This window comes from Manis javanica, chromosome 3, assembly GCF_040802235.1.
Source record: "Manis javanica isolate MJ-LG chromosome 3, MJ_LKY, whole genome shotgun sequence".
Classification (NCBI taxonomy): domain Eukaryota; kingdom Metazoa; phylum Chordata; class Mammalia; order Pholidota; family Manidae; genus Manis; species Manis javanica.
The window spans coordinates 43,345,097-43,488,694 of record NC_133158.1 but is presented as its reverse complement, the minus strand read 5'-3'; the positions used below and the strand labels follow the sequence as shown (position 1 = coordinate 43,488,694).

The 143,598-nt window shown below is 47.3% G+C and overlaps 1 protein-coding gene and 2 long non-coding RNA genes across 5 annotated transcripts; 2 read left to right on the top strand and 1 right to left on the bottom strand.

Moving 5' to 3' along the window:
* Positions 1-40,842: 40,842 nt before the first annotated feature.
* LOC118971757 (uncharacterized) lies at positions 40,843-45,967 on the bottom strand. Its single transcript, XR_005060407.2, has 2 exons — positions 45,336-45,967; positions 40,843-41,567 (listed from the first exon to the last, which is right to left on the bottom strand). It is a non-coding gene; the product is annotated as an uncharacterized lncRNA (long non-coding RNA).
* A 113-nt stretch (positions 45,968-46,080) lies between these two features.
* BACE2 (beta-secretase 2) lies at positions 46,081-129,089 on the top strand. Of its 3 annotated transcripts, XR_012129112.1 has the most exons (11): positions 46,081-46,524; positions 77,965-78,053; positions 86,689-86,905; positions 90,687-90,815; positions 92,462-92,596; positions 93,975-94,076; positions 98,341-98,490; positions 103,350-103,518; positions 113,166-117,803; positions 117,937-119,048; positions 121,795-121,876. XR_012129112.1 is itself a non-coding variant. In XM_017660240.3 (9 exons), the coding sequence occupies exons 1-9, from the start codon at positions 46,234-46,236 to the stop codon at positions 122,046-122,048; spliced, it is 1,536 nt and encodes a 511-aa protein (XP_017515729.3). In that variant the 5' UTR covers positions 46,081-46,233; the 3' UTR covers positions 122,049-129,089. The 3 variants fall into 3 exon arrangements, 1 of the variants encoding a protein (XP_017515729.3); XR_012129111.1 differs by having other exon boundaries at positions 113,166-119,048; XM_017660240.3 differs by lacking the exons at positions 113,166-117,803; positions 117,937-119,048 and having other exon boundaries at positions 121,795-129,089.
* On the top strand, positions 52,249-54,486 carry LOC140848361 (uncharacterized). Its single transcript, XR_012129113.1, has 2 exons — positions 52,249-53,322; positions 54,133-54,486. It is a non-coding gene; the product is annotated as an uncharacterized lncRNA (long non-coding RNA).
* Positions 129,090-143,598: the final 14,509 nt, after the last annotated feature.

Genomic DNA, 143,598 nt, shown 5'->3' with positions numbered 1-143,598 from the left:
CTAGGGATTAACTAGATTGACACCCGGGAAGGCATGACAGGAAAGTCTGCAAAACATACCGTTCATGAAGTGATAAAACACCAGCAATAAAATGTTTGAGATCAAGACCCCAGCCACTTCTTTTAAATATGATTGTTGCTTTCTAAGGTTGGAACCAAGGCCTGGATACAAAGGGTTATTAATTACAAAATTCCACCAGCTTTGCCTTACCCCCTTTATTTCTATTTCTGCACTTTATAGAGACTTCCTGCTCTATGCAGAATGAAATCTGAACTCTTTCACTTGGCATTGCCAGGCTCCATAATCTAGCACCATTTTTTACCACAGCAGTTTCGTTATAGCCTCGCCCATCTGCAGGAACCTGTGAGGAGCGCCTTCACCCTACCCCAATGTCTGTAAAAGTCTCAGCCCTTTACAGAAACAATGAAGAGCCCCAGATCTCATCTAAATCCCATCAGACCAAAAGTCCCAAACTTCATCATCTAAATCAGGTATGGGGGAGCCCTTGGGTGTAATCCATCCAGGGGCAGAATTCCTCTCCATTGTATAGATCTTTGAAAGTAGACAAGGGGTTGGCTCCCAAAATGCAAAGACAGGACAAGTCCAGGACTCCAGTTACAGGTTTTCGGCTCAGAAGGAAGAAAACGCAAAGAACAAAAGAAGTACCAAGTCCCAGTCAATTTCGAGATCCAGGTGGGCCAACTCCATTCAACGCCAAAGCGCCCAGAACAGTCCTGTGGGGCTCTTGGCCCCACCCTCTGAGCCATCCTTCTTTCAGGGAAAGTAGTAGCAGTCACCTTTGAGCCCCTGTCTGGCCCATGGGCTTTTGCAGGACCAACAGCCTCATGGGCTGTAAAAATACTTCCTCTCCATTCCAGTCCAAGCCCACAGCGTTTTTACTCTCCCCAAATTCTCAAGAAACTTGTGGGCCTCCCGTATATATCACAGGGGTTTATGGCATTAGACAAAAGTCACCTCCACAAGGTCTCTCCCGCCTTTTGGCTACTGTGGAGATGCTGCGTTGTCTGATTTATTTAGGGAGTCTCTGAGTCACACACTCCTAATCTCTTCAAAGAAACTTGGGTGTCACTGAATACTCTGATCTTTTGTTTTTTTGGAACTATTGGGAAAAGGTTCAGCCACATCCTCAGTTTTTTATCGAAAGCATATTTTCCTGACAATAATCCTCTCAATTGAGCATGCTTTTCCATTGTTGATAGAGTGAGAACTTTCACAATCAACAAGTCCTGATTCCTTTCTGTCTAATGTTTCTTCCCTGAACCAATCTCATTTATCTTGAATTTCACTGTAAGCAGCAAAAAGAAACCAGCTGCACCTTCACATGCTGCGTGGGGGTCTCCTTGGCTAGATTTCCAAGTCATTCTCTGCAGGCCCCGCCTTTCACACAGCTGCAGGGCACAACCCCATCAGCTTGTGGCCACTGTGTAACAAAGGTCTCCCTTCCCCCACTTCTGGAGAGCAAGCGCCTCATTTCTTTCTGAGCCCTCACAGCAGCCCCTTCAACATACGTATTTCCAGCAACGGTCTCTTCATGATGGTTCATGTTTATTCTCTACCACGTTTCTCTCTCTTTCCTGAGCCCTGACAGGCAGAGCCCTTAACAGCCATATTTCTGTGAACAGTGTCTTATGGTCCTCAAAGTTCTTCCAGCCTTTGCCCTCTGCCACTTAACAATTTAAAAAAGAAATCCGTGTGTTTTACATTAGTACCACATTCCAAGTATCAAAGTGTGTATTAGTTTTCTATTAGTGCTATAACAAATTACTGCAAATTTAATGACTCAGAACTGCACAAGTATATTAAGCTTATCCTTCTAAAGGCCGGAAGTCTGAAATGGGTCTACGGGATTAAAATCAAGGTGTTATCAGGGCTGAATCCTTTCGGAAGGCTCTAAGGGGGAACCTGCTTTGCTGTCCTCTCCGGCTTCTAGAGGACTTCTGTCTTCCTAGATCCTGACCCAACTGCTCCTCACTCTGGCGGTGTGTGCATAGACACTTCTTCTTGGAGACTGACGGGCTCTCTTCTAGATTTAAGTGTGCTTGTATCCATTTGGCTAAAGTAGGAAAGTCTTCCTATTTCAAGGCTGACTGAGGGAGCTGGTAACATGGAGAAGGTACCAATGAGGAGTACACTAGTTCATACTAATTCCCCATCTGCGGCTTCAATTCCCCTTTGCCCTGTAAGGTAACATGTTTCTGGTTTCCAGGGATTGGGAACTGAGTGCCTTTGGAGGGCCAGTATTCTGCCAGTCACAACCTCAAAGATGGTTGAGTCCCAGATGACTGATTGATCAGAAGGATGTATGCATTCCCCCAAATCAACCGTGATCACCTCAGATCCCCAGTGTTTTAAAATGAAGTTGAGACAATACATACGTTCGCAGCAGACAGTTACTTGTTTAGATGTCCCTCTTCCAGCCCTCAGGAGCAGGAGTATTCAGAAGAATGAGAACTATTTAGTGTACTGGGGAAACAAATGTCTTTAAGCCTGTATGCATCAATACTTCTGCTTAAATAATGCATGGTTACTTTGTGATTCTAGGAATAGACTTGGTCATTCCTTGATCCTGACCCTGAGATGGCTTCACGCCCTGATGTGCTGTGGGCAGACTCAGACTTGCTGCCCCCTGTTATTTTAAAGGAAAATAAACTTCAAGGAAATCAGGCAGGGTAACATTAGAAATTCAAATACAAATATTCAAATTTGAAAAATGATACACTCATGACCATTACCGAAGCTTTCTGTTTGGCAAATAAAATCTAATTTCTATCTTATCACAGTGAAAGAGCCTACACTCTGGTGATGATGATTCCTCGACTAACAGCTAACATTTGTTAAGCATGCCACAGGCTCTGGGAGAAGCTATTTGCATGCATACCTTCATTTAAAGGAGAGGTCTTTGAATGACAATATTCAATAAGAAATAAGAGACTCTGTTAAGGGGAAGAAACTGTCACACTGCCCTGTACCTTACATGCCGTCTCATCTAGTCCTTTCAACAGCATATGGAATAATATCCTTTTGTTGATGAATAAATCAAATCAGTGAAGGAAAGCAATTTTCCTAAGTTCCCACAGCTCCACACTGGCAGAGCTGGGTTACAAACCTAAACAGGGCTGACTTCTGATGTCTTCTGCAAAGGGCGAGGTGAGCTCTGTGCAGGACCCAAGGAGGGAGACGGCACTGTGTGGAGGGGTTTACAGGGCGAAGTCAGATCAGGGACAGCGGAGAGTTGGAGGAAGGACATGCGTGCAGACTGACAGAGCAACCCCAGCACACACAGGAAGGACGCAAGGGAGGCCCAGCCTGGGCCCGGCAGTAGGTTGCTGTCAAGAAGTCCTGACAGAAGGCTACAGAATGCACAATGAAAGCAAAGGGGACCCACTAAAAAATACATGAGCAGGGAATTGATGTGATCAGAGTGTTGTTTCCTGAATATTCGCCTAACCACAGCATACAGAACGGAGGAGAGGAAGAAACCAGGGCTTGGACACAAAGGAGAAGGCTGCAGCCTGGGCCCATGTGCAGGGTAACAAGAGTCTGTATTGCAGGGATGGTAATGGGAATGGAAAAGAGAGTCCAGATGCCACAGCTGATGTGAGAGGCGGCAGCACAAGGCTTGACAGGATGTGACAGCTGATGGAATGTGGAAAACATGAAAAGGGAGACGTTAAGTGTGTCTGACTCAGAAGTTTCCAGGCCAGGAAAGCAGGCAGCAGCTGGGGCTCAGGCTTCAGGAATGGAGATGCCAGAAAAGAAATTAGAAATGAGGTGCTGGATCTGTATACATTGGCTATACATACTGGTTTGGGAGACCTCCAGTAAGATGTGAGTGTTAAAAGGGTGCAGAGGAGAACCTGGTGAAGGAAGGGCAGAGGACCCGGTCAAATCTTGTGCGATGCCTGCCTCGGGGGACATGAGAGCTAGCAGAGTCAGTAGAGGACACAGGAGAAGGAGCTGCAGGGACAGGAGAGGGTGGGAACACAGCTCCCTGGCTGCAAGAGAGACCTTCCAAAGGACAGAACCGCAGAAGGGCTCGGTGCTGCAGGGGGTGCAGGAAGAGGCAGCTGGTCAAGGGAATGGGCATCAATTACACGTCGAGTCCTAAGCAGGGTGCTTTAGGCTGGGGACTCCTTGCCGCAACCCTACAAGCTGCAGAGCCTTACGGGGGTGGGGGAGGAACCCAGGCTCAGGCCCCTTGGCAGCTGGCACGGCCGGTGCACACGTACATACAGAACAAGCTGGTATGACTGTCAAGACTTCTATTACTTCTCTAAGTGCTTCTCTAAGTCTATGCTCAGTTGATTCTTGCCTTTCACAGGGCTTTGGGCCTAGGAGTCCAATGAGGACGTCACCAGCCACTGTATTATAGGGGCAGTGCACAGCACCTGGTAGACATGCAGAGCAGCACACGGTGCCTGGAACAAAGGCGGTGCTCACTTCCCTCCTCGTTGCCTTCCTGCTACAGCAAGGCAGGGACGTGGCAGGGAAAGTGACACACGCTGGAGAAAAGGAGGTGCCACCCCTCACACAGCCGCCATCTGAGTCCCCCCTGCCATATTCGGCAGCAGGAAACACCGAGCCGAGCCGAGAACACACAGCACAGAAGGAAGCGAGGGAGGAAGAGCCCTGCCCTTGGCACTGACGCTGGAGCCTGGGGGATGGATTTCCTGGCAAAGGTTCTCTGCCTCTGCACCTGCCCAAAGCCTGCCACAGGGCAAATCAGATGCGTTTGTCTCCCCCCAGCTTTCCTGCTCTTCCTCCCAGGCGACCTCCCTTTCAGTATCTTCCTTCCCTTCTTTCTCCATCCTTTCCCTTCTTGTCAATTAAGAAAAGCTGTCTGCAAAGGAAAGCTCACTATTTTCCAGAAAAAATAGTATGGTTTCTGATCACAATGACAAAATATTCCAAATTAACACTCCCAAAGAGTCTAGTCAGTTGGAAATCTTAAGAGCAGTTTGCCCAACAGCTATGGTGTTAAAGGGGAAATTGCCATGTGAACATAGCTATCAACACCTGTAGGATGTAGCAAATTAGTAATTCAAAGGATAATTACAGTTGCATTGGAAAACTATAGAGATTGAAAATAAATGAGCTGAGCGTTCAACTCAAGAAGTCTAAACAACTAAACATTAAAGTGAACCGAAAGGAAGGACTTAATGAAGATAATTTGGAACAAAAGTAAATAGAAACACCCCCTTTAAAAGTTAGCAGATTAATAAATAAAATCCAGAGCTAATTCTTTGCAAAGACCAGTAAAACTGGCTAACCTCCAGCAAGTCTGAGTAACATACATAACATTAAGGATGATAAAGGAGGGTTAATTTCTGGCAATTGTCAAAACTGTGGTGCAGTTCTACCACATACTATACAAAAACACAGGGAAAATTTGTGTGGAGAAATAGACTGGGTAAAATGTAATAGAAAGTTGTTTTTTATGTTAAATACGTAGCAATCTCAAAGTAAAAGAGAAATCATCACGTGCTAGAATGAAGGGGAAATTCTATGCCAGGAGACTATGCATGAGCCCTGGAGTTACCCTACTGTAGCAGGCAGGGGTACAGGGCACAGATGGACCTAGGGGCTAAATCTAAGCTGAGCCAAGAGATGCAACCTTACGACCACGTGGAGGGAGAAATGAGACTCGGGACCCCACACAAAGTTGGATCCTTTAGAAGTCACTCTTCCTGGGCAAGCGGGATTTGAAATGCTCTGCCCACTTCTCCTGAGGCACAAGGAAGCTAACCCCAGTCCCCTGCTCCAGGTGGCTCTGTGAGAAGTAAAAACTCGTGCCTGTGTTTCATATAGTTGTGAAATTCAGGTTTGCACTGTCTTCATGGTATGAAACATACAAAGGAAAAAAAAAACAGGATGGAGAGTCAGCTATGTAAATTTTAATTTTAATCAGTTAAAAGTAAATAAAATTTAAAACTCCAGTTCACCAGTTACAATAGCCACATTCTAAGTGCTCAATAGCCACATGTGGCTAGAGTTTACATAGTGGACAGTGCAGATGTAGAACATTTCCTTAGCTGCAGAAATTTCTATTGGACCCTGGCTTGCAGTGCCATAAGATGGGGGTGGGAGCAGGGACTAAAAAGTATAAATATTAGAGTAAAAGAAATAAAAGGGTGATCGTTTCCATATATTATCTACCTAGAAAAACTAAGTAAGTGAGCTTTAAACCTATGAGAAAACAATAACAGAGTTCAGTAAGGGGGCAAGACACAAAATAAATAAGTAAGTATATATATATATAAAACAAATTATTAATTGCAAAATGTGAGTAAATGAAAAGGCCATACACAAGAGCAACCAAATATGTAAAATATCTAAGAAAACTGAACAACAATACACAGGACATATGAAGGAAACCACAAATGTCTTCTAAGAGATGTAAAAGAAGTTCTAAATAACTGGTTCCTCGATGAGACTTCATAACCACAATAACAAGAAGAGTTACCCTTTACTGAGAAATTAGTACGTACTAGGCCGTTTCTACGAATCAGCCCATTTAATCCCCACTGTTCTGAGCTGGGTCCGATAACTGTCCCCAACCTACAAGTGGGGAAGTGAAGGCAGAAAGAAGCTCAGAGATTTGAGCATCACTGGAAGTAGCAGAGCAGAACTCTGAGGCTGCAGCTCACATCCGTGGGGCCAGCTTGGATTCTTCACTGAGTGGTATTGGAATAACTGGTTAATCGTGTAGGTGATGAGTTAAATCTCCACCTCATATCATGGGCTAATATTATACATGGGCAGAAGACTTACATATTTTCACAATTTTGAAAGTATTAGAAAAAAAACTTTTTTTACAAAACAATCTTAAAGTGTAGGAGGTCTTTTGCAGCAAGACACAGCCAGAAGTCATAAAGGAAAGCAAAAAAAAAAAAAGCAAAATCCTACATGCCAAAAAACTGGTGGCCAAAGTTTAAAGGTGAGGGCAAGCAGAGGAGCAGTCGCTCATGTGTGCTTGGGGATCTGGGCTTCGCAGCAGGATTTAGGCCTCACACAGCCAGAGAAGCAAAGGGCCCAGCAGCCAGCCCCACTGAGCCGCTGAGCACAGCCAGCTTCCTGGTGGGGCCCTGAAAGGCAGGCTGCTGGTAGGCTGCGTGGTCAGCCAGGTCCATGTGGGGAGAGGTAAGCGAGCCACAGCAGGGACTGTCTGGAGCCTGCTGGCCCCACTGCTCCAGAAACAGCCTTTAGAGGGAGTGATGGCCAAAGGCTTTGTTTCTCCTCCCAAATCTCATGTAAACTCCTATTTGGCTGATTCTAACTGGAATCATACAAAGATAGATTGGGGGATATAGAGTCTCAACTTAACCAAGTTGACAAATGGCAGCTGGAGGAAAATATTTGCACATCTCGACTGAAAAACATGATTAAAGCAATATTACTATGTTTTGGTATGAGACTGGCATAAAATTGAAAGATGGAGAACATTTGTGTTAGTAGTGCTGTAAAGACATCATTTTCACATACACTGTTGACTACTGGTGGAGGTGTACATGGAAGCAAACATTTTAGGGGGGGGAACAGTGCGTGAGTTCGAAAATTTTAAATATGCACAGTCCTTTGTCAGAGCGATGCTGTTTCCTGAAGAAATAGCCACCCATGTGCGCAAGCATAAGGGGCATCCACCGCAGCTTTGTTTGAACTGGCAACAGGAACACTAGTAACGGAAGTAACGTACACCCGTCCGGTGAGCCAAAAGGCAATTATTGCCAAAATTGATGTGTATGCGGTGATGTTGAAAGATCGTTGTATTATTGAACTAATGAAAGAAAATTGTCAAGATAGATAAGTAGGCACATAGGTAAGTAAGTAGGAGGAAGAGGAGCTGGAAGCTACTGAGACAGACAGAAAAGTGACATCCATCAGAAGACCAGGCCCATTGGGGAGCTTGGAGATCAGAGAGTAAGTGGTTTAGGATGTGGTGGGAAAATCACTTTTTACTTAAACGGGAATTTGTTTGAATTCATTAGAGCAATTATGTTTGAATATTTTTAAGCAATCATGTGTTTAGGTATCTAAATCTATTTTTAAATTATGTATCTAACTTAAACAATAACTGTAAGTTTTTGTTATATTACAGTAAAGGAATGAAGGAAAAATAAGGCATCAGGGAGGGAGGAGCTTTCTCTAAAGCTCAGATACAAACGGTGCCCTTCATGCAACTGGCATCCAAGGAAGGTTAATTTTTCTGTAAAATAAGTTTGCAGTAGGGTAACAAAAATCAGGATTTATGTAAGTAAAACAGCCCCCACTTTTAAGTAAGAAAAGCCACCACCTAAATGTAGACATTCAACATCTAAGGAGTCACCTGTTGCTCAAAATCCCTCCCCCAGGGCACAAGGACCCCCTCTCAGACTAGGAGACAGAGAACCCCTCCCAGGGCTAGGAGACGGCTACACCCTCCCAGGGCTAGAAGATGGCAACACCCACCCCCAGGGCTAGGAGATGGTGACCCCCCCCAGGGCTAGGAGACAGAGACCCCCTCCCAGGCTAGGAGACAGAGACCCCCTCCCAGGGCTAGAAGATGGTGACACCCACCCCCAGTGCTAGGAGAGCTCACCTCTCAGAAGTGCAGCGGAGGCCACAGCCCCAGGCTGGCTGTGCTGCCTCCCTGGATGGTGTTTCCTAGGGTCTCTTGCTCTTTTATTGCTGGAGCCGTGATGTTTCCTGCCACATGACTTTTCAGTGGGCCCTTATCTCTTGTGACTAATCACAGAGACCTTTAAGTCATCACTTTGCTGAATGATAAATTGACCTTCCTTCAACCCCCAAGAAAACAACCACCCCAAAAACACTTCGGCAGTTGTGTGGTCACAGTGACCAGCAGGCCGTGTATAAGCTGGATTTTCTCACTCTCGCTGACGATGATCATGGTGATGGCGGTGATGACAGCTGACATCCACCACATGCTGATCCAGAGCCAGTCAGGGCCCCAAAAGCTCCACGTGTATTAACTCGCTAAACCTCACAGCTTCCCCGTGAGGTCAAAATCAGTACCTTTCCAGTTTGCAGATAAGGGACCTGCAGCAGCTGCTTGACCACAGTGGGAGTGGGGTGGGGAGAAGGGGGGTCTCGGAGCCCCAGCGGCTCAATTCCAAGGTCTGCAGCCTGCCTCCCTGAGTGGGAGACCCAGTGCAAGCTGTTCTCCATGCTGCCCGTCCTTCCTCTTGCATCCAAACCCACAAGCTGAGACACCCCAAACATGACAGATTGCTCCCCACAGCAAGTGTCTTGTGACCCCCAGGACTCCGTGCACCTGGGGGCTCCACTCCCCAGTGTCGTGCTGGCCTGCAGTTAACAGCAAAGGGCTCGGTGCCCAGCACAGATCTGTTTGAAAGGACAGTGCGTCCCTTCTTTCCATTCACCCTTTAAAGTGCCCTTCTGAGATGAGTAGAAATCAGCTGCTTTGCAGACACGATACTGGGTGAGAAAGTACAGAAATCCATCCAAGATCAGAGAGAAGTGTTTCTCCACGTCAACCAAGGAGAATTGTGAGTCATCTTTAAACAATGTCCTAACAATGGTTAGATGTGTCTTTAAATTCCCTAAAAGTGAGTTTTGCATTCCTCCTCCTCCTGCCAGCCAGTAGCTCTGGCTCCCTCAGCCTCCTGCTAGCCCAGCGCCATCCGCAGGCAGAGAGGTCGGCCTTCTCTGGGGCCCAAGGCCACCTTCTGTGACCACCAGGGCCCCTCCCGGGCACTCATGCTGCAAGGCCCCTAGTGTCTCCCTGAGCCACAGCTGGCACACATCTTGATGTAAAACAAGGAGACATTTCCCATGGGGGACAAGAAACTGCATCCAGCCATGACTGGAACCATTTCTTCAGGGCATCTGAGCTATTGCCCAGATTGGAGGTGGGAACAGCAGTTCTGGCGGCCCGCTCCCACCACGACCTTCATGCACCCACTGAGTGCCCTCTGTGGGCGGCACCGACCTCCACACTTGGGCCACATCACTGTTAATAGTAATAATGCCATCTACCTCTTTCTTTTTATTTTTTAAAGCCACTCAATTGAGGTCTGCCTGGCTTACTACACTTTTGTATGTATGTTTAACACACGCCTACTGTTTGGAGATGAGCTTTCACCCACAAACCCAGCACTATAATCAATGCCATAAACAACATGCCCATCACCTGCAAAACTTACCTCCTGCCTTCTTTATTCTTGTGGTGATGAGAACACTTAACGTAAGATCTGCCCTCTTAGCAAATCTTTGTGTACACAGTACAGAATTACCTCCTATAGTCACCCCGCTGTACTGTGGATCTCCAGACCTACTCATTAAAGTATAACCAAAACTTTGAGCCTGTGACTAACACCCCGCATGTCCCGCCCACCCCTGGTAACCACATTCCACTCTCAGACTTAAAAAAGAGGGCGATCCTGCCATGTGTAACAAAGTGGGTGAGCCTGGAAGACATGATGCTGAGTAAGGGGAGCCAACACAGAAGAACAAATATCCCATGATCCCCCTTGTAGGAAGGACATAAGGAGGCCACCTACCTCCTGCGCTCGAATGAGCTGGATGTGAGCCGTGTGCAAGATCCCGCTTAGCTCTCACCAACTCCATGTGTCCGTTCGATAAAAACTAACTAAACTAACCTGGTGATGTACTAAGCACCAAGGACAGAGCAGTGAACAAAACAGGTGACAGATTAAAGATTTCAGGTTAGAAGGGGTGCAAAAATTGAAGCACTGGTTAACTACACACAGATGCTACAAAAAGGTAAGCAGGGAGCATGTCATGTGTGACACAGGATTCAGTCAGTCCTGGTGGAAGGCTGATAGGAGTTGGCTCGGTCAACAAAGGACAGGGGCAGAGGGGGGCCAGGTGCCCAGGCAGGGGAAAATCTAAGGACAAAGGCTTAGCTTAGCAGTTAAGAGACAAGGCGTGAAGCAAACAAGAATGGGCATCATGCCCACGGGCTGGAAGCAGCCCATACTCCCGCATGAGGGGCCTGACAGTCCTGCAGGTAAGAGATGATGTTGGGAAAGAAGCGTGAACAAGTGCACGAGTGGCCTTTGAAGGGTTTTTGGCCACCTGAGACATCACACCTGCATCTTCGATACATCATTCTGGCTGCAGTTCAGAGTGCTCTGGGAGGGGCCGTGTCTGGAACCACAGCTGGGAGCTGTTAAGATCGTCCAGATCCACAATGGCAGTAGCTGCAGTTGCTGTGGAAATGGAACTAGATGCGTGCAAGAGATACTTCTAGAAACATGGGGTGAAGGACTGGATGTGGGAAGTGGTGGAGAGAGAGAAAGCAGTCAAGGAAAACACCCAGGTCTCTGGCGCAGGCAACTTGGTAGAAGATGTTACTATATTCCCTGAGATAGAAATTCTAGAAGGTAAAATAGGTTTAGGGGCCAGGGAATTTGTTTTCATTTGGAACACGTTTGGTTTGAGAAACCCATGAAACAACGGACGGAGGTGTCTCGGGGGCAAGGTTGGCTCCTTTGCGGAGGATCTCAGGAGGAAGGTCTAGGGTGCAGCCTCAGTTTGGGGGAGGGATCAGGATGGGTTAAAATTGGAACAGTTGATGTGTCTGGGATAGTGGAGACATTGTGCAAATCAGGAAGAGGGCGTAGGACAGCCCCTGAGGAGCATCAATGTTCCGCATCCAAGCGCAGGGAGAGGAGGCCACATGCATTGAAGGGGCAGCAGAGATGTGCATGGGATGGAGCAAGCGAGCGAGTGCCGGGACCTGGGATGGGCAGCCTTTGAGGACAGGGAGGCCCACGGCCAGGCCGCCTGCAGGGGTGGGGGCAAATAGGAGCAGCGAGGGTTTCCTGGACTTTGCAGCCAGTTCAGGTGCAGTGGACTTCCAGCGGCAGAGATCCAGGCACTGAGTGCCGGGGGAGCAGAAGCCTTCGGTACAACTGGTTTTTGTACAGTGTTGGCTGTGAGGAAAGGGGGTGGCTCCAGGAATGACAGACACAGCGGTGGAAAGGGAAGTGGACTGAGGCAGAAAGCGCTGTGGAGGACAAAGCTGGAAACAGGGCTCTGAATGGGGGTGCCAGGCCCCAGGGGCAGAGAGAGACCGTGAGTCCATGCCAAGGTCTCCCATGATGAGGGCCGGGTGGACAGCAGGGACAGCCAGGAGAAGGGCTGAAGGATGGCAGTGCAGGCACCGCAGCCTAAGAACCCAGGCATGACAGGACAGGAGTATCAGTGAGGACAGGGCCTCGGGACCCCCCCCCCCGGTTCCCTGCGGTCCAGGGGTGCAGGAGGAGGGTCTCCCTGTGAGAGGGCCATGGGAGGTATCCTCAGGCAGGGGCAGGTTTCTGTGACAGCCAAGGCGGGCACAGCCATGGGGTGTGTTCGCAGCGAGCAGTCAGCTGGTTTGTGTCCCTGAGGGCCAGGTGGACAGGTGTGTAAGGGGGCACGGAGGAGCTCGGAGCAATGAGCTGAGGAGCCTTCAGAATTCCTTCACTCAGGGCACAAATTTCCACATTTTCCATGGAGAAGTCTCACTGATAGAGAATAAAAGTTAACCCCAGGTGTCAAAGCAAACGCCATAGCAGAGTTTCTTTGACGACTTAGATTTCATCATAAAGTCACATGAGAATCTCACATCTCTCTAGGGCTGCTGCAAAAAGTTACCACCAACTGGATGGATTATGAAAGCATGACCTTATTCTCTCACAGTCCTAAAGGTCAAAAGTCCAAGGGCAAGGTGTCAGCAGGGTTGGCTCCTTCTGGTGGCTCTAGGGGAGAATCCATTCCATGCCTCTGTTCTGGCTCCTGGTGGATTTGGCCAACCTGGGAGTTACAGGCAGACACAGATGACATACAAATTCTCTAACAGGGTAAATGATCTCTGCACTGGATTGTAATTGCTGGGAGAATATCACGCAGAAGTGCATTCCACATGAGCTGATGAGCAGAGGCGAGCAGGATAAGGGGAGCCCAGACTGATTTGGAGGAGTTAGTAGGTGGCAATTACCCCTCACCTTGACACCACGTGATTTAAACATCATCCTCCGGAGATGGCAACTTCACATGTCTGTACCGGTTTCATTACTGCTTCAAGATGTGTCCTCTCTGGAGCCATTGTCCTTTCTGGATTCAACTCCCTCACCAGTGAAACAGGAAAGTCACATCCCACCGAAGTCCCATGCCCAGGCCGGTAGCCCTTGGAGCCGTTACTAGGTCCACAGGAGCCTTGGTGTCTGGCCTCAGCCAAGAGGTGGCAGAGGAGCTGGCGTTTGGGAAGAAGCCTGGTCCCCGATGTTCAGAGCAGACAGTCAGCGTGTGCTGTTCCAGAAGCAGCTACGAGGTCTGTGGTGTGACCAAGGGGCCTCCTCAGAGAGCAGACAAGGGGCTGATGCCTCAGGACACAGCTTTCCAGTTTGACCAGCACCATCACTCGACTCGAACCGATGTCTCTAGTTCCCAGTCCGGTTGCCGCGGCTCCCCAGGCTTCCTCCATCTCCAACTAGTACCATAGCTTCTATCCCCTCCCTGCAACCCGTCCTGCATGCAAATGTGTGATTAACTCTCCAGAAAGTTCTCTTAGACCAAGTCTTTCCTCCACCCAAAACCTTCAGCATCTTGCCATGGTTTGCACAATTCCACAATCCAGGGCAACCTAATGTTTAACTTTGTCTCCCACAACTGCGCACAAGCGTCCTGCCCTGCAGCCAGCGAGCTGACTAAGGCTAGCGAGTGCAGCTGCACCAAGTTCACATTGCACATCTGGGGTCGCACGTCACAGGGCTAGGCTGCGTGAGTATATGACAGATGTTCATAATGCACTCCCCTCCCACCACCACCCACCACCAAGCGTGTCTTATGCCTCTCTTGTTCCAGGCTTTTGTTGAATTTTTTTAATTGTTTTGTGGTTCCGAGGATATTTTTTAATTTATGGCAAAATATACATAATACAGCAAATGCCCCATACTCCATTATTAAGAATTAAACAATACTCGTCATATTTGTTTTGATGTTTAATAAGATGAATAAAATATTCTGGATAGAACGAAGTCCATTTCTTACCCAACTTTGACTCCATTCTCTCCCCTTCTTCCTAAAAACAACCATTGTTGTGAACTTGGTGTTCTTCCAAACAAACTTTTAATACCTTTCAAAGATACGTATCATATCTGTACACAATATCAGATTGTCAGGCATCCAATAGTTGGGGGTCAGTTGCACACAGCAGAGAGCTGTCTGACAACTTAAAGCAAGAAATAAATATATAAGAAGACTAGGTGATTTTCACTGGATTAGGGAAGCAGGCCTGGAGGAACACCACCACCACTCATGTCCTGAGCCACTCTGGTGGGAAAAGCATGGCTTCACTGCAGGGAACAGCCCTGACTCAGGCCCTGCCACCCGCGGGACCCTCTGAAAGTGCTGCCCCACAGGTCCCCACCCACAGTGAGGCTGGACGTAGGCAGCATTCCTGTGTTTCGGTGCAAATCTGCTGTGGATGGGTCTGATGTTCTGACTGACAGAGCAAGGGGCTGGTTCCCAGCCAGACAAGATGCATGGGGAGGAAAAGCTGTGGTTGGAGGGTTGTTTTGTTTTATTAAAAATTCTATTAGAAATAAAGAAAACTAGGTAAGAGAAATGAGTGCAATCCATGATGGACAAGTCACAGTAACTAATTCTAACTGTAACTAATGAAATAGTCTGAGTGAGCACCTGATTTTCTACAGCATGTCTACACTGGAGCTGGATATCACATGCCACCAACATTACTGACTCTTTTTTATATTTGCTGGACTTCCTCAAATGGCACAACAACATGCCATCATCAAAGATTTTTGATGTGTGGCTGTTTCTTCTTCCAAATGCTCTAGGATTCCAGATCTAGGGGTTATTTTCACTCCTTCTGGGAGCACATGGACTTCTGACTGAATGAATGTGTCCACAGAATGACTAAAAAAGACTCCACCATGTCAGATATAATGGTACCCAGCGGCCCAGCGAAACCTCTTCTTTAAAATGGCACTTAAGACTCGGTCACCCATCTATAACTTGCTAATTGGTAAGTATGTGTTTGATATATATATGCTAGAGGCAGATGCAATTGCAGGGAACAGCCATCTCTTTATATACATCCTGGAAAATAGCAGAAACCCAGCAGTCTTTTGCGGGGCAGCATATTGCAATATGCTCAGGACTCCTCCAAATTAGAGCACGGAGACACATTCTGTAAGAGACACAATCTGTCAGAAGCTTCAGTTTACATTTGTGAAACATTCCTCAGAAGCTCCGATAATGAAGGGAGTACCCCATGCCTGCTGCACTAATGGGTGGGGTCTGCCTTCCTCACTGACCATAAACTGCAGGAGGTCCTGTCCTGCTGGAAACTCATTCCCAGTCAAATGCCCACATCCCCTGCTTGGCCAGCTCTGGGCTGGAGGACGTTCAGGGCCACAAGGACTCTTCCCAGCAGAGGAGGAGTTCTGCCCACGCTAGGAAATGCCGAAAGTCATTTGTGAAAATAGCATAGGCCAGAGTCTCCATGAAAGAAATGGTACTTCTTCCCCAGATGCTTAGCCAACCAGAGAGGCACAGATTGTCCCAATGAAGTGTCAGTTTGGGGGGATAAATACATGCTGCTCATTCCCTCTTCTCTCTGCAAAATCAGGAGATACTGCAGCCTTGGGACACGTGGCTTTTCTACTTTATTTTCACTGTGGGGAAGTATAAATCACATAAAATCACCTTAACTACACAGCTCAATGGCATTAAGACCCTTCACATTGCTGTGCAACCATCACCCCCACCCATCCCCAGAACTTTCCATCTTCCCCAGCTGAAAGTCTGTCCCCATTCCTAACTTCTGTTCCTCTCGCCCAGCTGCTGGCACCCACCATCCACTTCCTGCCTCTGTTAATTTCCAAGTACCACCTGTAAGTGGAAACGTTCGGTATTTGTCCCTCTGTAACAGGCTTATTTCACTGAGCATCATGTCCTCAAGTGCCATGGTGTGGCCATGTCAGGATGGCCTTCTTTTTGAGGCTGAATACAATTCCATTATAGGCATACACCATTCTGTTTCTCCATTCATCCATTGCTATTTATATTTTGTGTCAACAAGTAAGTCTAATGGGAACAGAAAATAAAATGATGGTGTTAGATCACACACACAGGCAAGAAAAAAAATGGCTTCATTTTGCTTTATTTTGGACCAGCCTTGAGTATATATGGAAGAGTAAATCCCCTACCGAGACCCACAAATAGCTCTTCTATCTGCCATGGCTGATGCCAGATGCATGACTGTAGAAAATTACCTTTCTGTCCCCAACACAAATGGGACAAGGGAACACATTAAAGCATGTGGGCCTCTGATCAGCTGGTGCAGGGCTGCACAGCATCCGCAGTGTTCCCTGTGACAGCTGTCAGCCAAGTGGAAATTGATAAGATGCAAGATGTGATGGGGAGAGGTGGTGGGGAAGATGTGGGGGAGTTGCGTGGTGAAACTCTTCTTAGGAGGGAAGTGCCTTAATGGAAACTTCTGTCAAAGGAGCAAAAGGGCCCGAACCACCCCTGAGAGAGGCCCACACAGGAAGCAGAGAACAAGAGGACAGAGGGTGAAGGAAGGATGTGCCAATGTCCCTCTTAGCAGCGTGGAGGGAGGCATCCTAAAGGGCCCGATGCCTCGCCTACCACAGATTCCCGCTTCAGCAGACCCAGCAACTGAGCCACAGAGAAGCTTTTATCCCCACAAAAAAATATCTAAGAATTCTTAAGGGAATATGGTAACATGGTTTTTTAATGCACAAAATAAAATATCAACATATGTGAAGTAAGGGATTCAGTTATCAACTTATGCATATCATTTCCTTACCTATAAAGTGGGAAGAGTCGGTAGGCTAAGAGTGTTGGACTTTCAGAGATGCATTTTAGCATTTCCTGCTGAGCTCCTGTGCCTGGGGTGCCTTTTCTGTACATAGTCACTTGGGCTGTCCCTTCCTGACATGTAGACCTCAGGGTCAATGTCACCCCTCAGAGACTACTTCCTTGACCAGTCTACCACCCCATTTTATTCAACGCAGTACTGAACATTAGGCAATATCTTCCTGCATATTAATTTGTTTCTCTAATTCCTCTCTAGAATTTGAGCCGCATGAGCACAAGACCCTTGCCCATCTTGATCACTGTCCCCTCAGCACCAAGAACACTGTCTGGCACATAGTAGGTGCTCTGTAAATATTGGACATAGTCTAACATTTTCCAGAAGGGCCAAGTGTCAGACACATGAGGAACTTCCCCATGACTTAGCCTGGCAACGTTTCTATAACGACTGGAGTAGACGTGTATGTCGGCACCAATTTATTGCCTCTCGGCAGTGAACACCTCCTTCTCTGTATTATGCTCTTTGACCAACCACGGAATCCCTTTAAACATTTTTCCTTTAAAGTGAGCACTGTGCTGAGCTTTCTCAGTAGAGGGCGCTGGAGGGACATGTAGGAAGAGGCTTCCTGCTATTTTCAGTGTAGAAGGGGTCTAGGTGCAGGTGTGAGGACGTCCTGGGCACACAGGCCCAGAACTGGTCTCTCTGAGATCTTGCATCATGGCCTGGTGACAGCCTTCCATCAGCCTTCTCCAGCAGCCCCATCCCTGAAGGCTCCTGCCCCAGACATACCCTATCACCTGGGCTCCTGGAGGGGTACTCTGGCTTCCCAGTGGCTCCAGACCCAGCAACTCTGGCCTAGCAAACCAGCAAACACCCTGCTGCCCGGTGGCTGACTGACCCCCACCTCCTCCAGGGAGATCTGAACTCCTGAGTCTGTCCTGCCTTGGGATTCCCTGTCATCACAGATTGCATGTCTCTACCGGGTTTGCCATTTTGCCCACTGCATGGCTTCTATCTCCTCACTTGATTCAGACTTCTAATTACAAAGGTCCTGCCAGAAAGCCCTGTTCAGGAGTCATCCATCTAATGCAAGCCTCTTGCTTTTTTCCAAATTTCAAATACAAATCTTTCAAAGAGTACATGTATTCACAATCATGTTTTTACATTAAATTTGGGGATTAGCCCCATCAAGTGGTCAAATAAGCTGTTTCCCATCAGTTTTCTTCCCTTTGGAGGTAAGGGAGGGTACCCAATGTTTAACACCAAATAAAAGTAAGGAATTGATTTTAAGTGCTGATGAGAAATTAGCATAAATCCAGCAAAGTCAATCATCTTAGAAATAGCTCTGTTTGCTTTTTACACCCTCCAGAAATATGCCTTTGAACCTGACCAGCATCTGGTTGCTAGAGCAAGTGCTAAATTGGTATGTGTCCCTGTAAGATGACCTTAATAAAATCTTCAGCAAAACATTTAGAAGTCAAGCACATCAAAGTATTAAAATTGCAATCCACAATCCTAACATGTGACCGGTTTTCTAAAGTTAATACTGCATCGAGCACTAATTTTGTCTTTGTGACTTAATCAAGAAATACTCCACACTCTTCTCCCTCATATTTTCAATTAATGTCAGGAAAGATCAACTTGCACCCTACCAGTAGGTCTTCCCTAGTTTTTCCAAGGGGTGGTCTGAATCTTATGTATAATATTCATAATTGCTGAACATCTGGTCTGTTATCAGTTTCTTGGGGGATGAGAAGAAATCCAATTGCTTGGCCAGGGTGCCAGTCTCAAGCGTCAGCAGGCTGATATTTATTACTTCACTTTAAACCTCATGCAGTGCACACAGATGTGATTATATAATTACAATCAAAGTGTGAGTGTTGAATTACTCGTCCTGGAACAGACAGAGTTATTTGTAACCACACTGACGCTAGGGAATAGAGTAAGTGTGGACAGAGGCAGGCTAATCTGAGGCTCAGGGCTGTGATTTAAATGAAGCATCATGAAGAGGCAGCCGCCAGGTATGGGCAGAGCAGCCCACGCCACCCACGGACCACAGGGGAGCCCTGGTAGAGCTGTGGCCCTGCAGAAAGGGACAAGCCCTCAGAGGGAACTGTTGTGAAGGGCATGGCTCTTAGCAATAAACCACCAGCTATTCTTGGCAGAGAGGTGAGCCTGTAAAGAACCCTGGGGCCTCTTTTTTTTTTTTAATTCACTTGCTGGGTTGAGTATTTTATCTCCTTATGGAAGAATAGATACCAAAAGAGGGATTTTAGAGGAGGTAGGGGCTCAGTGATATGAATAATACTGTCTTTTCATATTAACAGAGCTGGGTTTTATTTCCAAGGAGAGAATGTTTGAGAAATGAAATAGACAAGCAGTTTATTTCCCACCATAAAGATGCAGGGATTCATGCAAAGTCCTGGAGCTGTTCATTCTACAGCCAATCAGGCGAAGCTGGGCAAGTGCTAGACTAGAGCAATGTCCCCAGGATGTTCAGATGGGCTTGGCTCTCCTCCAGGACAGACCTGCACGGTGGTTCAAGCTCTGAGCTTTGGGCCAGAAAGGCCTCAGTTTAAATCCTGCCTCAGTGTGAACTTACTCAAGTCACTTAAATTTATCTATGAAATATGATGTATCTGGGCAATAGTTTCCATTCCTGCTAACATTTGCTCCAAGACTTTTGCTTTAAAAGTCCCTGACCTTGTGACTCCAAGGAACTGGGCCAAGGTTTGGAAGAGAGAAGTGGGAGAAGGGTTATTTTAGCAGATACAGGAAAAGGCCTGACCCTCACATCAACGGGATGAGCTGATCAATAGCTCCTGCCTGTCACCGTGCGTGGGGAGAGTGAGACAGCTCCTTCCAGGCCCTGTTGCCCAATTAACATTGACATTCTGAACACCTTTCCTGTCTTTCTTCAGCTCTTCACTTTTTGATAGGTTCTCATTTTGTTCTACATCTAACTTGTAAAAAATTGAGAGAATTGTTGGCCAATTATCACCCAGGCATTAATGCTGAGCAACTTCAATTTCCTCAAGATTTTTCCACTTAGTCTTTTGAACAAATATTTATGAGACAGTGTATTAGTTTCTGATTGCTGTAACAATTCCACAAGCTTAGTGGTTTAAAATGACATACATTTATTCTCACAGTTCTGGAGGTCAGAGGTCTAAAATCAAGGTGTTGGTAGGGCTGCATTCCTTCCGGAAGCTTCCAGGGAGAGTCTGTGTCCCTGGCTTTTCCAGGACCTAGTGACTGCGCAGTCCTTGGCCCACCACTCATGGCTGCTCCCTTCACCCATGGAGGGCATCGTCTGATCTCTGGGTCCATAACCATATCTCCTCTTCCTGCTCTGTCACTCCTGACTCCCTCGTATAAGGGCCTTGTGATCTCACTGGGACGTTCAGATAATCCAGACCAACTCCCCATCCCTAGATCCTTAGTTTCATCAACCTGCACAATCCCTTTTGCATAAAGGTAACATAATCACAGGTCCTGGAGCTGAGGATATGGGCATCTTGGGTGGGTCACCCTCTGCCCTACCGTAGACAGCAACTGCACATGCCTACAGAACATGTGATGGAGTCGGGACCCCAACCCAGAAGAGAGAGGGTTTTGGGTGTGATGACCAGCAAAAAAGGAAAACAGTTCTTACAGACACAGATTGAAACAAATCTAGACTGTTGGCCCCCTCTAAGCAAAACTATTCTCCAGTTAGTTTGGCAAAGAAAAGTTTGGAACCAGGAAGCTCCCCTCTTTCAAGAGGATAATCACCCCATGAGCTCTGAGAGATCAAGAGGGCAATAAAGATGTATTGAGAGACCATTATGTCCCAGACTCAGAGCTGGACCTACACACGGCCTCTGTCTTCATGAAGTCCTCGGCCGGGAGGGACGCAGACCAGAAAACAGGAGAAGGTAATGCAGTCCCCACGTGCTGGGGCGGGTGCTGTTCCCTGTTCAGAGGCTGCTTTCCCCAGAGGCAAGCCTTGAGACAAGAATCTGAGCTCACAGTTTATTTGGGAGCTCAACCCAGGAAGCACCAGTTGAGGGTGGAGAAATGAGATAGAGAAAGGAAGGAGTCCACACACAGTACGTGGCTGTGAGCACCTGGGCTCAACCCCACCAGCATCTGGAGACTGCGTGGTACCTGCCCCAGGATGTCCTGTCAAGAAACAAATAGCAGGGTGTTTGCCACCATCTCTCATCCACCACCTATGAAGGGCTGCTCATGATCCCCAGCATCATCAGTTAGCCCAGTGCTCTGGCCATGCAAAGGTCCTGGGACAGAGAAGCAGGTGCGAGAGTGAATGCCGCCCTTTGGCAAGGTGAGGAGCTCAGGAAGGCTTCCTGGAGGTGCTGGTACGTAAGCATAAATTGGTCAGGTAAGGAGGAGAAGGCAGCAAAGCGTCCCAGGCCAAGGAACTCTATTTACTAGAATTATTTGTGTGTGTCTTGTTCCCCACTGAGAGTAAATTCCTGTGGGACATGATTAAATCTTATCTTTTTTATTCAACTAACCATTGTCAACCATTTGTCCTTTTCTGCTGGACTAGAAAAATCTAAGGTCAATAAATAGGCACAAGGTGTAAAGGGGGCCACCAGTCCCCCACTTGCCAGCATCAGAGAGAGATGGCCACCATGGATGGCCAACCTGAAACTCCCCTCTCCACAGAGATAGGGTAAGACATCCCCAGGTATGGGATTTTGTGTGAGAAAAGCCACACAGTTTGTTTCTTTAAGATCTTTATCATATTTGCACAAAAGAATGTATTTCTACTTGAATTCTTAAAATTAAAATGTATAGAACATATATTTTATAAGAGGATTACATTATACTTGCTAATTTAGCCTATTTTTTAAAAATTATCAACAATACACTGTGGACACCATTTATAGCCATAACATATTTCTACAAGGTTCTAGAATATCATATCCTATCAAATTTCTATGCCTTCTTTTTAGCTTATATTTCCCTCAGGGCCTTAGAACGAGGTTAATGTAAGTAAATATTTGCTTTCTATTTTTTTCCATTTTTGCCTCTCTTGCACTTTCTTTGAAATAGGAAGCAGTTTCCCTGCAATGCCCATGCTGTGGTAAATGCAAGAACGCAGGGCATTGCGACTTGGCGGATCCAGGCCAGCCCTGTATTCTCAGGGCCTTAGGTGGCTGCTGCGCGGTACTCCCTGGAGTGGACGTCAGAAGAGGCCTCCCAGGCCTACCTTAGACCCACACCAGCTGGTCGCTTATGGGCCACTGTAGGAATAGCTGTTGACAATGGAGAAGAGCTGGGCTGCTTTCCCTGAGTGTGCTGAGCATAATTTTTATTCAGTTTTCAAGGTTTCATCAAGATCTATGCCGGTGTCTCTGAGCAGCTACGTCCATGATCACACAGACATCAGCCAGGACACAGCTTTGCTCCACCTCCGGGTCACTCTCTGCACCGGGTCCTTCTGAGGCACCGAGATGCGGTCATGCTGCTCTTTGCGGCTGGTGTTTCTTCTTTGAGTCCTGGGATCACTGAAAACCCAGAACTCTTCAGAATTGGAGCCTCCACCGGAATGCCCCTTAGTTCCCTGGCATGTGCTTTACACACTATAAACAAGGACTGATGCAGCAATGTCCCTGGGGAGTAAATATCATTAAATTAAAAGCCAGTGAACATCACTAGCAGGCATACGGTAACCAGGTCATGTAACTGGTGCCTGGGGCCATCGACAAATCAAAGGCAGGGCACAGGGGTGATGGTGATGGAGGTGGCGTGTGCCAGGACTCCTGGCCCAAGGGGTGCCCTGCAGGGAGTGTCGCCCCTTCCTCCCAGTGGGTGCCAGCCTGCTGGGCAGCACCATCCACTTAGCTACCAGTTCTGTCCAATTCCACGTGTCACAGACTCTTCCTGCCACAGGAATTTGGGCCCCCCCCCCATCCCCTACCAAGTGCCTGTCTGGGAGCTCTGCTGTCAGGGTATGGGATGGAGGTTGATGGCTCCTCCATACACTGCCCAGCTGGTGGCACTCTGCCAGTGGGATTGGTCTGCCTTACTGGGAAATCACTGCAAGAGTGTTCCTGCATCCCTTTTCCAGGAGTGAAGCAATGAGAAGGCAGTACCCAGCTTTAGACTCAGCCTGCAGTCTTCCAGGAAATCAGTCAGTTCAGAAGGGCAGGCACAGTCTCATCTGTGTGACTTTCCCTGCAGCACCCCTTGCCCCCAGCCTAGTAGGGGCTAAGCCTGGTGCTGGGATGTGGGAGCCCTGCCCCCTTGCACAGTGGCGCTTCCCGGGGCAGAGACGGGCGTCTCAGTGCCCTTGACAGACCAGGAGTCCCAGGATCCCCCAATTAAGATAGGGGCAACTGGACTTGGAGACCCCTGGATAAGTGGACACAGAGCCCAGACCCGTGAGAGCCAGGTGACCCAAAAAAGAGGGGTACCCACTATCAGGAGAGGGGGGCCAGGGAAAGAAACTGGAAGCATGTTGGGGAGGGGAGGGGTTGGGATTTGAAGAAGCCCCTTGGCCCTCTGCTGGGCTTAGGGTCATAGCTTGTGTGTACAGCTGCCTGAGAGGCGGCCTCTCCTCTGTCACCACTCCTCACCCCTGCCCAGGAAGCTCAGGTCCACAAAGCACACTTTTTTTCCTGTTCTGTTTGTTTGATGAAGTCCCAGTGCCCAGACCCCTGTCTGGCTATATTCAGTAAGTATTTGAACGATGTGAAAAATCAGTTGATTACTGGGACAGCAGACCTAAGGCTGGCTAAGAGCTGAGCAGATCAAAAACTCCTGACGGCCATTTATGATCACAGAACTTATCCAAACCTGGTTTGCACTGTAGTCATTTGAACATCCCTACAAAATATGTCTTACACACAGACACACACAAGCACACATGTGGGCGCGCACACATGCACACACTCATGTGCACACTCTTTTGCAAAACCCTAGCCACCCACTCCTTGGATCATGGATGGTGAGAAGCACAGGAAGGATGTGGGCACGAGGGAGAGAGATTCCTCACTAAGTACCTGTTCCCTCTTATCCCCACACCACCACCTCCAAACTCACTGGGGGAGAAAATAAATTTAAAATTATGTCTGCATAGGAAACCTCTCAAAACTGCAAAGGGAAAACAAGGTTTTTCCCCCTGTATATATTTTGAAATTGGCTCAGAGAGAAGTTTGAGAAAAATCCATCCCTCTGCTGCCCAGCTTTCACGCAGCTGAACGTTGCTCAGTCAGGATTACGAGAAGCTGAAGAAATAATGGAAATGTGCAGAAAACTCCATCCCAACCCACACCGCTGATCATTTTCCAAAATGGCATGCTTGCCAAATGGGCTTCTGGCTTCATCAGAGACTCAGATGGCTTTCTTGCTCACTGCTTAGAAGAGGAAGGTTAGCAGGAGGATGGAGCCAGGGCGTGAGTCTGGAGCGACATCCCCACTCCCCCCCCAACACCACCCTCTGGTCACCCCGTCACCCTGGGCAGCTGCCCTGTGCTGCCCACCGCCAGCTGTATGTGTGTATTTCACAGGCACACATGTTTAGGGCTTGTCGTTGTCCTGGCACTGTTCTAATTGCCTCATGTGTATGAGCTCTACAGGAACTGTGAGGCTGACATTGTTATTACACCCATTGTACAGATGAGGCTCCTGAGGCGGCAGCTAAGGGTGCTGGCAGATGGCAGGGCCAGATCCTGCCCAGGCCTCTGCTCCAGATCCCTCCACTGGCTCTACCAGCACATGGAGCTCTTTTGACCTAGAGGGAGACCAGGCTGGCTCTCAGTCCTCCAGAGCCCAAGGTGTCCAAGGGTGGCATGACTACCCTTCTGCTATTATAAATGCATTAGGAGATAGTCTCCAGAAGCTTCCGCACCAGGCCCATCTGTCCTTCAAGCTGGGGTTCTCTGCTCACATTTGCTTTATGGATAATTTCAATATTTATTTGGTCATAAAAGTTTGTCAAATAGCTAGTTCTCAGCCCCAGGGCACTATGACTTTAGAAACACCTGGTGTTTGAGGTGGAAAAACAGGAAGGTGGGGGAGCTATGTCTTCGTCTGGGGGAAAGAGAAGAGGAATTGGCAGAGCAGATAGATGGATCTGAAGCACTGAAAGAAAGAGGGCGGGAAAGAGAGAGAACTCCAAGAGTGGGAAATAAGCATCACCCAGGCCTGACAGGCTGAGGGCCAGCCGGCAGCCCAGGAGCCCTGCGCCCCACCCCAGAAGCTGGGCTCAGCTGGTCAAACGGGCAGGAACATGTCACCCACTCCCAGCACAAGTGTCCCTGGCCCAAGACAATGGCCAGGCAGGCCCTGCTTGGAGGCAGCACAGGTCCTCACACCAGCAGGAAACAAGGGCCCCAAGCCAGTCTTGCATCACTGCTCTGGGATGAACACCCTAGGGCAGCTGTGACAAAGCCCCACAGATTGAACAAACTGGCGTAAAAAAACAGCAGAAACGTACTGTCTCACAATTCTGGAAGCCAAAAGTCCAAGATCAAGGTCAGATCCTTGAAGGGTCTGAGGGAGCCCCTGCTCCGGGCCCGGCTCCTAGCTCGCGTGTGCTGGCCATCTTTGGCATCCCTTGGCTTGCTGCTGGATCACCCTGACCTCTGATCCCATCTGCATGTGGTGTCTCCCTGTGTATGTCTGTGTCCACATTTCCCGTTTTGTAAGGAAACCAGCCATGCTGGATTAGGGGCGCCCTACTCCAGGCTGCCCTCATCTTAACTAGTCAATGTGCAGCAACCCTATTTCCAAATAAGCTCACATTCTGAGGTCCTGGGGGTGAGGATTCAGCACAGGGACATGGCAGGGGGTGGGGGGTAACGCTCAGGGCAGGTCTGGGACATTTAGTCCTTTCTCACTTCATATCAGGAGTGAATGAGCGAGGGCCCCTTTTCCTCCCTCCTTAATGCATTTGTTAAGTAGCAAGAAGTTTAATTTCTCGGTAAGGAAGGAGGCCCTGTGCTCCTCACTGGGAACGGCACGCACACACTCGCTGAGGACAACCGCCACGGCCACGCCTGCCCACTCCGCTCCTTCCTGGGAGAAGGTGGAGTGACCGCCTGCCGCAGGCGGGGGCCTTTCAGGCCTCCAGGGGGGGTCTGGCTGTGGGTGTTTCTTTAAAAGCACAAGGTGGGAAGCTAAGAAAAGGGAAGGATCTGGTGGGAAGAGGGAGGGGCGGCTGCGGCCTCCCGCTGTGGAGGGACCTGGAGCCTCCCACACCGGCCCCTGTAAACCCCTGCGGGCCCAGGGCAACGTGAAGCTCCGTCTAGTCAAAGCACCAGAGTCCGAACACCTGCCCCTGGAGGGAGTGTGCCCTCCCAGATCTCCCTGGTGCCCTTGGCCGAAGGACTTTGCTTACATCATCCCCAGCTGCGTGACTTGGAAGAAAGTAATGCCTTCTATGGATATCAGAGTCTGACAGGTCACGAAAAGCACGTAGACATGAGAGGAAAGGACCCTGTGCGTGTAAATTAGGAAGGCTCAGATGTGCTTGACTGCCTGGGGCTGGGAGGGGCCCATCATGGGCTCTGAAATTGTTCATCAAGTCACAATTCTGGGACCACACTGCCAGCAGTTCTGACAAACCTGCTCCAGAGCAGAGGGCCAACGTCTCTCCTGCATGGGCAGAGCAGGCAGGGGTAACATGGCTGCAGAAAGAGCTTGCATCTGATTTGAAATCCGTCTAGAGCCACCAGGCCTCTGGGCTGCCTTCCCCCCACCGCCCCCCAACACAAGGTCCAGAAACACGAGCATCTTCCAGAGCGGACAGCTGGGCATCCAGAGAAGACTCTGATCAGATGTTTTATTAAACCTCCAGATTTTTCTCCTCCCATTTAGCCACACTGATGATTGAAGGCATATGATCCTCCCGGGCTTCAGTCTTAAAGCAAAAGTTTTCCCAATTTTCCATTTTGTACACATTGAAGCACAGAGTTCTGATTTCAGTCATGTTGGTATTAACAATTTTTAAATGACTCACAGAATAAATCGTGAGTTTTGTCAGTGTTCTTGGTCCTGGGGCTAGTGTGGGAGGAGGCATGGGGGTGATGAGCCAGGCGCCGAGCCTCCTCCAGACGGCACCGTACTGTTCCACGAGGCAGAGTCTGTGGCCCCAACTCACAGACAAGGAAACTGAGGTCCAGAGAGGCTGAGAAACCACCCAGTCACTCAGCTGGAAGCATGGTGCTGGGGTGGCTCTAAGGCTGGTTGGACCCGAGCCTGTGCCCTTCCTAGGACACCAAACTGCCGCGTACCACCCAGTGCTGAAGGCCTTTGCTCCTTCGGATCCTCATAAAATCTCAGTTAGCAAGTCAGCAGGGCCTCCAGAAACCAGAGCCCACCAGCCACATCTAACAAAGCAGGAATGGGACACAAACATATTTAGGGAATCTCGAGGACATGGAAGCGAATTCTTCCTGCAGGGGTGTGGACAGTAAGCAAGGGCAGGCATCCAAGTTTAAAACAAATATTAGTAAATGCAGTTTGGAGATTGAAGGCATTAAGGAAGCTGCCGCAAAGGTCAGGCCAGGTGACAAGGCAATCAGGACACCCCAAGGACCGTGACTGCTGCCACAGTGGGGTCAGCTCTGCCTGGGACAGGGGACAGAACTGTTTCCTGCAGCCAAGCATCCAGGGTTCAGCTGGAAGAACACAGACTGGAAGTGCGTCCAGGCACAGAACTTGGCCTTCCGGGTCTCCTTCCATATCCACGTGAGCTCAGTGGCCCTGGGGCCATGCAGGCCCTCCTCTGTCAGCAAGAATCAGGAGAGCAGGGCAACCACACTCACTGTCAACATAGCCTCCCCAAGACTTGCTGAAGCTCCCTCATAACTTCCCAGCCTTCCCTCCCCCACTCCTCCCCACCCCTGGGGGCACCTCTGGTCCAGCAGCGTCCACTCCTGGTCCTCGCCCTCAGCTCTGCAGCCACCCCTGTGGGGTCCACATGGCTCCACCCAGGGCCCCCATGCCTCCGCGGGAGCTCACAGCGCAGGGGCTCCAAGGCTCTGGATGTAGACAGGATTGTGGCCCCTGTGCAGTAAAAGAGGTCATATTGCTGAAATTCTGCACCAGGGCTTCAGGGAGGAAAGCGGTGAGGATGACCTTAAACCACCACATCACGTGGCTGCTCTCATTTGTTCTTCAGGAAGATCATCCCAAAAGCCTCCTTTTCCGGGTCATGAGGAGGTCCAGCCGGGCCACATTCTGCCACTTTGAGGCAGCAGCTTCGTCCCCAGGGCTACTTCAGGGACAGCAGAGCCATTGTGCTTGCCATGTATCAGCTTCCATGGGACAAACTAGAGAAAAGAGCGTGAAATGCTAGTGAAGGTATGTGTTCAAGTGGGAGAGGGGACCATGTCCCCTAGGACATCTGAAAAGTGGGCCGTGAAGGGAGCAACTCTGAATGTGTGTCTGGGGGGGAGATGCACACACTGCATAGACAGCTGTTCTTTGTATCTGTCCCAGAAACCGTAACTTTAGGAGAGAAATTGAGATCATTACTAGAAAAAGGCAGAAAATCCAAAATCAAATACTTGCTATGCTCTCTGCTAGCTATGTGTGACTCCAAACAAATCATTTAGCGTATTGAAGCGTACGTTTCCTCAGTATGGAAACTAGAAATCATAATTCTTGCTTCCCCACCTCGAAAAATTGCTGACATGATCCACTTATATTGTGAATTCAATATGGTTTTTTAAAATATAAAGGACTGTAAAAATGCAAGGTATTTCTTCTTGTCCTGCAGTAAAGAGAAAATTAGAGTAATGGGAGATAAGATACTCATATTCTGCTCCTAAGTTTTGTAAAGGTAAAGATGTTATATAGCTTATATAACCCCCTAAACTTTATTGTATACTGATCAACAAAAAAAATTTTTTTTTAAGATGTGATGTCTGAAATAAGCAAAATGTTTATTAAAACCGAATAAATACATCTTTGGAAAAAATAATCGAGTCTACTCATTTTCAGTGACTGTTGTGAGGAGCAAAGGACACTGTGAGGACAAAACCTTTGAACTCTGAAAAGAATTCACAGGTGAGCTGTTTCTGTTACCATCAGCGGTGTAAGCAGGGAGATGGCAACATGGCAGGTGCTGAGGCCGCCAGAAGGAGGTTAGTAACCCCACTGGAGGCTAGGACGAGGAAGGGGGACAGGATGAGCCATGACAGGGAGGAAGCTGGAAAAGAAGGACAGACCAGAGTGCAGAGGATCTCTAGGCAGGAGAAGGGCCCTTCCCACTACCCTCCCTCCAAAGACTGGACTCCCAGTAGCACCTGAATAGGGGACCTCCCCAGGCAGAGGGCAGCAGCATCAGGAGCCTCGGGCCCAGGAAGGGTCATGGATAAAAAGAAGCTCTGAGATGCCTGCCCCACCCCAGGGAACACCCTCAATCCATTAGCCTCAAATCCCTAAGGCTAGGTATTTGCCCACATCACTGCCCGTCTTTGCGACCAGAGCTGCCAGAACGTGTCATCATTCTTCCTATTGTTTCCAGTGGCCCCAGCTCAGCCAGCTGAATGCAACTACGTGTCACCTTTAGTTTGTGGAACAGCTGCCAGAGGAGGATAAGGAAGCAGGTGACACCCAAGAGGGTTGCAGGACCAGCTGACATGCCCCCAGGAGCTGAGGACATATTCCAGGGGGTTGGGGCAGATGGGCTGCTCCAGTTCCCTGAGGGGAGATTGCCTCTGCTCTATAGTCTTCCAGGAGGTTGTGCTGAACCTAGAGATCAAAATCTTCTTACTCCAAAGGCCAATGGATCATTAATTAATTAGCATAATAAAATTGGTATCTCCATAGGGCTCAGGCCGGGAGTTAAACAGAGCAACTGAGGCCTCTTAGGAGCAGGGTGAGGCAAGCACAGGCCTGAGGGGCTTCATTCCCAGGGACTGTGCTGGGAAGGCCCCCCAGGGACCGTGCAGTCCCAGCCAGCTCCATCCTGAGCAGGGTCGGGAAGCCTCACTCGCACAGGCTCAGGCGGCTCCCATGGATAGTGACCCGTACACACCGACGAGTGGGTGCTTGCCAGTCCCTGTTTGCAGAGGAAAGAAAATAAGCAGCTTAGTAGGAAATGTGGAATATTTCAACCCACGTTCCTTGGCCGGTTGCTTCTGGTAATTTGCTCAGTTGCCTAGAAATACCCCTTTTCTGTTGTTCCTTCAAAACAAAGAGCAGAAACATAAGAAAAATCCTTTCATTACCTGGTACCGTTCTTGACAGGCATTCGCAAATGTGAAGATAGAAGCCGCGTCTTGTAGCAGCAAACAAAGAGGGATTCATTGGCCCAAGGGGAGCAACGCACACAGCAGATGATCCAGTCCAGGCCTTTCTTTCCTTTTATTTTTTTCAAAATATTCCAGCCAAATTAAAAAAAGTTTGATTCTGAGGGAGGAAAAATCAGTTGGGGACTGAATTTATTCAAACTGACCTGATACCCACATCCATATTTTAAAAAGGAACCCCAGGAAAATCACCCAGCACGGGGACACAGGGGACCCTGAGAAACTGAGCATTTGCCACAGAAGGGATTTCCCAAAGGAGATCTTGACTAATCCAGAAGTCTAGAGATGGAGAGATTGCTGAAATAGAACGGTTTATTGAGTCTTTACAGATGCAGCCAGAAAAGCACTGAGTCCTCGACCAGGAAGTTTCTGCTTTACCTGCACCAAAGCCAGTTCACAGAAACAGCTTGCCTGCCAGACTCAAGAAAAAGGGCACATTTATGAGGCATCTTGAGGAAAGAAGGTTCTTCAAATTTGAATTGGTTACAGATTAGGAAGGGGGGTGAACATGAAGTTGGGAAAGTCCTGAGATAGGTGGTCAGTCCACAGAGAAGGCTCTTGGATTGGTTGTTGATCGACATGAGACAGATTAACTGGAGAAAATCAAATGTAATTATGTACATACAGGGAATCCACACAGACCTGAGTTTCCAAGGACAGTCAGGGACAATGAAGCTTATATGTCATCCTGAACTAAGGAGAAGCGGGTGGGGGCTGGGGCTTCAAAGGGATTGGGACGCAGGTCACAGGAGTACAAGAGTGAATGTTGGGCACACAAATGTTTGCTGGGCCACACCAAAACAATGGGGCCCCGAGAGGAATTTCCACAGATTTTACTCAATTCCTGCTTGTCTATCCTCCCTAGTTCACATTGTGATGTGATTGATGTTCTATGGTGATAGCTCTCTTCCTAGAGCAGGTCCTCCATTTAAATCCTTTTTATGCAGTTAGGGGGAAGGTTAAAGTTTCTTTCTGCATCTTTTAGCCCTTGAGACTATTGCCAGCTAGACATAATCTGCATGCCAACACATCTTGGGGCTGCCTGTCCTTGACCTCTACAAAGTCAAAATGTCAGCATGAACAGGCGTTTGGAGGAAGTCGATTGCAGCCCCCATGCCTAACTCTGAGGGGCTCAAGGCCTCCGGGGAGGAAGCAGCTGCAGGTGTGGTGGGAAAGGCACGAGAACCAGGACCAGAAGCGGGGCCTGAGGACGGGGCCGCCCTGCCGCCTCTCGAGTCAGACCTGCCTGGGTGAGGAGCTGCCCCTGCGAAGGAGCCAGGGTCGGGCTTTCCCAAGATGAAATCTGCCCCCAGGGAGGGTGCCAGGAGGACTGAAGGACACGACATCTGCTGAGCCGAGGAAGCAGCGGCAGGGTCTGAGGACTGACCCAGTTCTGAAAGTTCCACTGTGGGTCACACGCTCTCAAACAGCATCTCCTACTCCAGAGAGCGTCCGTGAAAGGAGTCAATCAGCGCGACAGACTTCACTGCTGTCTGATTTTAAGACATGTCCACAGCCACCCAGCTGCCACCATGCTGCTCGGTCAGCAGCCACCCACATGGAGGCAAGACCCTCCCCAGCAAAACGCTGAAAGTTCAGGTGGCAGTTAGTGCTTTTTAGCAATAAGGTATTTTCTAATTAAGGTATTACATGTTGTCTTAAACATAATGCCATTGCATATTTAATAGGCTACAGTATACTCTAAACATAACTGTTTTATGTATTGGGAATCAAAAAATTTCATTTGTCTGGCTTCACTGTGATATTGATGGGTGGGGTGTGTGGGGTGTGTGGGGTGTGGCCTGTGGCAAATGTGTGTGTGGGTGGGATGTGTTGCACGTGGTGCCACCGGCAGGGCCCTGTGCTGTGGGCAAGTGTTCAGACGTGGTAGCCTGGCGGGGGGCAGGAGGGGACCCTGCCCACATGGTGGACACACTTACCAGGCAGAGCTTCGAAGAGCTGCTGGTGAAGCCCATCAGGATACCACTGCTGGGCCCTGTGATGCTGTCACCTTAGTGTTGTGAAATAGTCCTGTGGTGACATATTTGATTCCAGTGGTGGGGAAAGGGAGGTAGGAAGCTGTGGAAGGGCCGCCGGCCAAGCTGGTGGTGAGGAATGAAGGGCCCTGAGTGGCCAGGAGTTGAGGGAGCTGCTCTGGGCGCCCAAGGAAACAGGCAGTGGGGAGGCATCAGGGCCCTGATGGGAGGCCCCGCCACACTGCTGAGAGGGGCTTCACGGAGTGGCGCAGGCCACTGTGAGACACATGTCAGTGGGAACAATGCAGGGGTTTGAACAGAGGAGCAGCATGTGGCATATTTTGACAGGGTCACTGTGGCAGCTGGGCAGAGCATGCCAGGGGTCAGGAGACCAGCTGGGAGCATGGGGCAGGTGGAGATGCTAGTGGCTCAGAGCAGGTGGCAGTCAGGCATAAGACGTGGGTGGCTGGTTTCTGGTAAATTTTGAAAGTAGAGCCCAAGGGATTCCTGACGACTGGATGTGGGTATAAGGTGTGAGGGAAAGAAGGTTCACGGATGCCTCCCAAATCGTGATCTGAATAGCCAGCAGGATGCATGGGACATTAACCGGGGGTGAAGACAGCAGGTAGAGGACTGGGGAAGACTGGGGAAGACTAGGGAAGGATCCGAGGTGCCCATTAGAAATCCCAGAGGACTGTCTGGAGGAAAAATCATGGTGCCAGGAGCCGAGAAGAGGGCCAAGCTGGTACTCTGAACTGACATGATCCTTCCGGCCTTAATTCTGGGGAGACTCCACCAGGCACAGGGGAGGACCAAGGACTGCACCCTACGTCTACAATACTAAGAGACTGAGGAGCAGAGAAGCAGAGCCCAAGAGGGAGACCAGAGAGGACAGAGGTGAGTCAGGAGGGGCAGCAGAGGGACCGGGAGAATCTGGGGCGGGGGGTCTGCCCTGGATCAAAGGCTGCCCAGGGCTCAGGTTAGACAGTCGGCAGAACACGCCTTCCGCGCTGGGGCTCACAGCCAAAGGTCACCTTCATACCCTTGGGTATCCTTCCTGGGTCGTGCAAGCTGCCCCTGGAGTTCACATCAAGGGACTCCATCAAGGTCACTGTCTGATGTGGTGACAACAGGGTTTGAGGATTTGAGCTAATTTGTTTAGCTTTGAACTCCAACTACAAAATGTCACATCCCAAGGTTATCACACAGAGTTAGAGAAATAGAGGCACAGCAGCCGTCACCTTCCAAGCAAGGAAGGCGAGCTCACTACCCGCCATGTGCATGGACAGAAAGCCAACGACCTTCCAGAACGGACACGGGGGCTGCTCCTACCTCCTGGGGGCACATCACTGCTCTACACCCCTATAAAGTATGGACACTCAGAGTATTTTCTTTCAAAACCAAGTAAAGCACTTATGTGGAAATAATCTAAAAATATTGGTGAAGGAAAAGCCGAAAGAAATGTGTTGCCCTCCAATTCTTCCCGAAGCTCAGGGCGAGGGGCCGACATCCACCTGCTGTGGGACACGTTCCCTAACACCTTGGAGTGGCAGTGCCCCCTCTTGTGAGCTGGGGGTGATATAGCCCACTGTCCACAGTTGCTTAGTTTGAGTGAGAGGAAGCGTGTAAGCGCCTGGCCCACCTGGCGGCTGATAAACAGTAACTCTTATGGTGGAGACCGTCTGTCTCTAACCATGCTTCCCAATGTTTCTACTCAAGGCCCTTGTCCCCCAGGCCTCCCAGGAAGCCCCAGAGCAGTGTGGCACTGCTGGGTCTGCCCTGCCCACCCACAGGCTCCACTGTCCCAAGTGCACCTTAAGGGAGAGCTGCCTGGGTGAAAGCCCAGGTCCGTGGGAGAGGCCGCGCTGGCCCTTCCTTCTCATCACAGGCGGTGGAAGGCCCTTCACAGGGGTTTGGATGGCTGAGGGAGCTCCAGTTCAGGGTTGGCTTGTGACTCAAATCCTATGCTCCTGCTTTGAAAACTAACAGTTGCCACCCACTGTGTACACAGATCTATGGCCACTCTTTGCCCTGAGGGAGAATTTTCATGTGTGACTTTCTCTCTCAGGTGTTTTATTATTAATGCCAATGCCAGCCCCCACCCACCGGAGGGCAGGAGCCCAGCCTTCCATAAAAAAAGCAAACAGTCTGCCCTCCAACCCGGACCTGCCTGGCTGCAGTCCACCAGGCCCCACTTGCGGGGCTCGTCGGTAAGGAGCTGCCGGTCACCCCCCACCCCTTCCCGTCTTGAGGAAGGAGTTTCCGTGACCCTCCACAGGGGCGCACGCCAGTCAGTGGGGTGGGAATGTCAATATTCCAAACCCAGAATTGAAAGGGTTTCTCGTAAGTTTTTACAATGGTATAACTAAAGTCCTAGGCTTTTAAAGTTAAAAAAGTAAAATTAAAACATGTTTGCCCCTGTATTTTCCTACCACCATCAATAATAATAATTATTAATTTAAATAATAGATGGTGAGTACTAAACACTTACAACGTGCCAGCTCCATGTGACTGACTGTTGTGTCTGTCTTCATTTCACAATATCCCAGAAAATAGGCTATAGCTCCCATACAAGGAAGCTAAGGCCAGGTGTTGGGGGCAAAACAGATGGTGACTGGGGTCAAGATTCAAGGCTGTGTGGTGAGGGTGCCTCCCTTCCCTCTGCATATAACCCCAGGGCACTGGCCCTCCTGTCATCCAGTCCAGCCCACCTCACCCACACAGGACATACAGTTAAACAATTTTCTCTTTGTCTCTGCAATTCCCAAGTGTCTTTTAAAATAATTGCACCCTGTTTTTGGTGAGCTCGATCCAATGTCTACAGTTTAAGGACAATCTGTTTCTTTGAACCCTGGCTCACCTCCACCATTTCTGCGCTCCCTTCCTGGCCTCCCATGAAGGAAGAGATCTCCTGGGTTCCCCTCCATCATAAATAGTGCTTTTGATTCATAATTCCCACCTTTTTGCCTTTTCGCTCTGGGGCTGCAACAATTCTGGGAATTACACTGAGCTCCTAATTCATCACATTAGTTTTTAGCTCTGTCCTTCCTGCCATTTACTGCCTCTTGAGTTTTTCATTTATCCTAAAAAATTCTTTTTATCTCCAAGAATTCTTTTTTGAACTCCAATTACTCATTTTTTAAACAGTAAAAGCTCTTATTGCCTTCATGTAAAAGCTTCTGAAATTTCTCAGAGAGAGAAAAAAAAAATTAAACTGTTTGCTTCCCCACGACCCTCTCAGCCCTGTGGGCCTCCTTAAGCTGCTGATTCTCATAGGTCTGGGAACCTCTCATTGTCTGCATGTATTTATATGTGAAAGCTAAGATTGCTGAATTTTAGCAGCTTAGCTGGTCTCTCTCTATAACCAGTCTGCTGGGAGTCTTTGGGAGTGACAGAGAGAGTGGAATTGGGGGTGGGGGCCAGCTGACATGCTTCCTCTTGGGGACAGTGTGGAGGCAGGCTGGGGACAGGTAGGTAAAGGCTAAGAACCAACTCTAGGAGTGCCTGCCATGTGGAGCCACGTGGGTGGCCGTGGCAAAGGCTGATGGTCACTGTAGGTAATCTGGTGCAATTTCTGATATTTCTAGTGAGTTCTCCCATAGCTGCTCCAGGTTTGCCCATCTACCCTTCCAGTGAGTGGTATTTAAGGGGCATTTCTAAGAGGTTAAGGGGAAGGCCAGGGAGGGTCAAGGCAGGGGCCATGCACGGCCCTCCTTCTGATCATGGCATCCTAACGTGAGCTGCAGCACGGCCCTCCCCACTCAGGGCCCCTGGCACCTGCTAAGAGCCTTATCAGACCAGAAGCCCCACAGCAGGCAGCAGGCAGCCCACCTGGTGCAGATGACCCACCTGGTGCAGATGGCCCACCTGGTGCGGATGACCCACCTGGTGAGGATGACCCACTGGGGCTGTCCAAGGTCACAGGCTGTGGCTGGCTGCTTTATGTGCATGAAGAGCCCTGCCTGAGTATTTGTCTTTCAAGATCCTTTGCCTTCCCCTCCTCCCACCCCACCCAGGGGACCCACTCACTGTGGGCTGCCGCACCCTGAGCCTGGCTGGGGGAAGGGGGCGTGTGTGCCCTGAGCTTGAGGGGGAGGGTGCTTTCTGCGACCCAAGTCCTGTCCAGCGGGAGGTGAAACGGATCAAATGGAAACCGAGGCAGCATGGGGCTCTGATGCCCCACGGAGCACAGGCGCCCCTGGGAGGGGGCACGGCCGGGCAGACTCCCACTGGTCCCCGCCAGTCTGCTGCATCTTGTCCTGCATTTTATTCCTCACTTTTCCTCCTTCACTCCCTCCCTTCTTCACTCTTTAACTCTTTTCCCCCAACAAGCTCATATATCCGCACACAGACCGTCCCACTCTCGAAATGGCCTGCCAGGGCAGATTTTTGTGTTTTTGCACACAAGGTCGTAGCTTGAATGTGTATTCCTCCAGATTTTTCCAGGAAAGGGAAGCAATTAGGACTCTATGAAGGTGACCAGAATACACAGCAGAGTGAAGAAGTCTGTGCAGCCGAAGGGCCGGTGTGCTGCCACCAACCCACTTGTGACTTTTTCACTCAGGGACTCTGCCTGCACTGGCGCTAATACGAAGTACGATGCTGCAAAATTTGCAGCACACAAGGGAGCTGTCAACTCCAGGTCGGTCCTAACCATGATACAGGGAAATCCGCTCTCCCACTTGTAGGCGAGGTCACCACCAATGACTCCCCGTCCCCAGAGTGGAAACCGTCCTAGCACAATGGGAAAGAAAGAAACACACAGGTATAAAATAGAAAAGGAGGGGGTTTGGGCCATGTCTAGGACTGGGTGATAAGGAAGGACAACAGGGGAGATGCACCCCAAAATCCCAAAAGGGGCCAAGTCTTAAAATCCTAGATAACATTTTCAGGGAAGGTAAACTAGAGTTAATGCAGGGACTCCTAACAGTTCTTCTGCAGGTTTGCTTCATTCACTGACTCTAACAATAGTGAGAAAGACACCTCGGCCATTGGAAGCACTATTTCACATATCAGTAACGGAAAAAAAGTTACCATGAACCAATACCGTTATCTTTTCTTATCACTTTGGGTTTTTGTTTTATACTTTAAAAGAGGTTTTTAGCCCTATGTGGATAAAATGAAGGTTCCTGTGGCCAGGATTCTCACCTGGCCCTGGTTGACTAGCTCACTGCACACATGTGGGCAATACATTGCTACTGACTCTATATGAAGAGCTCCGCCCAGTGCTCTGGGCGGCATGGTGGCAGGGCTGCAAGGCCGCAGGAGAGCAGAGCAGAGGCTGGAGGGGTGGCAGCGCCGAGGACAGAGGCCCAGAGGATGGCTGGGTGGGATGACAATGCAGGCAGAGAGGCTCAGAGGATGGCTGTGTGGGTAGAGGGGCCCAGAGACAGAGACCAGCTTGCTGTATGCAGACTTGCTCTGAGTGGATGGGATTTTAGTGATTGACCTGTATGAGGAAGTTGGGGTTCCTATGGCCAGGATCCTCACTGAACTTAAACCACCTGGAGCAGTAACTGGCCTGTTGCTAGGCTACAGCTTCCACACCTTTAGGCAATAAGCTATTATTGCACTATAATGAGAGCTCGGCCCAGTGCTCTGCGTGGAGGCAGAGATGCTGGTGCTCCACCTACCACCAGGAGAACAAGCCTGGTAATACACCCTTTCACTCCAAAGAACGTTTTACTGTCAATTTCTTTGGTCACATTGAATCCATATGAACTTGCCCAGGGCTAAACCCATTGGCAAGACAACCTGCCACCATGGAAATAAAGTTGGGTATAACCCTTGCACCCCAAGAACATTCTACTGTCATTTCTTTGGTCTCACTGAATCCATAGTGAACTTGCCCAAGCTGAAACTCATTGGCAAGACACCCTATTTAGACATTCCAGTAGAAACATAAAACAAGTGAAATAAACTGGTAAGTCATTCTTATAAGTTTTTTATGCTCCAGCCAACCCTTGAAATTTAGACTCATAGTTGTTAATATCCACGTTTTTCCACACAAGTTCATTCTCTGTGCCATTAAGGCATGAGACAATACAGTTTCCTAAGAGTGGTGTGTTGGTTTCCCATTGCTGCTGTAACAGTTTGCTACAAACTTAGTGACTGGAAACATGAACTTTTTATCTTATACTTCTCTGGGTCCAAGGTCTCAGCTGGGCCTCACTGGGCTAAAAGCAAGGTGCCAGAGTTGCTCTCCTTTCTGGTGTCTCTAGGGATGAGTCGGTTTCCCTGCCGGGACAAGTTTCTCAGGCCCCCCGGCCTGTGGCCCCCCCTTGCAGCCCAGCAACGCTGTGTCTCTCTGCCCCTACTCTTCTTCAATCACACCTGGGAAAGCTTCCCTGCTTTTAAGTATACACATGATCAGATTGGGCCCAGCTGGATAATCTGGGATACTCTCCCCATCTCGAGGGCCCTAATTGAATCACATCTGCAAAGTGCCTCTGCCATGTAAGGTAACTTAGTCACAGATTCCAGGGCTTTGGATGTGGGAGACTTTAGGAGACCATTATTCTGCCTAACCGAGGATTCTCTGCTGTTGTCCCCAGCGGACCCCCAGCCCCAGGCACCTCCTGTAGGTGTGTATGCAGGGCTTTCTGGACATAACTTGAAAGTATCCACAGGAAGCTTCAGACCATCCCCAAGACTCACACACCTTTCACAAATGATCATTAACTGGTTTGGTAGCTGAAATGTCGAGGGGGGAGTGGTTTCCAATCATTAAATCAGGGGTAACCTTCAAAGGCGACACTGTGTGTGTCTTCCTTTGGGGCAGTTAAAACATAGACAGACAGACCTGGGGGACTAGAGAAGATAATGTAGTCCTTATAAAGAGCCTTCCAAAGCAGGTAAATAAGCCATACTGCCCCCACAACAGCAGAGGGCGCCGCTCAGGCTGAATCAGGAGAACGCAGCCCGGGAAGTGGGCAGTAGACACAGAAATAAGGGTGCCAAGGCTCAGAGAGCAGAAGAAAGGTGCCCGGGGATACTCGCATGGTCTGAGGCAGCATCAGAGGTTGATCCCCGGCCTCTGGACTCAGAGCCTGTGGGCCTCCCGCGGGCTGCTGTCTCCACACGCATCAGAAGAACAGGGCTGCTGGGGGACAAACATTTGGAAACCTCCCTGGTTGGGCAGCCCACCTCCCTGGGTAGAGCCGTGCCTAGGTGGGATCCGGCTGATGTCACATTATAGTGATGGGCCTTTTTTATCCAACCCATGGGTTCCTGAAAGTATACAAGGCTTTTGTAAAGGGAACCTGTTTTAAGAACATGAGAGAAAGATGGTATTTAAAGATGTCTGAGGTGAATCCTTACTTCCCTCTGTCCCAAATGTGCCTCATTGGTCATTTTCAGAAGGCAACCTGCTTCAGGGAAAGGAAGGTAAGCTCTGGCAGCCTCCTGACCAGGCTCAAACCCTGCTGGTAGTTTGGTGGCTGTGATCTTAGGCAGATTTTCAGTTCTCTGTGTCTCAGTGTCTTCCAGGATGACAGGGACACAGGGTGCCTCCCTCGTAGTGTTAGAGAACAAGGGGCAGAGGAGGGGAGCAATTTGCATTCAGGGCATGGTGAGAGCTCGGTGCTCCTGACCTTCAACATCCCTGCATAAATGGGGACATCTGCCACCCCTGCCTCCCACTGAGGATCAAAACGAGGTGGGATTTGTGACCCTGCTGTGAAAACCAAGCACGGAAGGAAGCACCACGCAGAGATATGTGCACTGAATGTTCCTGGCTCACATGTCCCACCCGACTTCCTTAGGATGTCAAGACGTCATCTCTCGGCCCTGAATGCTAACGTCTTCCTCTGTGTGCCCATTGCCACCATCGTCAAGGAGCCTTGCAGCGGGCTCCAAACTGGCCTCCCTGTTTCCGGGCTCACCACCCCCAGCTCTCCTCCACCCTGAAGCTGGAGGGGTGTTTCCATAAAGAAAACGTACTACGGTCTGTCTCCTGGTAGACTGTGGTCTCTGATGGAGAGGACTGGCTGGTCTTATTTGCCCACAGGGTTTGGGCTCTAACATGGTAAATGGCACAGAGAAGGGCTCAACATACATCTGCAGCACCCCTGTCTTATCTTCTGTGCATGCCCCAGGAGGTGCTCTTCTGCAGGTCCTCTCCAGCCAGACCATCTGTGACCTACAGAAAGGCCACATCAAAGGCACGGCCCCAGCCCCCTGATGAAAGAACACAGGTTCTGGAGTCAGACCACAGAATCTAAATCCCACTCCCACCATTCAGTAGTCCAATATCCACTCTGTGCCTTGGTCTCTCATCTATACAGTGGGAATAATAATGGTGCCTGCTCATAGGGTTATCACTAGGACCATTCATGTCATGGAGAACACTGACTGGCATGTCCTCCGCCACCCATATTACTTTGAAACAAATCTCATTTTGTTCCTAAATATCACAGCATGTGCCTCCACTAGGTAAGAACTCATACACACACACAAGCCAATGGCATCATTAGATCTAAAAATATTCACAGTAATTCCATAACACCATCCAAGCAGTGTTTAAATTTCTCTAATTGTCTCATCAGTAACTTTTTCATTTTGTTTGAATCAGGATACAAATAAGGTTCCTATATGACAATTGATTGATAAGAGTTTGGGGACTGTTGATGTGTAGCAGGAGTTGGTAAACTTTTCTATAAAGGGTTAGGCAGTGGACATTTTAGGTTTCGAGGCCCGTATGATTTCAGCTGCTGCTACTAAAACAAATGGGTATGGCTGTGTTTCAGTAAAGCTTTATTTAAAAAACAAGCAAGCAGGCCAGATTTGCCAACAGGATGTCTGTCATCTGCCAACCTGTGATATAGAGGCCCAGTCAGATTCAGGTTTGATTTTGGGGGTAAGAGCATTTCACAGGTAGCACTGTGGGCTTCCATCAGGGCACACAGAAGGGTGGGAGGTCTCTTTCTTTTGTGTGTGTGGTGCATCGACCACATGTGCTCAGTGCCTAGGTCCATGGGCTCCTTAGATGCAGCACGATGGCCATGTTCTAGTGCCTCCAGCCCTTCCTCCACTAGCTGCAATACTGCTACGAGGAGAAATTTCCCTTCCTCAATACTTGGTTATACTGAGCTATAGTTTGTGCAGAAAATTAGGATAATAAATGTGTCATGCTTTCTTTTTTCAGCCAGTTTTCAAAAAACAGTGCTTTGGGCTCCTTAGCATTCTTCTAAGACAATGTACATTTTAAGAGAACATTATGAACGAAGAGGTTTCAACATAATTGAGGTGTTCTGAGCCATTACAGTTCCTACTCTTAATGATGCTTCAGTGGTCCCAGCTCTGCCGCAGCCAGTGCCCAAGAATGTCCTTGGTGACATTCTTGCTTTCTGGGATGACAGGATGTTCCCAGGTCACCCTGCTCCATTTCTGCCCCAGACCTGGAGTCAGTCTTCCCAGAGGAGGCCCAGCTTGGTTTTGATTTGCTCCTTCCAACCTAAATGTCTAAAAACATTGACAATATATTGAAATATACAAAAGTTTTGAAAAGTTACAACTGTTGCCTTTGCTACAAGGTGGTCATGATGTACAGGCTTTATTGAATTTTGTTGTTCACTTTGTTCAAAACACACAAAAAAACTGGCCATCATATTGTCATAATAGCTATGTAACACTGGTAGTTTATTAAACCATCCCCCAAATGTTAAAAGCAAACAGACAGAGTGGAAGTACTTTTTCCCCTCAAGGGAAGTGATGTTTTGAAACCCTAATTTGGGCACTAAGGAAGTTCATGGTATCTGGGCCTTCCCAGCAGATGCAGCAAGGACAATTCTTTTTAAATATGAAAGATCTCGGGAACACATACTGACATTTCCAAATCAGTTCAGAACCACAAGGCCACAGAATCCCTTCAATGTGATACCTCGTTCCTCCCATGCTCAGCTCTGCTTTTAAAGCTAGCAATTCTGGAACCCCATCCCAAACCAACCTCTAGGGAATGGGAGCCTCTAGGGAAGAGAGGCATGCAGGATCCCCCAGGTGATTCTGAGGAACAGCCAGCCTTAAAAACAACAGAGCCCAGAGCAGGGGAGCTAGCGCAGAGTGTGGTGAGGGCCGGTAAGACTAAAGGTGGAGCAACGTCCCCAGGGCTGCCAGCTATACAGGGTGAGGAGGGGGTGGAGATAATCGCAGCACTTCCAAGAAGCAGGGCTCTGCTGGGATGTGGGCACTAAGCTGCAGAGGGTGGGATCTAGACAGGTTTAGGAAGATAAAGAAAAGACTGCAGTTAGCATGTTTACAAATATCTGAGAAGGAGCCAGGAAGCAGGGAGGCAGCACATGAAGTTCCGGGAGAAAGAGAACAAAGTGATGGATTGATAAGCTTCCACGGTGGGGGTTGGGGGGCAGGCGTTGCTGGAGGTGACTGGCGTCCTCTTGCTAAGCCTGAGAGGCGCTCAGATGGAGAGGATAGGTGTCCCTTGGTCTAGTCTACAGACCAAGAGCAAGGGCCAGATCTTAGTTTGCCTTTTCTTCCCAGGGGCTGACCCAGTGCCTGACACATATGACTTGTTATAGGTTGAAAATGACTTCAGATGCAAAAGTACAAACCAAAGAAAGACTGTATGAAACAGGTTGTCCGAGTGCGGCCTGACCCTTTCAAGGGGTCCTTTAGCTCAAAACTATTTTTATGACAACGTTAAAATGTTATTTAGTTTTTCCACTCTTACTCTCTCCCATGTGTTAGGCAGAATTTTCCAGAGGCTTTCTAACAGACTGAATGCAGAAGCACACATGAGATTACAACTGTCTTTTAGATAAGCCAGACAGAGACTTGCAGAAATGCAAAATAATGTAACTCTTCTCATTAATTTTTTTTTGAAAAATATAGTTTTCATTAAAGGGTTATTTAGGTTGCTAATAGGTTTGTTTATTGTTAAGGCATAATCACATTTTTGTTAAAATTTCTCTTTTAATTCCTAATTTGGTAACTATTAATAGATGTGATCCACATAGACCAAAGCTCTTTGGTTGCTCAATTTTTTAAAGTATAAGGGGTTCCTGAGTCCAGACAGTTTGAGAACTCCCAGTGTAAAAGAACTCAGAGCTCATAGTAAGAGCCTGTGAGCATCAGCAAATACATTGATGACAATTATTCCAGCCACGTGCTGTGTATTCCTGGAAGGAGTCCCCAGTTAGCTCCTCGGGCAGAGGGTGAGTTCTTTGATTACCTTCTGCTGAACAGGGGCAATCTCAGTTCGGGGTGATCTCAGGGAATGTTCACCCTTTGCAAGGAAGGAGGCCCATCTTGCTGTAGGGCTGGGGCTTCTCTGAGTGGACCAGGGAAGTGTGTGGCTGAAAATGGAGGTGGGAGGAGGAGGGGAAGTAGGACAGAGGGGGATGAGCAGGGCACTATGAGTGCCCTGGGGGAGAGTGGGTATGAATAAAATGAAGGTTCCAGTGGCCGGGATCCTCCCCTGGCCCTGGTCAGCTACTCACTACACACGTGTGGGCAATACATCATTATTGACTCTATATAAAGAGCCCTGCCCAGTGCTCTGGGCGACACAGTGGTAGAGCTACAAGGCTGCAGGAGAGCAGAGCAGAGGCTGGAGTGGTGGCAGCGCCGAGGACAGAGACTGAGTCGGGTGCGCGGGCAGAGAGGCCCAGAGGCAGGGACCGGCTTGCTGCCTGCAGACTTGCTCTGAGTGAATGGGATTCCAGTAACTGACCTGCCACCATGGAAATAAAGTTGGGTATAACCCTTTCACCCCAAGAGCATTCTACTGTCATCTCTTTGGTCACAGTGAATCCATAGTGAACTTGCCTGGGGCTGAAACCCATTGGTAAGACACTGGGCCTGTCTGAAGAGGATTTAGGGGTGCTATACGGGAGTGAGGGGTTCACTCTCTTTTCTCCCCACTGCTTTGCTCACCAATACCACAGGGAGTGTCTTGGAGAGGTGTTTCAAAGATGAAGAAAAGGAAAGCGAATGTTACCCAGGAGGACTGTCATATATGATTTCAGTGAAAACACCTTGAAGATAAAATGATTGTTTTCCAAATCCAGCCAGCACCATCGTTCTGAGGAGGGATCAAGAACTTTAAGACCATTCATAAAACTAGGGATGAACAAGGGGACAGTCATAAGATGCTGTCACTTCAGCCCTAGTTATTTTCTGATGAGAGTTGTACCATCCCTTAAAACTGCAAGAGGACCTCTGTGACTTATGTTCATGCAGCTGTTTATCCACAAACCTGAACTGGCCCCCTTAAAATGAAAAGCTCACTAATACACTAGATGGATGGAGTCAGGGGCTTTGTGAAGGACAAACCTTAATTAGACTTGATTTTTTTTAAATTCCCCTTGTGGTTTTTAATTACTAAAGAGATTAAATGTCTCTAACATTGAGCTTGAACATCCTGTAGTCCCTATGTCAATGTCCTTAAAATCTACCCACTTTTAACAAGGCAACATTCCTATGAGAGATGTCTGAATGTCTTTTTGAGCCCTTCAAGACTGGACACTAGAAATATAAACAATCATTTTTTTAAAACTTACACTTCCTCTACAACCTTGAATTTGAAATGTGAATATATGAATCTAATAGCTCTGGGATAACTATGCAGATTTATGGGGAATATCAAGTTAGGTTATATCATGGATCCAACTAGGCCTTTCTTTGTGTGGCTGGGGATTTGTTAAAGTTGGGATATAGTTTGGGGAAAATGTGATTTTTAGTTAAAATCATCTAAAAATCAATCCAGCTGAAGATCTCTGGCATAAGGGTCCTTTGCAGAGATAGACCTGATTCTAAAATTGAGAACACACGAATAAAAATAAAATCCTGAGTGGAAGTAGCTGAAAATTGCAGCCAGGAGTGACGCTCTGCTCCAACCTCCCGACTGTTTGAAGACTGACTTATTTTTTTTAAACAGCCAACATAATTCAGGTGGAGGAGACAAAAAGATTTTTCTACTTGTTTCAGTAGAAATCGAAGGACTTTAGCTTGTGTAATTCCCCCCCACCCCCCGCGTTTAGTCCCTAAAGCAAAACAACCCTCTTAGCTTGCATTATTGAATGCATTTCTGCAACCCGTGGTGGCTATGGCTAAACACGTATTCATTAGATCAACTGCGGAGAGTTGGCTGCGGGGGAAGGGTAAGGGGTGGATGGCAGAGGTGCAGACCCGACGCCCTGCCTGGTGAGTTGTGAAGACTTGCTAGGCGGACTGGGGAGCAATGGGGAAGGTACAGCAGCAGCGCTAGCAGCTTACCTGCATTGAGGGCTGAGAAATCCACGCTCAAAGCCAGCTGCGGACGCCGCCTTCCGAGCCGGCATCGTGCGCGCCGGGACCGAGGGCTTGGGGGGCAGCACCAGCAGGCCGAGCGTTCGGTCCCCGGGACTTGTGGGGAGAAGGCTCCGAAGTCTCGCCCGCTCGCCTGCCTCCCCGAGCCCGTGGACCCCAGCCTCCACCCAGACCTCTTCAGAATAGCTCAGGGGCCGTAAATGGGGTGGGGGAGGAGGGATGGGCACGAACTGGGCAGGAGGGGGTGTCGGCGCGCGGGAAGGCGGCTGAAGCAGGGCGCCCGCCTCTGACGAGGGGAGGCGGACTCCCGACTCCGTGAGGCCCCCGGCGCGCGGGCGGCTCCCCCTCTGCTCTCCGAGCCCCGCGATGCCGGGGCGCCCCGCCGCTGCGCGCTCCCTGGCGCGCCGGGCCCGGAGCCCAGCCAGGCCCTCGCTGCCCCTTTAAGGGTTCCCGAAACTTTCCTCGGTATCAGATGCGCCTCGTCACATCCGTTGGCCGCGGCCGCCGGGGAGCGCTCCGAGGAAATTCAGGACTCGAGTTTCCCCGGGAAGAAGGCGGCCCGAGGCGGGCGCGGCGGCGGGGCGGGCCGTGCACTCCGGGACCCCGCGCCCCGCTCTGACCTTGGCCGCGGGGCGGGGCCGGGCCGCGCGGGCAGCCGCCCGCCAGAGGGGGCAGCGGCGCCCAACTTGTTCAACTTGGCGGCGCGGGCTGGGCGGCTCCGCTCCCCGCTCCTCCGCGCGCCGCCTGCCCGGGCCTCCCGCCGCCCGCCCCGAGCGCCCAGCCCGCCCGCGGCCCCGCCAGACGCCGAGCCGCCGCCGGACGGGACGGGACGGGCCGGGCGCGTGTCCCGGGCCCCGCCGCGGGCATGGGCGCGCAGGCCCGGGCGCTGCTATGGCCTCTGCTGGCCCAGTGGCTCCTGCGCGCGGCCCCGGCGCTGGCCCCCGCGCCCTTCGCGCTGCCTCTCCGGGTGGCCGCGCCCGCCCCCGGGCCCGGGGCCCCCGCCGCGCCGCAGGCGCTGCCGCACGCCGACGGCCTGGCCTTAGCCCTGGAACCCGCGGGCGGCGCCGCCAACTTCTTGGCCATGGTGGACAACCTGCAGGGCGACTCTGGGCGCGGCTACTACCTGGAGATGCTGATCGGGACGCCGCCGCAGAAGGTAGGTCGTGGGGCGCACGCCTGCCGCCCCCACTGTCTCCCCCGGCTGCAGCCGCGGGTTCTGCGGGGCTCATGGGGGCGCCCAGCGGTGTGTCCGCACAGCTGAGAGCAGCCCCCCTAGCAACAGCTGCCCCTGGTCCTCGGAGAGCAGATCGGAGGGTGCAGAGGGGCTCTCTGGGCGGTGGCAAGGCTATGGCAGCCCGCCCGGGCGCAGCCAGGGGTGTGTGCGAGTGTTTCACAACTTGTTCGCTGCCCCTCCGTGTGGCCGGGCTGCGAGAGCAGACCTGGGACTCGCCTCCTACGGCATTTCCTTCTGCCGAGCGACACCTGCTTCCCGCAGGGACCGGGTGCCGTGGGCCTCGGGCGCCACGCTGTTACCGGGGGACTCACTTCGTGTGAACGTTCTCCCTTCGCCCCCGCCTGCTGTCTCATTGCTAACGAGGCTGGTGGCCGCCCTCCAAGGCGCAGCCCCCTGTCTACGGGATGTATGCGTGAGCCCAGCCAAAAGCTGCCGGGTCCGCGGAGGCGCGCTCACCGCCCGCCAAGCAGCCGCATTTCCTCCGAGTTCAGCCGCCCAGCCCCTCTGCACCGGCATGCGTCTTCACATGTGTGTGCAAAGTATTAAATGCAGCAAAGTAACTGGGAAAAACTATGGACTGTGCTAGGCTTCCGGGAACCAGGTGGTCTCCCAGTGACAAAACAAAAATAAAATCAAACGGCTTTCTTTTTTCTTATTATGATTTTCATTTATTAGCACTTTTTGTGGCAAGACACAGTGTCCCCAGGCTAGATAATCTTAAAAAAGACAAAATCCCGGGAGCTGATTTGGTCCTCCTCCTTCCAAACTACCTCACTGTGATTTGCAGTCAAGGTTTTCTTATCAATTGAATATGCTGTCTGAAGATAACTTTATTTTTAACACCATCATTTGGGTTTTAATTCAGCTATGATACCCCCATAAATAGAACATACTCATGACTTTGGTGTAATTCTAATTAAATTATTCAAGACTTTTTTTTAAGAGGAAAGACATGCCATGCTAATGTTTTTTAAAAAAAGAAACTCTCCTGAATAACTTCTATACTGTTTAATTAGTTTTAAAAAAAAAAAGGAAACTTCAAAAATATGTTCTGCTCAAAACTTTGATTCCAGTCGTCTTTCATCTGCGGGTTGTCCGAGCCATCCCCACCCCACCCCCGTGGTGGATGGTGGCACAAGGCCAGCAGGAGGGAGTGAGTCAGCTGAGGAAGCTTAACTTGACCACAAGATGTTGGTGCTGGTAAAAGCCACCACGTGAGAACATTCCCTGGTGGTGAGAACCTTGTACATTTCGCCTTCCACAAGATTTCACAAGATACTGGGGATGAACCTCTTTTGTGGTCTAAGAACAATCTTTCCAAAGGGCTACTGTGAATGACTCTCCATTTGGGAAATGTGTGCCTTAAGGGAAAAAAAAGCTGCTCAAGCTGATTTTGGGGTGGAAGAGAAATCTCTCTATTAAAGTGGATCTGGGCAGTGATAAAGGAAGTTGGGGTATCCCTGCCCCCTCCCCGCCCAAAGAAGAGGGTAGGCAGGGAGCCTCCAGAAGAACTTTCTCCTGGGCTTACTGAGTCTAAGCTTGTGCCACTCACTACCCAAAATGCCAATAAGAGGAGACACAAGGTGTTGGGGCCAGGAAAGTGACTTTATTCAGAAAGCCAGCAGGTTGAGAAGATAGCAGGCGTGTTCTGAAGAACCATGTTACCTTAGGGTTGATTTCAAGCGTCTTCTCTATTAGGGAAGGAGGAGATGACTGCCTCAGACACCTGGAGGTCAGTGAGGGTCTGAGGAGGCTTGTGACACTCCTTGTCCTTGGTTAGCTGACTCTAATCGTTCTGTTGATATGGTCTGACTGTGATGTTCCTGTAAGTCCTTGACAATTCGATCATTTCTGTACTTAGTTATCTGCTGGGAGGGGAGTTTCAGTAAGGGGCTGGTTCCCTCATTCTTAAGCAATGAGCAAAATTCCTTTTGATGATTAACAAGCCTACTGTGCAGGGCCAAGTGGAAGCTTTGTGACCCAAAGACTAAGGCAGCAGAGACAGACAATATGAAGTTAGAGATGCCAACTTTTCCACTCAGTTACAGGATCTCAAAAAAAAAGTTTTCATAAATAATAACTTACCTTTATTGATCTGATGACCTTTACTTTTTTTGATTCAATTTATTTTATTTTATTTTATTTTTTTATTCATTTTATTATCATTAATCTACAATTACATGAAGAACATTATGGTTCCTAGACTCCCCTCTTCACCTAGTCCCCCCCCACAAACCCAATTACAGTCACTGTCCATCAGCATAGTAAGATGCTGTAGACTCACTACTTGTCTTCTCTGTGCTGCACATCCCTCCCTATGCCCCCAATAACATTATGCATGCTAATCATAAGGCTCCCTTTCTTCCCCCGCCCTTATCCCTCCCTTCCCACCCCTCCTGCCCAGTCCCTTTCCCTTTGGTAACCGTTAGTCCATTGATGACCTTTACTTTTAAATGATGAAGTGTAATTGATTAATAGGAATGTATGATGCTATGCCTGTACCTTGGCTGAAGAAGTAGTTCATTCAAAGTTTTTTCTCAGTTAAACATTAGCATGTTTCCGAGGAAGGCTGTTTTTAACAATCCAGGTTTAATTTTTACGTTTGATGGAGAATGAAATCTTCTGTGCCTGATTTAGTAGTAACTGCTTTATAGCAAAATCCATGTGTATGACCTTTCCAGATGCCTTCTGTAAACTCTTAGGTGTGAAGAGACAAGCAAATTAGGATTCTTTTCTTTTCTGTCTCCCCCTGATATGTCTCTGACCATCAGCAGGGTGTGTGCAGCTGGCTAGAGGTGGCAGCTGTGGTGATTTCTGAACCTGGGGAAAGTTCTGCTTTGTTAATGGCCAAGAGTTATGCACTTATTCTCTGCTGATTCACTGAAGCTTCAAATAAAACTTGCTTGGGTAGAGAGAAAAATGGAATTGTTAACTCCAGCAATAAATACCTGAGAATTTTTTTTGAGAATTAAGTGACAGTTGTCGGTAGCATAGCATGCAGTGCTCCCCTGTGGCAGGTTCTGTGCTGTGTGCTTTCCCTGGGAATGCTCACAGCTACCTCATGGATCAGATGCCCATTTAGGGAACAGGAGAACTGAGGCTTGGAGAGGTTGAATGACTCACCCAGGGAACAGGACAAGAAAGACAGAGACCTAGAAATGAAACCCAGGCAGCTGGATTCCAGAAGCCAAGTTCTGAACTGACCGGCAGATTCCTGCTCCCTTCCCTTCCTGCCTCCTGACTTTTCTTTGGTGTGTTAAAACACAAAACTCAAACCAAGTAAATATGAAGATCAAATTGGTTTCATTAAGTGATTTGGGCAGCATCCCCTCTAACAAGTAGAGATGCTCTGAGATGTACAAAATGGAATGGTGGGGGGGTAGTTATTATCAAAAGAAGACATTAGGGTTTGTGTTAGGAAGGGTCCCGTTCTCTCAGAGGAAGAGCAGGGATCATAAACCTTCTTTGAGGGAAGATGGAGAAGGCGCACGTGACAGCTTATCAGTGATGCTGACCAGAAAATTCCTGACCGACTATGACTGTGTTTCTGGGGGAGGTTGAAACTATAATTGGGTTTAAGTATTAGGCCCTGGTTTGGTGGCTTGGCCTGTCAAAAGTGACGACACCATGTGGGGCTTGTGTGTGTCTTTTTAACAGGTGTTTGGCCTCCAACTACCCTTTAGAGCCAAAGATCCCTGAGCCTTATATCCCACGGTGGTAGGGACTTGATGTGTGACCAAAACTGGACTCTCCCCCTGCTGCCCTCCCCCCCACTTCCCCTCCCTGGAGGACAATGCTGAAGGCATGATGGACAGCATGCTCCAGGGGAGAGAGGAGGTTCACCAGCCACGAGAGCCCCACGGATCCCAGCTCTCCTCTTGCAGAGGAAGAAATTTCCTCTGCCCCACAGGGTTCTTCTAGCTGGTCTAAGGATCAAATTGACATGAGACAGAACAGGAGAAAAAAACTAAGTTTAATTGTGCATATGGGGAAGCCATGGACATGGGTTCCAAACACAGTCAGGCAGAGTGACGTCTGCATGTCATCCTGAACCCAGGAGGGCATAGGGCGCTGAGACTTCAAAGAAAAGGGAAGCGATTCACAGGAATATGAAAAGAGTAAATGATAAACAAAATGCTTGATGGGCCACCCAGAACCAGTGGGGCACAGAGAGCAATTTTAACAGACTTGGCTGCATCCCTCCCTGCCTACCACACCTCATTTACATTATTGCATAGCTATCTGTTCCTTCGTCTCAATGCTTTCTTGGCAGTTGTGGGTAGGGGTCAGAGTATCTTCCAGAGCCTTTTGGGCCTGCATGATTTTCGGCTCAAAGTGATCTGCCTGTCACAATGGCACATCTTGGAGTGGCCTGCCCTTGGTCCCTACCCTCCCATGGGAAAGCCAACTGTGGGACATGTGCTTGCTCCCTGAATGCTTTAATCAAGAACTGGGGGTCCCTTGTTCTGCCTGACATCACAGGCATCTGCCCAGAAGCCTGAGTGCAAGCGGGACCATGTTGGCATGGAGATGAGCCCCTGGCATTTGATACCATTATGTGACTTCTTTCTAACAGTAGAGAACCAGCACCCGCTTGAACCTTGCAGTTCGGTCTTCCTACTGCTAATAACGGTGTTCTAAAGTGATTATAATTACAGCAATTTCCATTATCTAAAAAAAAAAAAAGATGCATGCTGACACAGAAATTCCAACTGAAGATGCTAGAGGTCTGCAGCTATACACCTTGTAATGGCTTCAAAAAGGCTGTTGGGGTTTCAGTTGAAAGATTTTCTGTCATCTCCACTAATACAGGTAAAACAGCAAAACGATTTTCATATTCAAACATTCAGATGCAGAGCGAATAAATTATTTGGTAGACTCACATTTTAATCGTCGTATATTGGCTTGATTATTACATCTTAGTTCACAATTTTTTGGAAGACTTTGGATTGAAAATAGGTCCTAACTATATGCAGTTTAGGAATTTGTCTCCTTCAGAATAAGCTATCCTGTGTCCCCAAATTACATTAAGCTCACTGCAGGCCAGGCTGGGAAAAAAAAGGTGATGGCCAGCCCCAAGAAATTTGCTGTAACAAATCAAGATGGTAAACTGTTAAGGACAGTGAAAAAGGAGGTTTCTGGAGTTAAAAGAACGAGAAAGGCAAAGCTAGGTTCTGTGAGTCCTGTGAGTAAAAGTTGGCGGCTTCTGAACTTCAGAGAGAGAATTCAACATCAAAGGCCCTCTTTGGGAGAAGTGTGGAAGGCCAGTGGAGGCGTCAGCTCCAAGCACCTTGGAGGGACAGTCTGAGAACTGTTAACCACGGCAGTGTTAATGGCTAACCTTCCCTTGGAGCTTCCTGGGCCTTGGGCACCATGCTAAGCATTCCGCACAGATCACCTCGTTCCATTCTTGCAACAGCCCTGGGAAGTACATACAGTTACTTGGCTTAACTTTCAGGTGAGGAAACAGACACGGAGAGGCTGAGTGGTGTGTCCGAGGTCACGGTGGTGAGCAGCCCAGCTGCTGCCCCCATCTGGGCACTTCCTACTTCCCTCGCGTGGGCGTGGGCTTTGTAAACAACGCCTGCATTTGTCTGTGGATGACTTGTGCTTGGTGAGAAGCATCATCGGGGCTGCTGGTGAGTCCTGGACGCGGGCAGGTGGTCAGCCTCCCTGCGCTTCCCTTTCCTCCTGGTCAATGATCTTTTGAGTTCTTAGTTTCCTGTGGCTGCTGAACGGACTACCGCAAACTGGGGGCCTAAATAACAGGAATGTGTGCGTTCTCCCTCAGCCTGGAGGCCAGAGGTCCAAAATCAAGGTGTTGACAGTGCCTGCTCCTCTGACGCCCCTGGGTGGGGACCCTTTCTGCTTCCACTTCTGGTGGCCACAGGCGTCCTTGGTGCCCCTCTGCCCTTAGCTGGGTCACTCCAGTCTCTGCCTCTGGTACCATATGACATCCTCCTCACCCTGCGTGTCTCTGTGTCCATATTTCCCTTTTATAAGGACACCAATCATTGGATTAGGGCCCACCCTGATCCAGGCTGACCCCATCTTACTTGGTCACATCTGTAAAGACAGGTCCTGGGGGGCCAGGATTTTGGCTTATCTTTGGTGGGGGAGGACATAATTTAACCCACAGATTCATTCTGAGTTTGTCTTTATGGATTTTTTTTCTTTCATTCTATCCCTCCTTTTCACTGCCAATAATTTTAATTGGGAATTCAAGTAAGTACAGTTCTCATTAAAGGCAGTAGCAGATGGTGGCTTTGGTGTGTGGAGCCTGTGACAAGACAGTGTGCTAAGGACATGGTGGGAGAACAGGGACAGGAGGGTTGTAGGTTCCTTTCTGTATTTCTTTTCTGTATTTCTGAGAATATCCTGTTGTCACTAGAGAGTAATCACTTAAAATTGGAAAAGGTCTCTTGTCATGTCACACTAATCCTGGAATTACAGAGTGATTGCACAACTTGGGAAAAGTCCACTTACCTTGTGCCAGCCCAGATCACGCTATTGAAATGCCTGTGATTAACAAATACTCGAGCTGGGAACAACACAGACGTGGAGGTTTGCAGGCTTGTATTTCATCTTTTAAAGACTTTGTCAGGCATCTGTCACCCTTTTTAATTGGATACATTTGATAGGAAATGCATGCCTTTTGTCAAGTACTTCCTCCCGCAGAGCCAGCCCTTTCTTGACTTCTGCCTGTTTTCCTTCTTGTAGGTAGGTGGGCGTCAGGGCCTCTGGTCTTCCTGTTTACTCCTGGAATGATTGCTGACCCCATATAGCTAAAAATCCAAAGGGCGAGGTTAATGTTAGCTACTGCGATGGGTGATTTCCCAGACTGTCTGACAGTGGGATCTCACATCGCAGACACTGAGGAGCGGGCCAAGCCTTTGGCCTCTGAATTCAGGGTCCACCTGGGCTGAGGGTGGGGGTTGGCAGCAGCTGACTCGTGCCCCTGTCCCAGTTGCAGGCAGCAGGAGTGGGGGATCCTGAGTGGCATGTTTGGGGCACCTCCCCTTCCACCTCAGGACCATCCTTACCACTAACAGTGGCTTCTGCTTGCACTTGGTGCCTCTGCCATCTGGCACGGCCTCCCGGCACTCCCTCTGGTCCGCTAGCACAGCCTGGGCTAGATACTGGCACTGTGGCTGCTGCAGGTTGGTGACAATGGAAACTACCTGGCAAATAGAACACTGGCCCCTCTGGCTTCTGTGACTCACACCTGCGCAGTTAGGGGTGAGGTGTGATAGGGGTGTGGGCCCCACAGTCTGGGCCCCTTCCCTGGGCTGCGTGGAATGTGTGCATGAGGCGTGGTCAGATTGGCTGTCACCTAGCTCCCCGCTCTCCTTTCCTGGCCCAAAGGGAGTGTTTGATTTTTTTTTTTTTTTTTTTGCTACTCAATGAAAACTGGTAACGTGTTTACTCTTGGAATTCTCAAAGAGGAAAAACCCTCTTGGAGTGCTGGCATAACCACAATAAGGAGATTCCTAGGCTTGTTTATGAGTTAGTGTTTGCTGTCCCACACAGGTCTCAGGCTGGATGTTTCTGGATTTTTATGATACGGCATATCCTGTACTTGTACCATGAAGATGAAGAGAGGTGTCTGAAGAGCAAAGTGGGCGATGCCCTGGGCCTGCTTCATCATTGCGGGAGGCACGAAGGGCAGTGGGGAGCCTCTCTCTCCTTCCATTTCACACTGGACAGAATGGCAGAGCAGGAGAATTTATACCTGGCTGCTGGGGACAGCCTCATGCCCTCCCTCTGCAAATCGCTAGCCCCTCCCAAACCCGTGCAGCCTGAAATGCCTTATTGGTGGTGGGCTGGGGACACCAATCTGTCCTTGTGCAAACCCCCTGCCAGAAGCCACAGAAAACAGCCCAAGGCAGCTCCCTCAGAAAGTGGTGCTGGAAGGGGGAAAAGGTGGGAAGTATCCAATTAAAAAGTTTTCCTGGTAACAGACGGGGCACGAGAACCAGGCCTGATCTCTTCTCAAGGTGAGGGTGGGTTGCCAGAAAGTAAGCTGCTTCTTGGTGAAGGTGGGCATGGATTTCAGAAGCTTCAACAGGGCAGCCAGAGCCTTCCCCAACATCAGGCTACCTCCTGGGGAAGTTTATAAACTTTCCAGTCAGACGAGCTGCTGGGAAGCAGACAGAACCATTTGGTTGGCGCAGTTGTTTAGGAATTGGGTGTTTGGGGTGCTAGCCCCAGAGGTGCTGCTTGGCAGATGCTTGGTATGGGGGAGCAAGCACTTCAGCTTCTCAGAGCCTCAGTTTCCTCATCTGTAAGTTAGGGGCTTTGCCCAGGTGACCTAAGATCCCCTGGAGAAGCTCCAGTATCCGTGGTTGAAATCCAGCTAATCTGTGAGAGCTTTCAGGGCTCGGATTGTCATCAGCTGTGTGTGTGCAGGTATGTCACCCGGGGACCTGGGTCCGTGCTGCTTGGGCTGTGGGGTGCTGCACTGGCTCGCAAGGCCACAACTGGTGTCCTTGCTTCCCAAGTCCAACCCAGCTGCCCAGCTGGCCATGGGAAAGACTCAGAATGCCTTGTAAAGCCAGTTAAGAGAACAGATTCCCAGGACCTAGTCTGGACTTACTGGGCCAGGGCCCAAGAATCTGCATTTTACCATATCCCACAAAGTCCCCCTTAAGCAGTCAGGCTGTACCCAGCCCTTGGAGGCTTTAACTGAAGCCAGACTCTTTTGCTTGGTGTTTTCTGGTGCCCATTTAGAACATCTCTACCTCAAGCAGATGGTGTTCCAGAACCTTCCTAAGATTGGCAGGTTGGAAATGTGGAATGTGTCTTCTCCTGGGAAAGGCCTCCAGAGCAGTGCTGTTCAAAGTCTCTGTACCCATGGTGCCCTTTTAAATTCTAGTCTGTCACGAAGCAATAATTTGTAAATCAATAAAAATGAATTACTGGGAGAAAATGAAAAAAAAGAGACGTATAAATACAAGGGACCCCTTTTAAATGATTAGATTCTGCAGATGTCCCACATCTCCTCCCAGCTCCAGGTAGAGTTTCCGGGGCCAGCCTGGGGCCTTGCTGCCGCCGGGTATTCGTTGAGGATCCGCGGGGCTCAGCAGAGCACTGGTGCTGAGCTCCACTCTGGAAGTGTCCTTGGCCCACAGAGGGAGTGCAAATTAGTAGTTGTTACAAATGGTTTCAGGAACAACTTTGTTTTCCCACCTCCTCCCTTTAGTGGGATGGGAATTATTTTTTGCTAAAGCAAAAAGAAAATGTGAGCTCTGGGTGTTCTCCTTCCAGCCTCAAGAAGGAGTGGGCATAGCACTTTCCTCCAGGGCAGCCTGTGGGTCTAACTCTGGTTCTCCACCAGGGACAGCACGTCCTCCAGGGGGCATTTGGCACTGTCTGGAGATGGTTTGGGTTTTCGCGATTCGGGTGGTCGCTGGCATCTCTTGGACAGAGGTGAGAAATCATGGTAACTCAGTGTGTCAACTCAGCAGCCTGGGAGTGGAGCCTGGAGCAGTGAGGGGAAGACATCCACTAAAGCATGTGCCGTGGACACAAGGGGCAGTACCAGCATGCTGACACCTGGGGATCTCGATCTCCCCCGGCTGCGTCCTGCGCCTCATGCTGTGGTCCTCCTTGCCAGACGCAAGAGTCAAAGTGAGGCATCGCAGGAGTTAAAATCACTCCTAACTGGAGTGACTGGGGATGGAAGGTTTGAAAGAAGTTTGAACTATCCTCACAAGATGGACATGCTTTCATTCCCTTATTCAATATATTTATTAAGCACCTGATGTATGCCAGGTCGCATTCTAAGCCCTGGGATACAACAGCCGTCTAGATAAAGATGATCCTTGCTTTTATAGAACCTATGTGCTTGTTGGGAAGACAGATGGTGAAGAAAGTAAACAATTTAAAGAAGTGCTGGGCCATTATAACCTGGTAGCAAGTATGGGTCGAGGCAGGCTGCTGTAGAAAGGGCAGTTCGAGAAAACCCCAGGGAGGAGCTGCAGTTTGGGCTGTGACCTGCAGGATGGGAGGGCCCAGCTTTGAGAAGTTCGGGGCACAATGTGCCATGGTGAAGGCAGGCAGGTGAGGGCTGTGCCTGGCAGGGCACACAGCATGAGTGCATGTGGGCCAGGGGGCACCATGTGCCAGGGTGCAGGCAGGCAGGTGAGGGCTGTGCCTGTCAGGGCACACAGAGTGCATGCTCATGGGCTGGGGGGCAACTCTGGCATGCAGCTTTGGGAGCTCCTCTGCCATCTATTTTGAAATTGTGCTTTGGGGTTAGATGTTATCAGAACAGAGGCGCTGCCGTGGGGAAACAGTATTGTACTGTGTACAGGCCCTGTGGGTGTAGGGAGTGAGGAGCTGGGGAGAGTTGAATATGGCTGGCCAGGGGGGTCTCTGAATTAAAAAGGAGAAATAAACTCAGAGTGCCCAGGCAGCAAGGCCCAGGAGGCCACTTAGACCATTGCCTGTGGTTTCCCATGGTGGCTTCGTTTGCATTCCCCCAGGAACAGACTGTGACAAGGATGTGAAGTGTGGGCGGTTTACTTGGAAGGTGATGCCAGGAATCATGCGCAGGGGTGGGAAGTGAGCAGGAAGGAAGGTATGGGTGGAGGAGAGGGCAGGTGCGGTCACGGGCTCCCCCGCTGGGGACTCCGGGAGACACGTCGGCTCCACCGTCCCACTGGAAGGGCAGGAGACCTATCAGTCGAAAGCGGAGGGCTGCTCCCAGGTGTCCTAACTCTGTAGCACTGGACGTCCTGCAGCTGGCCGGAGGAAGCCGGCCGCAGCAACAGGCGTGGGCATGTGGAAGCATTCAGGTCAGGTGTGCAGAAACTTCGGGGTCCCATGGCGTCTGCTGTGGCCCCTGCATCCCTTCTGCCTGCAGCCAGGGCTGGCACAGTTAGGCTAATATTGGAAGAATGAAAGAGTGAATTTTCCTATCACTGAGTGTATTTGAGAGCATCATTTTGGCCCAGGAATCAGAAACGGAGTTTTAAAACCCTCCTTTAAAGTCCTAACTTCCTAAAGTGATCTGGAATCTAACCCAGGAAAGTCTCGTGAGTCAGTGCAGAGTGTGCTCTCACGGCTGTGTGCGCTTTGAATTTCTTTCTGGAAGATTGTGATGTGTAGGCACTGAGCAAGAGACAATGGCTGTTGAGGGTGGGGGGTGCACAGGGAGATTATATTTGAAGTTAAAAACAACCACAAAACCTTTGAAGACAGAATGCTGTGAACATAAGGACTTGTAAAACCTTTTGGATGGCAGGCGCCTTGTGAGGTCGAATAGCAGTGCAGCCAAGCTACAGTCCAGTGTCATGCGCCTGATCTGCCCACACTTCCACAGAATCCAGATCTCAGTTTACCAAAGTGTAGCTTTTGTATGCACAAGAATTTAGTATCTCATAGTTTGCTTATATTCTACATAACATCAATTCTTAAGTATATACACATTTCAAATACATATGAAATGTTTTTTATTGTCCTTCCATCACTTAATGTGTGTATGTTCTGTATCTGCCTGTAGGATGCTGGCAATATCTATCGCCCTCTTGCTGCCTCCTTACTCCTTCCAAACAGCAGAGAATACAGTGCTCTCCCTGGGGTCCCGGGGTCAGCACCAGGATGCCCACTTCCAGGAGTTTCTGAGGTCTGTGCACCCTCTGCACCCCATTCTTGGATTGGGGAAGACAAGGGAGCCCAGCAGTCCCCGCTCCTCCAGCCAAACCCCATCTCCACCTGTCCCTCAGAGTTTTGGAGCTATTTTTACATTGTCTTCCACACGGATGCTGTTGATAAGCTCAGCACAGTTGTGATTTCTGGTTCTTTGCATACAAGCTCTACATGAGATATTGAAATATAGGAGATATTATGTATGTCATATTCTTCAACCTGGCATTCTGAAATTTCATGGTGATGTGTCTTAGTATGGCTTTTTAATGCTGGCACTTGGTGAGTCTTTTAAATCTAGAAGCTCATGATGTTTCATTCTGAGAAATTTTCTAGTAAAATGTTCTCCAGTTGGGGGCGTGTTCTCCAGATGTTGGGCCTTCTGGTTTGGTCCATCCCATTCCATCTCGTCGCCTTTTGGTTCCACTCTCCATGGCCACTTCTGCCTTCTTGATGTTGATCTTCAAGAGCAGGCTCTTTGTGCGCCGAATGTTCCTTTTTCTCTTGTACCTTATCCTTGTCTCGAGGTTGCACATTTTCTATTGCAGAGATAGAAACTAATTAGGATTTTTTTGAAGTTTTTTCTCGGCTTCCTGCCTTTCCTCTCTTGCACTGAGTTCCTTTTCCCTGAGGTGTTTGTCCTGGCCTCTGTTTCGTGCTAGAGGCTTCCCTCAAATATCTAGTTAATTATTGTTTGCCTGTTCATATTGAAAGAGAGGCATGTAAAGGCTGGTAGAAGTTCAGGGCTCTGGGAAGGCAGGGTGTAGAGTATATTTTTGTTATTTATATCTGTGTCTAGTGTTTTGAAACATGGCAGTGATAATGATTCTGTGTCACCTGATCTGTGGCAGGTATCTGATGGGTGATCAGACTGAAACACTTCTCCCTGGCCTGAAGCTTTTTCTTGTGGCTTCCTTTGTGACTGAGGGCATGGCCATAGACAGTGGGACCTAAAAGCGGGTCTCCCAGAGGATTTCGGGAAAGGCTTATGTTTTCCTGATAAAAGTGGCAGGTGTGGCTGGAATTATGATGGTGCACCATTTGGAGTGTTTTTGGCTGCAGGCAAACAGAAAACTATAGATTTAGAGTGGCTCCAACAAATATGGATTTATGTTTCTCCATATCAAGAAATCTCTAGAGATAGTTGGTGTCAGTTCAACATCTCCGTGAAAATCTCACCTTGGCCCATGGGCCTTCTTTTGCAGACCTCTGGTCTACCCATACAGACTCACTCTGGGGTCCTCTCACTCAGGCTCCCTTTGCAGTGGCAGGCTCTAGATCCATTCAACAGGGTCCGCATCTTGCTCACTGGAAATACGTGCCTTGCCAATAAGAATTTAAATATAATTAAAGTATACATTTAGTAATTTGTATTAAATTTAAATTATATATATTGAATATATATAATTCTTATTTTTTAAAGAATTATAATTATTATAATAATTTTATTATTGTACTTTCTGCTCCTTCCTCTCTCTGATGAAAATGCAAGGCTTTCAACAGGGACAGCCAACTTATGACCTTGAGAGAAAGGTCAGAGGGGGAATAGCAGTGATTCACACTGATTTTCATTGAATTAGAAGGAAAAATATAGCTTAATAATTTTAAAAAGTGGTTGAAGACAGTTTGCTATTCTTTTCCTTCCTTGAAATCTGCAAAGAAGGGAGGCCAAGCCTAAAAGTCTTTTCACTATTGTCTCTGTTGCTGTTACTGGCAAGGCTCTTACTTCCAGGGGGCCAGGGGTGGGCCCTGCTGAATGGATCTAGACTCTGGTCATCGCAGAAGGACCCTGCATGAGGGGACCCAGGGGGAGTTTGTCTGTAGACCAGGGGTTGGGCCGGATCAGCCTGTTTCTGTAAAGTTTTACTGGGGCACAGACACACTGACTTGCTTACCTGTTGTCTGACAGTTTTCTGGGGCAGAGTTGCCTGATTAAGACCGATATACCACCAGAGCCTAAGATACTCACCACCTGGCTTGACAAGAAAAGGCTGGCTGACCTCTCGGTTACACTGTTGTGCACTGGAGACTAGAGGGAGCCTAACTGGCCGACTGGCCAGCAGTGACATTGCCAGGAAGTTACGGGGGTGGTGAGGGATGGGGAGACAGCAGCTCTGAGCAACCGCTGAACACCCCACAAGAGGAAGGCTGAGCACGTAGACATGAGCCATGTCGGCAATATACCAGCCACAAAGTCCAATAAGAATGCTCCTCCCCTATTCTATCATCCTTCCTGTTTCAGTCCTAGAGAAATTAGAGGCATTGCCATGAGCAAGGTGGGAAAATAGAAATAAATCAACCAGGCCTCCCATCCCCACTGTAGATCTCTGAGCCCAAGGTAGGCCATTGATACTGGATTCCAGATAAAAGCTTAGAAGTTCTATAGCACTGGACTTACCATACCTAAAAATGAAATTTATTACCACAAAGCTATTAGAAGAATATAGGCTTTGCCTAAAATTTCATTCAAAGTTGGCGAAGAACAATTTACAAATCTTGTCTGAAGGCAGTAGAATGACAAGAGAAAGTGCTATTAACATATTATCCCATCATACAAAGGCTGGGAAGGGAGTGTGGAAATGTCTAGCAAAATTACATATGCATTTATCCTTTGACTCAGAAATGCACTTCTAGGGATTTACACAAAAGTTATACCGGGAAAAAAATGAAAAGATATTCACAAGGCTATTTTCTGTAAAACAACTTGTAATAGCAAATGACTGGAAATAGTCCGAATGTTCATTGGCAGAGAACTGGTTGAGTAAACTGTGGGCATCTACCCATGGACACAATGCAGCTGTGAATGAATGAAGACAATCTTTAAAAACTTGTAGTGAGGAAAGCACGGTGGAGAAGAGATGGTACGCTGTATCTAGAGAAAGCAGATACAGAATGAGTAGGCAGCTGTCTCTCAAGATCATTCCAAACAAAGGTTTCCAAAACTGGGGAGATTCTGTCTGAGTGAACATGGCCTCTGCCCCCTGACATGGCCCTTTGCTTACAGCTGCTCACAGGCTTCACATTACTGGTCTGGTTTGCTTTAAAAAAACAAGGCTTTTAAAGATGAGTTATACATGCTTTTATTTCCCAGAAAGCCACAGTTGGAGATTTGCTGGCTTGTATTATGATTGTGGCTGGCAGTGGATAGATAATGAAAACACACACACACACACACACACACACACACACAATTAAAACATGTCCCTTTAAGGTGATATTTTAACACTGAATTAGAAACTACATTTCTTAAAGGAGCTTCTGAGGATGTTGTCTTTAAATGTTTCCATCATTATTTGATACTAAAAAAAAAGACATGTTTGCTACCTACAAAAACACTTTTGAACCCTGAACCTGGAAACAGAATTGCTACCTGTGTCAGTACTTTTCAATATTTTAGTTGCTTAAGAAAAAAATAAGAAACTAGAGGTAAGTCATACCTTCCGGTAAGTTAGCTAAAGCTGATGATTGACATTAGGGAAGATGAAAGGTTACTGTTCATTATTCTCATTTTACAGATAAGAAGACTGAGGCATAGACAATAAAGCAACACAATACATGGGGGCAGAGCTAAGGTTTGAAAACATCCCGGCTGGTCCCAGACCTTGTGCCCTGAACCACTGCACTAAGTGGCCTCTTAGCATGTAAGTTATAGATACATACAAATATGGGATTGAGTGCTCAAAAATACTATTCTTGAAGGCAGTTTATACAAAAATTTTCAGAGTCACTAGTGTGAGAATGCAGGAGAGCCTGTAAGGAATGGTGGGCATGGTTTGATCCCAGAGAACCTGCCATTTGCTGACCTGAGTCATCGTCTCAGTCCTTGGAATAGCACTTATGCTCCGTGAATAGCCATCCATTTGCTCCTGTCTGCCTGGCCCCGACACTCGGCCTTGTGGAGGAGCCACCACTCCTGCAATAAACTCCTCCACCAAAGCAGCCCCAGAGCGGAAGTGAACGATCGGAAGCTTTATCTAAACCACAAGTGTCATCTCCCAACAGTGACTGCTGGGCAGAGCATGTGAGAACCTTGTTTCCCCGCTCTTTCCAATTAGCCCATGTGAGTTATACAAGTCAAGGTGCAGTCTGGGGCCTGCTCACCCCTGCCTGCCTGTGCATGTGGGCAGCAGGCTGGCAGCCCCACCTGCTTGCCTCTGTCTCCTCCTGCTCCCATTCCTGCCCCTGATGAAGCCAGGGGGAGGGGGAGGAGCAGAGGAGGCTGGCAAGGAGCAAGGTGTTAGGCACGGGTGGCACCTGATCTGGGTGCCTGTGTGAAAATGGCATGGCCAGGGGTCTTCAGAAGTAGGGGGTCCCCTGGGACAGGCCCTTTTGTCCTATCCTGTTGGGCTAAGCTTGCACGACTACACCACCCAGATGCCCTCTGTTCCTGCCTTCAAATTGGGCTCCATAGGATGAGCGAGAAGCTGGCATATAAAAGCCCTTGTCTTGACTTCCCTTCCGGTTTTAGCATGGCTGCATTTCCCTCCATGGCTGCAGCTTCTGACAAGGCCCTCTTCTGAGCTCCGGCTCTGCCCTGCCCCTTCAGGCCAGGACAGAAGATTCCCGGCTGCGGGCCTGGGGTGCCTGGGCCTGTGCTGACCCCTGCCCTGCCCACTTCTCTGCTGGCAGCCCTCCTGGGAGCACGGGAGTAGAATTCCCTCCCCTGCCAGGCTCTGCCTGATACAGCAAGTGACAATGGCAGTGTGAGTAAGTGAAATTCAGTGTGCCTTAGGGGTCTGTACAAAACTTCTAGCACTTAAATGCAGGCTTTGGCTTACCTCAGTTGTTGTAGTGAGTATACTGAGCTACAGAAACTCAGAGAACCAGAGAAGTCAGGGTAATTGTCCAATCTGTCTTCACGGTCTTCTCCTCTTACTCTGGGTTTGGAACTCAGGGTATGTGTGCCCACGGGATCATGGACTGAAACCCAGTGATCTGCAGTGTCCTATGTCACCCCCCTGCTATGGGCTGAACTGTGTCCCCTCCTCCAACTATGTATGTTGAAGTCCTAACTCCCAGCACCTCAGAAAGTGACTGTACTTAGGGCTTTAAGGGGACACTTAAGTTAAAATGAGGCTGTCAGGTGGGCCGAATGTCATCTGGCTGGTGTCTTAATAAGAAGAGTTGAGGACCCACAGACACCAGGGGTGCAGGCAGACAGAGGGGCAGCCATGAGAAGAGGAAGCGAGGGTGGCCATCTACACGCCCAGGAGGGGCCTCAGGGGAAAGCTGCCCTGCCGACAGCTTGATCTCAGACTCCAGCCTCCACAGCTGCCATACTCGCTGCCCAATGTGTGTATTCTTCTGGCAGCCCAGGTGCATGAATACACCGCACTTCCATCCCAGTTCCTGATCAGATCCTATGCACGCAGCCATTCACAGGTCCCCCAACTTCACCCCTCCTATCAACACTCACCAGACCTTTTATGTTGGCAGGAATGAGTTCGGGGAGGGCCCTCCAGAGAGAATTGTCCCTGTGCCGTAAATGCCCGCCTCACCTTCCTCTTGGGACCATAAAAATAGTTTGTCTTAATTCTTTTGTTCTTCAATAAACGAATGTTAATATAAAAAGAAACCTGCTGAGCTCCCACAGTGCATGGGAAACTGCTCTGCTCTTACCCCGCTAGGGGCAAACTTAAGAAAAACATGCAACATAGAGTTGAGCTTATTTGTTTTTCACAAATCAAGACACATCTACGTGGGGCAAAATCATGACATTCAGGTGAACCAGAAAATCATGGCTTCTCTATACCCAGCTGACCACGGGCCAAGAACATCCACCTACCTGCCTTTCTGGGCGCTTGAAACAAAAAGGGTTGGAACATTTTGTGCAAAACCTGGCCCTTAGGAGTCTGAGGCTTTCAGCTGTGACTCTTGTGGTGTTGTCTCTGTCTCGGCGGCTCATTGATCTCCAGGCCTGGCGGCCTCCCTGAGGGAGAGGAGATTTAAGACAGAGCCGCCAGCTCAAATCTCCATTTCGTCCAGGACCAGTGAGCCCAGGGTGTGCTCGTTGGGCACGTGCTGATGCTCTGCAGCAAGGCTGCCAGGCTCTTTTCATGGACATCAGAGTTCAGGAAATGGTGTGATGAAATGTTTTTGCTAAAGACGGCACTAACACTCATTTTGGAGGGAAATCTACTTTTGCAGTAGGTGGGGGGCTAAAGTTGGAGTTCATTTTGGCAGTTTCAAATAGTAATCAGTATTTTCCAAATGGGCAAGCCCCGCATTGCTTAGGACCACTGTCAGCAATTCAAACTAAAACATAACTGTTTTAAAACTTCAGTTGGATGCTGAGTTAGAGGCCTGACTGCACGGGGCTGGTGTATTAGAGCATCAAGAAATCTTTATCAAGTGCAAATCCCATCTTTGTCCGAAGCCAGCTTTTATACAGCTCCAATGTTAGGGAATTGTGAGGTCATATGCTACAGTTTTTACTATGAGTTATTTTCACAGGTCTCTGTGCTACCCGGGCAGGTGTGACTGCAACCCTAGGATCCTTGTGTATGGACAGTGTTGAGTTGGCACGTATGGAAATGGACCATTGGATGTTCAATTGGTGAATTGTTGGATGGTGGCATGAAACCTGGATATTGACTTTGAGGAGGATGCTGAGAAACTGCCCAGGTGGGGGAGGGGCAGGAAGTCATGTCACATGACCCACACTTGGCAGATTCCTGGGGATGACATCCCGCCCACCACCCCCAGATGAGGGGCACCTGGGGCTGTAGGGAGAGCACCCTCTCACTTACTGCAAATCCTGGGCAAGCTGCCTCATGGAAGAGGGCACTGCTGCAGAGGGCGGAGTGGGCCACTGGGCAGGGTGGAACTGTGAGCTCTGTAGCCGCCTGGAAACTCCCTGAGGACAGGTGCCGAGTCCTCTGTCCACCCCAGGATGGAGCGTCCTGCCTGGCACAGGGTAGGGCCTCAGTAGACATTTGTTGAATTAAACCAAGGAAGGAAGAATGTTCTAAAACGGGCGCTTTGGGCTTGTAACGAGATAGGATGTAAGGTAATGAGCTTCCCATCTCTGAGGGATCTGGCAGAACGTGACCACCAGTCAGGGAGGTTCTGGAGGGCAGTGCCACCTCACGGGGAGTCTTGACCCCTTCTGTCATCCCCATACCTGGCTATCAGTCACCTGGGACCTTGGTCAGTGTGGATTCCATGGGTGGGAGATTCCATACATGTACTTCTCAATTCCTGGGGTGATTCCAATGGACAAAACTATGACCCCTCAGATTCGTTTCAGTTGTTCACTTTCTGTGTTTCTTAATAAAATCTAGTCTAGTGGCTGAGTTTGGGGATTTTGTTAAGGCCATTACTGTAATCCACATGTAACTTAACACATTTAACAAAGATTTGGTGTGCATTCAGTACTCTCCTGGCCCTGTTCTAGGCACAGAGGATTGAGCAGTAAGCCATGGTAATGGGATCTGGCCTTCTCAGATCTTACACTTTGGTGGGAAGAACCAGACAAATCAAGTACGTATATTGTATTTGGATGATGGAAGATGCCATGAAAAATATGCCAGGAGCAGGGAAGCGTTACTGTTTATACAGGATGGCTGAGGAGGCCTCTCTAAGGAGCAAGCATTGGAGCAGAGACCTGAAGAGAGAGAGGCAGTGAGTATGTGGAAGGGTGCTCCAGGCAGAGGGAACAGCCAGTGCAAAGCCCTGCTGGCTTCAGAGGAACCCCAGGGAAGCTGCCGTCAGGAGTTCAGCGGGTGAGTTGTGGGGACACATTTAAAGCCATGAGATTCGGTACAGCCTCCCATGGAGTGAGTCCAGGCCAAGGAAATGAGATCCAAGGACGGGCCCTGTGATACCCCAAAACTTAGCGGTTGGGAGGTGAGGAGGAATCAGCCCAGGAGGCTGAGAAGCAGCAGCCAGGGGGTTGGAGGAGGACCAGAGATGGGTGGTGTCCCAGAAGCCAAGGGAAGCCAAATCACAAACAGTGCCAAGTCCCGTTGCGGAGCAAGTGTGGCGTGGTCTGGCGGGGAGCTTTGGCCCATGAAGGTCGGGGTTAGTGGGGAAAAGAGCCACTTCCATGGGGTGGTGATTGCAGACAAGACAGGGAGGAGAGGCTGTGGGGACCATAGTCACGGTCAGCTCTTTCAAAGGGCTTCATTGTAAAAGGGGTGCAGAGAAATGGGGCTGTGGGGTGAAGAAAGTTGTGTGCTTTTATCTATCTTAAGATGGGAAATAGGGCAGCCTGCTTGTCAGCAGGTGGGAGTGGTCCTGGTAGAAGAGAACCTGATGCTGCAGAAGAGAGAGGAGGGAATCAGGTGTGGGGTTCTGTGTGGACAGTGGGGAGGGCCCAACACCCTCAGGGAGAAGCTGGAGTCAGGAGGAGGTGGGTGACATCTGTGTCTCCTTCTGCACTAACCCTATTTAATGATGGTCTAGAAGAGCTCTTGCATGCTGATTTTGCCAAGGTTAATATGTTGCAAATTTTTTTTTGCTGACTCTAGTTTCTCCCATCTCTAGAATGTTCTGGAATATTTCTGTATGACTTCTCTGTACCCTAATTAGGAAAACATCTGTATTTCACTGGCATAGAAGCAAAAGAGGGATGTAGCCATCATTTCTCTCCTGGGTTAGCATTCTTTCAAAATATCTGGACACCATAAAAATGTGTAGATCAATGGAGATTTAATGTCTTTCCTGAGAGGAATTTACTTGGAAGGGCTTTAAAAAATCGTTTTTAGCAGAGAATGATCTCTTTGATCGCCATATGCCTATTAAAACACTTTTTTTCTCTCTCATGGGTTTAACAAGAAAAAAAACATCAAAGCCTTTGACAAACCACATAGAAATAGCCTGTTTCTTAAATGGCTGGCCTGAAATTAGCAAAGGGTAACAAATCGAAACAACAGCCTTTCTGTGCTACATGGTCCAAGTTTAGGCGGATCAGATCAGCATGCACAGAGATAATGTAAAATAGAGAAACCGTTTTAGATTTTAAGATGTCATTGGACAGGCCAGGTCCAAGCAATCCTCTCTGCCATGAATATGCAGGTTCTTAGATTACGAGTCATTATCATATGCATAATCATTGATGGTGCTAAAGGTATTTGTACCTTTGTGACACTTAAGACTTAAATCACATTTTCAGCTTTTAAAGCACTTAATACAAAATAGGGGTGTTTTCATAAAATAAACTCTGTGAGAGCCTCACCTAGCAAGGCCATTTAGGGGGTCAGTTATAAACACGGTGCAGGCATTATTTATTCATCTGTATGCACAGCTCAAGATGGATTGTATGATTGCCCATTTCCCTAACAGGAAATTTACTTTCCTAATTCTTTGTGTTTTACACAGCATTAAAAGCTGATATAGTACTTTGACGAACAGCATAATAAACAGAGGGAGTTGTTTTTAAGTTTGTGGAGTGGCAGGGGAAAGGGCTAGAAATTAAACTTTAATTAATTCAGTGGGTAAACCTCACATAAATCATCACTAGTTTCTTGTGCTTCATTCCTCATCAGTCCTATAATCAATTCAACAGAGATTGGAAACCATTGTGAAAGAGAAGGCTGGTCTTTTGTGTGAACAATAGGTGGTGAATTGTGGAAGGGGCACCGTATCTTCTTGGTATCCATGATCCAGGTACGTGGTACCTGCTCACTAAATAGTTATTGAAAAACAAATCTTCCCCAAAGACTTGAAACAGGGCTTCAAAGAGATATTTGTACACAGTTGTCCATAGAAGTATTATTCACAGTAGCCAAAAGGTGGAAGCAACCCAAGTGTCCACTGATGAATGAATGGGTCAGAAAAAATGTGGTCGTAACATACAGTAGAGCTGTGCTCAGCTTCCAAAAGGAGAGAGATTCTGGCCAGGCTATGACATGAATGAACCTTGGACATTATGCTGAGTGGAATAAGCTCGTCACAAAGGACAAATACTTTATGATCCACTCGTGTGAGGCATCTAGAGCCCTCACATTCACGGGGACAGAAAGGTGGTGGGTGCCAGGGGCTGGAGGAGGGGGTGGGGAGGGGTTGTCTTATGGGGCCAGTTTCAGTTTTGCAAGATGAAGAGAGTCCTGGAGATGGTGAGGGATGATGGTTGCACAGCCGCGTGAACTCACCCCATGCCACCGAGGTGTGCACTTAAAAGGGCTTCTGACAGTGAATTTTAGGTTGTGTATTTTACCACAATTTTTTGAAAAGTGAATCTTAGTAGAATAATAGTGAGGAGTAATCACTTTATAGTAGTAAATTGAAAATCTTGCCTGTTGCCACCACAAGTATATACACTTTATCTTTCTTATTATGGTTTTACATTTACTAAAAAACGGACAGTATCTGAATGTTAGGAACCAGAGTGGAAACAATCCTTGTTCTTTTTTCTGAAAGTTCAAATCTGAAATGGCTTTTCAATCACAGTTACCAACTCTTGAGCAACAGGGGAACATTTAGTGAAACTCCTGAAATATCTGGCGAGTTAAGACATTTTCCCTTTGAAGAGAATCTGTTTAAACTCCTTTGGAGAATGTGTAGAAAGAGCTGATTTTTAACTAAAATGACGTGTCCTGAAGTTCCTGGAATCGTGTAATGGGTTTGGGGGAACAGTTTTAGTTGTGTCTTTGGGAAGGAAAAGGCTAGCTTACCCTCTGTTAACAGAAGTTTCCCTACTTGGCCCCCTGGCCCCACGATGACCAAAATATGGGGACAGCCCCGCTTTTGTTGTTTTAAAGTGCTTTCTTAAAAGTAGTTTTGCGTGAATTTTCGTTTCCCTGGAAAAAGATGATTATTTTTATTGGCATCAGTGAATGAGGTCCAGCCTTGTGACTCTGTTGAAATATCCGCCTTCATTCTTCAGTCAAGGGGATTGCATCCTGCCAGCAGGTAGACTGTGTAAACTGGGCGGCAGAGGGGAACTCCAGCCAGGGATGTCCCTGGGTCTGTGACACCCCCATAGAAAGGGCGTTCCTCCAGAGTTCTCCTGCAGGGAGGGAGGGGCTGTTCAGGCAGCTGGAAGCATCCAGCCCACCTGTCCCTGAATCCCCCGCAGCAAACAGATAAGCACTTTGTGGCTTCTAAGTCTTGCTTCCAGAAGTTTGGTAGATGTGAGGCCACTCACAGCAGTTCCTCTCCTAGTCTATGCTTGGCCTTTCCGTCCAAGAGACAGAAAGCCAGCACACCGACTGTCATAATGGTGCCACTGTGTGCGCCTCTTGGCCAGCAGCACGTGCCCTCCAACGGGATGCCGGCTGCTGTGGGCCCTGGGGTGAATCAGCTCCTGATTGGGGTCCTGGCTCTGCAGGTCCCTGGTCCAGGGAAGTGGCGGGGCCACACCGCTGGGACTTGCATGAGGCTGTCATCTCCCAGTCTCAGCTACCTCAAGGATGGATGGATGGAAACTTAGAACATTAAGTGAAATGAGCCACCTGTCAGCATGAGACAGAGAACTGGAAACCCGCAGGCACAGCTCTGTTAGGGCACAGGGTCCGTCCGAGGGGTGTTTTCTCTCTTTTCCAGGTGTGCTCTAATGCTGCTGCTATAGTTAAAAATTGTCCTTGGAGCCTGGGAGGCCAGTGCCCAGGCCAGGCTTTTGGGGCTACCCCTTAGGCCAGCTCTGCCCAGGGGCATCGTGCAACCTTGTGGGGCATCCCTGCATATTGGCGAGACCCACAGCCCATGCACCTGCTTTGTCTCAATTCTTGGACCAACAAGTAAACTTAAACACTGATTTTGAGGCTGAAGTGATTCTCTCCACTGTGCAGAAGAGCAAACTGAGCTCAAAAATGACAGTCCAGCCAGCGGGTGGCAAAGCGGGCAGCAGGTCTGACTGCTCTGCCGTGGGGCCTCCGTCCAGCCTTTGACAGCTGGTGGACACCTCACTGGCTGGCTGCGGGAGGCAGGCTCAGCCCTTCGCTTAGAGGCTTGCCATCTAAGAGCCTGGCGTAGGCAGCTGGGTACTTCAGTGGGAAGCGCTGGAGAGTGCCGCTCAGCCTTTGACCTGAGGAGAGGGGACAGCAGGCCCGGAGCAGCTGCAAGCAGTGCGGAGCTGCAGGATGCTCCTGCTGTGCACTTGGGATCCACACCTGTGAGAGGTGGGGAGGAGGCAGGAGTGGGCAGAGGGTGACAGAGCCCAAGGTGGGCCTCCCAGGATCTAGAAGGCCCTTCAGAATTGCCCTGAGTTGGGCAGAGATGGCCAGGCCTTTATTCTCCTCTACTGACCAGTCGTTAACAGTGGCTCAACCCAGGAAGGGTGTGACCTCAGGCCACGAAGCCAGCTGGCCTCCTTCCCGCAGCCAGCGGGGATCTGGGTAGCACACATGGACCTACACCCACCGTTTCTAACCTAGGGGGCAGAGGGTATTTAAAGTCCCAGATGCCTGGAAACGCTTTGCCTTCTGGGAATGGGGTAGGGCATATGTAATTCCCATCAGTGGGAATATGCATCTGCTGCTGCTCTCCTGCATTCCCCAGAGTGGGTTGGGAAGAGAGGAGGGAAGGACTTAAAACTTGAGAGTTGTCCAGGTCATTCATCTGGCGAGGCCCTGAGTAGTGTCACAGCTGCTAAGCAGAGATAGTAGGAAGATGCAGGCTGCCCTGGGGTGAGGGTGCTGAGACATGGCTTGGGGAGAAGGCGACAGCCATGCGGTCCTGCTGTGGTGTCCCACCCACTGCTCCCAGGCTCTGCCTGTGTCACCCGCCCATTGCTGTGATGTGAGTTCCACACCACAGTATCCCCAAAGGGAAAGGAGGTGCCGTGCAACAGAAATCAGGAGGGTGGAAGCCGAATCCCAAGGCCAGGAGAGTCACTGCTGCTGGGGTGACCCCAAAACCCCAGAGAGGGCATCAGACCCTAAGAGGATCCATCCAGAGAGCTCAGATAACTGGACTTAAGTCCCTGGGGACAGGATGGCCTCAGTGACCTTTTGGCACCATTCATTCATTTGACAAACTTTTATTGAGCACTTATGTGTGCCAGGCATTGTGCTCATAGCTGGTGACATGAAGCCACTAGGGTGATCCAAGGAGGTGGAAGGGAGTAAAGAGGCACATGAACAGCTTTATGGAAGATTCCAGAAGTAGAATAGGCCATACGGACTCATGGAAGTGGAGGCAGGGGAAAAGGGAAGAGGAACTTAGCACCCAGGTGCCACTGGCAGGGGTGGGGGTGGGGGCGGGGGCAGGAGGAAAGGCAAGCAGGGTGAAAACCGGAGGCACGGCCCTGGGCCTGAGTTCCCTACCCATTCCTGCCACCTTGTGCAGCACTGCGGATACACGGTCACTCCCAAATGCCTCTGCACGTGGTTACGTCATCTCGACATCATCTGCTGCAGGACCAGCCATGGTGCATGGAGCCGGGAGATGTGCACCCAGACTAGCTGCAGTGCAGAGACTCAGCAAGTCTGCTGGGTAATTTGATGCCAGCCGTGTTTGGCACAGCAGTATGAGAAGTAAGCCCTGAAACAAGAGGAAAAACAAAGTCCCACCACACCCCTCTTTGGGGATTAAAACATACCAACATGCCAGGCACTATTCTGGGTGCATCACACTTATATCATGTGCTCCTTAGAGCAACACTGTCACCCTGCTGTATAGATGAGGACACCAAGGGAAGGCTCAGAGAGGGGGTTCCAAGGTTTCACAGCCAATAGGCTAAGCCAGGGCTCAAATCCAGGTCTAACAAGCCCTAAAACCAGTATTTTTTTCATGCCTCTCCGCTTTTGAGAAAGTACATGATGTATCCTGGGACTAGAGGTAGAAAATGAACTAGAAACCAGCATCTAGTGAATGAATATCGTTGTCAGCGCACAGTAGGACATGTGCTCTGGGTGCGTGGTGGCATCGTCCCCCACTTAGGCTTTCCACTCTTCCTAGTGGGGGTGGGTTGTTTGAAAAATTGGAGAACTCAGCACCCCCTCCCTCCTGTAAGTGCCTCACTGCCCCGCACAGACAGCTTTCAGTGGAGGAAGTAGTAGAAGTTCCCATATGCAGAGGGTTTTGATTTGGGGACAGCTTTTATGTTCTTAAAACAGGGGCCCCCACATGCTCCCTCCTACACCCCAAATTCTGCAATCTCAACCTCAGCCTCTGAGGCCCGGATTAACCTGGGCAGCCCTAAGCATTCCATGGACCACTGTCACCAGGTTCGGGAATCAGGCACCCCAGCCCGTGTCCCTCCCCCATCCTCTTGGCAGTTGTGGTTTCTCCAGAAGGAGCCAGGGAATCAGTCCTGACGCGTGTTTTTCCAGGAGGCGCCCGCGCTGCAGTAGTGAAAGCGCGTGCACAACACAGAGCCTGAATACATCGCATAATCAAGCCCCTCCTAGCTAAGTTCTGTAACATCTGTTTGTGTTAAGTGGAGCCCTTTGAAAATGATTTTTTCCCCTTCTTTATAAAAACAGCCTTAATTTTAGATTGTAGAGAAATGGCATGTGACAATTATTTTTGCTTTCTTCAACAAGATGTGTTTAAGTAAATGAGATTCATTTCTAGAATTGAAGTGCTGAAAGAACCTGATTAACAAGATCAGTGCCTACAATCACATGTAATAACTGTAGGCAAACAGCCCCGCGGTAGCTGGGCTGGAAGGGGCTCTGCGGCTGTAGGTTCTGCTTGCAGGCAGACCTCAGCAGATGGGCTGCTAATGCGATTAGGAATTGTTGTGTTAAATGAGCCATTATTTAAATTATCTGCTAATTTTCCTATCTATTAACCTGCTGAAAAAGAGATGGTGATATCTGAGAAATCTCAGGCTGCTAATCACTAACTAGATGCCTAACCGAGTTCTTCCCTTTAATGCCACATTTTACCTTATTGCAGCAATTAGCAAATGGCTTACAAGGGTTATTGCCCAATGCATTGGAGGAAGATTGAGGGATGGGGAGACAGCACAGTCTGTGTATAGGTTCAGCTGGCTGCTAGGCAGTCAGATGATTCTTAGCTTTCCTGACCACCCTTTGTTTCTTTCAGGGTCTCTGAGTTAAAGGATATTTGGTCTCTGGGCCGCATAAGGCGAGCTTTGTGTGAGGCAGCCTTCCCCAGTTTCTCCTACCCTGAGACACAGGTGGGAACAGGGAAAGGAGGCAAGAAGGAGGAAAGGGCCAATGCAGGGCGCCCTGCATGGCAGGTCACTGCCGTGGGGCCTCCCCACACTCTCAGAGTTGTGTCCCGGAGGAGCCCCCTGAGGGCTTAGTCCACCTGCTGTTGTGTGTTTGGGGGTGAGGGCTGCTCCCAGGAGCATTCACTCCCTGGCCCTTCCTGCCCTGGACACTGGAGGGGCTCACTCCTGCAGCTAGAGGAAGTATCAGGGCCGGGGTGGGGCAAACAGAGAGGAGAGGCTGGTCAGTAGTGGTGGGGTGAGTGGTGGAGAGCACCGAGTCTCCCTGGGCTTACAGTGCAGAGGCGGTTGGTGAGCCTGGGTGGCACTGGAGAGGCGAGGTTGAAGCTGCAGCTCAGCACAGTGTGCAGACCGGGAGACAGGAACGAGATGGGCGCTAACCCCCTGGGGCTTGGCTGTGGAGGGGATGACCTGCTGCAGCTCGAGGGTATGTGTTTGGGTTTTGCTGTTTTTAGGAGATGGATGGGAAGTTTGCCTGTTAAGCCGCCGCAGTTCCCAGCCATCCCAGGTCTTGTGACTTGGATCACAGGCAGCTTTGGGGGACAGGCCTGTGGCCACTTCGATCTTCCCTCTGGAACGTTAACTCTGCAGGAGCCTAGAATATGTCACCCTCTCTGCTGCTTCGCCTCCCACACTGAGCACCTGCCTCTGCAGGGAGGGGCTTCCCAGGACCACGGGGGCTAGCAAGGGAGTGGAAAGCCAGGAACAGGCCCATGGCTCCCTGAGGAAATGGATTTGTGTCACTCGTTACTCTAGTCTGCAAGAAACAGGAGGCTGCTCAGGCAGTGGGGAAGGTGGCCAGGGCTGCGTTTCTGCAGACCTCCTTGCAGAGGGAGGGTCAGACCTCATATGTGCCTCTGAGCCACTTTCTAGTTGTGCTTTGAACGTGCAAAGCAGTCCCCAAATTTGAGACTGTGTGTTTATTTTCAGCCCCCTTTATGGGGCTGCACAACGTGTTCCGCAATTAGGCTGTCCTGTACATGTGGAGATAAACCCGAGGAGGCAGGAAATTTTTTGGAGATTCCCAGGGCAGAGAGAGCCACTGATGGTGGTGCTGGCCTGCGAGTGGGGTGAGGTGTCTGGAAGTAACCTACTCCCCAGCCTTGCGTTTCAGTCTGTTCAGACTGGACCAGGTGGAGTTGATAGGGAAGGTGGCACTCACTTTTCCTTTGTGGCTGAGGCTGCTTGCAAGGGGAGGGCCACGGCCCTGAGGTCCGCCTGAGAACTCCCCTCCCAACACCTTCACACAGAAAACATTGACTTGTTTGCAGCTCTTCAAGCTTGTCTTCAAGCCCAGCCCAGAGCGTCTACTGTTCCCTGGAGATCCGTCCCTTGCCTCGCTTTCCGGCTACCTCATTTACTGGGGCGATTTGTCTCCTCAAATCATATGTTCTAGAAACAACTGGGGAGGTGACAAGCCTTGCTGAGCAGCCATAGCTCTGAATTTGATTTTCTTGAAAGCTGGCTTCTGCTGACCCAGCTGGGAAAGATAGGGTTCTGCTGAATGCCTGGGCTTTAGGAGTCATCTGTGTAAAAATATGCTGTCTATGCTTTGGTGTACCTTTCTCCACTTTTGTGTCCCCTGCCTCTGCAGAGGGGGATGCTGTGTGTCACAGCGGACTGTGGGCAGGGGTGTGTAAAGGCCGTGGCTCTGGTATGCTCTAGAGGCGGTGGGTGCAGTTCCACTCTAAGGAAAGAATGAAATGTCTACCCAGAAAGTCTCCTGGCCACTGGGCCAAGGACAATAGTTTTGCGTCTACTTGGACCACGCCTGGTCCAGGAGCATTGGTGCGGATGTGGAATGCTCTCCTGCTGGAGCAGTGAGAACCCAGCTCCAAGTGGCTGGCCGCTCCCCAGGCGCTCTGCTGGGCTGTGGGTACGCGGTGGCCAATGAGACACAGGAAACACTTGTAAATATTGCACGGTTCCTGACCATGAACACTGGGAGGAAAGGTGTCCTTGCTCAGGAATCTATAGCTTTTATCATCCATGACTTTTAATAACTGAGAAAAAGTGTTTCTCACTGTTGTGCAGTTGTGCTGTGTGTTTTTTAGGGGGTTGAGGCATCTTGCCTAACAGCCCCACTCTCTTCTTTTAAAGCCTGGAATTCCCTGATTTGCCCACAACGGTGTTGTGCTGTCAATTTTATTCTTGTTTCCTTACCTCACTGCTGCGTTCACCCAAGCCACTTTGAAACTTCATCTTGCTCCCAGCAACCATTTAAATCTGGGAGGTAGAGACTGTGACGAGGACTCAGAGCCCTGTGGTTCCGTCCGTGAGCTCGGGTCGGCTTGGACCGGGCACCTGCTGCTGGGACAAGTTGTGTTCTGAAACTTCACTCCAGTGATGGGCAAGGTCCTGGGCTCTGCTGTTTTCACGCTGACCATGTGTGATACTGTGCATCATAAGCAACATACACTTCTCTGGTCTCCATCCTGGTTTCCTGGCCCAGCTCCCAAGAGTCATAAAGGTGTCTTTTATGGTTCATAAAAAGCCCCTTTCAACTACACCTGGATTATGATAATGAGCCAGTTTTGGGAAATGTGCTCAGGATAGGGATCCAGCCCTGTGATTAAGGTGGAACTTTGAGCCTCCCCTCCGGAGGGATTGGAGGCTGAGTCAGTCACCAATGGCCAGCACTTCTATCAATCATGCCTACATGAGGAGGCCTCCATAAGAGTCCTGGACGACAGGACTAAGACAGAATGTGACACAGGAGGTGATAGCATTAAGAAAAATGTGTATAATGTTGATTCTTGAACAACATGGAGTTGAGCTGCACAGGTCCACTTACAGATTTTTTTCAATAAATATATTGGAAAAATTTTTGGAGGTTTGTGACAACCTAAAAAGCCTGCAAATGAACTTCTCACATAGCCTAGAAATATTGGAAACATTAGGAAAACATTTTGTCACAAATGCATAAAATACATGTAGTTATTAGTCTATTTTATCATTTACTACCATAACATCAACAGTAGGATGTTAGGTTATTAGTAAGTTTATGGGGAGTCAAAAGGTAAAAAGGTATAAATGGATTTTCAACTATATTGTTCAAGGATCAGCTCGGACATAAATGGGATAAACTTGTTTCTTAAAAAAGCTGAAGTTGAGGGGAGTTTTAAAAAAGCACACAGAGATCCTGGTGTGCCTGCCTGCTTGGAGAATCACATTCTGGTGAGCCACTGAAATCAGAGTGTTTGGGAGCAGTAAGAGAGAGAGAACTCCACCGTGCATGCATATCTGGGCCAGTCAGTTATACGGATGGATCTGCTCCACCTAATTTTATCTGTTACCGACTGGTCAATACATGTGCGAATTCCTCAGCATCAGCAATTCCTCTCCAGTAAAACCCAAGTACAGCAGATTTCCTTGGCTCCCCTTTGCATGTTTACATTCAGATGAAATTCAGATCAAATCCAATCCACGTTGTGGTTTAAAAGGAGCTTGGGGCCATTAGGCATCAAGTATTTGAATGGAAAAGCAGATTTTTAAAAAATCGCATGCTCTCCGAAATCAACACAGACATCTCTGTAGGGGAACAGCGAGATACGGCAACTTTTCCAGTGACTGTGGGTTAGTAAATGGACATGAAGGATAGAGAACTTATTGAGATGCATTAAGTGGTACTTAACCAAATATGCAGTGGCCATTCTTTTAGATTCACTTCAGGCCTTAGGCCCCAGATCTGTCTGCCTGCCAGCCATCCTGCAGAGGTGCCAGGCATGATCTGCAGCCGCGGTGAGGGAGTTCTCTAAGTCACAAGACAGATTCTGGTTTGAGAAAGCATAGGCATCACCCTGGTGGTATCCACAGCCCCTGGCAGATGCTCCAGAGCAATTCATTATTCTACACTATTTCCACAGCCCCCCTCCAGGAAAACCCCACAAGACTACATTCAAACAATATCCAGGAACCAGCAAGACCAGTCCACAGTAATAGAAGTCAGAAGTGGTTGTCTCTGAGGAACAAGAGGAATTGGCTGGAAAGGGGTATAAGGGGACCTTTCGGGAATAGTAGAAGTGTCTGTATCTTGGCACAGGTACACACCATGTCAGCACTCACGGCGGAAAAATCTAAGATCTTGCATTTTATGGCATGTAAATTATAACTCGTTAAAACTAAAAAATAATACCTGTGATAGGTGTTCCCTGGTGGTATGCAACAGAGATGAGGGGATACCAACCGCCAGGAGGCGGCTAGAAGACATGCTGGGGAGGGCAAGCCCTGATGGATCCCCATTTCCAAATGAGGCTGGGGAGGCAGGATGAGGGAGCCCAGCCAGGGGGCACAGCTGGCCCACAGCCCGGGTAAGGAAGGGCTCTGCCCTGTTAGCAAGGACCAAAGGCTGAGTGGGGGAACCCAGTTATCTCTGTGAATTGATCTTCCTTTAAGGCTTGGTGTGCATCTGAGCAAAGTGTTTACCCCTTCATGCTGCAGGCTTCTTAATGGACTGTGTTCAGGCTTCAATTTTATCACAGCTTTTTGGAAAAAAAAATTTCTAATCGATACACATTTTTTCCAAGTAATAAATTGTTCCTGGTACTTTATTTTTAAAAGAATTTTTCAAGAGTGCTGCCTTATTCAAGTAACCTGATAGTTTCTATTTTTTCTCTTTAAAATAAAAGCTGCAGATTCTCGTCGACACTGGGAGCAGCAACTTTGCCGTGGCTGGTGCCCCCCACTCATATATAGACTCATACTTTGACGCAGAGAGGTGAGTGATGGGCGCGTGGCGGGCAAGGCCAGGCTTGGGGGCACCATGAGAGTGCTTCAAAATACCCTGGAATGAAAAGCCAGAGTGTTTTCTGGGGGATGTGTGTATGTATATATCTGTGTGTATGTGTGTATCAGTGTAAGTGTGTATGTATGTATCTATGTGTATATGTGTGTATCTGTGTATGTATATCTCCATGTGTATATATCTGTGTGTATGTATATATCCATGTATATGTGGGTATCTGTGTGTATGTATTTATGTGTATGTACCATGTGTACATGTATGTGGCCATGTGCCTGTGTATATCCATGTATGTGTGTATCTGAGTATATGTATCATCTGTATGTATGTGTGTATCCATGTTGATGTGTATGTCTCTGTATCCATGTATATATGTGTGTACATGTGTGTATACCCATGTGTACATGCATGTATCCGTGTGGACATATGTATCCAGATGTGTGTGTATCCATATGTGTCTGTGTGTGTGTATCCATGTGTGTGTATCTGTGTGTATGTGTGTATCCATGTGTATGTGTGTATCCGTGTGTATGTGTACATCCATGTGTGTGTATCTGTGTGTGTGTATTGTGTGTGTGTGTATCTGTGTGTATATCCATTTGTGTGTATATCCATGTGTGTGTATCCATGTGTGTGTATCTGTGTGTATGTGTGTATCCATGTATCTGTGTATATGTGTGTGTATCTGTGTGTATCCCTGTGTATGTGTATATCCATGTGTGTGTGTATCCATGTGTGTGTATCCATGTGTATGTGTGTATCTGTGTGTATCCCTGTGTATGTGTATATCCATGTGTGTGTGTATCCGTGTGTGTATCTATGTGTATGTGTGTGTGTTCCGTGTGTGTGCATATCCATGTGTGTGTGTATGTGTGTATCTGTGTGCTTGTATCCCTGTGTGTGTGTATATCCATGTGTGTGTATCCGTGTGTGTGTATCCATGTGTATGTGTGTATCTGTGTGTGTGTGTCCGTGTGTGTGTGTGTGTGTGTACCCACATGTGGATACTCAGCTCATCCAGAAGGTCAGTGAGCTCCAAGCTATGGTCTGTTGGCACCCTTTTAGGGAGGTGTTTCTGGGGAAAGAAATCCAACTTGTTTGGAAAGGCTGAGTCTTGTGGGCACAGAACATTCAGGCCTGAGGCAGGGCCCCATGCTGGGCACCGGGGGCAGGTGGTGAGAGAGGTGCAGCTCAGGGGTCCTGTCTCCACAGCCCAGGCCCAGGGAACGCCGCCGGGGCCTCAGGCAGCCTTCAGCTATGAGGAGCCCACCGGGTCAGAGTCGTTGTCTTCTGAATGCCTGTCGCTGCCCTAATGCTGTGCACATTTTGATTTCACACCTGTTTTTGTGACCCTAAAATTTAAACGCAGCACATACAATGAGGAAGCTCACGTGTGGGTGGCTCTTCAGGGTCACGACGTCAGACGCAGAGCTGCCACCCTGAATTTCCCCATGGTGAATCCCCCTCTTGTCTCCTCTTCCCCCTTCCCTCATCCATGTTCTTTTGTTTCAGGGGATAAACCCCAGCTTTAGTTGGGGAGAAAGAGGAGGGAAATTACTGGAAGCTTCCTCACTCCGAGGTGACTGTAGTAAGGCAGAAGCACATGTCATCTTCTGCCCACAGCACAGCCTGGCCTCTGTTTTGGGGGCAGAGGCATGCGCCCCTGTATAGCTGGGGGAGTGGGCCTAGTGCCCCACCAGCCACGGGCCACCAAGCAGTCTGGTTGGCCCCTCCTCCAATGACCCATAGTTTAGTTTATGACTTAGTTATCGATGACCTTTCATCATGGAAAGTACAGGATGAAAATCCCGGATTGCTTTGTGATCAAGAAGACCGACATGTGCCCTGAAGTATATTCAGGGTCACAACAACTGAATACATGTGATGTCGGGACGGGGTATCTCTGTGTGTGTGCAGGTGGGGGTGGGGGTGGACTGGTGTTGGCTAGGCTGCCCTTTGCCCTTCAGATTGGTGGTTTGTCCAAGTCGTCTGCCCCCAACAGCTCCCCATCCTGAACTGCTCACCGCCGACAGCTCCAACGTGGAACAGAACTTCGAGTTGGCCCAAACCTCATAGTTACTTGAGTTGCACAGGTGGTCCAGGAAACCAGGAGACCTCCCCAAATTCAGGCTTCGGGGCCTGTAGCTCCCAAACCTTCAGTCCTGGCACCCCCCTTTTTGTAAAAGCACTGTAATGAAATGCAAAGGTCCCACCACCTACATTGCGATTCCAGAAGCCTGGGTAATTAATACAGGGGAGAATAAAAGGAGGTAGTTTAAAGAAAGGTCATCGGTGCCCCAATATGTAAACGCTCTGAGAGTGAAGTAAGAGCTGCACAGGGCTGGGAGCGTCACCTCAGGTGTGTGGTGCCCAGTGCAGACAGATCCAATCGGAACGATAAAGACAGGCACCCACTGCATCAGGAGTTGGTGGCACAACTGGTAAGTGGAAAATCTTGGTGAAGTTCCCCGAGAAAGTATCGACCTTCCCCCGATTTACACTGTAGCTGCATTCCTGGCAAGCGCAGTGTATATAAACTGTAAAAAGTGTTTATCTTGGCGGCAAAGCAATGCCAGGACTCTCCTTCCCACTCCAGGACTGCAGTCTGCATATTTGCCCAGTCGCTCATGCCTGCCTCGGGGCTCAGAGCATAGGCACTTGGAGCTCGATTATGTCTCCAGCAGTTTTCCTTCCCCTGGGGAGTGATTCTACTTTTCATCACACATCTGCAGACACAGGAGGCAATAGAAAAGATAGTACAGCACAGTGAAGCCAAAGTCAGGGTGGTGAGTGTAGTTACTTTATAGATTTAAACATGCATATTTAACATTATGGATGGCTATGTTCCTTTTGAGTAGGTAAATGGTAGCTCTTTGGCAGCCGCCCATATCCTGGGTTCAATAAGTTCAAAGCACACTTTGAAGCCACTCACCCTTTTGCCTGCCAATGCAGTTGTTGATAGATTCAAGGGTAAATAATAGTCAGCATTTCAGATACTCTGTACAGTGCCATTTAATGTGTGTGCAGTATTTAATCGACTGTAGATACCCGGCATCTTTCTCACTCCCCTTCTACTTTTGAATTGTGTTCTTTCCAGACTTTAGTGGAACACATCTTTCTAACTCACCTGCCAACCTTGCTGGCCAGGTTTGTGTTCAGGTGGCAGGTGCCCCTGGTTCTCACATAAATGTTGCACCTGATTCAGTGTGAAAACTCCTGGGAACGTCCTCAGCTCCTGTGATGGCTAAGCCTGCCTTCAAGAGGATTGAGGGATCCCTCCCAGCACTCAGGGTTCGCATCTATTTCTCCTTTCTTGGGCACATAAATAAAGAGCAGATTCTGCCCAGTGCAGGGGGAGCCCCAGATGTCCTCTCCATTCTCCTTCCATCCCACTGGCAATCTTGTCATTCAAACTTCAGCCTGCCTTCCTCATTTGAAATACGGCTGAAATTTACTCAGTACCTGTAAAACATTGCCTACATTTTGGGCCTCTAACCTTTCTTTTTAAAAAAGAACCATTCTTCATCAGGGCTGTCAGGCTGAATCAGATGTGAAGCTCCCATTTCTGAGTTCTAGGCAAGTTCTCTTCCAGCGGCTGCGTCCCTAAATGTTTTGTAGGCTAAGCTCTTGCTTAGATTTGTTAACTTTCCTTTCTCTCCTCTCCTCTGTTTTTCTCCCCGCTGCTTCTCCTAGGCTTATATTCAACACAGATTTATTATGGTAAAGACATGAACAGTTTCTGTGTGAACCATGTTGCTAATTTGTCTAACATTTTCAGCTGACTTCAGAGTTCGCCTGAGGCGCGCCTCCGCCGTCGCTTCTGGTGGAGGCCATGAGAACATTCTCACTTCCTTTCCCAATTTCTGACAAAGGTTTCTTTTCTGAGATGCAGCTTCCTGCCCCATGATGCTTCAGTATTTGCTTGCCTCTCTGATCTCCCTTAGTTATAATAAGGTTTCTGGTGGGGTTTGTCAGCCTCTGATTCTAGTGCCCCAGCCTTTGGATATTCAGGTTTAATGCTTCCTGGAACATCTCGCAATAATTGGAGATTCAGCTTCAGGTTCTTTGACAAGATCTCTTTGATTTATGAAATGAGACATCAGGCCACCCTGAATCATCTGTGCAGCTCATTCCTGTCAGATGCCCTCTTTCCTGGTGGTGAGTGTCCCAGTGAATCTATGTGGCAAAAAGAAGATTGAGTATTTTTTTAAAGATGTACTTTTTTAGCCAATAAAATAGCTTCCAGCCAACTTGCTTGATGAGAGACTCGATATGCTCATTCCCCTGGCCTGCTGCTAACCTATTCGGGAGGTTTAAGCCTGTTTCCATTAGAATGTCTCCTCTTCCCATGCTCCATCTGGGCAAAGCCCACGGGGTCACTGTGGCAAGGGGACAGCTTACTTCCCTCACCTGATGCTTGTGAGTGGGATTGGGATGTGAGACAGATTACCCAGGGGCCTCCCGACAGACATTCATGCCTCATTATTTAAATAATTCCTCAAGCCTGTCCATTGTTAGCCTGTCCAGGATGGGGGCACGTGCCATATGGGAGCCCACCAGCATTTACCATTGTTGGTGAATCTCCAGCTGGGGTGGGCTCGCCGAGCAGCCCCTGGGCTATCAGCAGTCCCATGCACCCAGATCTGTCCACTTCAGAATCCTGGGGGAGTAAGCGGGTACCTGGTCACTCAGGCGTGCAGCATCCGGAAGGTGGACCATACTCTGAACTGTGCGGATGAGCCTAGGCTGAGTGTTTTAGGGGGCTCAGTGTTCCCCAGAGGGATGGCTTAGGGGACCCAGAGCTGATTCCACTCTTGAATTCTGCCCTCTATCTCTCTTTTTGTGTTCTCTGGAAATAAAAGTAGTTTCCTTTTAATATAATGAGATGTTGTGCCCTTCTCTTCTCCTCCAGTCAGTTGATTTCACTGTCAGTCTGCATTCCCTGAGCACCTTATCTGTGTCAGGATGTCTCCTGAATCCAAGTTGCTGTGAGTTCATTGCTGTGAGCAGACTTTCCCTGGCTACCCACAGCCTTGATTGATTAATGTTTCTGAGCACCCAAGGTGGGTGCTACAAAGGAGAAGCCAATTTGGGTTCTGTGTGGATATAGTTAATTCATGTGCAGAGCAATTGGGAACAAAAGAATTTTAGTGCCAACAGGTAGGATGCTAGAACATGAAGATGGAGAAAAATTTTTTTTTTTTTAGTGCTAGAAATTACACATTAATAATGCTCAGAGTGGCTTACGCTTTATCCCTGGGGATCTTGCTTTTTGAGGTTTAGTTCCAGGAGCCCAGGGAATATGAGCTGATGGTTGTCTATCACTATGTGGTCTACAAGGGAAGCCACTAGCTACAATAAATATAATGAATGTCAAATAAAATTAAAAGTTTAGTTTTTCAGTCACACCTGTGGTATCACATTGAATAACAGTAAATATTTCTGTCCTTGTAGCAAGTTCTGTTGGGCAGAGCTGGTCTGCCCCATAGGACTCCCCATTTTAGGAACCCAGAAGGTGCCTACACCCCACCATGACCGCCTGAACCAAGTCCCAACCCCAGACTTGCCCGTTTTCAAGGGGCTGGTTGGACTTCAGAATGAGACAGTTTGGGATATTCAGTAAGGGTAACTCTATAGTAGCATTTTCTAGAAACAAAAAAAATATTCTATTTCCCAATAGCAGTTCATAAGTTGAATAAAGGTAGTGATTAGACAATTATAATAATAGCAGCTATTTCGGGTACGTACCTACAGTGTTCCAGGCTTGTTCTAAATGCTTTACACTATTAACCCTTCTGCTCCCCAGGGTTAACCCAAGTGAGGTGTGGTACTGTATTAGCCTCATTTTTTAGTTGATGAAACAGAGGCAGAGAGAGGTTATACAACTTGGCCTCCGGTCCCACACACCTAAACATTGTTGAACTCGTAGTTGAGCCCAGACTGCGTAACCCCAGCTGCCTCTCATCTCTCTACAAATGGCACTGAAATATCCAGAATATTCCCCCCATGACAGGAAGAGTGAGCTGGTCAGTAAACTGTAGAAGACACACTAGATAAATGTCCAGACTGGTTCTGGCTCTTATCATTAACATTACTTGATAAGTTTGCTGTAGCCTGGATGGAGTAAAAATAAACCACCCTCTCTAAAGAAAGTCATGGTACTTTAGACTGTTTGGGGGAAGATAACTAATAGACCAGAATCTGGCAAACTAGTGCCTATAGGCTACATCCAACCTGCTATTTTTGTAAATAAAGTTTTATTAGAATACCACCACACATTTGTTGATTGTCTGTGGCTGCTTCTTCATTATACCTACAAAGCTGAATAGTAGTAACAGAGACCATGTGACCCACAGAAACTAAAGCATTTATTTTCTGGCATTTACAGGCAGTTTACTGACCTTGTCCTGGCTCATATTTTTCAAGCATTTGAAAATAATTAGCCTCTTCTATTAGCAACAGTATGTTTTTGAACAGGAGGGAATGACCCCAGATTGTCAAAAGGTACTGAATAATTCAGTATTTTCATTGCTAGTGAACATAAATGTGTACAGCCCCTGCCAGACTCACCTGAATTGACTGATGCTGGCACTAAAAGTTTGCATTACACCAATCCTCAGTGACCACGTTTCCATGACCTGTGCTTTATGTGTGTAATTTCTGATGGGCCCCTTAGTGCTGCATGTGCTCAGCATCTGCCCACTGTCATTTTTCTGTCTGTGTCTGCCCTTGTCAGGAGGTGTACGCACACAGAACATTCACTTAATGCTGTTTTCATTCTAAGGTCACAATGGAAAGGGTGAAAATAGTAAGCAAATGTTAAAATGAAACTTTCCTCATATTTTATATCCCATTGTGAACTTAGAATAAATTAAATTTCTCTAAAATTCATCCCATCAGACTTTTAAAAATAACTTTTTCCCTGGTTATAAAAGTTATGCAGAAAATATAGAAGAGACCACAAGAATGAGTCCCCTCAGCAAAACCCCACCACCCAGAGGTAGCCGCTGTTGGTACCTGAGGTTAATAAATTGTTTTGAAGAAGAGTCTGCCACCTATACTATACAAATTTTTCTTTTACCTTAATTTCCTCTGTGCCATTGGAAATGTCTTAGTAAATAGTATTTTTCGATACTATGTAATATTCCGTCATGGGGATGCACCATGATTATTAAACTATTTACTTTTTCCTGTTGCTGTTTGCTGTTATAAATAAACATAATGCTTGTCTTTGTACATGAATCTCTCTCCAAATCATGGGAGTTTCCTTAGGATCATAGTCTCAGAAATGAAATTATTGAATTAAAGACTATTAGCATTTTTAAAGCTTATGAGATGTACCAAAAAAACAGATCATGTCATCTCTAACTGCACTTCCTCCCTGACCCTGAACAAGACGGCACTAACTCATGCAAACCTACAATAAAGACTTATTAATCTGTATTAGTGTTCAGAGACTTACTATTAAAGCAGAATGAAATGAAAACTGCAAGCAAACGGGAACACTTATAATTATGTTTGGTAATTTGACACTTATCTTAGGAATTTGGTCTTCTTCTTAGGGGAAGTGGAGTTTGAATGCCCAGATATTTGCCTAGAGATGTTCCCTGGGTTCCTTCCTCTAGTCCAGCAGAGTTTTCAAATTCAAATGGGTGTACAGATTACCTGACATGACTGGACACCCCAGGGCCTTGACACCTGCTATCCTCTCTCCAGAATATCCTTCCGGCATGGCTCATTGTCTCCATGCTGGTCTCACACAAATGTGGAATCAAAGAGACCCGGGGGACACCAAGTCACTTCCCCCTCCCCTTACTCCACTGTGTCCCCTGGATAGCTTTTGTCAGTCTTTATTGCCACCTCTAGTTTTATGTATGCATTTGCTTATCATCTGTCTCTGAACTGCCCTGTCCATTGTCTGATCTTGTTCATGTCTTTCTGTTTGAGAAACATTTGCCCTTAGGGCTGTATGTGTGTGAGGTTGCAGGCGATGTCACCTCAGCGACCTTGTGTCACGGCATGTCACTGGCTTCATCCCCCACATTTTGGTATGAGTGTACCAGCTTCAGAGCGTTTGGGAGAGCCCTGAGAAGGACACTGTGCCATCAGAAGGTGACGTGGGCCCTGAGGCAGGGCACCCATGGTGTCTGTGGATATGGCTGGGTGTGTGTCACGTTGGTTGTGTGACTCTGAACCCCTGGCCACTGCTGATACAAGCTGATGGCACCTCCTGCTAGGCTGCCAGCCCCTCACTATGGCACAGAGCAACAGTGCCAGGTCCCTGCAAAGCCAGAGGACCAGGTGGGTACCCAAATGTGGGTGTGCCTTCAAAGGCTGATGCAGTTGATAAACACCTGAGTTCCGGGCTTTACCTGGGCCCAGGGAAGAGCTAATTCAGGGGCTGCATGTTAACCTCAGGATGTCCTCACACGCAGCAAGGAAAACATTACCCAAGTGTTAGGGATTCTGTTTTGCAGGGAATGTCACTTCGCCAGCAGGAACACTCCTCACATGCAGTGGGCTGTGCAGCTGTCTTGGCCACCATGACCAGGCATCTTGGCCAAACATGGACACGCAGACACATTACGAGGCGTTTCTTTCCTCTCTCCAGGTCCAGCACATACCGCCCCAAGGGTTTTGATGTCACTGTGAAGTACACGCAAGGGAGCTGGACCGGCTTGGTCGGGGAGGACCTGGTCACCCTCCCGAAGGGCTTCAACAGTTCTTTTCTTGTCAATATCGCCACCATCTTTGAGTCAGAGAATTTCTTCCTGCCTGGGATTAAGTGGAATGGGATTCTAGGACTTGCTTATGCTGCCCTGGCCAAGGTAAGACCCCAGGGATGTAAGTAAACCAAACAATGGGGCAGGACCCTGAAAACCAGGCCCCAGGGGGGCTGGCAAGTGCGCTCCGGCTGCTGGAGATGCCCAGTGAGAATCGCATGGTTGAAACAGACCAGTGGTCACACAATTAATTATATTTCTGTGCTTTTAAAAATGGAAGGTAAATGCCCCATGTGATTCCCACAGGTCCAACACCAAATGCAATGGTGTATTTTGTTCCTACATGTACGTTTAACAGTAACAATATTATACCCAGCAGTAATAGTCGCATAACTCCATTTGGGTACCTGGACCCAATTCCAATGTGTGTAAGTATGTGGGAGGGGGTCTTCCCACACATATTTACACCAAACAATTCCCAAACACCAGCAGGGTGTTGGAGAACTCACCTCAATTCTGATGCTATCTGCCTGGAGACAGCACCAGATTCCCAGGTCAAGGGCTCTGTCCTAAAAGACTGATCTCCACTGCCAACTCCAGACACGAGTCACAAGCTCCAGGCAGTTCCCTGTGCTTTTGACCTACCGGCTACAGATTGGAGGGTCCCATGACCTCCCCCTTAGGTTCAGTTAATTTGCTAGAGCAGCTCACAGAGCTCAGAAAAACACTTACACTTACCAGTTTAATAAAGGATACAAGTTAACAGCCAGATGAAGAGAGGTATAGGGCAAGGTCCCAAATAAAGGAGCTTCTATCTTCGTGGAGCTTGGGGCCTGGCTCGGTGGCATGTGGAGGTGGTCAGGTTCCCCAAGCATAGATGCTCTGTGTGACAGAGAAGCAGGATTCAAGAGAGTGATGGGCTCTTCTCTGGGGCTTCTGTGAGGACTTCAGTGCATAGTCATGACTGGCTAAATTATTGGCCATTGGCTGATTCAGCCTCCAGCCCCTGCCCTTGGCTGGGGTCCGAAAGTCTCTCATTAACATGACAAAACAACACTTGTTTCACCTTTAAGACTGCAGTGTTTTCAGGAACTGTGGATGAAGACCAGATATACCTGGGAAATATATATTTGGTCATGGGAATGACCAATATGTATTATAACTCATTATATCACAGCCCCAATTCTCTAAACTTCCTGAGAGATGTGCTTTTTTCCCTTTGTCTTTTGTTTTTTAAATGTTGACAGAAACTGAATCACTTTGCTTATGGTGTTTGTGTAGGAGTTTTTATTGGGTAGGATTAAACGTCTTAAATTCATACATTTGCATGAAGATGGAGACTGTGGGCAGCATGGAATCTCAGTGGGCAGAGTGCCCCCAGGGGGCCCGGAGAGCTTCGTGCAGCCTTCCTGTCACTCCCGAGCATGGCTAAGGAAGCACATGGAGCTGAAGTGCAGCCGAGCTGAGGGCCCCCTTAGAATGGCCAGCCCCTGGAAGTACGATGCGCCGGGAAGGAGTGTAGGACCCTTGCTCTTACGTGCATCAGAACCTTCACAAACTGGGAAGCCAGAATTGCACATTCTCCAAGTATCTGTGCTGCGGCCAACCCGAAGGAAGTACCTTGGAGTTAGGAGGAGGGAGGTGGGCTCGCTTGCAGGCTGGGGAATCCATGCCAGAAGGCATTCCAGAGGCAGGTGGGGCGGACCCTGAGTGCCCTGGCTCCAGGGGACGGGTTTGTGTACACTTGAGCAAGGCAGAAGGAGGTCACCCCTCCTGGCCTGTACCTGGCGTCACACCTTGCCTTTTCACTGTTGGGTGCCAGGCTTTGAGCTGGAGCTAAATGTGAAAGAATATGGAAGCGAGACCTAACACACCAGAGCCCCCACTGGTCCATGAGGACCCCAAGGGAAGGCCAGTTTTCTCTCCCTGTAAGGACATTTGTTTACTAGCAAGTGTGCAGGGGAGTTCCCCAACTCTGTGGCTTCTCAAGGAGAAGGAAGAGCCCAGGAGGCGCCAGGCTGAGAGCAGACTGGTCATCGCCTCGGCCTACGGCTTCCCACTGGGCAGCCTTGTAGGGCCGCGTTATCCCCAGGTGATTCCAGGAATGAATGATGCAGCTGTGATTGATTTTATGCTGAGGATTTGGAAGACGGTAAAGCTAAGCTACCTGGAATTAATGGTGTAGAAATCTCCCTTGAGAATAAACTACTTTGAGGTTCTTCTGGGTGTCCAGACTACCCACAGGACCTTTTATCTTTTCTTGTATGAAATGCCAAGATGCCAGCAGTTGGCTTCATGTTCTCCTTTGAGGATATAGTAACAGGATTTTAGGAGGTGGTACATGGCTGGAAACAGGCCTGTCTGGGCAGTTCTGGTTGATGGTCCCAAGGTGTTTCTGGAATTGGTTGACCAAACGCCCAGCGGTGGTCCTCGTGGGGCAGCCACCCGTGCGTCCCAGACGCCTCCTACTGAGGATGTGCATCAGAACCATCGGCAGGTCTCTTACAGCTTCGGAGCCCAGATGCACACCTGCAGATCTACGTGCCCTCTGCTGGTCTGGCGACTGTCTGTTTTTAAACCTCTGAGGGATCCTGCCCGAGGCCCAGTCCTACCAAAGAATGACTTGGTCAACTAGTAACAGATCTTTTCCTGCAGGCAAGGCATTGCCCCAGGCATGTTGTATGTATTGATCCACCTAAGCCCCAGAACAGCTCTAGAAGCCTATTATCCCTATTTTACAGACAAATGAAGAACAAGTCATGCAGGTAGCAGGTAGGAGCCAGGGCTCAGTTCCAGGCGGCATTCACTTCACTGCCTCTCGTGGTGGACGAGAGAAGGGCGCCAGATGGCCACTGCCAGCCCCAGCCCACTTTAAGAGGGGCCTGGGCTCAGTCATTGACCCAAACACACAGTGCTTCAGACAAGACTGTGTGTAGAGATTGTACTGAATTCTGCCAAAGATTCCACGGGAGCAGAAGGAAACCAGTTGAAGGACAAATACAAATGAACTAAGCCATTGGGCAGAGGGACACCTCTCTGATACTGGGGCACGCTCTCCTGTCGAATGGTTTGGCTCTTACAGGTAATGAACAGCCATTCCTCACATTGACGGAAGGTGGCCAGAATATTCTGAGAGCATCTATGCTACTGCAGTTAAGTTCCCATTGGGACCAATAACTCAGGTGACTGACTGTTATCTCCCAGTTGTTGAGGCCCAAATTGAAACACAATTCTATGACCTTCCTTCATGGCCACCAGCACCCACGGCCCGCCCCCAGCTCAGGACAGTTGACAGACCATCCCTCTTCCCTTTTGAGTCCTAGAGAAATGGGGGTGTCCCCTGAAGGCATGGCCATCTGCAAGGGGCACAGAGTGGACTGGCTGTCCTGAAATAAGGCAATAGGGAATAGATGAACGGTCCTCGTGGGCTGGGTACCTCTCATGTGTGGAGTGGAGGATCGGGCCTGAAAGGAGTGAATAAAAACATCTTCTGAAGCTGTGAAGCAGCTGCTAGAGAAGCTGTTCTTCCTTATTACAAAATGGCCACACTTAGAATCCGCCAGCTTCCACGGTAACCTGCTTCCACGTCTTCCCATGCCCGCCTCACAAGGCAGACGCAACAATGAGTGGGACAGCATCGCCACAGCTTCCGGGAATACTGCCTTATTCTGACAGCAGAGCCACACCAAAAGAAACATTCTACATGGTGGGAAGTGTGTGGTGGACTTCTAAATCACTGTACTTAATCATCAACTTGTTTGTTAACCGTGGAAATAATTCAATATAAAGAAAAACAGTCTTATATGTCATGCCTGGGGTCTACCCTGGCTGCCTCCTCCTCTACACTGTCATGACGCTGCCGTCCTTCTTTCTCATCCTCCTGCAGCCCTCGAGCTCTCTGGAGACCTTCTTTGATTCCCTCGTGACACAAGCAAAAATCCCCAACGTCTTCTCCATGCAGATGTGCGGAGCAGGATTGCCAGTAGCTGGATCTGGTACCAACGGAGGTAGTCTTGTGGGTATCTTTTAGTCTTAAAGGGGTGAAAACTTACAAATTCATGGGGCTTTTTTTTCCATTTTATTAAGACCTGACAGAACTATTAGACATGCAAGCATACATGGATAGTGCAAACTTTTGATCACTCTTGTTACAGAGCCTTTAAGAAATGGATAAAATTAGGTCTTATTTTTATCTTTCCTAATTATCCTGCCAAGAGATGATTCTCATTGCTTCCCCAAATTCCATTAAGACTTTGTAAAATTTTCCTTTGAAAGGTAATTGCTTTGGTGGGTGGGGGAGGGGCAGTGAGGGTCATCGGGGGTGTGGCAGGTGGGCCTTGCTCTGGGTAGGGGCACAGAGCGGCATGTCCGTGATGTCATAAGTTTGATGGGGAGACGGGACACCCGTGTATCCTTTCTCTCTCACACATATGCACACACACACACACAGCAAAATGCTTCCTAGGGAAACAGAATTCAGGCCGTCAGCTCTGCGGACATGACATGCACACAGGCGTCCTTGTACCTGGAAAGATGAGTAGGAGGTGACAGGGAGAATGCACTGGAAGGCACAGGAGGATACTGTCTACCTCTTTGCTCTCCAACTCTGAGAAGCAGGTTCAGCCGTGTTCACATGCTGACATCATGCCCGCATAACACCATTTATACCCCCTCTTCAGGGGAGAGGGTAACTCAGTGTTTGTGGGGTGATGTTTTGTAAGTTTTGCAAACTGGAGCTTTAATTAGGGCAGCTCTTTGGTTCTGCTTCCCATGTGTAAGTGTGGGGCAGGAAGTCATCCTTCGTCCTCTGAGGGACTTACTGCCGATCTATATAGTTCACTATTTTATTGCATTTCTTTTGTAGGAAGGGAGTCTCAATTTTGTAAAGCTAGAATGTTATGTACTTTCTTTCTATAAGGAAAACCACCTGAGCATCTTGATTAGCCTAGGGCATGATATCGTTTGACCTTTGGAAAAATGGCCCTAAAATCTTCCTCTTGAATTTTCAAGTGTATAAATTTGTTTTGTAACATTACAGTAAAGTGAATTCTGATTCTGTTACTGAGCCCCCAAATGTGGATTCACGTACCTGATGCCCAGTAAGCCAATCTCTGAGTCACCGGGTTTGAAGCAGACAGAGCTTTATTTTCAGAAGAGCAGCCTGATGAGGAGGCAGGGGGTCATCCCCAAATCTGCCCTGCCCCCGAGCCGTGGGGCAGGTGGTAATACTGTCGGCAAAGGAATGTGGGAGTCAGGGCAGCACAGGAAGGGCCTCGAAACTTCTCAGAGTGTCCCTGAAACTCCTCGGAGTTACGTGCTAATCCCATCCTCTACGCCCCCTCCTCTTCCCCTACCAACCCCACATCCCAGTGAGCTTCAAGTTGACCCCACCTCTGAAGGTGGTTCTTCAAACTAGATATCATCAACCAGCTCCCCCTGGTCCTGTAACTAGCTTCAGGAGAGAGGACAAAGAGCAAGGTCAATATTTCTTGCAAGGCGGTGAAGGACGGTGCCTCCATGGACCGTGTGAAGAGCCTAGAGAAGGTTTACCCAGGTCCGATTCCAGTGCGGACTCACCTTCGGAGTGCACACTTCTCTGTGTGACCTATTGGTATGTCTATATGTTTTTTCTCTTATACCTGTCAATGTTTTTCTTCTCAGGTCCTGGGTGGAATTGAGCCAAGTTTGTACAAAGGAGACATCTGGTATACCCCCATTAAGGAGGAGTGGTATTACCAGATAGAAATTCTGAAATTGGAAATTGGAGGCCAGAGCCTTAATCTGGACTGCAGAGAGGTATTTACAATATGATCTCTTTGTGTCTACCTGTCTGTGTGTGCCAAGGGCACTTAAATATTACAGCTGGGACATGAATATGGAATCAGAAAGTTGCATTATAAGATCAGTCAAAGATTAATTACATTGAAAGTTATGGACACTCAGTGTATGATAATGAACTTCTCTCCCCAAGACATTTGTTCCTTTCCAATCACTTGGCTTCATAGGGGGAAATTCATGTAAAATGGTGAATGAGAACTATCTCAGGCTACCCTTTCCACCATTCCTCTTGGCCTGACGGTCCCTGCAGTGTTTGGGAGGGTGAAATCAGGGTTTTATCGATGTACAGGGACAGAATGGGACTAAAACATGAGCAAAATGAAACCCAGAATAAATCGTCACCTTTACCCTCCATCACAGCCAGCCCTCTTTTACCTCCAGGACTCAGCTGTCACTCGGAGGCAGCTTGGGCTGTAAAGATGGGTGCGGCTTGACGGTGCCAGGAGGCAGCCGTGCTGTCCTGTGACACCAGATGCTTACTCACCTCATCCACACCCACTCACTGCATGGGGCTCCTCCGTGGCACATAATTGGCATTGTGATTACGATGACTTGAGGGAGCCTCTGTCTTCTACAACATCTCAGAATGGCCTATAATTCATTATACTCCTCCCTGTCATTACTTCCTGTCATATTAACACTGCAGTCCACCATAAACTCTGGTACACAGCTGCCTCTGAGAAACCTGTCAAAGCTGGTGAAGTGATGGTCCATTCCTTCACAATAGTGTTTTAGTCCTGAGCCTACTCACCTGTGTTTATTGTCCAAAGGCACTTATTTGCCATAGGAACCCAGTGGTAGAATCAGATGTGAGGGCCTATGGTAATAGACTCTGTGTGTATGTGTGGTTATCTCACTGAATGTGGCTCAGGTCCCTCCAAATGCAAATATGGGGTGTCATAAACTGTCTTCCCTTTCTGCTTTCTTGAGGTAAAGGGAGTTGATTTGGTGTGACTTGCACAAATGCACAAATGGTATTTATTGTGTCATTTCAATCTCTAAATATAAATGGGTCTTCTTGCCCTCGGAGGCTCCTTGTTGAGGAAATTGGGGCACCTCGGAATAAGGGGCAAGGTCTACACTGGGAGGGCCATTGATTTTGGTCATGTCACTTTCCTTTCCTGGCCTCAGTTGCCTTATCTGTGGTGGGAGAATGTTGAGCTTGGAAGACACTTGGTTCCTAAGTTCCAAAAACATGGATTGAGTGGACGCTGCCACCGAGGTCCGTGGCTGACCGAATCTGTACACAGCAGTCACACAGCGACAGCAGGCTGGAGCCACGCGTCCATGTGGAGGCCGTGCCACTCATGTGCCTCTTCCTCTCCCCCCTCTCTAGTATAATGCAGACAAAGCCATCGTGGACAGTGGCACCACGCTGCTGCGCCTGCCCCAGAAGGTGTTTGACGCCGTCGTCGAAGCTGTGGCCCGCAAATCTCTGGTGAGTCCTCAGGAGGCTGACAAGTCTTGGAGAGCACCAGGCCGACCACAGGCCAGGGAGTACCACCCTGTGCTCCAGCTGCTTTGGGCTGAGGATATTGAGGGGTGGGTTTTTCTTTTTAACCATTACTTGCTAGGTTCACAATCTTATTCCTTGATAAAAAATTCTTTCACTTTCACCTCAGTGAACTTGGATCTGAAGGAGTAATGCTTTCCAGTATTTCAAGTAACAGTGTAGGGGGTGTACTGCCTTTTTTTTATTTAAGAAAAAAAAATACACCTGGTAATATATCAATAGTAAACCAGGAATAGGTGGGTTGCCTATAAAACAAATCAAGTAAACCAGAAATTGTACTCCCCTTGGGCCTCCATCAGGCTGTGCTGGGATTATAACTCTCACTTCTGTAAGAGATTATGTCTCAGAACACAGAGGTCAATCAGCTAATTTATTACATGGCTGTGCTTTGAAATACAATTAAAGTCATGGCCAAGGGCATGATGGGGGACCTGGATGATAGTATTCCCAGAATGACCCGACCTTCCTGTTAGTTTGGGGCAACAGCATGGACCAAAGGCATTGATTGCTGAGAACACAGCTTCCAGGCTCAGACGGAATTGAATTTAGTTTTTGTCGTTTATTAGCTAAGCCCCTGGGGAAGGGTTCCATGCCCCCGAGACCTCCGTGTTGTCATCTGCAGGGGTTTGGTGAGGGTTTGGGTTAAATGCCTGGCACAGAAAGGAGAAGTTTCTATTCAATGTCTAAACCTTGCTGTTGCGACCAAGTGTCAAAAAGTGAGATAAACATTTCACTCGGCTTCTTAGCTGTTTTCATAAGCATCTGTCCCCAAAGGGCCTCGCTTGAGGTCACCAAAAATGAGTGTTTCCTGCACAGAATCACTAACACGCAGCTGACTGTCCCACTACTCCATGGGGATGACCGAATTCAGATAATGATGAGCAGGAAAATGCTCAGCAGTTGTGCTGTTACACGTTATAACAGAGACAACAGGGAGGAAGAGAGGGCTTTTGGTTGTCCTGAACCAGGACTTCTAAAGTCTAAAACCACTCTGTGAAGAACAGCAAGCAAAGCAAGAGAATGGAGAGGGGAAATAAAAAAGAACAACCCAGAGGCCCTTTGTGAACTCAAAGGTCTTCAAGGCAGCGGCAGTCAGAAGCCAGAGCAAAGCCCCTGTCTTGTCTAGTATCTGTTGAATCTAGAAAACAGGGCAGGTAAAAGTGTTCAGTGCCTTACATGTAGAATGCTGGCTGAAAAATCAGACCATGCTTGAAGTATGGAGCAATATGCGGATTTTCTTAAATAGTGAAAATGTTCTCAGCAGAAGTAACATGAGCATCTTCAGATTTAATATTCTGAACTAGAAATGTTTCTAAGCATCAGTGTGAGTCCAGCAAGCCTCCCCACCAGCCCAGGCCTCTGTGGCATCTGCGAGTCCAGCCAGACCCCAAGCTGAGAAAGCGGGGCTGACGGGCGTTAGCACTTCTGAGGTCATTGCCACCTGTACTCGGCAGTTACTGACGTCATTAGAAAACCACAAGGTAGAAGGAACAAGATTACAGAATGTGTTTGCCTTGTCTAAAATTATCCTCTGATTTCAGTGCCTGTGAAGGGAAGGAGAAAGCTGGGGAGGCTGTCTTGGGGGCAGCACCCCAGGGCGCACGGCATCTCTGTCGTTGAGCGTGGACCAAAGATGCATTCGTTCCTTCTGTCTGCTGGGTTCGCCTCAGCTGGCTAACTGGGCTTGGGTTTCTTTCTAGAAGGAAAGGGCTGTCTTAGGGGACTTAGACGCAGTACAAATGCTGAGCTCTGTCTGCTGGCCTGGATTGTTCCATGGCATTTTATTTAGAAGTGAAGTCGGTCTGCATTTTGAAGTGAGCCTGGGCTGGAGATCTGTGTGGGCGCAGAATTGGGCTCCCTGCCTGTGCAGCTGCCCCACCCCCAGCTCCTGCCCCCTTCAGGCCTCACGCTTCTCCCTCTGGGAAGTCCAGAGGCATGTGACTCCCCAGCCCCCATAAGATGACTTCTGACTTTAAACTCTGTGATCTGAGGGTCAAAACTGTCCCCAAAGGCCTTGTGACTTAGCTCCCAGCCCTTCCAGACTTATGGGCATCTCCTGGGAGGTGGACGGCCCCCCCATCCGGTCCTGAGCTGGCCCCTAAGGCAGTTACTTGGTCCCTCTGAGCCTCGGTCTTTCTTTGCCAAGTGGGGCTGGCCCAGCAGGGATGCTGGAGCTCGAGCGGGGGTTGCTGGGTGGGTGGGCTGCAGGCCCAGCGACCCTTAGCTCCTGCTTCAAGGCAGCAAAATGAGAGCCCCCACCCCCATCCCTCCTCTGGCCAGGGGTTCTTCCCTGTGATGTGTAGTTCCAACCAGCTTCACTTTTATGAAAGGGGAAGTTGTGCTAACACCAGCACTAGGATTTTACAAGCCAGTCACCAGCCCTTATGCTGGCCGGTTCCTGTGATGGAGGAAGAAGAATCCATGGAAAGGGCCACCCCCGCCCTGGGTGGGCCCTGCGGTGGGCCCTCAGCCTTCACCCGTGACTCCCGGAATAGCTCAGCTGGTGCCCCTCAGAGCCCCGCTTACCTGTGCCATGTCATCTCTCAGCTTCCCCAGCGCCCTCCTCCTGGACTGCTCCCTGCCCTGTAGCCCTTCTCGGGGGCATCCCTTGGTGGCCTGTCTCACAGGGCGGGTCCAGGGCCCCTCTCCGCCCTGCTCTCACTCCTAGGCGAGTCCACTGCCTCCCACCGGCGTTGGCTAGCCAGTGTGGCCTCTAGCCCAAGCCAGCCCCCGAGTTTGGATTCAGAGAACCAAGGACCCTCAAATCCCGCCAGACACCCCCATCATGCCCAGCAGAGGCCGGCTCTCCCATAAAGGTGTGGTGGCAGCCCTGGGCCTGTGCCCCCCTTCATCTCTGGCCTGCCTTCCTCAGCACCCACCTCCAAGGCATCATCTACACCCAGTGGGTACACCTGCCTCTGCCTGCCTCCCCACCCACCTCACCTATGTCTGCCCCTCAACCCAGCCTTGCTGCTCCCTCAAGGACACTCCCTCAACAAATGCCCCTTGCTCAGTCCCTGCTCTCCTGGCCCTGCCTGTCACGAGCTCCCCAGCCCACCATGTGCTCTCCTGCTGCCACCAACCCCCTTACACGCTCTCCTGGCCCCGCCCCATCATGTGACCCCTGACTCCGCCCCCATCACGTGCTCTTCTGGTTTTGCCCACAGCAGGTGCTCCTCTAGTTCTCAACTGAGCAGGAACATTGTGCTACTTATGTTCAAAGGGGTGCATCCGGCACCATCCTTCCCTCTGGTTGCAGCAGGCACAGGGCAGGTCCACTCAGGAGCCTTTCCTGGGCCTGCTGAGCTGGGGTAATTTACCATTAATGAGTAGATTCAGCAACTAGGGGACAGTGGCATCGCCCTCCCAGGCCCCTGAGAAGAGGTGAAGGTGGATGGTCTGTGTTCTTGCATTTTCATTTCCCCACAAATATTTCCTGAGTCTCCTATGGGCTAGGGGTTAGGACTACAAGGTGGGCCGACAACAGACTTCTGTCCCTAGAGGCCTGAGATTCTAGGGCCAGAAACAGAACCCAGCACATGGGCACATGTGACATAATAACTGCTACAGGAAGAAAAGCCAAGGAGAACAGGTCCACGGTGGGTGCCAGCATTGTGGGAGGAGGCAGGGAGGGCTTCCTGGACAAGGTGGCATCTAAGCTGAGATCTGGAGGAGGAGAAAGATGGTCCAGAAGAGCAGAGAGCATCCCCCCAGGGCTCTGCACCAGGAGGAAACTTGCTGGGCTCTGGCAATGCAGAGGAGAGGTGATGCCCAAAAGGGGCTTGAGGGCCACATTTAGGATCTGCTCTGTGTTCTCAAGGGTCATTACCCACTACTGTGTGGCCTCAGGCAAGTTACTTCACCTCTCTGTGCTTTGTGCTCCTCATCTGCAAAGTGGAGAGGATAATATTGCCACACTGCTGGGGGTGTTTGAGGATTAAGTATTGCTGCAGAGCGCTTATACTGGTGCCTCCTACCAGTAAGTGTTCCACCTGCCTCAGTGATTTCAATAATTGTGATTTTGTTATTGCCATTACTCTTCCAGAGGCCGATGTCTCTGCTACGCTGTCCAAATTAAACATTGTTTATCGCCGTGGGCATCTGGCGAGGTGCTGAGGAGAGCCGGGAGCTGTTTCCTGTTATGTGCCAGACCAGTCATTTTTTCCTCATGTGATCTTATTTTGTCTAGATTCCAGAATTCTCTGATGGTTTCTGGACTGGGTCCCAGCTGGCATGCTGGACAAATTCTGAAACACCTTGGTCTTACTTCCCTAAAATCTCCATCTACCTGAGAGATGAGAATTCCAGCAGATCATTCCGTGTAACTATCCTGCCTCAGGTATGAACTCAGATCTGTGCTTTTCTCTCTGTAACGTGTACCTCACAGAAGTAAAGCCCTTCATGCGTAATGTGTGTAGATATCACAGGTGTATTGGCCGTCGATTGCCATGATAGTGCTGTGTACAGAGCCCAGCGGCTGAGCAGTGAGCACTCCCCGCTCACGAGCGTGGGCAGGTCTGCTGACCCTGGCAGGCTTGTTCTCGCACCTGCGGGCAGCTGGAGGTCGCCCGGGGCTCGGATGCCTTGCCCACATTGCTCACGTAGCTGGGGCTCAGCCGATGCAGCAGTGGGACCATTGTCCCTCCCCTTCCAAAAGCCAGCTCACGTGGTAGTGGTGAGGTTCTGCAAGAGGCGAGACCTGCAGGGGCTCCTCGGTTCTGGGCCCATGCGGGCACCATCCCCTGCAGAGAAGCTGCCCCAGTAAGGCCAAGGCCTGCTCCCGTGCCCGGGCGGGGGAGGACAGGCTGCATCCCGGCGGGAGGGGCCGCAGAGCCGTATCAAGGGGCAGTGGCTGTGAGTGAAGTCAGACAATAAGGACGTTTTTGCCACAAATACCACAGCACCAATATATGTTTTTTTAAATAAAACTGGATTCGCAGAGATGAAGACGTCCTTTTTCCCCCGTCATCACTAAGTTAACTCCTTCTTCATCCTAAGCCTCTAATCAAGAAGACCAAATCCTGGCTCAGCCACATCTCCCCTCCTCCTGTCTGTCCCCATGGCTCCCCACCGGTTCCCCTCCACTAGGTCAGGTACCTCCAGAACGCCCTCCGCGGACCCCAGGTCCCTTCCCTCTTGTCCTTTTAAAGCCATGACCGGATTATTCTTCCCAGGCAGCAGCTTTCAGCCTGGTCCCCGCTGCTGTGAGCGGGCAGTGAGTCACCGCTGGTTCAACGGCCACGGCCTTGCTCCCCGTGTGGCCTTCAATGACCTCCCCGGACCCTGCACGCATCTCCGGCCTGGCTCCTGCGGTGCCGGTGACCCTCCGCTCATCCAGTACTTCACGTGCACTCCCGTCTCGTAGCCTTTGCTTCTTTGGCCACCCCACCGCTTGAAACGCCCTCTCCTCCCCCTCCATCTGTGGTTCCAGATTCTTCCCACCCTTTAAAACCCAACTCAGACAACCACTCTTTTGTTGAACCTCTGCTGAGCAGAATAACCCGTTTGTGAGCTTGCCCTTCAAACTCATAATGCATGTTTTCTAGTCCACGTATCCAGCATGGACTTGTATCTTTAGGGTATCTTTTATGCAGTTGCCTTTTTCATTTGACTTCTGTTTCCTTTAAAAACACACACACACTTATATTTCTAATGCAAATTATTCATTCCGAAGGTGAGGACCATGAGATTTAAATATTGTCCTTCCTTCTCAACACTGCCCTGCAATAGGGGTGGTGCAGAATAGCTGTTTGTTGGACAGACTGATCAATGTGTCTCTTTGTTGTGGTTTGGTGAATTTGGGATAAAAGAGTGGGATGGGGATAAGGAAGGAGGCATAATGTCAGAAGGAGAAAGTAAACGATAACGTTGCCTTTTCCTCGTTCTCAGCTTTATATGTGGGGATGTTCATTCCAGGAATGGAGGGTTGGAGGGGAAAAGATTGACAGCTCGAGAGAAATTCAGCCCACCCAGGGACACATACATGGAGAGCCAGAAGGTTGAGTTCTGTTCTCAGCACTGTTCTTGACCCTCACTGTAACTGGGCAGATCGCTTAGCCCATTGTGCGTCTGTCTCTTTAACAAAAAGAAATAATAATTCTTGCCAAAGACATTTTCAGAAGACTGTGACATCCTTGGGTGAACAGCACTGCATAGAATAACATGTTTTCAGCATCTTTAAAGACACGTGCTCTTGATGATTAAATTCTTGTCACTCAAACAGCAAAATGTGGACATGATTTCATCAGTGGGGTTTGTACAGAAGTTGAAAACTCACTTGAGGACAAAGGTGAATCGAATGTATACCAGTAAATAAATGGCATTCGTTTTGGTAGGTAGACTCAGGAACTCTTAAGAAGCAGAAGAAAGCAGGCATTCAGGGGGACAATCCATTACATCCAGGGAGGTGACAGCCGTCAGAGCTGAAGGCTCACTGGGGACTGTCAGCTGCTTCTAGGGGTGAGCACAGGGCGAGTGAGGGACACTGAGGAAGAAAGCTGGGAAGTCTTGCACTTGTTATGCATATCTCTGCATAAGGACTCAGTGGCAGTCTTGCTTATGAGACTAGATATTTTTTGGCTGTCTCTGACATATTCACAGTTTCAGATTTTTAAAATCTGCTTTTCACTGCTATTTTCTGATTTCTTGTTCAACATCACCATCCCATTTGCCTCCCACTGCCTTACTGAGAGAGGACTTGGCTTGGGACTTGTGAACCCCACCCGAAGAGAATCTCACAAGCCCCATGCCAGCGCTCCACCCCTCAGGAGCAGCATGGGGCCAGGGCTGGGGGAGTCCCGGGGGGTGTCATTTCCTAACACTGCCACCGTGCTGCCCAGCCCCTTCCTGACATTTTGGGCAATCATCAGGACTCTTTGTCACCCAAGTTTTAGGTTCTAGGCCCTTTCAGACATCCACAGAAATAGATGGACAAATGCTTGCTAGTGGACGAAAGAATCATGTCAAAGGCAATTAAGTTTTTTCTGTTTTGAAAATACTATTTTTCAAAACACAGGGACTGAATCTTATTTGGCCTGGTTACAAAAGCAGCCCCCGACCCAAGCCCACAGGCAAATTCTGATTTATTTTTCTTCATATAATCCTAGAAATACAAATAGTTTCTATCTAAATACCACTGGTTCACCTATCTGTGCAATTTTAGTTTAAGGCAGATAGTTTCCACTGAGCTCCAGCAATCTGCAGCTTTCCCAACGTGTTACAGAATTTACAGGAAGTCAGCAGGGGTACAGACTGAAAGGACAGCAGAAAGGAGAACTGGGTTGCATATTTTTGCATGAGTATCATCAGTTGCGCCCTATCCAATCATCATTTGGATCTTATTATGGATTTAGTTTGTTCAGAGGGAGGGGTGTGTGTCTGTGGGTGTGTGCATGTGAAGAAGGGACTACTTCCAGAACCGTAGGTGAGAGCGTTTGGTGGCAGCTCCGTGTGTGCCCCACCTTTTCCCATTCTTAAGTTGTTGTGGAGAAGTTGTATGTTTCACTTCACATTGACCCAGCTCAGCACCCTCACTCAGCGTGCCTTTAGGAGGCCCTCCTACATGCCTAGCACACAGTGAGAAAAGGTGATTCCTAGCCTTGCAGAGGGTTCACAGGCAGACCCCCAGCAAGGCTGTGACAGCTACAACAGTCCCCTGAGCACAGCTTGCCTCCTGCCTGGCACCTTCCCTTGCGCCCCCATGGCCTCTCCGGGAGTCTCAACTTTTTCCTCTAAATCTTTCCTGGTGCCTTTGCCCTTTAGGGCTAATTATTACTCCCAAGAAGGTCCTTTTTCCTACTCATTTTGCACTTTGTTGCTTTTTTTCCTAATATTGGTATTTTGTCAGGCTAAGCCACTATATTCTCTTAATTGCCTGCCTCTGAATGCTTTGCTACTAAAAACAAAGGGACTGTTGTTCCTGACATACACATTGGTTTGCTCACGGATTGTTTTTAACTTTGACTCAATGCCCCACAGACTCTTGGGCATCCCATGGCCATACCATGTTTATTTGGCCTGCAGAGCACCTGCTAGAAATGGCCCCACATGTGTCAGGGCTTCTTAGCCGTCGGTGGTGTGTCTTCTCTCTGTGATGGCTTCTCTCTCTTTTACAAGGAAATCATTGCACTTCTGTCGTGCTGCCCACTGTTAAGTTCTGTTTGGGAGGATGACTCCCCGGGCCAGTTAGGAGCCCCTGCTGTAGCTCTGAGAGAGAAGGATGATGAACTGGGCCTGGGGGAGCCATGGAGATGGGAAGAGGCCAGACTGAGATTCCATTCCAAAGGAAGGCCTTTCAGGCTCTCATTATGGTTTCCATGCAGGCCCAGTGCTCAAGGGCCTGAGTAACTGGGTGAATCCTGGCTTTACTGAGACAGAAAACCTTGAGGAAAATGCAGATTTGGGGGTAATATCCAGAGTTCCGTTTTTTAAGTTATGTTTGAGATGCCAGTTAAGTGGTGAATGGGCAGATGGACATAGAGTAAGGCTTATGGGAGCAAAGATCTGGGCTAGAGATGCAGGCTAGGGGAGTCTCTGCAGAGCGCACCAGGGGTGTGCTGTCAGGCTACGTGGGCCGCCTGGGGAGGGGAGACGGCGTGGAGGCCAGAGCCCTGGGGTGCTCCTATGCGGACAGGTGAGGGCGGTGAAGGGGGCCCAGCCCAGACGCCTGAGCAGGAGCAGCAGGGAGCTAGGAGACTGGAGAGAGCACCCTTTCGTACAGGTCAAGTGGAGAAAGAGTTTTATGGGGGAGGGAGTTAGCTGGTCAGTCTCACCTGAAGATGGGGCCTGTGGGACACATCCCATTCTATACCTACTTACCTGTCTCCCATAGAGGCGAAGCTTCAAGGGGGGCAGGGATCATGTGTTACTCATCTTTATGTAGCTGGTACCCAGGACAGTATTTTGGCCATATCAAGTGCTCAATAAATAACTGCTGCCTGGCTGGCTGGAAGGATGAACATCTTCTGTATGCCTGTCCCTGTGCACATGTACAGGCGGTACATGTTTCTATCACTTTTGGTAATATTTACACTATGCTTATGATCTCAGCTTGTGGGCAGAAGGGCTGCTAACATCCTCTGCTTTCTCTGTAGGTCCCCAGAGTACCTTGGAGTGTTCTGAGCATGCTATGAACTCAACAGTTTTATGGTCTGCCTGATTCATGGGGGGTTTTTTTGTTTGCTCTTTCCTCTTAAACAGCTTTACATTCAGCCCATGATGGGGGCTGGCCTGAATTATGAATGTTACCGATTTGGCATTTCACCCTCCACAAATGCGCTCGTGATTGGTGCTACGGTGATGGAGGGCTTCTACGTGGTGTTTGACAGAGCTCGGAAGAGGGTGGGCTTTGCAGCGAGCCCCTGTGCAGGTAAGTGGTGCTTGAATAAGACGGGAGCATAACTAGAGTACTTAATGTCAGTTAACTCGCTTGGAAGCAATCCTTGATGCCAAGTCAGTTGCCATTGAATTGTTCCACGTGTGCCTATCATCTTCGATCAAAGTCTTATCAATAAAATGTACTGTGGAATTGCTGAGAGGAATCCATGAGACAGTCCACATCAAACGTTAGTCCAGTGCTTGGCATGTGGCAAATGTTCAATAAATGTGAGTTGTTACGGTTATATCTCATTAAACTTAAAATGACATCTCATCTCATCCCAGGAATAAAAATATCTCATGGGGCCTTGGAACAGATCACAGTTTTTTGGTAGGGAAAGCAAAAGGAATAAAAAAGAAATTATAGGTAAGCTGTGTGTAATTTTTCCCTCAAAGAAATCCTCTTTGGGAAATAGGAAGTAAATGCCTGTCATTGCTATTTCTCAAAATTCTAAAATAATGAGATCAAAAAGCCCATTTTTCTCATAGAGTTCCTTTGAAGAGAGGGTGTGGTGGTGACAGCAGCATCATTCAGTGAAGTGTAACTTGAGGATTGGGCAGGTCTTCAGAGAAACCAGGAGAGCAAGATAAAGTTGACAGAATAGTCACAACTTGAAAACGGACTGTTCACACAGCACATGGTATGCTGGGAGGGTCAGGGGCTTCTGATGACTAGCCCAAGCCAGGAAGAGGTAAATCACAGATGTGGGCCTGAGCTTGAATTGCTGGGAGTCGGGGGCAGTGGAGAAAGCGTGTGCTCCAGGGAAGCGACTGGGAGAGTGGCTGCACTTGAAAACGGGACTTCGGAGGACAGAGCGTTCTGGTGCCCTGGACTGGGAGTCAGGAACAGAATGAAATCCCCAAGTTGTGATTACACGCTAAGGCAGAGAAAAATGGAGCCAGTGTCCAATGCCAGGAAGAAAAGGAACTGACAACAAGGAGGCAGAAGAGGAGGAGGTCTAGTGACACACAGGATGGCTATACAGTGAAGGGAAGGAAATGCCCATCTAAGGAAAACAGCCTTGAGCACCAGGGGAGTCACAGGGCAGGCAGGAAGCCAGCCAGGCTGGTGGCCTTGGCCCAGACCAGATCTTCACTGCCATCTAACCAGCGCGAGAATCTGGGGGAGAGCCGCGGAGATGAGGGTGTGCAGGCAGAATGCCAAGTGATCACAGCCAACTTTCATGGGGGGGAAGGATCTCAGTTATTATCTCTCGCTACCTAAATCATGGTCTTTAGATGGAAATCCTGGGAAGGAAAGCAGGTAAAGGGTGCTTCATGTCTTTTGTTTCAACACAATGCCATTCCTGCAAAGCCAAAATAACATTTTGGAGACTGGAAGAAGAGGAATATTAAAAGGGAAAAAGTACATCGGGGATAATAGGCCAACTCATATTCCATGTAATTAAAGTCACCCAACATCATGTACATATTTGATGTGCTGCGGTCTGTCTTTTTCAGTATTAGTGCAGGCTTCTTTAGCTTTGTGTTAGTGGACAGACTTGGAATCCTTGCAACTTTTCATTTCTTACCTTAGTCACAAGTAGATATTTCCCTTTCAGATGTGCACTGACTTCCAGCCTGTTAGGTGTAACATTGTAGGAGACCTTTCCCTGCAGCCTTATCTGGGACTATGCAACTTGAGATATTACTGAACTTCCTAACTGTGAATATTTTACTCCTTCTAAACTAGAGAATTTAAGAACTAAAGCAATTTTCCCTACAATTTCTGTTCTCTTGTTAAATACCATTAAAGTCGAGGCTACTATGGCAACAGCCTTACATCGTCCATTTAATATTGCAGAGGGCGTAATCACTGTGTGTTTCCGGAGTGAATTGCTGTTGGAAATAGTTTAATATTAGGCATCTCCAGGCAGGGTACATTCTTTCTTGCATTTCATCATATATTCTTTGTTAGGGGCTCTTATATAACTTTTTTTTTGTTGCTATTTTAAAAAATAGATATGTAAGGTTTTGGTACTTAAACATTTGATTTTACCAATGGTGGGAATATACATGGATATGTCTCCTCTTTGGTACAAATTGTGTAGCTATTAAAGTAATTACTTCCCCAGGGGCTGCAAGTAGGAGCCAAACAGTGGTCCGTAACACCATAATGGATGGAAGAGATGTCCTGCCTTTTTTTCTTTCTAAAAGTGCTTTTTTAACGTTTATAACATGCTTTAAGTAACAAAGAAAGTGTTTTAAATTACAGAAAATCATGTGGTATGTATACACACTTATGGAATACCCAGACTTAATAAATGTACATACAACCATAACAAACCTAACATTCTGTTGTATTTCCCTTAAAAATTTGTCATAGAAATAAATAAATAAATATAGCCAAAGCCCCACCCTACTACCTTCCCCAGAATTACACTTTAATCCTGAAATTGGCATATGCTCTTCTCAAAATTACTGCACACTTATAATTTCACTACATAGTCAAAATTACCTTGGACCTATTACCTGTTGCTGTGGAACAACTTACTCCAAAATCTAGCATCACTTTTGACCTTATGCAGGTGTAGTGGGTCAGGAATCGAGGAGTGGCTTAGCTGGGTAGTCTTTAAGTGTGCAGTAGCATTATGTCTATACAAAACTGTACCTACCTTAATTTAAAAAGATTGCTAAAAAATGCTAACTGTCATCTCAGCTTTTTAGCAAGTTGTAATCACTGACCACAGATCACCATAACAAATCTAATAATAATGAGAAGGCTTGAAATAGTGTGAATATTACCAAAATGTGACCCAGAGACATGAAGTGAGCAAATGCTATTGGAAAAACAGCACCAATGGACTTGCTCAGCACAGGGTTGCTACAGACCTTCAGTTTGTAAACAATGCAATCTGAGAGGTGCAGGAAAGCAAATCTCAATAAAACAAGATCTGCATCTATATCTGGATCTATTTCTGAGCACTGTGTTTGACTCTATTGGTTTAGTTGTCCACCCTGTGCACATGGTTTTAAATCTGTAATTATAATAAGACTTGATATGTGCCAAGACTGGACTCTTCTCCTTATTTATGTTGTCTTGGCTATTTTTGTCCTTTTGTTCAGTTTGTCAAGATCCTTAAAGAACCCTGTTGGGATTTGGATTGGAACTGCACTGGATTTATAGATTAACTCGGGAAGAAATCAAATATTTATTATACAAGTCTTTGCTGTGAATGTGCTAAATCTCATTTGTTTAGGTCTCCTTTAATCCTACAGTGACGGGTAGTTTTCTCCAAAAAGGTCTTACACGTATGCTCATTACCAGAAGCCTCTTAGCTCTCACTGTTACTATAAATTAGATTATTTTTTTAATTGCATTTTCTAATGGATTGTTTCATATATAGGTATGTACTTTGTTTTTGTGTTTTTTTGATATATTAATCTTTTATCCTGCCATCTTGCTGAATTTGCCTTCCTTTAAATAGTTGTTAGAGTCCACCTGGATTTTCTATGAAAGCAGTCATATAATCTGCAAATAATATATTTTTTATCATTTCTAATCTTTGTATATTTTATTTATTTTTTATTTTTGTGATGCCTTTAGAGACAATATTGAGTAGAAATGGTTATGATGGATGTTGTCTTTTTCCTCACCTTAATGGAAATGCTTACCATTATTTCATTGAGCATATTCATGGGGTAGGTTTGTGGATTGCCTTCTAACCCTCAGTTAGAGGATTCCCAATTTGCTGCAACTGTTTAGTATGAATAGAAAAACTGTTTGGCAATTTCTACAAATGTTAAATGACCCTGATGACCAAACAATTTCACTCTTAGAAATATGCAAAGGAGACATGAATGCCTGCGCCTACCCAAAGACTTGCCCAGAGCAGCTTTATTCATAAAACAAACTGAAGTGCTACATCACTGTCTTGCCAGTGGGTTTCAGCCCCAGGCAAGTTCACTATGGATTCAGTGAGACCGAGGAATGACAATGGAACGTTCTTGGGGTGAAGGGGTTTATTACCTGGCTTGTTTTCCAGGCGATAGATCAAGTACTAGAATTACATCTGCACCCAGCAGTCTGCAGGTCTGTAATCCTCCGAGTCTCTCCCTCGCCCAGAGCACTGGGCTGAGCTCCTTATACAGTGACTCAGTCAGTAACAGCTTATTGCCTTCAGGTGTGGAAGCAGTAGCCTAGCAGCAGGCCAGTTCCATCATCAAGTAGTTTAGGGTCAGGTGAGGATCCCGGCATAGAAACCTTCACTTCATCCACAATCACTCAGTAATTGTATTAGTTATATAAAAGTGTCATTTTCATCAAACTAAAAACAGCCCAAAGTCCAACAAAGGATAATGGATCAACAAATCATCAACTTTCCATTCAGTGGTATACTATCCAACGATTTCCTTTCTGCTCAAGAGTGTACTTTAGGATTTCTTTTATAAAAGCCTGTGAAAGGTAAATTTCATTTCTCCCAATTCTTGAATCATAACTCAACTCTGTATGGAATTCCAGGCTGACCATTTTCCCTTCGTATTTTGAAGATGCTATTTAGAGATTTTTGGCCATCATTATTTCTGATGCAAAGATCCCAGTTGGTTTCCATTGTTATACCTTTAAAGGCAATCTGTTTCTCCTCTCTGGCTGCTGTCTGGACTGACTTTAACATTTTAGTGCCCCCAAGTTTCACCATGATGTGTCGAGATACAGGGGGGGTTGTGTTTTTTTCATCTTGATGAAGACTTACTGTGCTTTTTAAATTTGATCATTCATGTTTTCCATCGCCATCTGATCTTTGCTACATTCTGTGTGGTTTCCTCAGACACATCTTATATTGGTCTTGGTCTCTCTTCAGCTGTATTCAAGCTACCATTTACCCTTTTGAGTTTTTAATTACATTGGCTATGTTTTTCATAGCTAGAAATTCTATCGTACTTTTTCAAATATACTCGTTTACTTATCTGTAGTAAATGTAGCTTGTGATACCTTTATTTCTGTTATCATTTTTATTTAATTTTTAAAAATGGCTGGGTGATGTTCAAAATGCACAGTGAGCTTGCACAGCGCCCCCATCCCTCAGAGGCAAGCACGAGTCTCTCCTTACTACTTCTTTGGGCCTCATGATCTTCTAATATATGGATGTCTTCTTAATTTATTTGAGCAATTCCTTATTGGTAGACATTTAGTTGAGTTGTTTCCTGTCTCTTGATATAAACAGTGTTGCAATGGGTATCATTTTTATGTGTTCATACATACATATGCAAGTGTACTTCTAGGGCACATTCTTGGAAGTAGAATTACTGGGTTAGCATATAAGCATTTGTAGTCTTCATGAATATTGTGACATCGCCTTCCCAAAGGTTGTGCTCTTCTATACCTGCTTACACTGATTCTCCAGCAATGTGTGTGATGGGCTGTTTCTCTTCTCAGCATCACCAACATGTTGTTGTCATACAGGGTGATTTTGCCAACCTCATAGGAGAAAAAAGTTATCTCAGTGTAGTTTAAATTTGTATTACTTCATGTGGGTTGACCTTGTTTCCTTGCAGGTGGCTAAGGGCATTTGTTTTTCCTTTCCTGCAAACTAGCCACTCAGTATCTTTTCTCCATTTTTTTTTCTGTTGGGCTTTTAGTTTTTTGTATCAGTTTGTAGAACTTTTTATGTAAGGAGTAATTAACCTTTTGTCTGGAGGAAAAATCCTGTAATTCACATCTTAATTATAAATTATTTTTCAACTTTGCCTAAGATGATTTTAGTGTAAAAAATGCTTATGTTTATGTATTTAAATATATCGGTCTTCTGCTTTATGGCTTTTGAGTTTAAAGCCACATTTTAAATGGCCTTCCTCATTGAAATTCTTTTGTGATTTGTTTAAGCACTTTTATGTTTGATTTACTTTGGCATAGTCTATATATGGATTAAACCTTTTTCTTCCCAAAATGACTACCCCATTGTTCCTATAATATGTATCAAATAATCCCTATTCTCTTCAGTAGTTTATAATTCACTCTTATTGCATAGCGAGTTCCAGTAAATATCTGGGAGATACATATTTACTTCTAGATTTTCTCTCTGCTCCATTGGTATGTCTTATAGGATTCGTTTCCTCCCATTATACTTTTTTGTTCAAAACATCCCTGCTATTCTTTTTTATCTTTTGCTTTTTGAACTTTTGAATCAGCTTGCTTAGTTTAAAAAAGTGTTGGCATTTTAGTGAATTTTTAATCACTTTAAACACAGTAATTGTATGTGTAATCTCAAGCATTTGTTTCTGTTTTCCTGTCATTTATGGAGAGCTAACCTCCCTGTTTCTGTGTCTGTTGACTGTTCTCTCATAGTGGATATTTTTCTCACTTGGCTTGCAAATTTTTGCTGTGAGCTTATCTTAAGTAGGAGTGCTTTGTTCCTTGGGAGAGAGTTCAGTGTGCTTTGGGATGGAAAAATGTTGCTATAAAGCAAGTTTGCACTGGTTTCTGCTGAGTGTCCTCAAACCAGAACTTTAGGGTTCCTGCACTAAGCTGGGTAAAAGCAAATGCTTTTGGAGATCTGGGGGCTTCATTTCCCAGGGGAGATTCTTTCTTCCCTCCTTGCCCACCCCTCTTCAGACTTCAGACAGGGTCAGTCTCCCCTGTGGGTAAATCTCCCAGCTCCCTCCTCCGATGGGCCAGGCTTTACCGGCTCTCCACTCCAGTGCCGGTCTTCTTCGTGCTGGGCCCATGTCTTCTGCCCTTCCCCTTTCTCCAGACATAGAAACCCCAGTCCTGTTTCTGGGCTCAGGTACAATTTTAAAAGTTGGGGGTTATCTCCTATCCTCATTTGTATGTGTTACAGAAGGAAGTTCTACCTTTGTGCCAACGTGCATTTGGTGAGCCAGAATCTTTGGGAGCTAACGTTCTCTCCCGATGTGCTATGTTTTGTTTTTACAATAATTTGTGTTTGGCAGACAACACCTTCTTGTGGGGTCAGGCTTGTCTCTTGGGGCTGGGACAGGGTGGGAAGGAGAACAGTGAGTGGGGGCTCTTAGGAGAATCTCATGGGGTGCTGTTTAAAATACACATGGTCCACATCCTCTCCTCCTTTTTTGAGCAAGGTTATCAGAATGGTGGCTGGTGGGAGGGTGAGGAGTATTTTGGATCTGCAGCTTTTCTTATGCAGCCCTACCTCTCCTCACCTCACCCCCACGCCTACAGAGAGTCGCTATTCCGGTCTCCAAGCCAGATAAAGAAGGCGGTGGTCACGTGTGTTATGTTGCTGGCCAAGCTGGGTCTTCAGCACACAGTCTTACAGACCAAGACCAGCTAAGGAGACTGGAGTGATGTGTTGCCTGGGCTTAGTGTCCTGTAGCTAGAAAATAGTAGAGTGTTAAAATTGACAACTCCCTCTTAATCCACCCAAGCTTCTCAAATACCACCCTCCTCTTTTTATAGATTGAGACATTTAGCACCCAAGAATGGTATAGATTTCAGCTTATACAACTTGCAATATATCATGGATTGTGGCAGTCATTTTGCTATGAATTTTCCTTGCTGCAGTTTGAAAATGTATCATCTGGTGCATGTTCATGTTTAAAAATAGGCAAGTTAGCTTTTAAGAACAGAGTTTCAAAGACATGCCTCTGCCATCTACTTAGATACAATCAAAAGATGCCAAAGCCAGGAGCCCCTAAAACACAGACCAGGCAGCCCTGCTTACTCGTTTTCTAGAAAGAACAGAGACCCAATACTAAGTGGCCTTCACATGGTGACAGAGCAAAATGGCCCTAGGTCTGAATGCCTGTCCCATAACTCCAAGTAAACCATGGTGATTCAGAAAGCATTTTAGTGCCAAATCAGTCTAGGGGACAGTTCACTGTATTTTGTATCCTACGGTGAAAAAAAAAACCTGACCATTATCACTTTAATACTTCGTAAATTGGTGTATCTTCCTCAGGCACTCATTATCAACTGGGTCCCCACCTGCTGGGGGACAAGTCAGAGAAGGTACATAATTAAACTTTTAACCCAAGATGTTGATCAAAGGTTTAAAATAACAACATGTTATCAGGTAATGCTTAGGAAGCACTGACCTTATCCCAGGCACATGCTAAGTGCTGACCATTCATTGACTTGGTTATCCACACGAGACTGATCTGTAGCTGTGTTTTATTATACTCATTTTACAAATGAGAAAACGGAGGGACAAAGAAGCTAAGGCCCTGGGCTAGGATGACATGGCTCCTCAATGGTAACCAGGATCTGAGCCCCGGAAGGAAGTCTAGCTCCAGGGTCCATACTCTTAACAACTGCCTACTATGGCCTCTCAAAAATAAACCCAATATAAAAACATTAGAATCTGTTCTATGACCATAGCATTCGTAGTGTATGTCTATGTATTAGAATCTAGAAATACTAGCATCAGTCCCCAAGCACCAAGCAGAGTGGGCACTGGTTTCATTTTTCTTTCTTAATCTAAATGCGATTATTTCTCATGTATCCTCTGACATACTTTTTTGACTATGCTGTTCTTTTAATTCTTTGAACAGCTTTGAGATATAATTGGTATAAAATGAGCAGCTTGTACTACAAGGTACAGTGTGAGAGGTTTTTACATATCGTGTGAATTGGAGAAAGCCAGGTCTCCTTTGTGTCCCTCCTTTATCCTCACACTGCCAGCACACCCACAGCACTTCTGACACCAGATGGGAGGGTGGGGGTTCCACATACCAGGCAATTCTGCGACACCAGCTGAGTGTCCTACAACTTAGCTCAGTTCTGACACTATCTTCCTATAGATGTCGATCTCGAGTCCGGGTCTCTACCTGTGCCTCTCACCTATTGGCTGTAAATTGGAGGTTCTCACATCCTTTCTAGGGTTCAGGTCATCTGCTAGAGCAGCTCATAGAGCTCAGGAAAACAGTTTACTCACTGTTTACCAGTTTACTCTAAAAGGATATGATCAAGGATACAGATGAACCTCCAGGTAAAAGAGATGCCCTCTCCAGGTGCACCACCTCCCTGCCCTCCATGTGCTCACTGACCTGCAAGCTCTCTGAACCCCACACTTTGGGGATCTTTATGTAGGTTTCCTCATACAGGTCCATTTCTAGTCCATCCCTCCTCTCTGGAGATGGGCTGAAAATTCCAAGCTATTTATCATGGGTTGGTCTTTCTGGTGACCAGCCCCCTTCCTGGAGCCCCCCCCAGAGTCACCTCAGTGCATAAAAGGAAAGATGTTCCTCTCACTCAGAAAATTACAAGGGTTTTAGGAATGCTGTTCCAGGAACTGGGGGCAGAAACTACTATGCATATTTCTAGTATGTCACAGTGTGCACAGCTGAAACCATCAACTCAAACAAGATGATAAACATTTCCATCAGACTGGAAGATTTCCCTGGACTTCTTTGTTCTGCCTGCCCCCCCGCACCCCCCCACCCCCAACCATGCTGACCTCCACCCCACCTGGGTAATCACTGATCTGCCTTCTGTCAATATCGATTAGTTTTCACTTCTTAGAATTTCATATAAATTAAATCACAGTATGTATTTGAGAAGGATACTGGCTTCTTTCATCAGAATAATTATTTGAGATGAATCCATTTTGTTTCATGTATCAATAGTTCATTCCTGATAATTGCTGAGCAATGTTCACTTACATAGATATACCACACTTTGTTTATCCCTATTGACCCATTGAACCTTTGTGTTGTTTCCAGGTTTTTTGTCATTAGAGCTGCTGTGAACATTAATGTAAAAGTCCGTGGAGATGTATTTTCATTTCTCCTGGATAAATACTTAGGAGTGGAATGGCTGGGTCATGTGATAAGGATATGTCTCACTTCCTGAGAAACTGCCAAATTTTTCAGGTTGGTGTATCATTTTCCACCCATTGGCAGGGGACTAGAGTTCCAGCTCCTCTACATCCTCATCAACATTCACTATGGTCGGTCGTTTTAATCGTGATAGGTATTTAGGGGTATCTTGTTGTGGTTTTAATTTGCATTTCCCTAATGGCTAATGACCTTGAGTATCTTTTCATGTGCTTATTTGCCATTCACACATCTTTGGTAATGGATCTTTTCAAAATTTTCTTACCAATTTTTGTATTGAATTGTTTTCTCTTTACTGAGTTTTCAGAGTTCTTTATATTCAGAGTACACATTCTTTATTTAAAATGTGACTGGCAAATAATTTCTGTGAGGCTTTGCAGTCTCTTTACATTTTCTTTCAAAGAGGAAAAGTTATTGATTTTGATGAAATAAAATTTATGCATTTTTTTCTCTTACTGTGCTTTTTAGTGTTGTAGCTAAGACAATTTTTTCCTGACCCAAGGACACAAAGATTTCTTCTTGTGTTTTCTTCAGGATGTTTTACAGTTTTAAAAGTGTGTTATTTAGTTACTAAATTTGTAGGGATTTTCCAGATGTCTTTCTGTTTGTTGATATCTAATTTAGTATTAGTGTGGTCAGAGAACATAGTGTGAATTGAAACCCTTTTAAATGTATTGAAACTTGTCTTCTGGCTCATAATATAGTCTATATTGCTAAATACACTCTTGAAAACAATGCATATTCTGCTGTGTGGGTGGCCTATTCTATAATTGTCACCTAGGTCAAGCTGGTTGATAGTACTGTTCAGGTAGTCTATATCTTATTTTCTGTCTTTTTTTTTTTTTAGAGTAATAGGGATATTGAAATCTCTATTTTTGTGAATTTGTCTATTTCTCCTTGCAGTTTCAGGATTCTTATTTCATGTAATTAGTTTTGAAACTCTTATTCAGTGCATAAACATTCAGGATTGTTATGTCCTGTTTATGAGTTGAACATTTTATCATTATGAAATCAGCATGTTTGTCGCTGGTAACAGTCTTTGCTCTGCATCTATGTTGTCTGACACTAATGTAGCCACTCTGGATGTCTTTCGATTAGCATTCTCTTGATAGGTCTTCCGTCTTTTGACTTCTAACAGATTTGAGTATTTACATTTAAAGTGTGCTTCTTGTAGTTAGTATATAGTCAGGTCTTGCTTTTTATCCAATTGGACAGTTTCTGCTGTTTTCACTGAGGTGTTTAGACAAGAGATATGCAAAAACAACCATAGGCCAAATCTGGCATGTAGCCTATTTTTTTATATGGCCCATAAACTAAAAAAGTCAAAAGAATATGGGGCAGAAATCACATATGGTCCAAAGAGCCTAACATATTGGCTGTCTGAGCTTTACAGAAAACGTTTGCCAGCCCCTGGTCTGGACTGCTTATATTTAATGTGGTGGCTGGGGTGGTTGCCGTGATGTCCACCGTTCTGCTGTTTGTTTTTCTCTTTGTCTCATCTGTTCTTTCCCCCCATTTTCCTTTTTTCTGCCTTCTCTTGGATTGAGTATTTTTTACTTCTTCTTGTTTCTTTGGTTAGTTTATCAGCTCTAACTGTTGTGTTATTTTAGTGGCTGCTTCAGGATTTGTAGTATGCATGTCTCATGTATCACAGTCTACCACTTCACACAGTAAAGACATACAATAAAAGCAGTATACTTCCATTTCTCCCTTCTGTTCCTTGTGCTGTCATAGGTTCACTTATGCATGTTATAAAGCACCTTACAATTGTTACTATTTTTGTTTTATATCAATTATCTACTTAAGTAATTAAAGTTAAAACTAAGGGTGTTGTAATTGCCTATATATTTAGCCTTTCTGGTGTTCATCAGGTTTCCATCTGATACCATTTATCTTCTGCTTGAAGGGCCTCCTTTAGTATTTCATAATGCAGATGGCCTGTGATGATTTCTTTTTTTCAGCTTTATTGTGGTATGATTGACAAATGAAAGTTTTTTGTATTTGAAGCATACAACTTGATGTTTTGATACATGCATATATTGTAACATCATAAGATAATATATCCATTATTTCACATAGTTGCTGTTTCTTTTTCCTTTTTTTTTTGGTTTGTTGCTAACATTTAATATCTACTCTCTTAACAAATTCCAAGTATACAATATAGTTAACAATATAATTGTTAACTATAATCACCATGCTGGATGTAAGCTCTCCAGAATTTATTCATCTTCCATAACTAAAACTTTGTACGCCTTGGCCAATGACTTCATTTCCCCCACCACCATCATACTCTCTGGGGCTGAGCTCAACATTTTTAGATTCTACAAAGAAGCGAGATCACACAGTATTTGTCTTTCTCTGTCTAGTTTATTTCACTTGGCATAATGTCCTCCAGGTCCATCCATGTTGTCACAATTGGCAAGATTTCCCTCTTTTCTAAGGCTGGATAATAGTCCAGTGTGTGTATATCTGTTTATGATGGATTCTTTCAGCTTGTGTGTGTCTAAAAATGTCTTCATCTTCTCTTCATTTTTGAAAGATAGTCTCACTTGGTATGTAAGTTTGATAAGGTACTTAAAGGTGCTGCTCTGCTTTCTGACTATAACTTGCATAATTTCTGACATGGAATCTTCTATAATCTTTATTCTTCCTTTGTACAAAATATTTCTTTTTGCTCTCTCTGCTTTTCGGATTTGCTCTTTGCCTCTGGTAGTTTGCAGCTCACTGGTGTAATCTACTTCATGTTTCTTGTCCTTGGGATTCTTTGAACGTCTGTCTATGAGCTTATAGTTTCCCTCAAATTTGGAACATTTTTGGATATTATTTCTTCAGACATTTTCTCTGCCTCCCACCCCACCTCATGTGGGTACTCTGAATATATGGATATGTAACCACTTTAAGTGGCCACTTACAGTTTACTGAGGTTCTCTATTTCTTCAATATTTTGCTCTTTCTGTGTTTCATTTTGAATAGTCTATTATGTTTTCAAGGTCACTAGTCTATTTTGCTGCAGTTATATAATCTGCTATTAATAACATGCAGTATATTTTTTATCTTACATACTGCAATTTTTAGCTCTAGCAGTTTGACTTAGGTCTTTATTATAGCTTCTGTGTCTCTATTTAGCACGTTTAATATTCCCTCTAGCTCCCTGAAGAGAGAACAGAGTTGTAATGTAATTGTCTTAATATCCTGTCTTCAAATTCTATCATCTGTGCCATTTCTTGCCAAGTTTCAACTGATTGATTTTTCCCCCTCATTTTAAGTCGTATTTTCCTACTTCTTTGTGAATTATGAATTGTCCTTTCCTGCTTCCTTTTGGATGCCAGGCATTGTGAATTTTGTCTTGTTGGGTGTTTGTGATGTTATGATTCATAACAAGAAATGTCTATTTGGTCTCTTCCAGCACACAGCTCCTGAAACTCTTGGAATTTCCTGAGTGATAAGAGGATAAAAGGTGTCCTTTGTTGTGTTAATGAGGTGGCTGGGAAAGCACCTGGAGAGGAGGGCTGGTTGCCAGCACGACCAACTCAGTGGTTAGAGGGTTGGGACTTTCAGTCCCACCCCCTGACCTCCTGGGGTGGGAGAGAGGCTAGAGGTTGAATCAATCTGTATGAGATGATGGCCAATGAGATAATCAGTTGTGCCAATGTAATGAAGTCTCCATAAGCACCCAAAGTGTTAGGCAGAAAATTAGATATGAGTGGGTGGAGGGAGAATAGGCCAGTAAAGCCCACTAAAAGAGACTCAAGGAGTTAACCAGATAAAACTAGAGAGCCAGAAAGGGCTCACAGAGTTAATGAGTTAATCAGTTGAAGTTCCAAAGGCCAGGAGTAATTTAGAATGTCTGGATATTCCCCAGATAAAGAAAAGTATCCCAGTACAGCCCATGTCTTCATTGTATAAATCAGATCATGCCCTTGTAAAATTTACTTTAGCTTGTAAAAAGGCCCATCTTATTCTTTAATTTAACCTTTATGCGTTTTTTTCCTCTTCCTCCAGCCCCTAATCAAGTACCTTTGTAACCAGGGCAGGAGACACACCTAGGAAGTGTAAATAAACCTATGTGGACAGAGAATGCTGAAGTCCCAAACCAACACAGTCACCTGAATAACCTTATTCTTAAGACGAAAGTTCAAAGGAATTATGAATCACCTGTAAACATCATGGCTTATGCTGACCCTTACCCAAAAAAGCCCTACAAAACCCCAGACCCCAAACCCTCAGATGTGCCTTCTCTCTGAGTTGCCCACACTCCCCTTTCTTCGAGTGTGTCACTCTCTCTGTCCTACTTCAGATAAGTAGGGAGGGGCTCCTGAGAGCTAGGATTTGAGTTTGCAAGTTCCTGTCACCTGGGCGACCTGGATGGAACTGCAGTTATACAGCCTGCCTGAAAATCTCTTTTCTTTGCCTTTAGGAAGTTCTCAGAACATAATCTCACTCCATTCAGTGCTCTGCGGCTCCCAAATGTCCTGGGGTGGTAGTTTCCACACTGTGCAGATTCAAGCAGACACTGGGCGCCAGGTGACACTGGCTTTAGGGGTTGGCAGGGGATGTGCCCTGTGCTGAGCAGGAGTTCAGGGAGTTTCCCTTTCCTCCCTCTGTTTTTCCTTCCTCTCTGCTTTATTCAAGTAAACCTGCCTTTGTCTGCCTTCAGTTCTTCGTTGTGGTGGAGACAAGAACAGAGGAAAATAAACTCAACGTCCCCCCCCCCCAACAAAAGAAGGAGTTCAGAATCTGCTCCATGGGTTGGTGAACATGTGGAGATGTGGGGAGAGTGGTGTGCTGGTGGGGGGCAGGGAAGCTCTGAGCCCTCCCCCACACCTTGCCCTATGCCTCTCTTCCATCTGGCTGTTCCTGAGTTGCATTCTTTTCTAATAAACCAGATGATCTGGTAAGTAAAATATTTCTCTGGGTTCTGTGAGCTGCTCTAGCCAACTATTTGAACCCAAGGAGGGGGTTGTGGGCACATCTGTAGCCAGCCAGTTAGAAGCACAGGTGACAACCTGGACGTGTGCTGGCTGGATCAGGGTGGGGCCTGCAGCAGCAGTCTTGTAGGACTGAGTTCTTAACCTGTGGGGTCTGGGGCTGTCTCTGGGTAGATAGTATCAGAATTGAGTTGAATTCTTGGACACCCAGCAGGGTGTCCAAGAGTTGCTTATTGGTGTGGGAACCACCCCTACCCCGACCCCTGTCATCTCCCTGCTCCCCCGCCACCGTCTCCCCTCCATCATCTCCCCCCATACACACACTTTGAAACTGGGTCCAGGAACCCAAAAGAGTGCTGAATACTTTGGTGTTCTTACAAAGTTTGTGGATATTTGTTTACAGTTAATCCTGTTTTGTCTTGCCTCTGAGCTTCATCAGGTGGGATCAGAGCAGTGTTCAGTCTGTGGTCTGCATTTCCTGTCATGGGGGAGACCCTGAGCCCTCTGGCTGCTGCCCTGTGCGTCAGCTTGGTTTTCCTTTCACTCTGGGAAGCAGCAAACAGGGAACGATTGGTAGTAGGCATTGTTCTCCACCTGTACCCAGCTCCAAGCAGTGTTCCTTCTAATCCTTTCTGCCTCTTTCACTGGCCTTTGCTCCTTGACCAGCGCCCAGGACCTGTGGACCACTACAGCCTCCCCTGCCTCTGCCTCCCTGTGTCGGGACACTGCCAGCCTCTGCCCAGGTTCCTTCCTCACCTGCAGCCCGGAAAAGGTCCCAAGGCGACTGCAGGACTCACTCCATTTCCATCTCAGGATTTCCTCTCTCCTAGACAGATTTGCGGTATTTCCACAGCCTTTTTCTCAGACACTCTGTCCAGTGTTTTAGTTGTTTCAGGTGGGAAGTAAACCTGCTGAACCTGGTCCCTCTTGCTCCATCATGTCAGGAGGCACAGGAGGTCTCAAGTGATTTTTCATGTCTTTAAGCTTTACTGGCTGAGGCTGTTATGTTTTGCACAAAGCACGCCTCACCCTCATAGTTTGTTGAAGTTTCTCTGTTTATAAAGTGAATGAATTTTTAAAAAGACAGATGACCTACTGTGAAAAGACATTTGCGATATAGCAAAGTTCTTACCATATGAAGGGTTCTTACAAATCAATGAGAAAAAGATAGAAATTGCAATAGAGTAGAAATGGCTAGTCACTGTTACTTTTTAAGTGGTTCCCCCTGCTAGTAATGAAAGAATTGTAAACAGTATGATCATTGGTTGAGGACCATCATTCTCCCTTATACTTGCCAGCCATGTGGTTAGGGCAAATGTGGGAAAAGAAAGCACTCCCATAGCAGGTGCATATGCGTGTGTCCGGGCTCCATCTTTCAGCGGGCACATGTCAGCATATATACAAACGCTCAAAGCGAGCAGACCTTGACCCATAGTTTTACTTTTAGTGACTCACTCTAGAGAACTTAAGAATATGAGCAAAGATTTAGGACCAAAATGATTCATACATCAGGGATTATAATGGCAAGAATATTGAAAAACACATAAATAGTCCTAAGTAGGGATGAGTAAACAAGTTTGACCCGTCCATGAAATCTTTTGTGGAGTCATAAAAATGGTGGAAAATCAAATGACATGAAAAGATTCTTATCACCTGTACGGTGAAAACACTTTACAAGCCTGTACTGCACAATCCCATCTTTGTTTTTAGAAAATTGATTTACAGGAAAAGAGTATACCCTGACATATGAATATTGATTATTTCCGAGTGGCAGATTTATGAGTGTTTTTATTCACTAATATTTTTAGGTTTTCTGCCACAAACATTTTTGTCTTTGTGATAAGAAAAATAGAACTATTTTTAGTTGTTTAAAGTATTTGTTAAATATTTATGTCTTCATGCTGTGGGCCAGAGATTGGCCAACTTTCCCACAAAGGACTGGATAATAACTACTTCAGGCTTGTGAGCCAGATGGTCCCTCTTGCAACTGCTCCACTCTGCTGTTAAAACAGAAGAGTTACCACAGACGATATGTACACGAATGGATGTGACCGTGTTCCAAACAGAGAAGGCAGGCCAGATTTGGGCTGTGGGATACTGCGGGCTGGCTGCTGCTACAGGCACATGGGGTCTAGACTAACTGACAGCCAGCATCCCTCTCTTCTCAGGTATTCGCAGACTCTGGTTCATCGCTATCCGCTTCCAGCACATTTAGAGAGCCAGGAAGCCACATAATCCAAATGCATTAATCAAGTTTGTTTTTCCCCTCATTTTTAACCATTCTTTTAAGGCTATTATTCCATTTTCCATTCCTTGGTAAAAAGGATCCTATTTGGGTACAAACTTCCAGTTATAAAATAAGTCGCAGGGATGAGAAGTGCAGCCTAGGGAACATAGCTGACAGTATTGTAATGACTTGGTATGGTGATGGGTGGTGACTCTACTTACCACGGTGAACACTTCGTAATGTATGTAAATGTCAAATCACTAAGCTGTACACCTGAAGCTAATACAGTATTACATCAACTATACTAAAGTAAATTTTTTTTAAAAAAAGGATCTTATTTGGCAGGACTTAGAATCTTGAGGCTTTAGGCTTTTAGAAAAATTAAATGCTTAGCAACATTATTTTCTGGCTTTTAGAAAATTAAATGCTTAGCAACATTATTTTCTGGTGCCTAGATATTCATTTCTGCAATTAAATATGGGTGAAGTGGGTGACGAAGGCTTCATCTTTTTCCAAGTAAAACTTAAAATGCCAAACAAATTCTGTACTCCTGAAAGGGATGGATAAGTCTAATATAAATAAATGAAATGCAGAAAATTCCCAAAAGAAATCATCTCAGCCGCCTCCCTATACAAGAACTATCCGAGAGTCTGCTGACAAAGCCACTGGGTGAATTTCAGCTGCTTCCTTTTGTTACTGGTTTTGCCATGAATTCCACGCTGCACTCATTTTCTGCTCTTGATTCTGGATTCCGCATACATGGCAGATGGAGCACAGGCCACGTGTGGGGCGGGGAAGGATCTCCCGGGCCAGTCTGACCCAGGTGGCCTCGGAACCCGTGAGTGTGGGTCAGGCTGACGTGAGCACTGTCCGTCGTGGAATCCACCAGAGAGCATGTACTCAGGTCGGCTCCCCCCGGGGCGCATCCCCAGGATGCAGGCAGGCCCGCTGCAGCTTTCTGCTGTAGGTACTGCTGCTCTGCGTACTTTTCCTTCCAAGCAGCCGGCACAGCGGCCCCTGCCAGGCTCTCACGCACATCCTCTTGTTTGCGTAGCTCTCCAGCCTCGCCAGGCCTCCACCAGGAGCAGCACTGCCATGTGCGCCCTTCTGCACGCTGCTCTCCACCATGTAGGTTCAGCACCTGCAGACGCTGCAACAGGCTGCCGGGCCAGGTGCAGGGGACCGGCCCTCTGAAGGCCCACGGCCGCCAAGAGCCCCCTCGGGGCAGGCTGAGCGCGTGGGCCTTTGGAACCGGAGAGTGGCTGTGCTTTGAGGAAGCAAGGGGTTGCCTCTTCTGTCGTGTGTTAGCGGTGGACTGCCCGTTTCATAGCTGTGGATTCTCCCCCTTCTGTCTCCTCAGAAATTGCAGGTGCTCCCGTGTCTGAAATTTCTGGACCTTTCTCAACAGACGACGTAGCCAGCAACTGTGTCCCCACCCTGCCTTTGAATGAGCCCATTTTGTGGATTGTCTCCTACACGCTGATGAGCGTGTGTGGGCTCATCCTTCTCATCTTGATCGTCCTGCTGCTGCTTCCGTTCAGGTGCCGGCCCCTCCCACGCGACCCCGAGGTCGTCAACGACGAGTCCTCTCTGGTTCGGCATCGCTGGAAATGAAGAGCAGAGCCTGAACTCCAGCAACCCTGACTGCAGCTGTTGAGAGAATTAAATTTCAAGTGCAGCTGTGGGGGCGACAAGGCAGGGTTTCCTCCTGTGTCCATTAGTCTTAAATCTCTGTTCTCCCAGATGCCTTCCACTGTCACTGTATTTTGATTCTTGATTTTAAAGCTTCCTCCTTCACCCCTACTACCAAGAAAAATTATAATAAAAAACACCTCATTCTAAACCAAAAGAGAGTAAATTGGGCTTCAGGCTTCATGCCAGACTGTCCAGGTATGTTACCATAAAAAAAAAACCACAAGCCTTGACTAGCTCTCTTTTCCCTCCCATCTCTGGAGAAATGAGTGCACACAGTTTATAACTCCGCTTTGCTAATGAGAAGCTGTTTGTATTAATTGCATTTAAGTGTATTTTGCACCAAGCTTCAACGTGGGTCAGAGTGGTACAAGGTGGCTGGCGATACGACAGCAGGAGAAGCCTGAGGCCTGATGACAAAACCGTCCTGTCCCCTCCTGAGTCGGACACAGGGCGGCAGTGCCCCTTTCTGGGGCTCTCTGGGCTCTGAGCGGGAGCCGGAACCTCGAGGACATCACCATCCAGCAGTCTTCACCAGCCACTTCCGAAGGCGGAGGCTACCCCAGCAGAGTGAGGAGGAAGCCTTCTTTTCTGTGTTGGTACTTCTATAGTGTCGCTGGTATCAGAGTAAGAACCACCTCTGCTGAGACTCTGCCCAGGGCCCTGCACCAGGATGGGGGTGTGGGCGGCCTTTCCAGCCATTGCCCTCACCTGAAAGAATCCTCACTCACAGGTGACAGGTGCCACGCCTCCCGCCGTCCCAGGGAGCTGTTGGCATGCTGGTCATTATCTCGTGTGCTTACTCCTACCTAAAACTAATGAACAGTCTTTTATTGAGAAAACCAAATTCTATTTAACTAGCTTAGTTTCTTTCCCCAGCTCTCTCTGAAGGTAGATTGATTATTACCCTTTTGGTAACTAAGGAAATGTCTAAATGTCCATACTTGTGACCAGCTTTCAGGGGAAGGAAGACACAAGATATGCAAAGGCCTTGAAGGGGACATCGGCTTTTTCTTGTGCTTTGCGACCACTTCCTTCCACATGCAGATGCTGCTAGATGCACATGCTTGTCTGTGTCAGGTTAGCCAAGTCCATGGGGCCTCTTCCCCACACATTTTTCCTTTGGCGTATTCAATCTTTGGTGACAAATTGGGTGTACAATGGGATTCTTATTTAGGGAAATTCCTTCTTGCTATCATTTATTTGATAAACAGATTTCTTTGTCAAAGCAGAAGCCTTTAACTGGATACAAGTAGCCTTATATGAGCTGATGTAACAGGAAGGGTTATCGCCAGTGTCCCTCCTCTGTGTCCACATTCAGTGTTCCCTTTCATTGCAATTGGGCTGAGCAGCACATATAATAAAATTCCCCTAGAAGGGCTTCCTGCAGAGCATCTCCTCTGGCCATAGTGTTACTTGTGTTCAAAATAGGCTCCATGTGGAGGTTTGAGCCATCATCTCGGCTCACCGTATCCCCAGGTCACCTCCATACTGAGAAATATACACCCAAGACAAAGGGATGTGGGGCCACTTACACAAGTCCTGGTGTCCTTACAGACTCTCCACTGAAGCTTTGAGCTGCATCTTAGAATGTGAATCTTCTGTGTTCTTTGGGTAGATAGTTTCAGTGTGGTGGGAATGAGGCCCTCTTGGGATGAGATGGCAAGAGGGGATTCAGGTATCAGGTGCATATTATCATGTCTGGTCTCAGATGGTTGAGAGGTAACCGTTTCAAGAGACAGTGCAGAGGTAGAAATCTCTGGAAGCCTGTTGCTCTTCTTGGCTTTTTCTTTGGTTTCTGTTTGACAGTCCTCTGCATAGAACTAAAGGCAGCAGCCTGCTCTGTGCCTTCCCATTGCTGTGGAAAATCTGAGCCCCTGGAATAAACGGAGGGAATTGCAGGTATGACCACTTAGTTTTGCTATTTATTTCCTCAAACAGGCGTCTTCTGTCCCATTTTCTCGTGTGAGGTTTCTGAGCTAGGGATCATCTCTGTTGCAGCAGATTAGCACCATCCCCGGAGTGCGTGCTGATCGCAAGTTAGATGTCAAGCTAGGGTGTTAGAATGAAGGGAGCCTAATGCTCTGTATTTCATATCAGATTTCGCTACCTTTTCATCTCAGATGTTATTGGATGTGACATATTGATGGAGAGACTTAAATTACAAAAGCATAACTTGGCAACAGGAATGAAATAGACAGCTGGATGTGAAACATTTTGCTGGTGTATCTTGCTGCTGAAAATTGGACTTTGAATCAAGACTGTTCGTGACACCCACTCCCTTGAGTTATGTAAAGGGTTACTTAGCTTGGAGAACCTTCAAGGAGGCCTGCTTTGAACAGAGAGGGAAGTAGCAATCATTTGAGGGTGTCATTTTTCCCTTGTAAGACACTTTGGAAAATGCTGGAAGATGCAACTTAGCATTAAGTTGTTCTCAAAACCCTGTCGACTCTCTGATGGAAAATGGATGCTTTTATGTAAACAATATATCTTTTAAATAGGGTGAGGCTTTATATTCTTGATAACTTATTCAGGAGGCTAAAATAATATCCTGTCTCCAGTAACTTGGACTGTTTATTTAAAAAAATAGAAGAGATGAGATGGGGACAGTCTATATTTTGCCTTGGGAATTTAAAAGAAACATGGGTGATTGGCATCAAATTACATGGCATTTACCATACACTATTTCCTATTTTTATGGACCAAAAACAAGTACCTGGCATTAAAGAAACAGATTCCTTGCATGTGACCTTGGGGAATGCTTTCCTGAACACAGGCCACTCCCAAGCATTTGGAAGGATTTTATCTGATTCACCATGAAACACAGAGGTCTTGGTTGGAGATGAAGTGTGGGTTCAAGGATGGTTCAAAATTAGGAAAGCAATTCTCAACAATGTGGCATTCACACCTCCACACGGCTTTTGGTAATAGAGTCTGCAAAGCCCTTGTGATTTAGGGATGGCATTATTTCATTTAAGAGGTAAGAAAAGATTATTTCATTATTTAATAGGTTCCCTGTGTGAATGAAAATTTGTTAAATTCCCTTTACCAGACCCCAGTGGTGACGTTGTCAAGCCCAGTTCAGTTCTAAGTTCTGGCCTAGTGCCACTTGATGTCATTGGGAATAAATGATTGTCCAACAGCCTGTTCCATAAGCAGCAATAATTGAGTTTCACAGACTTTATCCCTGTTAGTGAGAAATAATTAGATGGAATACCAGTGTGTTTTTGTCTTGCATAAACTTACTAGAATTGATTATAGAACTGTTCAGAGGAAAAACTTGCCACTAAGATATTTTCTTTTTTTAAGGAAAACAAGTAAAATGTAAAAATTATGAGTTTTGCCAAGAGAGATACTTACATTTTTAGTGCCAAGAAAATTATACACCACAGAAGTTATTGTGTACATTTCTGGTGGGTTTTAAGAATTTCGGGTTTGAGCTTGTGGTAGTTTACCAATTAAATAGCAAGCTGGAAAAATACATTTTGAGAGTGGGGAAGGAAAATAAAAATATAATAAGTATGCTAACAAAATAAGCAAAATTAGTTCTTTTGGGAAAGTTACTGTCAGTCCAGGAATCCTCCAATTTCTTTTACCAGTAAAGCAAAGCTGAATCTGTTGGAGGTGTGGTTTAGCTTATACAGCTGGAAACACCGAACTTTAAGAATAATTCAGTCTGGCATCATGTGTCAGATGTCAGCATGGACAAACTGAAAATGTGGCCCCTTCCACTTGCATTGTCCAAGCCACGTTGATGATTGGTTCATTTAAGGAACAGAGAGTAGAAGGTGGTTGGGACTTGGAAGATTCTAGAATCTGGGAAGGGAGCTGGGATATGACATTGTAGCCTTAGGTCTGCAGATGACTGCAAAATTCTGAACAAGCTGAGAACATCCCAGGATGCTGTAGGCAACTCATTCCATCCTGAGGTTTTTTTTTTCAGCACAGTCTGCTTCTTAGGTTTTTTCCAAAGGAATCTCTTAGGATTTATGATTTGTCAAAGAGAAAGGTACTTTGCAGCCCATCTTTAGAAGATGTCTGGCTGAGCACAGTCCTCAGGCTGAGGCTCGGCGTTGTGCACTGTGAAGTTCTTAGGGCAGAGTCAAGAGGCGAAGCCAAAGGGGGCAGGCGTTACCTTTGGGGTCTGAGCACCTGCAAAGGGCTCCTGCCAGCAGCTGTACTGGAGTCACCCTGAAAGGTGGAGCAACCCCGACAGCCATTTCCACTGGGCCCTGCTGGGCAGCCCACGAGCTTAGAAGGCATCCCGTGGGTCTGTGACCACAGTTCTCCAGCACCATGTTCTGTCAGAGACACTTCCAGGAAGAGTGTGTGAGAGAGAAGGTCCCTGAGCCTCCGGCATCCGTGCAGGTCCCTACGTCCTGCAGCTCGCCCATGGCCCGCTCAGGAGGCTCCGCAGGGAGTCTAGGAAGGAGCTGCCGCTTTTGGCCCTGGGCAAGCACCTGGGTTGCTGATAGCTCACCCTGGGTCCGACAGAGACAGCTTGGTATGGCTGTGAGCTTGATTACGGCATGTGCAAGGAAGCAAAGCCAGGCCTTGTAGTGACATCAGTGTGTCTGGGTGGCGGCCAAGGGCAGGTGCCCTAAAGGGTGACACTGTGGCATGTGGACTGTTCTGAACTTAAGGCAATCGTGACCCTGTGGACACAAGAGAAACCTTTGCCCTTCCCTAACTACCCAGGAAAACCTAAATTTTGGGTCTTTCCCAAAATAAAAGTTACTAACAGAGATAAATTCTGTCTGGTGACCCATCTGTGCAGAGAGCAGATTCTCATCACCAAACACCTGCTCTTCCTGCCCCGCATCTCACTCCCTCCCCCTGCAGCCCCACTGTCCGTTCCTGGGCTCAGGATGGTGTTGATAGCTCCTTGTCCCTTTCTGTCTTTGGACCTCTCATGTATGTGACCCATACATTGGTTCCCATATGTACGAAATTAAATTTGATTTTCTGCTATTAATCTGTCTCACATCAATTTGATTCTTAGACCAGCGAGAAGAACCTTGAAGGGTAGAGGAAAATGCTTCCTCCCTGACATCTGCAAAACTTCTAGTCACATTAGTTACTGGGATTAATTACGAGTGTTGTGAGGACACGTGGCTTCATCCGAGCAACGTAGTGCTTTCTCCCCCACCCCCGAGCTTTCCCTGGTTGCTTACAGTCAGATACTCCAGAAACCTGGTGTTTGTAAACTGCCTCGTACTGTACGATCCTGCAGCACATGTTCCCTTAAAGAGTGCTGCGCTGCTCACGGCCGGGCCAGGAGGCCCGAGAATCTTCCTGAGAAACTCAGAACCAGCCCACAGCAAGGGCAGCTCCAGAGCCTCTGACCATGGGCACCGGGGGGCTCTCCTGTGACCCGGAAAGCCTTCGGGTTCCTGTCGGGCCATGGCTGCCCAAACAGGGAGGCCGGAGGTGCCCAGCTCCCAGGAAAGGGTGTGATGACAAAGTACCGGTCTCACCTCTGGGTATTTGCTGGTCACGGTTTGTGCCTACGGTGCAGTGGTGACAAGGAGCCAGTTCCCTTTACAGATGGAGAATTTTTTGTATGGGATCAACTGGGGACAGTCTAAATGGTATGTTGCACAGGTGTGCCCCACACATACCAATCTGAGTAGAACATTTTCCAGTCTGGATTTATAATCATCAATTATATAATTACAAATTATAGGTTAAAAACTAGACCTTGAATAGGTGAGCACGGCTGTCATCCTAATGGCGTCACTAAAGGGGACTTGAGACCTGGGGAATCCCTGGAACTTGGCCTCCTTTACCCTTCATGTTTTTCCACAGAATTTTCCTCATGTAGGTTGGAATATATGTATTTTTGTTCATGATACACACGTGGGTCAGAGTATCATGAGAAGGAAAGTGTCTCCGAAAGGCAGGGTTTATTTTTCTTCTTGGTTAAATGTTTTACGTAGAGATTTTTCTGAACATTTCCTGGTAAAACTGTGTTTCCGCTTGGCTTCATTTTACCTGTTGAAGTAAAATTTTACGTGACCTTCATGTTTTTTAAACAAACACTTCTGAATGAAAGTTATAAAAACAAATGTGAAAAGATTATCTTTTGGAGATAAAATGAGCAAAGCTGATTAAGGATCTTTTAATCTATAATGAAAATCACCAAGAAATAAACTGCTTTACCTCCGGTTTCTTACACACTTGCGTGTTCTTCGCTGCCCATGGTAACAGCTTGGAATTGTTTCATCTCATTTTCCTAATTGTAGCTAATGTGTCATCTAATGTGTAATGGGTTTCACCCTCTTAGCAGGTCGGAAGTTCCGTTTGTTTAGTGTTGGAATTACTTAGTACATATGAGGAGAAAGAGAAAGAATGAGATTTGTCGTGCTCCTGTAATCTAAAATGATGTATTTATACTTACTACAACTTCTGTTCATTCACACAGTTAGATGCACTTAATGTTTAAAATCCCCATGTTCAGTTAGTTAAAGCAGTCACTCATTTTTTTTTTCTTAAAAAGGGCGACTTTGCTACTACTCTAGTGGTGTTTGCGTCTGGTCAAAGAGCTGCAAACCTTGTATTCTGAAGCAGATGCTAAGAGTAGAGTTTTGCACAATGTATTCATGTGTGTATCTCAGATGAACATCCCTTAGTACACAATTCGTAAGTGTAACTTGTATTTCTGAAAATGCTTAAGATTATTTTATATTTTTCCCTTTTGAAATTTCCTCTATTTTTAGTATACCATGTTGTTTTAAATCGAAGTTGTACTCGGACCAAGAGTTGACATAAAGAGGTATTCATTCCATCTTAGACGTGGTTCTGCAGCTCCTGAATGATGTCCAAATTGTTGTGTGCTTCAGAAAGGAGTTTTCTAAGATAATCTTATTTTTATACTTGTATGCTCCACCAATTTACGATGTACACCATTGAAAAAGAAATTTAAAAGTTTGGCTTGTTTGAATAAATAATACTTCTAACTTGTTGGGTTTGGAATTTTTTTACTATTTAGTTCAAACACTTCTGAAACTGCTGGTGGTGACATGTCAGTCTGTTCACCTCCTTACTTTACTGTAGGTTCCTGGAAAGTGTCAAAGATAAAATTCAGCGGAGGGAAGACCCGAGTCCAGCGATTATGATGGGAAAGAGGCTGGAAATGGGGGCCGAATAAAGTGCTTCAGCAGGTGAGAACCATCCCCAGAATGGAAAGAACCCGCTATAGGAAAGAAACCCAGTAAGCACGTTTAAGCCACTGTGAGCACTGGGCAGGGTGTTCAGCCTCAGCCTGGGGACTGAATGTGACCAGTCTGTGCACGCCTTTGCCGCCGCCCCCATGCCACAATCAGCCTGCACGGAGATGGGTGTTCTCTGGATTTTACAAAGAGGAAGCCAGCTCCAAGTCACGTGCTCAGGAACACACAGCCGGAAAAGGGTTTGCCCGGGGAGGGGACCCGGCTCTGTCCACCTCCAAGGCAAACCGCCTCCTGCACCGCACGTGCTCACCCAGGTGCCCTGCCGAATCCCACCTTCCGGAAGCCTGAGGATCCAGCGAGTGGGTCAGCCTCTAGAGGGGGGTGTTCGCCAGCTCAGGCAAGGCAGAAATGCCTAGTTGCAGGAGGCAGGCCCCATCCGTGAGCCGTGAGCCAGCTGAGACACCCATCCTTGAAAAATACACCTCTGACTAAACCCTTCTTGCTTGAGGATATCCGGATGAGAAAAAAAAATTCAAACCATTAGAAGGTGAAGCAGTCGTTACTGGAGAAACAGAATGGGACATTTGCTTTCTGATAACAATGGAGGTAATTTCGGTGTTCGCTCTTGTTTTCTGCAGGAGCTTGTGGTACTTTGCACTGGGAGTGGCTTTGCAGATGCGATTTTGCGTGTTTGTCACTAGGTGGTGCTCTTGTGAAACTGGAATGACGTTTGTGACCTTTCATTCTCTAATTTTCATAGGCAACTTTTATCAGGGGTGTGTATGTAATTAATGATACCCAGCAGCTATCTAAGGATATCCTTCCATTCTTCTCTGAAATAGAATCTGAAAAATATGCTGGCTATTTAGGTTGTGAATCTTGGAGGTAAACCAAATACACAGGTTCAGCCCCCGGCCTGTCCACGTGGCTGCCACACAGGGAAGGAAACTGAGTCAGGGACCATAAAGCCTCCCCCTTAAAGGCCCCACTGTCTGCAGCAGAGTCCACATTCGAAAAGTCAGCTTGTCTGATGACAAGACCCATGATCTCAACAATTATGCTACTTCCCCTATAAGCTTATTAAACTTTGTAAATTGAAAGGAAAATTAAAAGTTAGAACTGATGTCACTTAAAATACTACAAGGGAAAATATTTGTAACAGATAAAAGGACGGAAGCTAACACTGATTAAACAGCAACTTCTGGCCATGCATATTCGATGCATTATGACAGCCCATCCTCAGAACAGCCCGATTGGGTACATATTGTTACTAAAAATACTTTTTAAACCCTGGGGTGGAAGGCAGGGGACACAGAGAGGACAGATTCAGAAAATCAAGGGCTTCAGGAAAAGGCAGATCTCACCCACAGGATGAGATTCCACAGGCCAAGTTCTTAAGTGTGTGATCATATTTGTCTCTTATTTTCTGTGTTATGATGCTTTGACATCTGAGACCCTGCTGCCCCTAGAGAGACTGGAGCCATTCCCAGGGAGCACAAGCAACTCAGCCACGCAGCAAACCGGACACGTGCCCTGCAGACAAGCCCACCCACCCAAAGCCCAGCCCCGCAGAACCTCCTCCATCTGGCCCCCACGGCTGGCCGGGGCTGCTGTGCCCCTCCCCTAAGCACCCCAGGGCAAGGACCAGGCGATTAAGGGCAGCCTCTGTGCCCCAGAGCCTGCTGAAACTATTCTGGTGGCCAGCCCTACACCTGCCCCGCCCTGCCCTGCCTCCCTGGAAGGAGGGAGGTGAGGGCCCTGTTTTCTCCTGCTCTCGCCCCCTCCGCCTCCTGACCGAATGGTGCTTCCACTGCATGCGTGGGACAGTCGTTCCTGCTCCTCGTGTCTTACTATGCCTCATTATAAAACATCCCAAGGGTCCAGTAAGTCCCTTAAAACACCAAGGAGGAACATGAGAGAGAGGTAGGAAAACATGCAACAGCTATGAGCAGAAGCTGACAAATGTGGGAATACAACAGTCCAAAGCTGGAATGTGTTCAGTCTTAATAATGTATGCAACACGTGTGTGTAACTAAAAATCAGGTTTTCAATTTAAAAACAAAGTTTTGAATGACAACAGCTGCCTAAGAGATGAGCAATCTCCTACTGTGCAGAGAAGTTGGATCAGCCATTCCAGAAAATATTGAATAAAACATAAAAATTCAAAAACCCCTAAACCATCTCTTTCATCCTCTATTCCCTCTGCTTGGGATAATAGATTAGTGTGAATTTTACATACTCAGTAGACCTATTAATGTGAATTTAAAATACGGGAAAACTAATATAATTAATATAGGATTAATAGCTAATATCCCCCTAGTCACTCCTCTGACATATTATCATCACATATTTCATCTCCTAGATAACCTTTAGAAATATTGGATGGTCTTTCTAAAATTATCCTGTTGAGATTTGGGAATCATGCTAAATGCACAGGTGAATACGGGGAGAACTTACATTGTTTCAAAGCTAAGCCTTTGAATTCAGTAGGATGATGTAATGCTGTCATCTATCAGGTCCCTCTGGAGAGATTCTTTCATGTAGATCCATGCCTATTTCTTGATTACTTAATTCCCAAGGGTTTTGAATTTTCTGTTGTCATTATGAATGGAATTTTTTTTCTATTACATTTTAAAATTAGTTATTACTCATGTACCTTAAAATACCTAGTTTTCTGTGTTCATCCTGTAATTGACTACATTAGTAAGTTCATTGCCTCTCACAATAAAGTTTTTTCTGCTTCGGTTTTCTGGGCATATCCAAGAGGAAAATTACATCATCTGCAAATGATGGTAATCTTATCTACTTTCTAATATCTGTGCCTTTTAATTTGTGTTCTTTTCGTCTTTTGTTCTGCCTCTTGCGGCATACAACAATGTTTAAGCCTTATTTTTCTTTTAATTTCGGAATCGGTTACACACAAGACTCAAAAAGCAGAACAGTTTATGGTGAAGTGTCTTTCCCACGCCTGAACCTCATCTGCCACCTTCAACCCCTCCCCCACCACCCCACCCCTGCCAACATAACCTGCAATGAGCTCACCATGCAGCCCTCCACCTGGTCTGGAGGCGTTGATCAGAATGTATTCTTATTTTCCTTCTCTTTCACATAAAAAGGTAACAAACTGTATACACCATGTGCTTCTTTCCTTTTTTCACAGAGTTTACTTTGGTGATTGCTCCATATATTTTTCCCGGATGCCTCACATCCCTGTATGCATGTGTCATTATGTAACCAGCCGCAGGTTGACAGCACCTGTACTGTTTGCCATCTTTTATTTCTATAAATGTTGCTACAGTAAATAACCTTAGGCAAACATTATTACGTGGGCTGGTCCATCTATAGGATTCATTTCCAGGAAGGGAATTGCTGGATCAAAAGACACCTACATTTATATTCAACAAGTGCTGTCAAATTGCCCTCCATAGGACGTGTGCTCTTCTTTCCCAGTGACTCTGGTTTTCTTAGGTTCCTTGGTTATCTTTTCTGTCTATGGGGAGAGCCAAGTGTTTCTCAGGAGTGTCACCTTAAAGCATCATTCACTGAGTCATCTGTCCTTTCCACATTGCTCTGTTTATATTTCAGCTTGGTCTCTCCTGCAGCTCTCGGTCCTAGTCCACTGGCCTCTGTCTCCCCATGACTTTTAATAATTGCCTTATAACTTTAATGCATCTTGCTTGCTAGGAGGGTAAATCTCTGCATTCATCTTTGAAATTATCTTAGCTAATCTAAGACCTTTGCACTTTAAGTATGGATTTTGGGATTAGCCTGTCAAATTCCATAAAATCTCTGTGGTTATTTTGATGGGAATTGCATTGAGCCTCTAGTTTAACTTGGGTAGAATTGACATCTTCATGGTGTTTTTACCACTACCAATGAGATCCTAAAGTAAAGTGCTCGAGAAAACGTTTCCTCATATACTTCACTTTCAGAGAGGGTTCTTGCACACACATGTCCAGCTGATGAACCCCAAGTACGTGCTGATGCCTCAACTATAAGAGAAGCTGCAAATATGAGCTCTGCCTTCCACTTTGGGGAGGGCAAGAACACGCAGAACATGACGAGGCGGCGCTGTATATTCAGTCCATTATATCCTTTCTATGTAAGTGTGACTTTACTTCTTCCTGTTGAAATCCTACAAACTTAATTTCTTTTTCTTCCCTAACTGCTTTTGTAGGAAGCTAGAAAAGTAGCAAAAAGAAACAGTGATATGGGGCATCTTGTCTCATTCTGATATTAAAGAGAATAATTTCTACATTTCACCCTTAGGTATAATATTATGGATTTTACCTGGGTAGGAGTTTCCCTTAAATTTTATTTATTTTTTGTTAAGGTATAATTGACATATAACATTATGTTAGTTTCAGGTGTATAAATAATGATTTGCTATTTGTATATATTGCAAAATGGTCACCACAATAAGTCTGGTTAACATTTAAAAGTTGCTGAGAGAATAATATTAAAAAATCTCATAACAAGAAAAAATGTAACCATGTATGGTGACAGATGCTGACTAGACTCTGATCATATTTTAATTGAGCTATTTGTCTTTTTTTATTACTGAGTTATAGAAGTTCTTTACATACACTAGATTTTTTTTCCCTGAATATCTACATTTGTGAATCCAAATCCAGTTTTTGTCAGTATTTACCTTTACCAGATACTTATGAGATTATATTAGATACACGATTTGCAAAATTTTCTCCCATGCTGTGGGTCATCTTTTCACTTCTTAAACCGTATCCTCTGAAGTACATTTTGAAGGTTTGATGGTGTCCAGGTGATTTGTTTTATTTCTTATTTTTGCTTGTGCCTTTGTTGGCATATCTGAGAGCATATCGTCTTACTCCAGGTCAGTAGGTTTATGCTTATGCTTTCTCCTGAGCGTTTTCCATTTTTAGCCCTTTCAGGTAGGTCTTTGATTAATTTTGAGTTAATTTTTGTATACAGTGCGAGGCAGGGGTCCAATTTCGCTCTTTCACATGTAGGTATCCAGCTGCCCCAGCATTGTTTGTTGATAAGCCTCTTTTCTCCCCCTCCGATTGCCTTGGTGCCCTCGCCCTTAAATGCGAGGGTTAATTTGCACCCTCAGCACTGCCTCGCTCATCTGTATGTCTTGCTCTATGGCAGTACCACGCTGTCTTCGTCTCGGACCTCCATCGTGAGTTGGTATTTACTGTGAGTCCTCCAACTGTGTTGTTTTTTTGTTTGACTTTATTCATCTCTTCCTTTGGCTTTATTTAGTTTCTTTCTGATTGATGATTAATTTGTTTTCATTCATGTTTTACACATGCTTGCAAAGAAGATGCTTTTCCTTCCTGGTTGAAAATTTGAACTATATCCATTCATTCTACTTTACTATGCTATGTAGGTTCTCACATGTTTACTTTTTAATATAACCTTTTACAGACCAAGAGAAGATGTTGTGGGCTGAATTCTGTTTCCCAAAATCTATAGGTTGAAGTCCTAACTCCCAGCACCTCAGAATGTGACCATATTAGGGGATAAGGTCTTCACAGAGGTGGTTAGGACAAAATGAGGCCCATAGGGTGGTCCCCTATCCCAACATGACTAGTGTCCTTATAAGAAGAGGAGAAGGCACCAGGGACCTATGTGCTTGGAAGGATGACCACGTGAAGAGACGGCAGGAAGGTGGCATCTGCAGGCCAAGCAGAGAGGCCTCAGGAGGAACCAGCCCTGCTGGCACCTGGATCTTAGACATTTGTCCTCTGAGACTGTGGGAAAATAATTTCTTGTTGTAAGCCCTCTAGCCTGTGCTAGTTACGGCAGCCCTAGCAGACTAATACAGGAGGAACTGAAGTCTGTTACTGCCATGCGTCTGTTTCTATGGAGCTCATGTAATCTCTGTTCTAGAAACACTGCTGCTATATTACTTCGTCCACACATGTGATATTACATACTACATGCAATTCATTAGGAATTGCCCCTTTAACAAAGGAGGCACAGGGCTCCTCTTCATATCATTTAATGCCTTTGGCTTCCTCCTTGACCGGAATTAAGACCCCAGACCTTATCTTACTGTCTGTGGGGACCTGCTGGGAAGAGCCCATCACTTTATTTTCAGCCTTTCTGAATCACCACACAGAGGACTCTCTGTCAATTCATTTAAGAAATTGTTTTAAAAATAGATGAATTTGATCCATTTACATTCATTCCCATGACAAGATCATCCTGTTTCTGTCCTGTGTGTTCTGAGTGTTTTATGTTCACTTTTAGTATGCTTTTTTTCTTTTACTAGGTGATTTGTCTGCTTACTTTGTTCTGTGTGTAGTTCTTTCATCCAGGAAAGCTTGTGCTTTTTTATACTTTGATCATCAGAGCATATGTAATACAGGGACAGAGTCCCTTAGTCTTACATTTCTAGACAGCATGTGAGCAGTGGTCAAATGAGCATTTCTTCCTGCTGCCTTCCTCCTCTCTGCCATTCCCTGATTTTAGTCTTAATATTCACCTCTATATGGTAACATATATGTACACTCTTCTTGCTTGGTTTGTGGCTTTATTTGATCTTTTGGCTCCCAACAATTATAGGTGAGAATCCATGAATTAGTTCTACCTCTTAACTTTTGTCCTGCTTCCCCTCATAGTTTTTGTTACTCGTATTGTTTCTACATCATCCAGCGCATAGAAATGCTACATTCTGTTCTATCTCCCTAAAACCACAGCTGTGAATGCTCCCTTTTATGTTTGCCAGGATGTCCCCGCTTTCCTCTGGATTGGCTAGGTTTTCTTCTAGTAGTTTCCTAAAACAGGACTTTCAGAAACAGTCTTTCCTGAGTCCTTGCTTGTTAAAACCATTTGTCACCTTTATACTTGAAGAAAACTGTGGCTGGGTATAAAAACAGTATTGCACTTTCTTTTCTTGAGCATCTTATAGGCATGGCACCACTGCTTTCTGGCTTTGAACTTTGTTTTGGGGAAAACTGAGGCCAGCTTTACATCCCTCCCTACTTTAAGTGACGTGACATTTTCTCCTAGCTGCCTTAAAGATTCTTCATCTTTAAAGCCCTGTAATTCTATTATATGTCTCATGCTGACCATTTGAGTTCAAATTTCCTGGCACAAGGGAAGTTAAATATTTCTTTCAATCCATTGCTTTTAGCCCCCGTCCCATTTTAAATAAACTGCAATTATACATATATTAGATCTGCTTTGTGTTCTATATCATTTTTATAATTTAAAAATATTCCTTTACTTCTGTAAGTTTTTTCTTGTTCATGTCTGCATACTGTGTTCCTTACTATGTTTTCTTGAGTATCTATTTTCTCAGTGCTGCTTCTTGTAATGGCTTTGTCTTTTTCTTCTCTTTCTTGAGTTTGGTTATCTCAGATTTCATCTTCTCCTGTTATTTTGTTATCTTCCCCTGATTTTTGCATTTCTTCATTATGGGCCTCCTTCACTGAAGGAATCACTTCAATGAGTTGTTTTTTGTTTTGTTTTTTAATTTGTGATGAAATGCACAGTCACATTTTTCATATGCTCTCTGAGGACTTTTTCTGGCAAGTGTTATCAGATGGTAAGTTTTACACAAAACAAACATCTTTTCTGCATTTTTAAGTAACATCTGCTTATCAATTCTGCTACATTTCTTTTAAAATCACTCACTTACCATGGAATGGGAGACCTGCTATTTGCAGGAGGTTCCAGTGAGACAGAGAACATAGGTTTCGCTTAACCTCCCAGGTTACATGACCTCCCAGTCACATGACCAAATATGTATTTCTCAGATATAGTTGGTCTGATAAATATATTTTTCACATTTGTGAAAATGCTACAGAGCTGTAAAGATGAAATGGGTATATTCTTATTGATGAAGGTGGCTTTTAGACCCACCCAAGGGCAGGGGCCACTTTTCAGGAGGGCCACCCATGTGATCAAAAGGTTGGAACTTGAAGTCCCATGCACCCCTTCCACCCCCACCTGCAGGGAGGGGAGAGGGGCTGTAGATGGAATCAGCCAAAGGTCAGTGACTGAGTCAATCAGAACTATATAATGAACCCTCCATAAAAGCCCAAGGGAACAGTGTTTTGGTCCTTTTTCTGAGAGTTTCCATGCTTGGGGAACCAAAATGCTTCCACGTGCCACCCACACACCACAGAAGGACAGAAGCTCTTCTGTTCAGGACCTCACCCTACACATCCCTTTATTTGGCTGTTGATTCATACTTTTTATCACATCCTTTAATAAACCGGTAAACATGAGTGTTTCCCTGAGTTCTCTGAGCTGCTCAAACAAATTAATCGGACTCAAGGATATAGTCATGAGAACCTCCAATCTGTGGCTGGTTAGATTAGAAGCACAGGTAACGTGGGGTGTGTGACCAGCATCTGGAGCCAGAGATGGGGGCCGTCTTGTAGGACTGAGCCCCCAAGCTGTGGAATCTGATACTCTTTGCAGGCAGATGGTGTCAGAACTGAGCTGAATCCAATCTGCTGGTATCTGAGAATTGCTTGGTGTTGTTTGGGGAGCACTCCCCCTGCCGACCAACACACACACACACATTGGGACTGGAACACCTATTCAGTGCACACAGCCCTGCTGATTGTCCGAGTGCCGCCAGCCCTGCTCACTCTCCTTCCCCACTTCCTCCCTGAAAAGCAGGAACAAAGCACCCGTCAGAGGGAGGCCCTCATCTGTGGGAAATGAATGTCTGTGGTGCCTTCTACAGTTGGGCGCCTCTGTACCCTATGCCTGCTTGCCACCCTGTCCCATAATTTCCTCCCTGTGACCTCTCTCCTCTCTCAGCTGCTCTTTCAGCTCCTGTGCATTCTTCGCCATCTGCAGCTTTTCTCTCCCTCCTGGCTTCACCAAAAATGCAGGGTTGAGGGCTTTTTGATTTGTTTTGTTTTGTTTCATTTTTCTTGCTTCTCTACAGTGCTTCCCAGGAAAGGGCAACCGGTTGACTTATGTGTCCTGTTCACAGTGGAAGTCAGGCTTTCAGTTTTGATGGCATGTATTTTAATACTGTTTTAAGATTTTCTTTTTTAACTGCAGAAATGTTTTAGGTTGGTTATTTAAGTATTTTAAAGCTTTTAGTTGAAACTTGGATGAAGGTTTATTACAAACATATTCATTGCTATATTATTCAAGATGGAAAATAGTGGAAGTGATCTGGATGTCCAAAAGAAATAGAGTTAATCGTCACACATCCATTGGGTAGAATGCAAAGCAACCATTAAAAATATGTATTAATAATTTTAAATTCAGGAAATGATTATAGTATATTAAGAGAAAAATGCTATAAACTGTCCGTGTAGTGTGATCAGTTTTAAATGCACACACACACACTCACACACGTAAACACACACATGCACACATACACACACAGAAAAAGGGACCAAAGACTGAAAAGAAGTGCACAAAAAGGCTGAAGAAGTGATGTCTAAAAGAATTACAGGTGACTTCAAGTATTCTTTTAAAAATTCTGTATTTCCTAAATATGCATTATTTGTATAATCAAGAAATATTATTAAAAATATACTTCACGACTTTGCCCATTATTTTCTTCCTACCCTTCCTTGTGGCGTTCTCCGTCTTGGTAGATGGCAACCCCACCTGCTCGGCAGGAAACCCGAGTCATTCCCGCCCCTTCCTCTCCTTCATCCCCACACCAAACTTGCCATTTGTCATCTTGGTTCTGCCTACTAGTGACCCCAGATCTTTTCCTGTCACTGATCGTCTGTGTTCCTGCCTCTTGAATTGGTTTCCTCATTTGTCTCCTAGCCCTCTGTCTATCCCACCTGAAAATCACCTTCTCTACAGGTTGTATCACTGCCAGCCAAACTGTTCCCTGGCTCGCTGCAGGCGCAGCAGGAAAATCCAAATGCCAGCACTGAAGGCCAGCCCAAGTCCCTCTCCCACAGCCCACCTGCCCCATGCCAGTCTCTAGGTGCCCTGCCTCTGGCACCATCCCTGCAGTCAGGAATGACCACAGAATTACATAATGACTGTCATACAGCAGGGCTCAAAAAAAACAGAACAAAGGCCATTGTGCCAGCTGCTGTGGATGGTGATCTGCCCTGCCAAGAATACAGCAGGTGTTCAGTAGATGTGACTTGAGTGCGTGAAGCACAGAAGAAGGTGACTCAGCTTAGTGCTGGCTTCCAGACAGAACCAGTTCTAAGCCAGGGTAGAAAAATGATGGTTTGTTCTAGCTTAGGAGTGTGGAAGAATAGGACCTGAACAGCCAGCCGAACAACATGCAATTCATATTTGTAACAGTATCCTGTTCGTGTTTGTATTGTTTGAATAGTGTCAGGGTCAGGAAACGCTCCAATGTTTCTCTCTCTACTTGTTTTCTCTGCACTTTCATTTTCCTGGGACACACTGACAACCTCACTGGATAGGGGAGCAAACAGGGGGCTTGGCAGTATTTGCATTCTTTTCCCATTTCCAAATTCTCATCCCACTCAGCAGTGGATGAGATCAGTCACCAGACTTACATTAATATTAGTCGTTAAATCCTTGCTAATTTTAGAGGCATCTGCTTGTTTATAATTTGTAAGCAGTTGCTTCATTTCCTTGGCCCATTTTTCCCCTGGGGTTTCAAGTCTGCTCTGCCTTGACAGTATTAAAGCTTTAATTGGATGACTGAACTCTGGGTATGTATATATATATATATGAGGAAGAAAAACCCAGGTAAAATTCACTTGCACGGCCCAGACACCTAACACTGACGGGAGGGCTGTGGTCCATGCTGAGAGTCTCCACGTCAGTAGCTGGTTGGTTGACTGCATTCCAGGCACTTGAAACATGGGGACCTTTGCAACAGAGAAAAAAGAAGGTAACACAGTGGCCTGGATGAAGGTCAGGAAATTCAAATCCCTGTCTGATGGGAGGCGGGACAGAGATGCTGTAGAGCTGCGGTCTGTGGGCCTCTCAGTTCTCACTCACCTGCCCACAGCTTCCCATATTGGTCTCAGACTCTCTCTTGCCCCCAAAACTTTCTCAAAGCTCTGCACAGAATTCTCTAGGTCAGGGCTTGGCAGGGTTTGAGGCACACACGAATCCCGCCAGGATCTTGTTAAAATGCACATTCTGGTTCTGTGGGTCTGGGGCAGGGTCTTCTGAAAGGCCCCAGTGACGCCATGCTGCTCCATGGACTGCCCCCCCTTAGGTAGCAAGGTCTGGATTACCCCAGCCCAACCTCATCTCCCCCTGGAAGCCCTCTGGGACCTCCCAAGATGGGATGAAAATCAAGCACCAAGCATGTGGGATACTTCTTATCTGGGACTGTATCCCCATCTGTCACCTGCTGGGAAGTGGGCGTTGGGGGTGATCGCTGTTGTTCCACAAGGATCTTGTGATATGCCTGGGAACATAATTACCCTTTTCTGGATCAGTGAATGAGTGTGGTTCTTTGTATTTCTCCAGGCGTTTTACAATCTCATGAAAACATTTTGAAATACCACACAGTAAAAATCTTAAATGTACTAGTTGTATGTGTGAAGGTCCATTTCTGTATCATGCACTTGACAAAACACACTCTTGGGGGGCTGCTGCAGTCCTCCCCATGAATCCACGCTCTGACTCCCACCCCCACCCCCCACCCCCACCCATGTACCTAGCAGGGAACAGCACTTTGAATTGACCTGACCCCTCCAGGAGGAAGACGGCTGCACGCGTCAGTGACTGGAGTGGCTTGTCTCATGATTGCTAATACGGTCAACCTTGCTTCAATTACCAACAAGGCCCTTGTTTTCCTTGTCCTTTAAAACCACCCAGTGCAGGCCTCAGGCCTGCTCATGAGGCTTCCATGGAGCAGCTCTGTGACCAGATGTGGGAAGTCCCCTGATGCTCCCCCCATAACATGGAGATCCTAACACCCACCTTCCCAGACAGCTCAGGTTTTCAGGACATAGGTTAAGCTTTGGCTTCCCTTTCTTTCCCAGAACCCAGCCTGTTGTCTGACAGATAGCAGTTACTCAATAGATAGTCTGTTCATTGACTGTAAGAATGAATGAATGAACGAATAAATGAACAAAGCCAAACATTCGCTATACTGAACTCTTAGAAGAAACAATAGGTATTAATATTAGCAGTTTGTAACGTCTTTGAAAGAGGAGATTGAACCTAAGCAGCAGTACTATACCCCAGGAGTAGTGAACTTGGGGCACCCCTCTTCGTTTTTTGATAGTAAAGCCCCACATTGCTTTTTATAAGAAGGTGGATCAAGTTATCAGAAGGGAAGCAGGAATGAAGAGGTTCCTTCAGTTACTTAGATGAACCCAGTGCTTCTCTAGCCTCTTGCTCATTTGTTATGCAGTCACTGAACAAATATTTAGGGATCGCTGGCCACAATCCAGGTCCTGTCCTAGGCCTTGGGATTGAGCTGTGACTGAGTCAACGATCCTATCCTCTTGGAACTTGTGGTTTGGAAAAAAGGAATTACACTCCAGACAATAAGCAAGTGAACAAGAAAATGCCTGAAATAATGCCAGGTAGTGTTCAGTGCTGTGAGCAAGGAAAAAAGGCAAGGGAGAGGTGAGTGGGGGTGAGAAAGGAGCTGGTTTACATGAATAGCTCCCTCAGAGAGCCCTGTCCACAATCCCCCCGTGGCTTTCTCTGCCCTTCAAGGCTAACCTGGAGATCTGTGTTCCAGGCAGGCCAGACGGAACTCCAGGACTGGTCCTTGGGTGGAGTGCCAGTTGGCAGGCCTGCCCTCTGTGTCCAGCAGTCCTGCAGTGGGTGTACCCACTGCACTGTGACCTGATGGCTCCCGCCAAGCCAGTTCAGTCCCACCCTCGCTTTCCTGCTGGCCTGGCCCACAGGAGGCAGCCCCCTGTTCACACACCAGGAAGCACTGGCCTGGCCTGACTGTCCTTTACAAGGGATCTAGGAGGGAGCAGCAGGAACAACACGCTGTCTCTGCACCTGCAAGACTCCCTCACCCAGTTCCCTTGGTCGTGACAGCCATTAAGGTCCCCTGATGCAGCTCTCCCCACCCCTGTCCCATCCAGCAAGGCCTGTCCGCCGTACACCCTGAGTACACCCTCTCACCTGCCACTCACCCTGACGGCTCTGCCACAAGGAACCGAACCACCGCAGGGTCCTTGCCTCGGAGGCAAGGTTGGCTTCCCAGGTGTGTTCCACCTGGACGCTTCATGGCTCTGATCTTGATTTATCTGCATGCAGCTGGTGAATTGCTAAACTCTGTTAATAAAAGAGCTCCAAAGGAAGCTAAAAGCTTTATTTTATGCAACTGTGGTTCCAAAATTGCTAACTTTTTCTTACCCCTGGATGAATCCAGTTTGGGGCCCTTGAAGGTCAGGATTTTAAGGAGATAACATTTACACATAACACATAGGTGTGGAAGTATTGTCACTGACAAGTCACTTAACCTGGTTAAGAGGCCTCCTTCCAGCTCCTGGAAGGTCATGTGCTGTTACAGACTGAATGCTTGTGTCCCCCAAATTCATATGTTGAAGCCTTAACCCCCAGTGTGATGGTATCTATCTGGATGTGGGAGGGTTAGGTTTAGGTGAGGTCGTGAGGGTAGAGCCCTCATGACAGGATTAACATGCTTATAAGAAGAGGAAGAGACACAAGAGCCCACTCTCCCTCTCCATCTCACCCTCCTCACACACACACACACACACGTGTGTGCACACGGGTTATATGAGCACACACTGAGATGGCAGCTGTCTGTGAGCCTGGCAGAGAGACCTTCCCAAGAACCTAATCTTCAGGCAACTTGACCTTGGACTTCTAGCCTCCAGAACTGTGAGAAAATAAGCTTTTATTGTTTAAGCTGCGCAGTCTGCATCACTTTATTAGGGCAGCCTGAGCTCCTAACGCACCTGCACTGGACGAAAAGCTGCTCCCCAGGGAGTTAAACCAAGGAAAGCCTGACTTCCCACCAGACCAGCCTCTCCGCAGGATTCACGGAACACAGTCAGGTCCTGAGTGTTCACTGTACAGCTGCCTGTGCGGCGCTGGGGACATAAAGAAATAAACAGAGGCCTTCTAGAATCCTTCAGGCCAACAGGTGCGACTGCCATGCAAAGATGTCATTAACCCCACTTTATAATAAAACAGGAAAGTACGGTGGGGGCACAGGTCAGGAGAACCACCTCGGGAAGCATTTTCACAGGGACATTTTAGTAGAAGTTGACTCTAAAGTACTTCAATAGAGGCTCGTTCTGCCATTTCTTAATGAGATGCGACTGTAAACGCAACAGAACAGCAGAGGCAGCCCAGCCCCGCCCTAAAGAAAGTGGGCTGCAGGCGCCTGAGCCGAGACCCGGGCCCCCTGGGGGGGCTCCTCAATGCGGGGGTAC

Coding starts and splice junctions, on each gene's coding strand:
- BACE2 (XM_017660240.3), top strand. CDS start 46,234: ATGGGCGCGCAGGCCCGGGCGCTGCTATGGCCTCTGCTGGCCCAGTGG. Junction 78,054..86,688: donor TCATACTTTGACGCAGAGAG/GTGAGTGATGGG, acceptor TCCTCTCTCCAG/GTCCAGCACATACCGCCCCA. Junction 86,906..90,686: donor CTTATGCTGCCCTGGCCAAG/GTAAGACCCCAG, acceptor ATCCTCCTGCAG/CCCTCGAGCTCTCTGGAGAC.